Raw genomic sequence first — 144,179 nt, 5'->3', positions numbered from 1 at the left:
ATGAATATTTTTGCATTGTTTCAGTTGTAAACTCAGACTGTTCCAGATTTTCACACCACATACAGACACACAAAAACCTTTACGGGTTGTTCGAGTTCTGGGTAATTTGAATTCTCCGAAGCCTCTCACATTATAAACCCTTTCTCGAATTTCAAATATAGTTTGTAAATTTGCAGGTAGAAATTTATTAAAGGCTTTGTATAAGATTATGGATGTATTGTAATTAACCAGATCCTGGAATTTAAGTAACTTTGCCTGAAGAAAGAGTTTGTGAGTATGATCTAGATAACCAGCCTTGTGAATAATACGCAGTGCTCGTTTCTGTACTGTGACTAATGGATTAGTTGTATTTTTATATGTGTTTCCCCACACTTCCACACAATATGTAAAATATGGAAGAACCAGGGTACAGTACAGAGTACGAAGTGCATCTTTATCAAGGTATGGTTTCACTTTGTTCAAAACTGCGAGGCTTCTGGAAATTTTGGTTTTTATGTGTCTGACGTGGGGTTTCCATGAAATTTTGTTATCAATTACGACTCCCAAAAATTTGTTTTCACTCACATTATCAATTGATACACCTTCAATGATAATTGGTAATTCTATATTATATTTTAAATTACCAAAAAACATTGCTTTAGTTTTACTTATATTTAATGATAATTTATTTATATCCATCCATTTTTTTTATTAATTTTAGCTCCCTGTTTACGGTCATTACAAGATCAGTATAATCATCGCTACTGAAAAATATGTTGGTGTCATCTGCGAACAGTATGAGTTTAAGTACTTGAGAAACATCAAAAATATCATTTATGTAAACATTGAAAAGTTTTGGTCCCAACACTGACCCTTGGGGAACACCACATGTAATACCAAGTTTCTCTGAATGGTAATGCCCTATGCTAACATATTGTTCCCGACCCGTTAGGTAACTTTTTAACCAGTTTCCAGCTTTCCCTCGAATACCATATCTTTCCAATTTATCAAATAAAACTGAGTGATTGATTGTGTCGAAGGCCTTTTTGAGATCAACAAAAATACCAACTGCATATTTATTTTTATCCAGTGCGTTAGTAATTTCTTCTACTGCCTCAATTATTGCCATTGAAGTGGTTCTTTGCGTTCTGAAACCATACTGACCAACATTTATTATTTGATTTTTTTCAAGGAATTTTTCTAATCTTGAATTAAAAAGTTTTTCTAAAATTTTTGAGAATTGAGGCAGTAGAGAAATAGGCCTATAATTGGTAAAACTGTGTTTGTCATTACTTTTGTATAGTGGTATTACTTTCGCAATTTTCATTTTTTTTGGAAAACAACCGGACTGAAATGATAAATTACAGACATATGTTAAAGGACTAGCAATATTCAAAATAACCTGTTTAACTACAGACATATTTATGTCATGTTAATCCATTTTAATGTGATATTTATTACTTCTTGCTCATTTGTAGCTGAGAGGAACAGTGAAAAGGGATTTGATTTTATATTACTGATATTTTCATTTTTTTGACACGGGATGTCCGCTGCTAGTTCAGGGCCAACATTTATAAAAAATTTATTGAACCCATCAACAATGTTACTCATGTTGTGATTTTCACCATTTGTATCAATGAAATATTCAGGATATGATGTTCCAGAAGATCCTTGTTTAATTAAGTTATTTAACACATCCCAAGTTCCTTTTATATTGTTTTTATTTTCATATAATCTTCTTCTATAATAAAGTTGTTTACTCGTTCTTATAATATCAGTCAATTTATTTCTATATGCTTTATATCTTTGTTCCACTTCTTTTGTTTTTACTTTGATGAACTGTTTATACAGATTGTTTTTCTTTTTGCAAGCATTGATAATTCCTTTTGTGAGCCAAGGACTTTTTATCTTTTTTTTCTTTGTCCTGTATTCGTTTACAGGACAATGTTTATTGTACAACATAGTGAAAATATCTAGGAAATTTTCATAAGCCTTGTCCACATCTGACTCTTCATACACCGAGCTCCAATCTTGTTGTGCTAAATCGAAATTGAAGGCATGAATTGCTTCTTCATTTATTGTTCGCTTTGCTATCGTAATCTTGGTATCTATTTTTTTTAAATCACAGTCACACAAAGTAAAAACTGGTAAGTGGTCAGTTATGTCACAGACAAGCAGGCCACTATTAATTTGGAAATCCATGACATTAGTAAAAATATTGTCAATAATAGTGGCGCTATGTGATGTTACTCTGCTTGGCTTTGTTATTGTTGGATATAGTGATAAGCTGTACATCGTGTCAGTAAAGTCATCAATGGCTTTTAACCTTGTTGGGTTTAGCAAATCAATATTAAAATCACCACAGATGAAAAGTAATTTTTGGTTCACCGAAGCAAACATTTTTTCTATCCATTCATTAAAAGTGTCAATACTTGAACTGGGTGTCCGATATATGCAACTTATTATAACATTTCTCTTTTTTTCATTCATGATCTCAATAGTCAAACATTCCAAAATTCCATCAATAGCCATAGACATAGTTGTTACAACATTATATCTTATAGAGTTATGAACATATATAGCAACCCCGCCGCCCGCCTTATTTAATCTATTCATGTATTTTAAATCATATCCATTCAAACCGAAATCTATTCCTTTATCGACATTGAACCAAGTTTCAGTGATGGCTATAACACTAAAGGGGTGAGAAAATTGTTGCAAGTAGTCCTTAATGAAATCAAAATTAGAGTACATGCTTCTGCTGTTAAAGTGAATTAATGAGAGCTTCCCGTCTAGGTTGATTTTTTTTCATATTGTTCCTGTGTGAAATAATTACAATTTTTAACAAAAGAAGAGAGAAAATTACTTTCAGAATCTATCTCTGGGTCTATTATATTATGTTCCTTATATTCACAATCTAGATCAATTACTTTCTGTTGGAGAATTGATTTCAACGTGTCCATGTCATTTCCTGGTGCAATTAGAGATGTTGGTGTATTTATCATTTAATTGTCATTAGAGTTATATATTACCTCGATACATTGGTGTCAGTTGTACTTGTCCAGATCCTCCATGTTCCTCACTGTCAGTACTTTTGCCTCTTCTGGTGTCCCGTTTAGCTTGATGAAATCTTGCAGTTTGTTACCCATGTATGTTGTATTTTACCGTTCTTCTTCAGTTGCCTTGCCTTCCTCGCGATGTCTGCGTTTTTTCGTGTCAGATGCTCATTAATGAAAACGTCCGTGCCTTTCAGTTTGCGTCCTTGGCTGTGTCCGAATTCAGGGGAAGGATGCTTAAAATGCCATATTTGGAGGCAATGACGTCACAGCAACGCGACGAGGACTGTCCGAATTCAAAGAGCACTCAAAATGTGGCGACAAATGTGTCCTACTTTTCCGTGAATTTGAGGGTTAGTCGTGTCCGAATTCAGAGGAAGGACGCTTCAATGCCATATTTGGAGGCAATGACGTCACGGCGACGAGACGAAGGCTGTCCGAATTCAAAGAGTCCTCAAAATGTGGCGACAAATGTGTCCTACTTTGCCCTGAATTCTAAGGATGGTCCGATGTATCCTTCATATCCTACTATATCCCAGGATTCATTGCGGGTCATAGAGGAGATTTGTTTCTGATAACGATGGTGGTCGAAGCGGGAGAGGAAAACACTTTCAAATGTAAGTATATGAAAATCTGGTTGTACAAAAGTTAAATTGTTATAGTGGTCGTTTTGTTAAGCTTTGGGCATCTGCATAGACATGTTTCTTTTCTTTAAAATAACCGTAAACCAGTTTGTATGGGGGGTCCCGCGATTTTTCATGTATTGCTGCTTACATACAGCTAATTTAGATTTTTTTCGAATTGGTGATATGTTGTGTGGAACAAAGACCAAACGACTTAATTTATTAAAACGAGGAGAAAAGGATCACCTCTTCACTGGGGTGAAGAACTGAGCCGCTACAGCGTGGAGGTACAAGAATAAATCAGTTTACACATCATATTCATATGAGTACGGTCCTATTAACCCTCATGCTACAGCAGCGGTGCCCAACCTTTTTTACGCCACAGACCGGTTTATGTCAGACACGGAGCGGCCTTTAAGGTATCGCGGATACATACAACCACATAAAATGATCCGACCAAGACAAAAACTGTGGTATTTTGTAAATATAATAATAAACGTGAATGTGCTGTGTAATTGTGTAACTTTATTAGCAGCGTCCTCCTGAAAAGGGAAAGACTCAGGGAAACAGAGTTAATGATAAAACCCCTGAAAACCATAAATTTCACAGCGGAGCCTCAACTCTCGTGGCCCGGTACCAAACGACGCACGGACCGCTGCTGTACAGAACCTGTGATGTCCAGACGGTGTTCCTCTGGTGTTCTGCTGTGAAAAATTTTGGGTTTAGGGATTAACATAACATTACTAAGAGTTGTTGTGGTGTTTTTATTTGCCTGCTGTCATTTTTGATTTCCTCTGCCTTTAGGATTGCAAGTATCCAGGCTCAGGAGAGTGGGTCAGTGGGAAGCCCACTGCTGCTACTTGGCCCTGGTTTGCCCTCATGGATGAGGTGATAGGACAGAGGCCTTCCATTAAGCCTCTTGTCCAAATGTCCTCTCTCCCTGAGGACACTCCAGGGCCAAGCACAACAGTGGGTGACCAAAACGACAGCGATGATGAAGCGGCTCAGACACCTACGACAGGGAGAAAGAGGAAAAGAGACAGGGATGATGAGCTGCTAGACCTCATCAGAGAGGACATGAGGCAGCAAAGAGAGGCAGAGGAGAGGATGGACAGACTGTTTTCACTTCTAGAAAGATGTGTTCCAAAATGAGTTATATATTGAGAAATTTATTTATTTGAATATATTTGTTACATTGTTACATGTGTTGCATTAGTTTAAAGGTTTTATGTTATTAATAAATTGATTCAAACAAACAGTAATTGTCACTGAACTCAATTTGATTTACAGGCATTTTTAACATGTATGAACATAACGCTAACTTTGAACAATTTTACTTGGATATTTATTTGATAGCAATAAAGTAAATAACAATAACAATTAAACAAGAATATTTCAAATACACAGTATGCAAAGATGGAAAAACAATATTTTCAGTTGTTCACACAGGATTAACCTGAGTGAGCTGTTCCTGGACCGTTTCTTTAACAACTGTAATAGATTACAGGAAGTCTCTGGCAGTGTTGCTGAATCTGCCGGAGCAAGATCAGACGTGGATGGGGTGCTGCAACTGAGGTTTGTCTTTTCTGGTCGGGGAGTGGAGAATCACACAGGGTGGTCTGCAAAGAGCTTTAGGATGCTTCCTCCCACTGTCCACTGCATCGTCCATCCACAGGGTTTGCAGGGCTGGCTCAATCAACGGCTGCCACAGCACTAAGATGTTTTCAGAAATATGCAAGCAGGAGATGGTGGATGCTATATTATTAGTATAATACTTGTAACTCTGTAGCAGACAACAGTTTGATAAAGTGCTATGTAAAAAAAACAAACAAACAAAAGATTAGATTCTATATGTTTCAAAGATATTTAGTTTATATATTTTATATGATACAGTACATGTGTGAGAATGACCGATGTTGTGCCAAAAAATGATCGTCTGCCAAAAACTGATTTCCGGTTTTTGCCCTAAACTGATTGCTCGTATTTAACCTGCTATGAATAACTTGTTGGTCTATAATACGTGAAACATGTCAAATGTTTCCCTCATCAATGATATCAAGTCACTTTGAGCCACCAGCAACATTCCTGTAACAAGGTAGAAGCTGCAATCAGTTTTTGGCAGTGACTTTTATATATCCTTTATTTATCCAGTTCACAAACAATCTTGTTGACATTAGAAATTTATTTTTTTAAGAGTAATCTGGTCAAGAGGACAGCAGACAGCGCAACAAATATATCAATTGTACCTAGATTATAACCAGAGTTATAAAGATACTTGAACAACAGGTAATTATTGTATGTATAAAACCTCTTTGTAAACCATGTTCACCGAAGTCTATTTACCAACATACATAAAGATATTACACATATTACACACAGAAACATTGGAAATCAGTTTTGGCAGGCGAACACTTTTTTGGCACAACGCCGGCAATATTTCAATTATCCGTGTAAATATCTCAGTAATTCCTAAATGCGTGTAGATTAAAGGAAATTATTTTACCTGGATATGATTGTCTCTGATGAGCCTAAGGTACAAAACGTGCGGCCAACGACGATAAGATTTTTCTAGCTCCTCGAGAATTAAAATTGCCCAAACAACGGAGCGACATTTCTGGGTCCATTTTAAAGTTTTTGCGCTGTGGCGCTAGCGACCGGAAAAACACGCAAGTAAGGGCGGAGTTGAAGGCTAGGAGGCTGTCCACAGCCCATCTGTTATGTTTGAATACTCATTGTTTGTTCAATAAAGTTTCTATGGAGAAAAAAAGGGGGCTGTCCACAGCCGCTCACTTCCTGACTACCCGTCTGTCTAAGGACACTACCTTGTGACGTAGGTAGGTAGTGTCCTTATGAGCATCCTTCCCCTGAATTCGGACACAGCCCTTGTTTCAGCAGTGCGACCTTGTTCTTCCGATTGACGAATCTCATAATGACGGCCGGCGGTCTGTCGCCCCTCCTGGGCAGTGGGTGACATGCTTCTACATGCTCCAGGTCCATCTCTATCCCCTTGCTTTGGAGGAAGGACGCCACCTGTTGCTCCACCGAGCGGGTCTCCTCGTCGCTGGGCTCCCCGACGTTCCCGGCCACCGTGCGCGCGTACGAGCGCGGCTTGATTTTAATGCTGCTGATGACCACGTCGTTCGTACGGGTGTACTGCTCCAGCTCATCCACCCGCCGCTCGAGATCCATGATTCGTCTGTCCTTCTCGGCATTTTGGAGGCGTAGCTGTTTTACCTCCTCCAGAAGCCCCAGAAGCAGCTCCTGCTGCGCCCTGACTGCGGCCACGTCTCCGCACAGCACTCCGAGGGAGGTTTTTATGTCCTTTACCTCCTCTGGTGTTGGGCCTTTCTTGGGTGGCATACTGTCTTTAGTTTGTGTTACTCGTGAAAGTCCAATAAAATATTTGTCTCAACCAGCCTTTCCAGTCCAGGGGTCTTCAAATGAATGACAGAGAAGAGGGAGTACGGCACAGGCAGCAACGCAATTTTCTTCTGCATGGCATTCGATAAAGTCCAGATGAGGAAGCACTGACTCAGTACTAAGTCCTCCGACTCCTACGGGCAGAAATCTGTGCCATCAGAAACTGAATTTGAATAAGTTAAATTTGAATTTGAATTGCTCAGATTGAATCTGAATTGTAACTTGAATAAATGCTTTTGAAAACTGAGTTTGAATTAGTCTAATTTGAAATTGAATTTATGGTTTGAAAATGATCATCACTAAATTGAAATTGAATTTTATATATTGAAAATGAATTCATTTGCTTTGAAACTGCATTTTATCCTTTACAAATTCAGCTCTCGAATAATTTCAGTTTCACTCTCACCATTCAGTTTCAGTTCCAAAATTCAGTTTTTTGGGACTTACATCCGGTTCCGGGTCAAGCGCAGATTAATAGAACTACATTTTGCCAGCGGACTGAAAGTGTTACTGACGGGAATCTACAGCGTCTTGAGCTGAATTAAGACTTCAGAAGTCATTCGTCATGTCGAATGACCAGCGGATAAACTCTCAGGTTGGTAATAAATGTATTACATGTATAAGAACAAGCGTCATGTTAACAATTGATAGCCGTAAGGTAACTTTTATGCTTATTGTAGCTGTTAGCTAAAAACGCTAATTTAGCGTAGTTTGCCCTGGATTTAGCTTTGACAAACAAATATGATCGACTGTTTCTAGTAGAATTCCAAAGTTGTCATCTTGTACCCTGTCAGAGCCCTGTATGCTTGCAGAGACCCCTACAGTAGGGAAACATGCAAAACAGCGTCCAAACCTTTGTATTTTAGCTTTATTTATGTCTTACACAGCATCCCAACTCTTTAGCTAACTTAATAACTTTAGCTAAAGTGAATAGTTAGTCTAATTCATTAGTGCAGCATTACTGGATCACCTGTTTAAAGTGATATAATATGATATACAACTATCACTGTGTTTAACTACCATAATAATTCTTAGGGTACTGAGTGCATGCTTAATTAGGTTTTTTTTTAAACATACTGCTCCATTGCTATGTTTGACAGGCTGAAGTTGTCAGGTCACCTCCTAAATCGACCATCTTTTACAGGTGTTTTGTGCCAGAAATGGAGTGTCCACTGAAGACTGAAGATACTGAATCTCTACGCATTGCCATTGATCCCTCTTGTGCCTTCATCTAGACAAGAGACATCAACTTAACCACTCTCACATGCTCTGTACCTACATCACCTTCCCTGACAGTCGTAGCTTGGCTCATCTGAGGGTGAAATTATAAGAATGTGTTATTTTGCAAAGTGCTCTCTAGGGTTCCTAAATAAAATATGGCATTGAGGTCATTTCTTTTGAATTAATCCCTTCTTCTGAAATATAAGAACCTCTCCTGGTTTTAATGGCACTTTGGATTTCCTTACTTTCTGTTCCACTCCCAACCCCAAATAGATGCTGACAAGCTGACACAGTAACATGGAAGAGGGAAAGAAGTTGGAAAGGACTACTACAAATAAACCTAATGCCTAACAATGAAAAATGTAAAATACGAACAATAATAAAGATAAAAGATGAAGTAACAAGTTTTTTGTTTATTCCAAATGATCATCCAGATGTCTGTGACATGTGATGACAAACACCATAATGGAAGGCCTTTGTCATCACATGCTTAAACTCATCATATATTTTTGCATATGCTGAACAGGCAGTCAGACATGCTGTAACTGTGGGGTAGAAAACAGCATGAACGCCATACGGCAGGGGTCTCAAACTCCAGTCCTCGAGGGCATGGAAAAGTTGCATGACACCGGCCCTTGAGGACTGGAGTTTGAGACCCCTGTCATATGGAATATGACAGGTGTGGTTGAACTGCATGAAGACTCTGAAGTTTCTCTTCTCTTCTGGCAGGACAGGAATGTGGCCTTGTCCTGTGAGCCACCGTAAGGATGTACTTGGAGTAGAACTGGACTGTCACCGGCCTCAGGCTCTTCACCTTTTCAAAGACAAAGCAGTCATTTAGATAAAATAGATATTGTTTACCTGTAAATGCACAAAGAGAATTTGGAAATGTAATTATTGTCAAGAGTGAACAAGCACTGATAGTGTAATCTACAGCTGTGGCCAAACGTTTAGAGAATGAGAAGTGTTGTTTATTTACAAAGTTTGCTGTTTCAGTGATAGTTGTATATCATATTATATCACTTTAAACAGGTGATCCAGTAATGCTGCACTAATGAATTAGACTAACTATTCACTTTAGCTAAAGTTATTAAGTTAGCTAAAGAGTTGGGATGCTGTGTAAGACATAAATAAAGCTAAAATACAAAGGTTTGGACGCTGTTTTGCATGTTTCCCTACTGTAGGGGTCTCTGCAAGCATACAGGGCTCTGACAGGGTACAAGATGACAACTTTGGATTTCTACTAGAAACAGTCGATCATATTTGTTTGTCAAAGCTGAATTCAGGGCAAACTAGGCTAAATTAGCGTTTTTAGCTAACAGCTACAATAAGCATAAAAGTTACCTTACGGCTATCATTTGTTAACATGACGCTTGTTCTTATACATGTAATACATTTATTACCAACCTGAGAGTTTATCCGCTGGTCATTCGACATGACGAATGACTTCTGAAGTCTTAATTCAGCTCAAGACGCTGTAGATTCCCGTCAGTAACACTTTCAGTCCGCTAGTAAAACGTAGTTCTATTAATCTGCGCTTGACCCGGAACCGGATGTAAGTCCCAAAAAACTGAATTTTGGAACTGAAACTGAATGGTGAGAGTGAAACTGAAATTATTCGAGAGCTGAATTTTTAAAGGATAAAATGCAGTTTCAAAGCAAATGAATTCATTTTCAATATATAAAATTCAATTTCAAATTAGACTAATTCAAACTCAGTTTTCAAAAGCATTTATTCAAGTTACAATTCAGATTCAATCTGAGCAATTCAAATTCAAATTTAACTTATTCAAATTCAGTTTCTGATGGCACAGATTTCTGCCCGTAGACTCCTTTGAGACTATAATCCAACAGGGCAAAAATGAGCAAAGAAAAAGCAAACAATTATAATTCCAATTCCTAAGTCCACAGTGGTTGGGTTTATTGCTGAAATCTTTGATGGTGAGCTCCAAAATCCCAATCCAAAATGTTGCTCTGCTTGGGTGAGAAGTCTGTCAGACAAATCTTTCACCCCATTGTCCCCATCGTTGGTGTAGCATCCTTCTCTCTTCTGGCCACTGAAGACACTCGCCGTATTTCACTGTGCTTTCCGACGCACAACAAGTAAGTCCAACTTCCTTTGTTGCCTTAGACTTTTCATGCTGTGCTAGACGAGCCTTCTGGGTGAATTTGTCACACCTGTTCATTGAGCTGCCTTCAGGAAGTTTTTGTTTCTTTAGAGGCCTCTAACTGAAGGGCTCATTTACAGACTTTTGGGGTTAATCCTGTTTAGTCTGCATCTTAGGCTGATAATCGCAATGATTATAACTGTAATGATAATATTGTAATTCAATTTTATTTATATAGCGCCCTAACTATGTGCTTTAGCAAAAAGGAAAGTTTGAAGCCTAATCTTAAAAGTAGAGATAGTGTCTGTCTCCTGAATCCAAACTGGAAGCTGGTTCCACAGAAGAGGGGCCTGAAAACTGAAGGCTCTGCCTCCCATTCTACTTTTAAATACTCTAGGAACAACAAGTAGGCCTGCAGTGTGAGAGCGAAGTGCTCTAATAGGGTGATATGGTACTACAAGGTCATTAAGATAAGATGGGGCCTGATTATTTAAGACCTTGTATGTGAGGAGCAGGATTTTGAATTCTGGATTTAACAGGAAGCCAATGAAGGGAAGCCAATACAGGAGAAATCTGCTCTCTCTTTCTAGTCCCTGTCAGGACTCTTGCTGCAGCATTTTGGATTAACTGAAGGCTTTTCAGGGAGTTTTTAGGACTTTCTGATAATAATGAATTACAGTCGTCCAGCCTGGAAGTAATAAATGCATGAACTAGTTTTTCAGCATCACTCTGAGACAGGATATTTCTAACTTTAGAGATGTTGCACAAATGGAAGAAAGTAGTCTTACATATTTGTTTAATATGTGCGTTGAACATTCAACCGATTTGCACTACAACCTGGTTTGCCTCTTATCTGTAGTTATTTATATTTAATTTAATAACTGTACAGTACTCTGTTTATAGTAACCATTGTCCTTAATGTAAATATGTAAGAAAAATTGTGTATGTTTCTGTTCAGTGTCCTGTGTACTGTTTGTTTGTATATGTGTCTTTCTGGCTGCTGTTACAACCAAATTTCCCCTTTTGGGACAATTAAAGGATTATTCTATTCTATTCTGAAGGACATGTCCTGATCAAAAATGACTCCAAGGTTCCTCACAGTGTTACTGGAGGCCAAGGTAATGCCATCCAGAGTAAGAATCTGGTTAGATACCATATTTCTAAGATTTTCAGGGCTGAGTACAATAACCTCAGTTTGAACCTAACAGTTTTGTAGGAATGGGGTCTACAAGACACGTTGATGGTTTGGAGGAAGTAATTATTAAAGTTAACTCAGAAAGATCAATTGGAGAAAAAGAGTCTAAATGAATATCAATGAAACGGAGGGCTTTCTTATAAAGCAGCAAACTATTTCCCCAGGCTAAATGATGATCCTCTAAATTTGTGACACGCCATTTCCTCTCCAGCTTACGAGTTATCTGCTTTAGGCTACGTGTTTGAGAATTATACCACGGAGTCAGGTACTTCTGATTTGAGACCTTAGTTTTCACAGGAGCTACAGTATCCAGAGTCGTACGTAGTGAGGAGGTAAAATTATTAACAAGATGATCGACCTCTGTTGGAGTAGCGTTCAGATAGCTGCTCTGCTCTGTGTTGGTACAGGGCATTGAAGATGATAACAGTGGGTGGATTATATTCTTAAACTTAGTTACAGCGCTTTCAGAAAGACATCTACTTTGATAAAGTCTACTCTCCACTGCTGTGTAATCAATTATTGTAAATGTAAATGTTATCAGGAAATGATCAGACAGCAGAGGGTTTTCAGGAAACACTGTTAAATGTTCAGTTTCTATGCCATATGTTAAAACAAGATCTAGAGTGTGATTAAAGTGGTGGGTGGGTTCTTTTATATTTGTGTTTGTAGAGGAACAGGATATGGATTAGGTGCTGCAATGTGGGTTCTTTCACATTTTGAGGGAAGCCAATAACAGCCCACTTCTTCCATAGAGGGCTTTGCTATCCTACCCTGGAACACCACCAAGCCATTGGTTCAGGTATGTGGATGACACCTGGGTGAAAATCAAATCTCAGGACGTACTACATTTCACGGATCACATTAACTCGGTGGACCGACACATCAAATTCACCAGGGAGGATATGAAAAGTGGCAGGTTAGCCTTCTTAGACTGTGAAATTTCCATCAGTAATGGGGGACATCTAAAAGCTGACGTGTACCGTAAACCTACACATATGGATAAGTATCAGTATCAGCGGCCAGGGAGGCAGAAGAACATCAAGAAGGCCCTGAGTAAATGTGGTTATCCCAGCTGGACTTTTGTCAAAGCCGGAAAGGCTCCTAAAGAAAGCTCCAGCCGATCCAGGAGAGAAGGACAACCGCTGCCCAAGAGAAAACCTGTAGTGATCCCATATGTGTCAGGAGTATCGGAGCAGTTGAGACGCATTTTTTCTAAACACCGGGTCTCTGTGGCTTTTAAACCCCAAAACACGCTGCACCAAAAACTGGTCCACCCCAAGGATCGGGTCCCCCGACACAAACAGAGTAACATAGTGTACGCTGTTAAGTGCAGGAGGATTGCCAGGATTTATACATCGGGGAAACCAAACAACCTCTGGCGAAGAGGATGGCACAACACAGAAGAGCTACCTCGTCAGGCCAGGACTCTGCAGTCTATTTACACCTACAGGCCAGTGGACACTCTTTCAATGATGAGGATGTACACATCCTGGACAGGGAGGAACGCTGGTTTGAGGGCGGAGTCAAGGAGGCCATTTATGTCAAAGGGAAAGACCATCTCTGAATCGAGGAGGGGGCCTAAGGGTTCATCTGTCACCATCTTACAATGCTGTGATTGCAGCCATTCCCCAACTCTCTGTGAATGGTACTCATGGCCATTGATCAGTGGTTGTTGATCAGTGGGTTTTGGTGAGTGATTGTTGATCAATGGTCATGGGAATTTGCATAATTATGATTAAGGAACTGACCTCCCAGCCCATTGTTCCTTCAGTGGGCTGGTTTCAGTCATTATGCAAATGTACTGTTTATAAGATTGGGGGAACCTGCAGTCAGCTGAGACTGAAGAAGTCACCTGGATGAGTGACGAAACATTTCTCCCACTGAAAACGTCCAGATGAACAGAATCAACTTTTGGAGATTTACTTACCTGGATGATTGAGAATGCATCAAAAAAATAAAATAATGTTTTGTGTTTACACTCACTCTTTCAAATAGGCAGTGTTGGGGAGTAACGGAATACATGTACCGATGTTACGTATTTAAAATACAAAATATGAGTAACTGTATTTTGTTACAGTTACCATTTAAAAAGGTGGTATTCAGAATATAGTTACTTTGTTGAAATAAACGGATTACATGACGGTCTTTTCCTGTTTCATATGTTAGGCTATGCACTCCTTTAGTAAATACACACCAATGGAAAATGAAACAAAACACGCATCAAGAGGCTCTAACGCCTGTGCCTCAATCTTGTTGCCCATGTCACCTCTTCTTGCTGCCCGCATAATGATGTTGTAACAGTCACAATGGTGTGGTGTCTCTTTAATGTAACATAAGTCAAGGGGTTATGAGGTCATTAGTGTGCGCCACTGCCCTCTCTGTAATTTATGGGAACAACGTGCTTGCACACAAATACATAGAGAGAGACGGACTTTATATGTTTTACCTCTCCAGAAACCTTTGCAACGTTACGGGTTGTATGAACACTGTCTGTCATGTTTGATAAGCAGCAGCTGTTCAACCGGGCCTTGTATGGTTGATGAAGAGAAGGTGCATTAAAGGATACGCTGTGGAATTCCCAGTTACCAGTGTGATCATGAATTCTTCCTACTATCCTGCTAAGGTTTCTACCGCCTCCTCTCAACCACTGAAGACAACCCAACATTACAGCGTTAAGAAATAGTTTTTAAAAGTATTATTCAAAAAATTATTTAATATGAAGGCAATAGGCGGTGTGTTACAGGCACAGCATTTATGAACCATGTAACTATAATAATAACCACTGCAGCCAAGAAGAGTGCCTGACGAGCCCAGTTGTAAGTAAGCTGTTAAGACTCGACTGTACGCTGTGTTCCTGTTTTCCTCCGAAACAATAAGTTCGGTTGGAGCAGCCTTTCAACGCCTCTCTCTGTCTCTCGCTAGCAAAGTTGACCCAGACAACAAAGTAAAGCTAGTTTTCAGCTACCAGCCCAACACGAACCCGACGTATTAGCCAGAGGTCCCTTTACTACGGCTCGGAGCCGTGGACCTGTTTTATATACGCGCGGAATAGTTTTCTATACGAGATCGCTGCAAAAAGTGCAGCCTTACCTAATGTCCACCTACTGTTACTCATTTATATTAAGATTTAAACATCTAGTGAATCTTGGTGACGTACCTATATTGGCTGAAAATGTTCATTTGCAGAGAAAAGACACAGGCAGACTACGCTAACGACGTGGTGTTACAACACTAGTGAAATATTAATGTGTCATATATTTGTTCAAGACGTTTTTCTTATGGGCAAAAATATAAAAATCATGATGGACAACAGGAGTGGTGATTTCTATGACTCTATGTATATAATTTGGCATTTCTTACTGATGTAGGCCAAAAATAAATATATGATATCATTTCATTCAGTTCAAAGGTTTATTTGCATGACGCACAAACACAATTGAAAGGTACAAATGTGTTGTGCATGAAACGACTTCAAACGTGCTGCAGATGTGTGTCACAAGTTAATCTGGCTGTAGGCTGTGGCACTTGGCCAGAGGTGGCGCTGGTTGACTCGACTCCATTTGAGTGCACTCAAAGTAAACTGCACGCTTTAGTTGTGAAGCGAAGACGCTGAAATCGGAGAAATAAAACGTGTGAGGGGAACGATAACGACGACAAGATTCTCCCGATCGTTTACCCTTTATGACTGAGCATGCATCAAGACGTTCCAGCGGAAAATGTGGTGGATTTTTGTGTGATATGTATAACTATGTAACTATATACACTATATATCTATGTGCACTGAACATATATATTTTAACTTTCATGTAGAGTCTTAAGCACAAGACATTTTGTGTCACCATGGTTTATTAAGGTGGTACAGTAGCAGGGCAGTTAATGCTGCTGAGAGTTCTCCTGCATAACTCACTCTCCAGATAACTAACCCTCCCTAATACACACTCAACGTCATTCATTGCAGCACAACCAAAACAGTAACATTGTAACAGAGATCCTGAACACATCACGATAAAATATCATACGATATAATCACACACACACACAAATGCACATACTTTGAACTACACTGAAGTGTTTTAAGAACCTATGTAGTTATAAGATTATATATAGTGAAGATTTAATAATTAGGATTAATGTGTGACCTTTGACCATGTTGTGACCTATTGTCAGAAGGCAAAGCAAAGGGTTAACCTAAGGGTGTCCCTTTGGGCAGGGCCCTCAGCCAGAGCCCTGCCCGTACCCTGGCCTGTACCCTGCAGCTGTGTTTGGGCGCGTGAGAAAGTTACCCAGCAGCGGGGGGCGGGGATACTGGTCCCTATATATTAGGGGACCAGAGGACACCCCCAGCACTTTTTTCCCCTCTGCTGTTGCTCTCTGTCCAGCTCTGAGTTGCTCTGCTGTCTGTGCTTAAGGCTGTACACCCCGGGGTTTTGCTTTGCTTGCTTTCTGCTTTGTAATTTTCTTGCTAAATGTCTGTATGTATTTTCCTGCTGTTCATATGATTCAGTGTATTAAACTCTGTTCCAAGAATTCGACTCTTTTCCAGAGCATCTTTTTGAGTGTCTTGATTTTAATTGGATTTAAAAGGGTTGGATCTCCACATCGTTGGTGGGAGAAGGTTATCAGGATGGGTTCAAAATTTGCGACCACAAAAGGTTTGTGATAAAAAGCAGCTCTCCTCTGGATGAATCCTGCTGAGCTGTCAGGTTTATGCAGAGATCCCACACACATATCTTTTTCAGGTTCCAGTGTCTAATTTTGTGCTTCTAATATGCCTGTAGTGTTAAAGACGCCTCCATGACTTACAGATTTCATCTCTATCTACATTCGAGTGCAGTACAAACAGGACAGGCTGTTGTCTAAGGAGCTTGGAAAGAAAAGCGTCTGGACTTCTTTAAGTTGTTTGAATACGTTTCACCTCTCATCCGAGAAGCTTCTTTAGTTGTAACGTCAAATGGGGAGAGTCCCAGATTTAAGTCCCATGGGATTGTCCCCCAAGAGGGACATGGACCCCCTATTGATCATCTAAATCTGGGACTCTCCACCATTTGACCCTAGAACTGAAGAAGCTTCTCGGATGAGAGGTGAAAGGTGTTCAACAACTTAAAGAAGTCCAGACGCTTTTCTTTCCAAGCTCCTTAGACTACGATGACCTGGATGACTGAGAACCTTCACAGACAGGACAGGCTGTTGTTGCAGAGTCCTACCTGAGCCCCACAGCAGCAGCAGAACCAGCAGCAGGTGATCCATGTCAGGTCCACGTCCGTCTCCTCTCTGTCTGTCCGACTCTTCAGCTCTCTGCTAATAAACTGCTGTTTCCTCTTCATCTGTTATCTACTTATCAGCCAACTGATTCTTTCAACTGAAACGCCACAGAATCAAGATCAGCTGTTCTTGCATGGATAGATTTCATCATGCCAGACTCTGAGATGTTGACTCAACTGTAATGATGTGAAGTGTTCGGGTCCGATGTTCTGACCCAGACTGTGTCGAGCTCAGTTTAACAATCACATCAGGGGCGAATCATAAATGCTTCACACACCTGAACCTGATGTTTAATAACACACAGCATCTCCTCATGTCAAAGCTAAATAACCACTCTTCTATTTTCTTCTTCTACATGTTCCTGAAATGTGTTTCAAAGGTTGTTGTTAATGTAGTTTACAGGAATGATCTCAGCCTTCTGGGGTGAAATTTGCTGCACTTACGCAACATTTCAGAAAAAACTTTTTTCCTTTTTAAAATTTATATATTAACAGCAATAAAAAAATTATAATTTGAAGAACGTTTGAAAATCATTTGCAGAGTTATCTGTTCATATCCAAACATGCTTACAAATTTATTCCTCAGAGTCCTGTAAATCACATCATCCTGCTTTTATTGTCTTTTTTTAATCATCTCTTTCTCGTTATTCAGACTTTGCTCTCATCAGACACACACAAGAAGATTTTTATTAATTTAAATATTTCTTTGGACGCATCAGTGAAAGTGTTTTTTAGCCTAAAATCACAGGTTTAAGATCCAGAGCAGATTTTAAAGGGTTAACCTTCATAAAGTGTGTGACAGCTACAGGAAAGATCTGACATCTTTATCTGATCACACAGATGCTGAGTTTAGCTGCGGTCAGTCGGCTAGCTGAAGTTCTAGCATCTGTAATCTGATTGGTCGGTTTTTCACGCTGCAGATTAAAACAAACTCAGGTGAGTTTGGTTGAAAAATCTCTTTCAGGTTCTCCTGTTTCATCCTCTGATTTTAAGCTGATGCTGCTCAGCGCGTAACATGATCCACGTCAGCTGTCACATGACGAAGCTGCTCAGAACTTCCTGTCAGAGAGGAAACACACGAAGGTGATGAGGAGATAAAGGCAAGGAAACATGAGTGAGGACACTTCTCCTGTGAGTCACGTTAGAGTTTGTGTGAAACACTCGGACACCTTTAATGAACAGTTTAAAAAGAACATTTATGATATTTATAAATATTTATATGTGATGAAAAAAGTTTTGGTGGTAAAATTTCAGTTTTGTGTTCTGATCAAACAGATGTGCGATAATATCGACTGTGTTTGAGTCACAGGCTGTAATATCTCAGCCTTTCAACATGTGGCCTTTATTAGAGGAGCCGTGGATTACTCACAGGGAACGCTGGGATGCAGGAAAGGCGGCGCCAGGATCAGAGCAGGGACGCATTTCATGTTTCCAGCGTGTAAAAACACAGCATTGGTACAAACCCAGTACATGCGCTCATCTCACTGACGGCCACATCAGTGTGTCAGGAAGAAATGCAGCACGCAGAATCTCAGCATACAAAAGAAGCTTTATTGATCAAACAATCTGAACAGAAGACGCTGAAGAACAGGAGATCCTGGAAATCCACCAGAGGAGGAAACTAACCTGAAACCAAGAAACTAAACTGAGGAGCAAAGAAGGAAACAGGAAAAAACAGGTTGGAGCAAGAAGGCGACAGTCTGCAGCTGCACACGGGAGGGTCAAAGGTCACAGAGCAGACACAATATACACGAACTATTTTTCACTGTTTGGAGAATTTTGACAATCTGATCAATCAGTTAATTATTTATGAAAATAGTCACATGTTGATCGATCGGTGATGATTAGCTGCAGTCATTATTTTAGGGGTACAAACAGGACTGGAAGAAGCTGGAAGCAGTAAATATAAACAAGTATTAATGCTCACACTTTAATACAGGAGTAACACATGACCTGATGATGTGATATACAGTTTACTGTGGTTGTACTTCATGTTCACACTGTGGTGAAGGATGCAAACACTTCCTCCACCATGTGGAGGCGCTGCTGAGCTGCCTGCTTTTCTGGACACTGCCAGCTTTAACCATCCAGCTCCGGGTCCTCCTGTGGGCGGGGCTCCTGCCTCCCGGTGACCTGCAGAGACACAGCAGCACACAGGTGTGAGTCAGCGAGTCTTCAAACGGGCCGAGAGCTTGGTTCCAGAGCGTCCTCTGATCAGCAGACGTGTGCACGGTACCTTATGGCTGAAACAGACGGCAGAGATGAAGAGCAGCAGGCTCAGCAGCAGGAGCAGCAGTCTGATGACAAACACTGTTGGATCTGATGAGACACATTCAGCCGTCACATTAGATGTTAGGAGAACAACAGCTGGCATCAAACACAAACATCAGGTAGGCCCCGCCTACATCTCTGACTCCATCTGAGTCTACGTCAGGTGGGACCTGCTGCTGTTTCACACCTGAGCTCCACTCTGCTTCAGCTCACCTGAGACAGTGAGAGACAGCTGACGGCTCTCAGAGGAGAAGCTACGAGAAACCAGCAGGTCTGTAAACAGAGAGACGATTGGTTGAACTTTACTCGACTCGTTTAAGGTTAAACTCCGTTGGCTCACAGCAACTCTCTTACCTGAGCAGATGAGCTCCAGGACGGTGGGTGACTGGGATGATGTGGCACACTCCCTCAGTGTAGATCCAGATTTAACACAGTCAGGTTTGATCTTCCACGTTGATCCATCCCAGGATGCATTTCTGCTTCCTGTTAAAACAACAGAGCCACAGTCCAGCTCTCTGCAGGCTACAGCTGCATCCATCAGGGTCCAGCCTGAGGCCTCCACAGATCCCCACAGTCCCTGTTTCACCTCCAGTGTACCTGCACAGCGACTGGCTCCTCCCACCAACCTGACAGGCTCTGACAGAAAGCAGAGAGTCATCAGTGAGAGAATAAAGTGAGTTTGAACCAAAGCTGCAGCTCCTCTTCTACCTGAGCAGGTGAGTCCAGCAGCTTTGCCAGGTGAGCAGCTGTTTCTCACTGAGCCTGAGCTTCTACAGTCCAGGAGAGCAGACTCATGGCCTCCACACTGGAACTCTCTGCTCCACACTGGAGCCTCCACTTCTCCATAGAGCGCCCCCTGGAGGAGCGAAGGAGGCCCACAGCCAAGCTCGCTACAGACCACCTCTGCATCCTGCAGGTCAAAGTCTTCTTCACACACTGAGGACCATCTCTGGTTAGACTTCACCTGCAGTCTGCCTGAACACAGACTGGAACCATTCAGCAGCCTGACAGAGTCTGCAGAGATCAGAGAAATCAAACAGAGATCCAATAAAACACTGAAACACAAAGTAAATGTGTGTTAAATGGGTTCTGGTCTTGGTCTCGTCTTGGTCTTGCGTTCTCAGATTGACATGGTGTTCGGGAGATTTGGAGTCAACCATCGGCGGAGTGTGGGGGGGGGGGGGGGGGGGGGGGGGGGGGGGGGGCTTACTGGGCTTTAGCCCGGGTCATTTTTTCAGAAGTTCGGGGTCTTTTGGAGTGTAATTTGTTTCATAGTTAGATGCCTGACTGACAACTGTTTAGTAGAAGCACATAGTGCACAGTCGTAAATTCCACCTTATTTTGGTCTGATCCGAGCTCAGGCACTGGGCGACTAAGCACTTACGCCTGTGAGCGAGGGGGGAGAAGCTCCTGCCTGCGAGTTTGCTGTAGGAGAAGCGCAGCCAGGCAGACAGAGGAGAGCTTACGTTTGAGCAGGGACCAAAGCAAATCATTCGTACTATACAAGTAATGTAAATATGGCGGTGTATCACAAAAGATATCAAACTGATCACTTGACCCATATTATGTTACTTGCTCTTCGAGTGAATCAACAAAAGGTGAAATGAAAAGCCGAACAACAACAATGCTGTTTGCTACAGAGTCTTAGCTCACATGTGTGTTTATTTCATATTCTCAGTTGTTTCCCTCCACGGCTAAACAAACTCTCTAAACCGGTTTCAGTTATGTACTGATGAACACAACAATGTTCATCAGTACATAACTCAGGTAGATGTTATTTTATATATTATGTTTTGTATGTTGTTCAGTTTCTATACAAAACAAGAGGAATTTCAATACACAGCAGTATATTCACAGTTTAAACCAGATATTTACATACACTTTATGGAAAACACAAGAACATTTTTTTACTGTTAAACATCAATTTAGAGTAAACTTGTTTTGTTTTAGATAAATAAATATTGAAATATCTTTTGAATTAGTTAAATGTCAGAATAAAGAGAGACAGAGCTGTCTATTTTTATCACTTTCATCAAATTTAGGAGCACATATACACTAAGTTTATTGTTCATTAATAAGAAAACTCCAGACGATTCCATTCTGAGCTGAAGAAGCTTCTGATTGGTTAGTAGAGTCCATGTGAGTAAATTGGTGGCACAGCTGTGGATGCATATAAGGCAAAACACAGAGCCTGTTTCTGTGACATGGGAACATCAAGAAATATCAACCAAAACACCAGGAAAAGAATTGTGGAGCTCCATAAGTGTGGCTCAAGTTTGAATACAATTTGGTGCCATTTACAATTAAGAAATACAGACAGTTTCTCTCTTTACTCTTAAAGTTAACAAATATGTTTTTATATTTATCAATCTAAAAAAATAAACATTTAGTCTGATTTGATGTTACAATTAAAAAAGTGTTTTTATCTGAAGAGTTTATAAATATCTGGTTTCAACTGTATATTTGATGATGTTGGTGTTTGGCTTGATTGTCAGCACAAAGAGGGAGAGAGAGAGAGAGAGGGAGAGAGAGGAACAGAGAGGGAGAGAGAGAGAGAGAGAGGGAGAGAGAGGAACAGAGAGGGAGAGAGGGAGAGAGAGAGAGAGAGAGAGAGAGAGAGAGGGAGAGAGAGAGGGAGAGAGAGGAACAGAGAGAGGAACAGAGAGGGGGAGAGAGAGAGAGAGAGAGAGGGAGAGAGAGAGGGAGAGAGAGAGAGAGAGAGAGAGAGAGAGAGAGAGAGAGAGGAACAGAGAGAGGAACAGAGAGGGAGAGAGAGAGAGAGAGAGAGGGAGAGAGAGGAACAGAGAGGGAGAGAGAGAGAGAGAGAGAGGGAGAGAGAGGAACAGAGAGGGAGAGAGAGGAGCAGAGAGGGAGAGAGAGAGAAGCAGAGAGGGAGAGAGAGAGAGAGAGAGAGGGAGAGAGAGGAACAGAGAGGGAGAGAGAGAGAGAGAGAGAGAGAGAGAGAGAGAGAGAGAGAGAGAGAGATTTTGATTTTTAAAAAATACGTTTATTTTCCATGAAATAATTAACATATTACCACACTTGTCACATTGAAGTGTAACACAAAATCAATAAAAAGTTACACCAACACCTGCCCAAAAACTAGCTGCCCCGCCACCACACTACAGATTGCCCCCCGGTAACCCCAGACCTGAGAAAAAGTATGTAGGTCCGAGGCTGACTTATAGAAATTAAATTCTAGCAACAGCCTAGACTTCACCATGCTGACAAACACAGGGACTACCCCAACATTCAGCCCTTCTGTCACCTTTCTCTTCCTGCTCATATACACTGCCATTTTTGCCTGTCCTAATAAAAAATTAAGCAGCTGGCATTTGTTCTTCCAAAGACGAGTAAATTTAAAACCACAAATGAAAATAGTCAGTGTAAAAACTTCCCCACATCTACGAAAGATGGCTTTTAGAAGCACAAACAAAGCCGAGAGGCGAACACATTCAGAAAAACAGTGAAACAGGGTCTCCCTCTGCTCACAGAATGGACATTTGTCTTCCACAGCAGCGTTAATAACAGAAACAAAAGAGTTTACAGCAACAATGCCATGAAGAATCCTCCACTGCAAGTCTGCATGTTTTTTCGTGAGGGGAGGCTTATAAAGGGACCTCCACGCTGGCTTGATGTCAGGTGCCAAGGAGAGATGGGTCCTCCACACCGTGTCATTGCGTCCATTCAGCTTGCCTTGATTGAGAGTTTTTACCAGCAGCCTATACAAAGTTTTTCCAGAGGCCCCTTCCAGGGACACCCCCGCAACATCCACATTATCCAGTAAAGGACCAAAGCAGTTCTTAAAACCAGGAAACAGTCTGATGGAAGGATAAGGATCTAAATGATTCGGAGACATACTGCCATCACAATAACGTCCCAAAAGAGAACACCCAATTCCACCTAACTTGCGTTTCCAGTGGTCCAAAAGCTGACCAACAACTCGAGTAGACCGTATCCCAAGCTGTGCAGCGAGTCCCTCCGGAGCATCTAGCTGAGGTCCAGCCAGCTCCACCACCCTCTTCAGAGAACAGACTTGTGCAGCATGGAGCCGTCTGGAAAAAGTAGTCCTCCCCCAGACAGGGCAATCCAGCAAGCTGCCAAACAGTACAGGTTCCTCCAGCAACCAGTACAGAGAATCAGCCTGCTGCTGCCTCTCTTTCCTCAGCAGAGCCCATACAGAAAAAACACTCTTGTAAAAAGGTGGAAGAAGTGAAGAGTTCAGCTTGCTTGCGTCCATCAGAAACAGAGATAAATCCAAACCCATATTACCAAGCTGCTGAAGAATACAGCACGATACACTTCTCCATACAAGATCTTGGGGTCCTGTAAGCAGTCTCTGAATAAACTGAAAGCGAAAAGCAGCCCCTCTACTGGCCAAATGGACCAGACCTTGTCCGCCTTCCTCCCTAGGGAGAAAAAGGACACTCTGAGGAACCCAGTGCAATTTATCCCAAAAAAAGTCCACCAGGATTCTTTGAATGTTAGACACGAGGGTAACTGGGGGATCAACACAGGTCAACCGGTGCCGCAAAGCAGAAGAAACCAGATTATTGATGACAAGAACCCGACCTCTGTACGACATGTGAGGTAAAAGCCACCTCCATTTGGAAAGCCGACCGTTGACCCTATCCACCACATTTTCCCAATTCTTCTGTAAAAAAGTGTCATTGCCTAAAAACACCCCTAAATACTTAAGCCCACCCTTTCTCCAGATCAAACCTCCAGGCAGACTGAGCTGATCCCCCAGCTGACCTGTCACAGTTACAGCCTCACTCTTTTCCCAGTTTATTTTGGCAGAAGAAATACAACCAAAAAGAGAAACTGTGTTCTCTAAAACCTTAATATCCGTCTGTGAGTTGATCAGGACAATTAAATCATCGGCATAAGCAGACAACTTCAAAGGTACATTGCACCCAGGAATATAAACACCACACAAGTCCCGTCTTAGTTTGTGAAGCAAAGGTTCAATTGCCAGGGAATACAGCATCCCTGACAAAGAACAGCCCTGCCTCACCCCCCTTAGAACACTGAAAGGACCACTCAAGACCCCATTTATTTTCAGGACACTCGTAATGTCACGGTACAGAACCTGAATCATGGCTACAAAACCTGGGCTGAAGCCAAAAGCAGCTAAAGCGTGCCACAAATATTGGTGTTCAACCCGGTCAAAAGCTTTTTCTTGGTCCAGAGAAATGAGACCAACATCTATACCCAAAGACCTAGAGAGGTCCAAAACATCCCTAATCAAAGTGACATTATCACTTATCAGCCTGCCGGGCACGCAATACGTTTGGTCCCCATGAAAAACAGAAGCCATCACGTCACGAAGCCTGGTGGCCAGGACTTTGGAGAAAATCTTATAGTCTGTACAGAGCAACGATACTGGTCTCCAGTTCTTCAAATTGCGTAGATCTCCCTTCTTCGGCAGCAGAGCGATGACCGCCCGTCTACAGCTCAGAGGCAGCAAGCCCCTCTGCAGACTATCCGTGACAACCTCCAGCAAATCCTCACCCATCACAGACCAAAAGTCTTTGTAGAACTCAACAGGAAGGCCATCCATGCCAGGAGCTCTACCATTCTGAAAACTCATCAGAGCAGCATGAAGTTCATGCAAAGTTGGCTGAACCTCCAGTTTTTGATTGGTTTCAGCCGCCACCTGAGGGAGTCCCTCGAAGAATCTACTGCACAAACTAGGATTTTCTGAGAAATCACTCTTAAAAAGGTCCTCATAAAAGCTGACAGCAACCTTTCTGATCTCAGAAGGATCCGAGATTATTGAGCCACCGTCAGACAGAGAGTGAATAACTTTTCTTTGCCCATTCTTCTTTTCCAGTCCAAAGAAAAAGTGAGATGGGGCATCCATCTCCGTAACACTGAGAAAACGTGACCTGACCAAAGCCCCTTTGGCCGTCGTGCCCAACAGGTCGGCTAAAAAAGCCTTTTTGGATTTGAGGGAATCTAAAAAGCCCCCGGTTTCCTGTAGACGCCGCTAAACTCTGCAGTTCTACCACCTGAGTCTCTAGGTTCCTCATAGATCTGGTTATGTCCCTAGTAACATTACGAGTGAACTGTTGACACAATTGTTTGATCTGACACTTCCCAAAATCCCACCACTGCTGGATACATGCAAAGTCAGATTTAGATGTCCGGTGAGTGAGCCAAAAAAATTCAAAAGCTGTCCTAAAAGTCTTGTCACGTAACAGGGCCGTATTGAAATGCCAGTAGGCACTCCGTACACGAACATTTTTAATGAAAACAGAACAATGAACCAGACAATGATCAGAGAAACCAACAGGAGTTATCTGACAGTCCTTAAAAATACTCAAATGATGTTTAAATGAGTATATGCGATCCAGTCTTGCCAAAGATAAAAGATTGTCCTTAGAGTGACTCCATGTGTACTGTCGCAGATGTCCATTGAAAAACCGCCACACATCTGACAGGTCCACAGCTGCAGCCAGCTGCCTAAGCCTGCGAGAAGACGCAGGATGAGGTTCGATGTGGTTCCTATCCAAAGGTGGGTTGTCAGTACAATTGAAATCTCCACACAAAAACAAATACTCATCATCGCTAGAAACCTTAACAGTATCACACAGGACATCTAAAAAACCCATTCTGTCCACTCCATTAGTTGGTGCATATATATTGAGAAAAACAAAAGTCACATGTTCATATTTGACCTTAACTTTCAGCAAACACCCTTTGATTATTTCCTCTGCTTCGCAAGAAACAGGTAAAAAATTCTTAGAGAACACAATCCCCACACCTCCACTACAACTGGACTTATGACTAAAAAAAACATTTCCCCCACAGCCCTTCCTCCAGTCACTCTCATTGTCACCAGTACTATGAGTTTCTTGAACCAACATAATATCTAACTTCTTTAAGTCCATAAGCTCGAAAAAAGCAGCTCTTTTCACCTCATCTCTAGCACCATTCAAATTTAATGTGCCTATTTTGAAGTCAGACATGAGAGAAGCGAGACAGAGGAAAAAAGACAGGGACACATTCCTAAACATCATCGTCATCGTCATCATCAGCAGTGAGTGCTTGAGATCTCACTTTCAAAATCAGTTTCTTTAAACGATAAATCTCTTGGTCTGTCAACACATCATCAAGAAAATTCCCTGATTTTTTTGTCAAGACCTGAGACGACTCAACAAAAAGCTTAAGGTCTGGAAAATAATCCTCCACTCTCACCATCCTGAGGCCTTTGGTTTTCTGCAAGAATTTCCTGATCTCAGCAGGAGAGTACAGATTCTGGTGTTCCTGGCTTAGGGACAAATCACTTTCAGACTCCATACTGCTCTCTCCTGTTCTATTTCCTCTCTTAGCTTTTGACGTTTTTGTAACACAGTGGGCAGGTTCAGAGCTTTTCCTCTTTTGAGACAACTTCAGCAAATCCTCATCAAGCATGTTGTCATCCTCACAAAGATCATCACACACAGACTCAAGAGCCGTGTCAGCTGTCTGACTGGTGTCAGAAAAACCTGCAGACTGGTCATTAGTCAGATCCGTTTCTACACCATCAACACTTTTCAAAATGCCCGTTTCATCAGACCCGTTACTGCTCGGAAAAAGCCGGTTTTCCACAGGCGCCTCGGCAGCGGGGTCCGCCTCAGCCACGGCGGAGCCGCCCGCGGTCTCAGCGGGTTTCGCACGAGCGATCGCCGCGTCCCTACCAGGAGCCCTGGCTGGGACCTGCTCTCCAACGGCGTCATCCGCTGGCTGTGCGTTTCTGAGCCTCTCCGGACAGGAGCGAATTAAATGCCCTTCTCCACCACAACCAAAACATTTCATGCTCTCAGATGAAGCAAACACCATGTAGTTGAAACCCTCTATTTTGAAACTAAAAGACAGGTTCAGCTCGCCAGCGGGGTCTTTGAGGATCATAAAAACCTGCCTTCGGTGACACACAACATGTTTGAGGAGCACAGATCTGCACCCCAAAGAGACCATCTTTATGGGCGAAACTAGTTGGCCATACCGTGACAGCTCCTTAGCTAAAATTTCATTTTTAATAAAAGGAGGCGCATTTGAGATGGTAACCTTTTTAGCAGGGCTAACCAACGGGAGAACGGGCGTGAAGGTGTCGTGAATGACGACGCCGCTTTCCACCAACTCAGTAACTTTAGGGACCTTATCAAGAAAAATAACAATCGCACCGTTCATACGGGAGGCAGATTTCACGCTGTCACAGCCCACCACCTCTCCTACAGCCAAAACAGCTTCCTCCACCGAGCAATTCACAGTCGGTATAAGTTTGACAGCATGACGACGTGTCAGCTTCTCAAACTCTGCACCGCCCTCAACAGCGGGCATTGTGCCAAGCCAAGCCGGTAGCAAAAGCTACCAAACCAGCCGGCAACAAACAAAACACACCAACAACCGTGTGTCGGAAAGATAAACACTCCTGACAGTGAAAAAAGAAAAGAGGAACCCGAAAAAAGAAAGCCACTCACTCCGACACTCCCGTCCCCAGCTCCATGCACTCCGCCATTCACTCAGAGAGAGAGAGAGAGGAACAGAGAGGGAGAGAGAGGAACAGAGAGAGAGAGAGAGAGAGAGAGAGGGAGAGAGAGGAACAGAGAGAGAGAGAGAGAGAGAGAGAGAGAGAGAGAGAGAGAGAGAGAGAGAGAGAGAGAGGAGAGAGAGAGAGAGAGAGAGAGAGGGAGAGAGAGGAACAGAGAGAGAGAGAGAGGAACAGAGAGAGAGAGAGGGAGGGAGAGAGAGAGAGAGAGAGAGAGAGGGAGAGAGAGGAACAGAGAGAGAGAGAGGGAGAGAAAGGGGGAGAGAGAGGGAGGAACAGAGAGTAGAGATGGACCGATCCGATATTACGTATCGGTATCGGTCCGATACTGACGTAAATTGCTGGATCGGATATCGGTGAGAAATAAAAAATGTAATCGATCCATTAAATATCAAAAAGCACCTCACAAAACTTGCGACACGACGTAACTCGGCTCATAACCGTAGCACGTCGAAGCAGTGTGCTCACGTGATAGAGCGGCTGTGTGTATTTGTAGCCTCGCTAGCAAACCAGCATTTCATCTCCGAGGAAGTTATCCCAGAGAGAAGTAAAGCAAGTGTGTAAGTTCATCTCTGAATGTTTGTAAAGCGTACCTACGTTAAGCTTAACAACCGATATATTTAGCGTCTGCCTCTCTCTCTCTCTCCCTCTCCTGCTGCTACTTCAATCGTGAAACTGCTTAATGATCAGCTGATCGGCTTTTCTGTCGCGAGTCCGTCTCTCTTCTTTGTTTTTGGCCCACTTTGCACCAGAAAGAGGAAACCAGCGGCTGAACAACAGCAGCACGTTTAACACTAGAAGTCCCAGGCTTTTCTAACCCTCTGTCAGCCAAGTGGAAGCTAACTTGGCTAGTCTGTTAGCATCAATTCATATGTAAATTGGGTCGTTACCTGAGAATTGTGGAGGGGAGTGGGGGAGTGTGAATGATTGCGGATTTCTAACTGCAAACTGCCTCTTTGTTTGTGTGTGGGGAGGGGGAACTGCTAAAAGCTGTGAACTTCATTTTGTGTTCGTCTTGATGCATTCTCAATCATCCAAGAAAATAAATCTCCAAAAGATTTATTGATAAAAACAGTACAAAAAAAACAAAAAATATTTCTACAAAAACAACCATTTGTACACATATTTACAGATAATAATAAAAAGTGAGTGAGTACATTTCAATCACTCACAATCCTGGCACTGCTATGGTATCTGTAGTCTGCATTTACCACATGTGTATCTGTAGCAGTGAACACATCGCACAGTGGCATGATTGTTCTTGCATTTGTGTTTGACCTGACACGTGGCTCTTTTTCCAGGGCTAGGTGTGGAGGGTTGTGTCCGAAGCAACTGTTCTTTTCTTGCCTTCTTCCCAGCCATATGAGAGTTAGCCAACTCTCTTGCAAGCTCCACCAGGAAGTCCACCCGTCTTTCCTGCGTCCCGTTGCATGCTTGATACAGCACATGTGCATTCAGTGCTGCCATGTCAATCATGTTATAGAACACGGCAACTGGCCAGGGCCGTGTTCCTCTGCGGACCGTGTACTCCCGCACCATCTGGTCCATCACATCCACGCCACACTTTGTGGTGTTGTAAAGGCTGACAGTGTTTGGCTTCCTTTTGGTGGTGTTATCAGTCTGAACCACGCTGTGCATGCTGCTAAGAATATAGACTGTCTTCTTCCGTTTGGCCGCATACGCCGTCAGCGTGGCAGCAGAGGTTGAAAACACCTAAGAAATAAGATAAATTGTTATTTCCATAGCACTTTTACACACAATGAAACACATAAACATAGAACCACAAAAGACCTGCAGCCTACCTGAGTGGTGAATTCATTGCGATCTGAGTATCTAGCGGATTGAGGAATTTCCCGGCGAATCTTGTTGACTGTGCCGAGGATGGTGGTTTTCCGTCTAAGAAGTTTTTGCGCAAGTGAAAGCGATGTGAAGAAATTGTCCGTGGTAACATTTCTGCCCTTGTCTAGGAATGGTTCCATCAGCCTCATCACTACATTTTCAGACAGTCTCTCCCCACTGGGACGATTGGGGTCCTTGCCAAGATATGGGAGGACATTGCAAATGTACTTGGATTTTAGGTCGCAGGCCACCCAAAACTTGATCCCAAACCTGTCAGGTTTACTTGCAATATACTGCAGGAAACAGCACCGAGTCTTTGATGGGAAGAGCTGTTCATCAACGGTGATATGTAGACCAGGGTTGTAGCACGTGATGCAGTTGGTGACAAATGATCCCCACACACTGGAAACTGCAGCGAACTTATCAGTCTTTGCTCGATCACTGCGGGTGGACCTGTCATCAAAGCGCAGGCCACCCAAAACTTGATCCCAAACTTGTCAGGTTTACTTGCAATATACTGCAGGAAACAGCACCGAGTCTTTGATCTTGATCTTGATCAAAGATCTTGATCTTGCGGGGGGTTACTAGGGTTCCATCACTACGTGACTGCTGGTCAGCAAACCTGGGAAACCCACAGATCATTGGAACTATGCCGCGTAACCGCTTCCAAGACATCATGCAACACCTACGCTTTGATGACAGGTCCACCCGCAGTGATCGAGCAAAGACTGATAAGTTCGCTGCAGTTTCCAGTGTGTGGGGATCATTTGTCACCAACTGCATCACGTGCTACAACCCTGGTCTACATATCACCGTTGATGAACAGCTCTTCCCATCAAAGACTCGGTGCTGTTTCCTGCAGTATATTGCAAGTAAACCTGACAGGTTTGGGATCAAGTTTTGTGTGGCCTGCGACCTAAAATCCAAGTACATTTGCAATGTCCTCCCATATCTTGGCAAGGACCCCAATCGTCCCAGTGGGGAGAGACTGTCTGAAAATGTAGTGATGAGGCTGATGGAACCATTCCTAGACAAGGGCAGAAATGTTACCACGGACAATTTCTTCACATCGCTTTCACTTGTGCAAAAACTTCTTAGACGGAAAACCACCATCCTCGGCACAGTCAACAAGATTCGCCGGGAAATTCCTCAATCCGCTAGATACACAAATCGCAATGAATTCACCACTCAGGTAGGCTGCGGGTCTTTTGTGGTTCTATGTTTATGTGTTTCATTGTGTGTAAAAGTGCTATGGAAATAACAATTTATCTTATTTCTTAGGTGTTTTCAACCTCTGCTGCCACGCTGACGGCGTATGCGGCCAAACGGAAGAAGACAGTCTATATTCTTAGCAGCATGCACAGCGTGGTTCAGACTGATAACACCACCAAAAGGAAGCCAAACATTGTCAGCCTTTACAACACCACAAAGTGTGGCGTGGATGTGATGGACCAGATGGTGCGGGAGTACACGGTCCGCAGAGGAACACGGCCCTGGCCAGTTGCCGTGTTCTATAACATGATTGACATGGCAGCACTGAATGCACATGTGCTGTATCAAGCATGCAACGGGATGCAGGAAAGACGGGTGGACTTCCTGGTGGAGCTTGCAAGAGAGTTGGCTAACTCTCATATGGCTGGGAAGAAGGCAAGAAAAGAACAGTTGGTTCGGACACAAACCTCCACACCTAGCCCTGGAAAAAGAGCCACGTGTCAGGTCAAACACAAATGCAAGAACAATCATGCCACTGTGCGATGTGTTCACTGCTACAGATACACATGTGCTAAATGCAGACTACAGATACCATGGCAGTGCCAGGATTGTGAGTGACTGTTGAAATGTACTCACTCACTTTTTATTGTTATTTGTAAATATGTGTACAAATGGTTGTTTTTTGTTTTTTTGTACTGTTTTATCAATAAATCTCAGCAACAAAGGAAATACACCCATGTGTGTTGATTTCTCCCTAAGGCAAACTGAAACACAAGTTTCCTTGTGGCTCAGGAAACTAACCACTCCAAGTGGTTCAGCATGGCCCCACCTTATTTACATAACAAAAGCAGCTGTTCACAGGTGATTAAGGATATTAGCTAAAAGCCTACCAGCCATTTGGCTCGACGGTGGGTTTTATAGGTAGAAAAGCCAAATGGCTCTTCTCTGGGACTTCTAGTGTTAAGCTTGATAAGCTGTTGTTAGAATTAATTTAATATTACTTTCTACACCAGGATCCTTTTCTACGCAGCTGACTGCTGGTAACTGTGCAGGGGCGGATCTAGCAAAGTTTAGCCAGGGGGGCCGATAGGGCATTAACAGGGAAAAGGGGGCACAAAGACATACTTTTCTTTCTTATTCTCATTTAAAATGTCTAGCTTTTAATAAATAATTATCTGAGTCTTACACCCAAAGTTTTAATCTGATGTAAAATGTATAGAAGTCCATTACTGTATATAGTAACTGTTAAGTCTAATATACCCTAGTAAGCTATAGTACTTTTTCCTTTGGGAAAGTACCATCTGTGCAGTCTGCAATTCTGTAGAAGAAAGATGTTGAATCTATTTAATTATTCTTGAAAAATAATTTATTTCTGTGCATTTTTTTTCACACTGCATCAAATTAAAGTTGATTACGTTGATTAAGCATCATGAGGTGGAGGGTGGTTCCCTTTTTTTTTTTTTTGCTGGGAGTTGGCAACCCTATTAGTTAGGTTGCTTAATATTTCTGCTAAGTACTCTTTAAAATACCAGAATAGGAAGGATGGAGTAGGTTTAAGTTTATTAGATTGATCAGTATTGCTGAACTATGAAATATTTTGGGTGCAGTGTATTTTTTACATACAGGTATAACAGAATAGCTTTAGTGTTGTTGTTTATTTAAACTTGAGTATGAACTTATACAAAATGCAGCAAGATATTAAAAAAACAGTTTTATTGATTAAAAAACACCATATCGGATTAATATCGGTATCGGCAGATATCCAAATTTATGATATCGGTATCGGTATCGGACATAAAAAAGTGGTATCATGCCATCTCTAACAGAGAGGGAGAGAGAGGAACAGAGAGGGAGAGAAGGGGGGAGAGAGAGGGGGGAGAGAGAGAGGGGAGAGAGAGAGGGGAGAGAGAGAGGGGAGAGAGGGAGAGAGAGAGAGAGGAACAGAGAGAGAGAGAGAGAGGAGAGAGAGGAACAGAGAGGGAGAGAGAGAGAGAGGAGAGAGAGGAACAGAGAGGGAGAGAGAGGGAGAGAGAGGGAGAGAGAGAGAGAGGGAGAGAGAGAGAGAGGGAGAGAGAGAGAGAGGAACAGAGAGGGAGAGAGAGAGAGAGGAACAGAGAGGGAGAGAGAGAGAGAGGAACAGAGAGGGAGAGAGAGAGAGAGGGAGAGAGAGAGAGAGGGAGAGAGGAGCAGAGATGGAACAAGAGCAGGTGAGACACACCTGTTAGTCACATGTTATTTACCAAAACTCATCAGAACATGTATCCAGTACCTAGTGTTTCTTTTTAGGTTTGTTACTTTTCAAATTCTATATTTATTAAGTTCTGCAGGCTTGTTTGCACAACAAGGCTAAATAATTATATAAACTCTTCTGAATCTAAATAGTGGACTTTGGTAGAATTAAAAAATAAGTGTAGTGCAGGTCTGTGATGATTTTTAGTGCTACTATCATCTAGTTCTGATTCTGGTTCTGTCTTGGTTTAGTCCTAAGTAGTCCTGATTTTGAACTGTTGTAGTCCTGTTTTAATGCTGGATCAGTTCTGGGTCTGGTTGAATTGGGGTTCAGTCCTCATGTCTTGATACAGCCCCGACTTTGTTCTGCCTTGCTGCTTAATTAAAAAACTAGCTTAAGGTGTCCTGCAGATGTGATATATATTTTTCCCTATATGAAGTCATTGTTTTTTGAACAAAACTCAAAACAGAGCCAATTAATCTTTCAGTCATTTCTACCCTCACTTAATTTCCTTTGGCTGCTCAGCTCTCACATAGTGGCTCAGCTATGCTCCAATCCCTCCATATTGTGGCCAATCACATGCGAGGATATAGGATAATATCATTATGTGAAAAACAGAGAGGGTGATGGACGCGACAGTCAAGTGGAGCGTGCGTCTGTCCTCTCAGTGAGTGAGACAGTAGACAGCGGTGAGGAGGGCTGTGCGAAAGCAAAAACACATAAATATGCCTGAGACCCGTAAACGAAGCAGCAACTGGCTGCAGTTTAAAGACTTTTTTGTCTCGGTCTCATCTCGACTTGGTCTTGTCTTGGTCTCGGTTTAGGCGGTCTTGACTACAAGTCTAGTTAAATGTGATGTGTCATCGTCCATTGGTTTAACTTCAATAAGGGTTTCATGAATGACATTTGGTCTGAATATTAACCTACAGCCAATTTTCTGCTTAATACTTGTCTGGGGTGTGTTGGAATTAGAATAATCCTTTAATTGTCCCACAAGGGGAAAATTGGTTGTAACAGCAGCCAGAAAGACACATATACAACAAACAGGACACAGAACAGAAACATACACAATTTTTCTTACATATTTACATCAAGGACAATGGTTACTATAAACAAAGTATTGTACAGTTATTAAATAAAATAAAATTAACTAAAGATAAGAGGCAAACCAGGTTGTAGTGCAAATCGGTTAATTAACTTATTGCAGTTACAGTGCAGATGTAAACATCTATGTTTGTTGGGAGCAGTTCTGATTGTACAGTCTGACAGCTGCAGGGAGGAAGGACCTGCGGAAACGCTCCTTCATGCATCTAGGATGCAGCAGTCTGGCACTGAATTATGGGCAATGAGATTCCAGTCAATAGATTCTTTCAGGTCCAGTGATGCATGTTTAGGTTTTTGTGAGGACATGACAGTTTATCTCAATCAATAACAGAGCAGCAAGCTTTAGTTCAGGATTTTGCTTTGTGTAAACTTATTTAACAATTTAATGAGCAAATTATTTTTATGAGAGTACAATAATACAATTATCTCTACTGGGTCTTTAGCCTCAGTATTTACCCCTGCTTCCTCTATGACCACCGTGGGCTGATTCAGTATGTCAGCAACAGGAAAAATATTGGCAAAGCTTTCATTTCTTTTTAATGTGGATTATGTGGTGACCAACGTTCCCTCTAAACTGCGCACGTGCGCAATTGCGCACTGCTGGCACGGTCTCTGCGCACAGAAAATCTGCGTTGCGCACAAAAAAAAATCTAACCTGAATTGAAATTAAAACTTTAACAATTCTGTTTTGCAGTGTTAGTCAGTAAGTGACTGGCTGCTCCCGTATGGGATCAGAACGATGCCACCTTATCCCATAGTCCAGCCAATGATGCGATTCACATTCGTATATACGCAGCTAATCAATGTGGTTGACAGGCTATGACAGCGTCCTTATGCGCCGACACCGGTGTTTTAGCAAAGCGGCGTGGCTGATGTGGAGTGAAGCCACGTTAATGACAACGTGTACAACCATTGGAGATGTGAGCAGGACAGACGGAACAATTACGGAAAAAGTGTGGACTTTATACCAGTTTTTAAATTGTGTTGATCGGCCACGTAAAACCAGAGTTATGATAAAAAAAATATATATGCAATGTTTGGTTTTCTTCCTGAATACTGTCGTTGTTTATATTTACTGCGGGAAGAGACGGTAAAAACAGCGTTTTATAAGGAAAATGCTCGAAAGCACTCTGCGCCTGTGAGCAAAAACAAAACCAAACCCCCACCCTTTCCTATTGGTGGAAAAATATACCATGTCGACCAATCAAAAAATGATATGGCAACATGACATTTAGATGTTTAGGAAGGGGGAAGTTTTAGGAGTGACGGCGGTGTTTGAGATGTGAAAGATTTGCGACGTTTAGCGCAAATCTTGTGTAGTTAGTGTGTAGTTAGTGTGTAGTTAGTGTGTAGTGTAGTCAATAGTTTTGTTGTGTGTGTCAGAACAATGAGGCGACTGCTGAATGTTACAGGTGTTACAGGAGTGATACATCTCCTGCTGTCAGGCCTGCAGGTATCAGGCTGTTGTTCTCCTTTATCTCATAGTGGACAGAAATTTTTTGGAGTGGCACAAATAATTTGTGTGGCATCAAATTTGATGCAGAACAGCTGATTGTTCTGTAAATAGTTTGAAATGTTTATTTAAAAAACTGCCTTGGCTGCATTTTTAGGTAAACAGCTGCAAAAAACTTTGTTTGCAAAACTCAGTTACTTTTTTGAAGAAGTAACTATATAATTAATTGGCCGACATTGGTCATTATTTACTGTATTTTGCAGACAGAGAGTTACAGGACTCTCTCCCAGACCACAGACTCATAATACAAGTGAGAGCTTTATTAAAAAAAAAGAAAAAAAAGAAAAGAAAAAAAAGAAAGTTGTGTTTTCAAAATTGGAGTTCAAGTTATTTTTACTTCCAATAGTGTTAACATACTACACAGGTCATGAACAAGATTTTTTACATTTACATTGTAAGTGGGCTAAAGCAGTTAATTAAAAGTAGTCCAACATAAATGTAAATGCTGTAATTTGATTACTTTAATAAACCATGTAACTTGGATGGATTCGATGCTGGCGTGACCACAGTGCACACGTCTGCTGTTGCTCACAGTGGTCCAAGGGAGTTTGTGTGTTCGCTCAGACACATGAAAAATTAGAGGGAACATTGGTGGTGACCCTATGGACTGACTGATTTTTATTTTGTAATCTGAGAGGTAAAGTAACCAAAACAGTTCTAGGTCAGCTCATTTGAACTGTCAGATCTCAGCAGGTTTGGTACTTTGACAGTCATTAAAAAGTTTCTTTTCTGTCTTTAACGAGCCATAACACGTATAGCATACAAGATACTGCCAAAAGCATTCACTCACCCATCACTTCCATGGCCACAGGCGTATAAAATCTATAGTAATCTATAATAATCCTATCACGGTATTTGTGCAACAACTCTAGTTGTAAAATTTCCTCTTTACCAAATATTCCACACTCAGCTGTTAGTGGGATTATAACAAGGGGGAAGAGATTGGTAACAACAGCAACTCAGCCACTAAGTGGTCAGCCACATAAAGTCAAAGAGCGAGTTCAGTGGATGCTGATGATCATAGTGCACAGAGGTCGCCACTTTCTGCAGAGTCAGTCTTTACAGACCTCCAGAATTCGTGTGAGCTTCAGGTTAGCTTTATGAATTGGGTTTCCATGGGACCACCTGCATCCAAGCCTTAAATCACAATGCAAAGCATTGATGCAGTGGTGTAAAGCATGCTGCCACTAAACTCTCGAGCAGTGGAGATGTGTTGTCTGGAGTGATTGATCACACTTCTTTGTCCGGCAATTGTCAGGGGTTCCAGTGCGGATGTGGAGAAGAGGAAGTGACCCAAACGCAGGACTCGCAGTGAAAGCTGGTGTTTATTGCAGATGGAATGAACGACCAGAACAGGAGCAGGAAATGGCTGATGGAATGACTGGCTGCTGCAGGCAACGGCGTTGGAGCCGCCGGTGCAGAGTGCGGTGCGGAACAGCGGGTGAGGAAACACCTTGCTGCCAGAGACTGGACTACAGACTGGACTGCAGGTGACTGGACTGCAGGACAATGGACTACGGGTGACTGGACGGGAGACTGGAGGACGTTAGACTGCGCTGAATGCTGGACTACAGACTGGGCTGAAGGCTGAGCTACAGGTGACTGGACTGATGATGGTGGCAGAGCTGCAACCTGAGCTAATAAACCGGGTGCTTGAGCTGGAAAGAGGTCTGCTAATTGTGGAGATTAGAGAGATATTTTGCTGCTATTTTTATAATCATCATTACCATTACATTAATAATTAATATTGATATTGCATTCAGATGTTTAAACATACTGGTATCATGTTAACCTTTATTACAGGTGCAGTTATAACCACTTTAAACTGTTGAGTTGAATCTATAATCTTAAATGCTTTTGAATGTTTTTTATAATCTTAAATACTGGTTTTGTTGGTTTGTATGGGAGAGGCTCAGACTTCAGTGTGTATAAGACTAGGTTGCAGGCTGACAGGAAATTACATGCTCTTGCAGAGCGTGCTTGTGAAAGTGAAACTAAAGCAGAATCCAAGTGTAAGTTATTTTGAGGAGCTGTTTGGATGATGTTATTTGAATAACCAGGTTATTCATTATTATCTTTTATTCATTTATATCTTTTGATTAAGTTTTAGTAGAGGTTCTTGATTGAAACATTTATTTAATAGACTACATATACATAGTTTCAGTTAGGTTATTAGGTACATGAGAATTGGCCTCTCTTCTCACAAGACAGAGTTCGTGTGAGGTCAAGACACACATATACACACACTTACACAGCAGTTAGACTCAGGGGTAGGTGAAGGTTCAAATAATATTTTGTAAAAGCTTGCAACTGCAAAGTTGTGCCTGTAGAAGAACAGTTTGTTGCAGAACTGAGCCTGATGTTACAGACGATAAGTGGGCGTCCGGTGGCGACAGGAAGACACCAGGCTTGGAGGCAAAGAGAATGTTCTTTTCAAAGCTGTGTTAAAAGTCATTGTGGTTTTGATTTGACGTATGCATGTATTGTGTCTGCTTGACATAGAGGGGGCATCAGTAAACATACCCTGATGCATAAAACTATTATTGTGTAGCTTTTGGGGCAGAGATCAATGCTGTCTGCGTACAGTATTCATCTCCCACACGTGTGTTCATTAAAATCATCGTTTGACTCATCGTCCTGGACCAGTGTTGTTATTTGGATTACCTCCTGTATCCCTCCTTAATATTTGAACCTTAACATAATTTAACCAGGGATTGAGCTAGTGCCTGAAAAGCTGGATCAGGAGATGGATGAAGTGGATAAAGTGATAGACAGACAGGTGGACAGGCTAGCTCTTCCAAGCCTCCAGTGTGTGAGGACAATGGCTGGAGAGCCTCAGCTGAGCCTCTAGGGAGGTCAGGTGGGATAAGATAAGATAAGATAAGATAAGCTTTATTAGTCCCACGTGTGGGAAATTTGTTTTGTTACAGCAGAAGTGGACAGTGCAAAGTTAGAAAAACACTGGGATAAGATAAGGATAAGATACTGTACACAATAGAATAGAATAAAATAAAAATAAAATACTATATACAATAGAATAAAATAGAATACAAATGCTATATACAATATGAGTATAATACAACTTTGTCAGAAAAGAGTATTGCACTTAGTGTTATTGCACATTTGTGGATGTGTGTGTTTGATCAGTTGAAGTCTTTGTTGTGGAGTCTGACAGCAGTGGGGAGGAAAGACCTGCGAAATCTCTCCGTCCCACACCGTGGGTGCCGCAGTCTCCCACTGAAGGAGCTGCTCAGTGCTGTCACAGTCTCATGCATGGGGTGGGAGATGTTGTCCAGCAGGGATGACAGCTTAGCCACCATTCTCCTGTCACTCACCACCTCCACTGGGTCCAGAGGGCATCCTAGAACAGAGCTGGCCCTTCGGATCAGCCTGTTCAGTCTCTTCCTGTCCCCAGCAGAGATGCTGCCACCCCAGCAGACCACACCATAAAAGATGGCTGAGGCCACCACAGAGTCATAGAAGGTCTTCAGGAGTGGGCCCTCCACTCCAAACGACCTGAGTCTCCGCAGCAGGTACAGCCTGCTCTGCCCTTTCCTGTAGAGGGCGTCTGAGTTATGAGTCCAGTCCAGTTTGTTGTTCAGATGAACACCAAGGTACCTGTAGCTGTCCACAGCCTCAATGTCCACACCTTGGATGTTCAGTGGTTGCAGTGGAGGATGTTTGTGCCTGCGGAAGTCTACCACCAGCTCCTTGGTTTTACTGGCATTGATCTGGAGGTAGTTCAGCTGGCACCAGTCCACAAAGTCCTGAGTCAGTCCTCTGTACTCCTTGTCGTCCCCATCAGTGATGAGGCCGACTATAGCAGAGTCATCAGAGAACTTCTGCAGGAAGCACTGGGTGGAGTTGTGGGAGAAGTCTGCAGTGTAGATGGTGAAGAGGAACGGAGCCAGAACCGTTCCCTGTGGGGCCCCCGTACTGCAGACGACCCTGTCCGACACACAGCCCTGAGTCCTCACATACTGTGGTCGGTCGGTGAGGTAGTCCAAAATCCAGGTAGTGAGGTGATGGTCCACTCCAGAGTTCTCCAGCTTGTCCTTCAGGACCGTCGGAAGAATGGTGCTAAAGGCGAAATCAAAGAACATGATTCTCACAGTGCTCCCAGCGGTCTCCAGGTGAGAGAGGGAACGATGCATGAGGTGAATGACGGCATCATCCGCTCCTGGCTGCCCTCACCCTTGGCACTGGGACAGGCACAGGAGCTAGCTGGACACCAGTCAACCCCACCCCAGGAACAGGAACAGGCGCAGGAGTGGGCTGAGTCTTAGCTGTCCTCGCCCTGGGAGCTGGCACAGGGGTGGGTGCTGGCTGGGCGTCAGCCGCATCGTCCGGAGGAACTGGTACCGGTGTGGGGACGTGCTGAGCCCTAACTGCTCGAGGACAGGCTGAGCCTTAACCGCCTTCACCTGAGCAGGATGAACAGGTGAAGGGAATGGCTGAATCTGAGGCATCTTGCTAACAGGAAAAGACTGAACTGTGGGTGAGGAAATAATGACTGAGTGGGAGAAATTATCCGGTTTAGCAGTGTGAATGTTTTTAATGATGGCCCGGGATGGTGGAACAGTCTTTATGGAAGATGGATGGTGAGAATTAGTTGGAAACTCTAGAACATAATCACAGTAAACAGTCTTTTTTCTTGGTGGACGGTGAACAGTCTCTGGCAGGTTTACAGTCTCTGGGTTGTGGTGACGGGGAAGAAAAAAGTCTGTTTCGCTCACCACCGGACACTGCTGCTCCAAGCAGGAAGAGCGACGGCGGTGTGAGCCTCGCTTCTCTTTCGCGGAAACAGCTGAGCCACTGAGCGAGGGAGCCCCCGCTGAGCCGAGATGGGAGGCAGAGCTCCTGCGCCACAGCAAGGTGGAAGGGCCGGTGAGTGAGGCGGCTGGCAGGCGAGCGAGGAGCTGAAGCGTGGGGAGAGGCGCCCACTCTCTGTGGCGAATGCTTGGATGCAGGTGAGGCAGCAGGTGGAAGAACGCGGCCTCTCCGAGGCCCGCTCAGAGCCAGGCGAGTCCCCGTGAAGACGTGCTCCCTCTCCGTGAAGAGCCGCTGTTTTCCCCTGAGCTACTCCGTCCAGCGAGAGAGCGCTGCCTCCTGCCACTCAAAAAGGTCAGAGTCCGCTGGGTCACACTCGTGTCTTCGTGGCACGGGTCGTGTCATTCTGTCAGGGGTTGCAGTGTCGACGTGGAGAAGAGGAAGTGACCCAAACGCAGGACTCGCAGTGAAAGCTGGTGTTTATTGCAGATGGAATGAACGAACAGAACAGGAGCAGGAAATGGCTGGCTGACTGAATGAACTGAGCATACAGCGACAACCTAACATCAACAATGATACAACACTGAACAGAGAGAAACTGAGGGTTTAAATACAGGGACTGATGAGGATGATAATGAGAGACCGGAAACCGGAAATGGAACATGAGGAAAACAAACAGTGAACATGAACTGAAAACGCTGGGCCAGCGACCCAATGACCCAGGAACCCTGACAGCGATCTGATGAACGGGTCTGGGTTTGGCAGTTGCCAGGACAATGGTACTGGTCTGACTGCAATGCGCCAAGCGTAAAGTTTGGCGGAGGGAGTATAATGATGTGGGGTTGTTTTTCAGGAGTTTGAAGCCTCTTAGTTCCAGTTAAAGAAACTCTTCATGCTTCGGCATACAAAGACATTTTAGACAATTTCATGCTCCCAACTTTATGGGAACAGTTTGGGGATGGCCACTTCCTGTTCCAACATGACTGCACACTAGTGCACAAAGCAAGGTCCATAAAGACATGGATCAGGTGTGGAAGAACTTGACTGGCCTGTACAGAGTCCTGAACTGAACCGGACTGAACATCTTTGGGATGAATTAGAGCCAGGCCTTCTCATCCAACATCAGTGTCTGACCTCACAAATGTGCTTCTGGAAAAATGATCCGAAATGTCCACAAACACTCCTAAACCTGTGGAAAGCATTCCCAGGAGAGCTAAGGCTATTCTAGCTGCAAAGGGTGGGCCAATATCATATATAAACTAGGGGATTTCACTCAAGTTCATATGCATGTGAAGGCAGACAAGTGAATACTTTTGGCGATATAGTATTGGCTGGGAAGAGTCCCACAGCTCTGGAAAACCTCCTGTGTTGTACCAGTGCCAAAGACTTCACGCCCCAAGGACCTCAACAGCTACAGGCCGGTGGCTCTGACATCCCACCTGATGAAGACCCTGGAGCGGCTGGTCCTGGCTCAGCTTCGGCGCCTTGTGAGCTCATCACTGGACCCACTTCAGTTTGCCTACCAGCCTGGCATTGGAGCGGATGATGCCGTCATTCACCTCCTACATCGCTCCCTCGCTCACCTGGAGACCGCTGGGAGCACTGTGAGAATCATGTTCTTTGATTTCTCCAGTGCCTTCAACACTATTCTTCCCTCGGTTCTGAAGGACAAGCTGGAGAACTCTGGAGTGGACCATCACCTCACTACCTGGATTTTGGACTACCTCACCGACCGACCACAGTATGTGAGGACTCAGGGCTGTGTGTCGGACAGGGTCGTCTGCAGTACGGGGGCCCCACAGGGAACGGTTCTGGCTCCGTTCCTCTTCACCATCTACACTGCAGACTTCTCCCACAACTCCACCCAGTGCTTCCTGCAGAAGTTCTCTGATGACTCTGCTATAGTCGGCCTCATCACTGATGGGGACGACAAGGAGTACAGAGGACTGACTCAGGACTTTGTGGACTGATGCCAGCTGAACTACCTCCAGATCAATGCCAGTAAAACCAAGGAGCTGGTGGTAGACTTCCGCAGGCACAAACATCCTCCACTGCAACCACTGAACATCCAAGGTATGGACATTGAGGCTGTGGACAGCTACAGGTACCTTGGTGTTCATCTGAACAACAAACTGGACTGGACTCATAACTCAGACGCCCTCTACAGGAAAGGGCAGAGCAGGCTGTACCTGCTGCGGAGACTCAGGTCGTTTGGAGTGGAGGGCCCACTCCTGAAGACCTTCTATGACTCTGTGGTGGCCTCAGCCATCTTTTATGGTGTGGTCTGCTGGGGCGGCAGCATCTCTGCTGGGGACAGGAAGAGACTGAACAGGCTGATCCGAAGGGCCAGCTCTGTTCTAGGATGCCCTCTGGACCCAGTGGAGGTGGTGAGTGACAGGAGAATGGTGGCTAAGCTGTCATCCCTGCTGGACAACATCTCCCACCCCATGCATGAGACTGTGACAGCACTGAGCAGCTCCTTCAGTGGGAGACTGCGGCACCCACGGTGTGGGACGGAGAGATTTCGCAGGTCTTTCCTCCCCACTGCTGTCAGACTCCACAACAAAGACTTCAACTGATCAAACACACACATCCACACATGTGCAATAACACAAATGTGCAATAATCTTTTCTGGCATCGTTGTATTTTTCACTCTGTTGTATATAGCATTTGTATTCTATTTTTATCCTATTGCATATTTTATTCTATTTTATTCTACTGTATATAGTATTCTATTTTTATTCTATTCTGTACAGTTGTGTACTGTATTTATTCTTATTTTATTTTATTCTAATTGTCCTTCATAACTTTTGCACTGTCCACTTCCTGCTGTGACAAAACAAATTTCCCACGTGTGGGACTAATAAAGGTTATCTTATCTTATCTTATCTTATAGTGTAGTATCAGTTTATTCAACAAATCATTGCTTCAAAACTTTTAAATTAATCTAAAGCTGTTGCTTGAAAACTATTTCACAGTAAATCTAAAAGATGCCGCGAGGTTACTGGTCCCTAAACCAGTATGTGCCAGTTCCATGCAATGACATGTTTTTTTGATGTTGTTATTGTCGGACATTTATGAGATCTTGAAGCATTATTTCATGTTATTGTTTACACAAAATACATTAAAGCTGGATTTGGTGTAAATGTGTTTTGGTCAACTATCAAATTTTTTTAGCAAAGTTTCATTTTTGCGACTAAAAGCCTACACCCGAGACTGAATGACAAACTCCGTGTTTATATTTTATACCATGACCAAAATGAGCAGCTTTTACTAAAAAAGTGAATGTTCTGTTTCCAGTTTGCATCACAGTTTAATTGTTTCTTTTACGAGATGAATAATGGAACTGATACTTCTTTGAAATCCTTTTCACAAAAAAGGGAAATAAAAACAGGAAAAACACCCCAAACGTTCATGTTTCATTATACAGCTTCAACTTCAAATGAATTAAACATTATAAACAAACCAAAAAGGCCTTCTGAACATAATCAGCTCAACGATGCTGGACTCAACATTCCTACCAAACGAGGAGACCATGAACACGTCCAGTGAACTTCTACCACGGTCACAGAGGGGACAGGTAACAAGAAACTTCACCATCCAAGATGATGTCTGTGACAGACTTACCTGAACAGGTGATATCCAGCGTGGAGTCAGAGCGATCTGCTGATGCGCACTCTTTCAGAGCATATCCAGCCTGAACACAGAGTGACTCCACCCACCACACCGATCTCTGTGAAGAACTCTGTGTATTTCCTACAGAAACAGCAGAACCACAGTTCATCTGTCCACAGACAGCAGCTGCATCCTTCAGGGTCCAGATATCCATCGCCACTGGTCTCCACTCTCCTCGTCTCACCTCCAGTGTACCTGCACAGCGACTGGCTCCTCCCACCAACCTGACAGGCTCTGACAGAAAGCAGAGAGTCATCAGTGAGAGAATAAAGTGAGTTTGAACCAAAGCTGCAGCTCCTCTTCTACCTGAGCAGGTGAGTCCAGCAGCTTTGCCAGGTGAGCAGCTGCTTCTCACTGAGCCTGAGCTTCTACAGTCCAGGAGAGCAGACTCATGGCCTCCACACTGGAACTCTCTGCTCCACACTGGAGCCTCCACTTCTCCATAGAGCGCCCCCTGGAGGAGCGAAGGAGGCCCACAGCCAAGCTCCCTACAGACCACCTCTGCATCCTGCAGGTCAAAGTCTTCTTCACACACTGAGGACCATCTCTGGTTAGACTTCACCTGCAGTCTGCCTGAACACAGACTGGAACCATTCAGCAGCCTGACAGAGTCTGCAGAGATCAGAGAAATCAAACAGAGATCCAATAAAACACTGAAACACAAAGTAAATGTTTCTTTTGTGGCACGGCCTTGGAAGCATGCAAAAGGACACCATGGTACAGTTTCACTGTGAGAAAAAGGAGGCTCTACCCTTAAAGTCAGGCGGTTACCTTATGCACATTTCCTTCTTTTCTCAAATTTAAAGAACCTGATGGTTTCCTGTTCCTGGTTCTGCTGTGAGTTAGTTAGCAGTCAGTCACACCTGCCCATGACTAGTAACAGAAAAAAATAGCTACTGGAAACTCAGCCTGGCTGGATCACACTGATGCCAATGTTGCCTTCAAATGCATGGATTAAAATACTTGTCCCATTACTTCGCCCTGTGTGAGTTTAGACTAATTCTAACATCAGTAGACCAGTTTCATTCGAATATGTTGTAATGGAGGAATAGTTTTTTACTTACCTAAGCTTTTAACACTTTTAAAGAAGTTGATAATGAGTTCAATGACAATGTCCTGGAGAGTGTCAAAGGTTTTGACTATGTAAATTTTATTGTGATCAGAGTTGATCAACTTCAGCTGAGTCACATTGACTTTTGCAACACCTGAAAGAAAAAAGTGTCAGTACTGTTGCTTAACATGTGAGCTACATGGCTTTATCATATTTGGAACCAGTGTCCTGCAGACAGGTTGGACTCAGTTCCACTCTGGGCAGGGGTTCGTATACTTGCATTGTTAGAGTGGAAAAATTATTGATTGTTTATAGAATTATTGTTTTATTTAATGTATACATAATGTGAATGTGCTCATAAACAAGTTGGTGCTCTGTGTTTTGAGGCTTGAGAGCTTCATTCAGCGCTATTGTCTGGATTTGAAATGTTGCAGGAACACATAGAGTGCAGAGGGTTTTTGCAGCATGCTTACATGATACTGGTTAGAATAGTCTCTGGGTCAGGAAGTCCAAACAAGATGCCCTGAACTGGGCCTTAGAATCAGCAGAAGAATAATGGATAATATTAGATAATCAAGGCTATGCAGGGGGGGGGGGGGGGGGGGGGGGGGGGGTGTTGTGTGTCTGTCTTTCTGATTCCAGGAGAAGCAGATACAAGGCGAGGTCAGAAGGCAGGGACTGAACTGGGGAGGACTGACCGCAGTCAGAGTTATTGTCATATAAGCTGTACAGCCCGTGTCAGGCTTATCTTTGGTGTGAGGCAGACTGTTGTATCACACTGGGCTCCGGCAGTGTAAACTTGTAATTCCAACAGCTGAAGCAAATTAAATCTTACCCTGTTTGGAACAGTTTTGGGTAAGGATTTAAAGGTTTTTAGGATTAAAACAGGCTTTGCTCCAGGTTTCAGGCAGGGTTCATTACCCTGTTTGGAACTGATTTTGGGATTGGGAAATAAGCTGGCTGAGGGGGCCGAGATAAGTCGAGTCTGGAATTCTTTACTCAGACTACCGACCCATGACCCAAACCCTGAGAAGTGGTAGAAAATGTGTTCAACAGTGAATTTTAAATCAACCATCAAGATGTTATTGAAGTTTAGACTTTCAGATTTAGTTAAAGGGGTTTAAATCATTTTGTTCATTAACTATTTTTAGAACACTTTGTAATGGTTAAGACTTAATAGAAAATAAATTAAATTATTCACCAATAACAAAGACTTCAATGCCGCTGTCTTTCAAATTCTTTGAGGGAAGTTCTACGTCATCATCAGACGCCCCATCTGTGATCATAACAGCAACTTTTTTGGAGTCTGGACGCATTCCCACATTGGGTTTAAACTGGTTACGGAGGATGTGTGTCAGAGCTTTTCCTGTGACAAGAAAGAGGAAACAAGAAGTGGAGAGTGGTAAAGCACGATCAATATAAACCCCGAGATGTATTTCAGCAAGAAACCATCAGAGAGCTTTGGTAGTATGTGAGTGACGTATCCCTTCAGATTATCCTGATGTAATTGTGTTGGATTCCATTTAAAAACAGTCAGAATGCAAAAAATACTTTGATCGTCATTTTCATTCAACCCTGAAATAAAATACATTTGGCTCCCATGTCTTAGATCCCATTTCCCAGATGGTGAGAACCTCCTCTAGACTGGATAATAAGCTGCTTGCTCACCTGTGTAAGTGCTTCCACGCGCTTTTTCTAGGTCTTCTATGGCCCTCAGCAGGGATTGTTTGGTCTGGTGGGTGTTCAGGTGCCACATAGTCCTTGGTGTGGTACTGAACAAAGTCAGACCTGCAGAAAACACCCAGCAGAGCATTCTGTTCATAATACAAACTATTTATGTTAAAAAGATCACTAAAAACACACTACTGTTAACGAGCTCATAGCAAGAATAAATTGTTATACATGTATTTGAATATTTCCCCAAGCTTCAAGTCCTTGAAATGAAACAGTATCATTACTAACAGTCAGGTAGTAGTAAGAGCATAAACAAAAATATTACCGATCTGGACTCTGTGCAGACCGATGTCGAGGTTGTTGACAAAGTGCTTGAGAAACAACCGAATGATTCTGAAGTCCTGGAGAGTGATGCTCCCAGACTCATCCACCAGTATCACCAGGTCAGCTTTGGCTGTTTCACACGGAGCATCTTCATAAAAAAGCAGAACTGTGAGATACAAGAAAACTCCTGACAGATCAACACGTTCTCACTCCCAAAGTGTAACATTTTACGCTTGGTGACAAATCTTCAGTATGTTACATCTAACACAATTAAGGTGGTGGTTAAGGTTAGGGTCAGGACACTAATACACGGCTGGAACGTCTATTACCCCCGGGAGCGTCAATCTATTGGATTCCATCCACAGCCTGGCGCGTATCATAGGAAAGCAGAAGGGGTTCCCGTTAATATACCACAGTAGGATCCCCAAAGCAGTGTTTGGATACTTCCTTATATCTTTGAAATGTTTTTTTGTGTTTAACGCAGCACTGTGGTGGATTCTGTCTCAACAGATCTGAAAGGTTAAAGGTCTAAACTGGTTTAAGCTGTTTAAGATTACCGTGTTTGCTGAGGAGTCAGTCATTTTTGTGGTGTGTCCCTCTGCTTTTCTATTCAGCCTGATAAAACTGCTTCACTATAATATGAAGATAACTAGATGGTACTAGAAAGACTTACAGGAGCAAAGCCCTCTGAAAGAGTCACAGCGCTGTATTATCAGAGTGCCATCGATGGCACAAACTGCATCAGGGTCAGGAATTTATAGAATTTAATGGGGGAGGATTCTGTCAGGAAGTGCTCCCAGTATGAAATGTTTGACATCAACAGATTTCCATACCAGATTGGTCGGGAATGCAACGGATAGGCTCAGACGAAGTCAGATGATCCCCTGTGGTAACCACTAGAAGAACAAGAAAAAGGTGAAATATCACAGTTTGAACAGTAACAGCTGTGTGTGCGCGCGCACGCGCGTGTGTGTGTCTGTGTGTGTGTGTATAAAGAGTATAAACAGAGTTGAGGACTGCCGTGTATGATAAGAGGAATAGTTGGATGCTTGCTTTCATTTGATGTCTTTTTAATGTTTTTATTGATATTTTTGCTGGTAGAATATTACTGAACATATTGTATTCTAAACAGATACTAAACGAGCTGGCAGGATATCCACTATCCCATCGATCCATCCATCCATCCATTCGCTTCCGCTTATCCTTTTCAGGGTCGCGGGGGGCGCTGGAGCCTATCCCAGCTGTCATAGGGCGAGAGGCGGGGTACACCCTGGACAGGTCGCCAGTCTGTCACAGGGCCAACACACAGGGACAGACAACCATTCACACTCACATTCACTCGCACATTCACACCTAGTGGCAATTTGGATTATCTAATTAACCTATCCCCACAAGCTGCATGTCTTTGGACGGTGGGAGGAAGCCAGAGTACCCAGAGGGAACCCACGCAAACACGGGGAGAACATGCAAACTCCACACAGAAAGACCCCGGCCTGATGTTGGAATTGAACTCAGGACCTTCTTGCTGTGCGGCAACAGTGCTAACCACCGTGCCACCGTGCTGCCATCCACTATCCCAGACCACCAAAAAACATTTTAGGCCAAAAAAGAAGAACATTGTAAGATCGTCAGCTGCACGAGTGTAAAACCGCTAAATGTAGATTAAAAAACATTTAGTGTCTCTGTTTTTACTCCTTCTTAGTAAATGATTTAATAATTGATCAACATATTGATTGATCCTGCTTTACAAATGACTGTGATGAATTAACACCTTGAGTCAAGCTAACTGTAAAATATTTAAGGCCCACAGATCACACTCCTCAGTCTCTATGGAAGAGTTTGCAGCAGCATGTGATTCGTCTTCCTCATGAATCAACGCTCAGATTCATGAGGAACATGCAGTTGTCTTCCTTGTTGTGAATCACTGGACCAGCTCCTCATCTTCTCAATGATCTTCAGGGCTGCATGGAAGTTTGCTGTGGGGACGGAGAAGACGCACGACTGTGTCGTTTGATCCAGTGGGAGGTGCTTCTGGATCATTGCTATGGGACATTTCCAACCATGCGTTTCATACTGCTTTACCAAGGCTTGGTCATGGGGGCAGCAGCCTAAAAGGAGACATCCAGACTTCCCTCTCCCTGGCCAGTTCATCCAGGTGAGCACCGATACTTTTCCAGATTAGTTTAGAAACATAATGGCATGGTCCTGGGTCATTTTGGTCAAGCGGTGTAAGTTTCCTGTGTTTTCTGTCATATTTTGCATTATGTTGAGGATTACTCCAGGTTTCCTAGGTTATTCTGTTCAGCATTGTTTATTAGATTTCCCCCTGTGTTGTTGCCCTCTGTGTCTCCCTCTGTGTGAATGTGTATATAGTGATGTGTGTTATTGTGCTTTGCTCCTCCTTCCATCGTGTGCTCCTTCATGTTCTCTCTCTGCCTCTCTCAGCTGTGTCTGTGTACTTCCTGTGTTATGTTTAAGGTCCGCGTCTTGGTGTCAGCGTATTCAGTTTCGTGTCCTCCCCGTCCTGTCATGCGTAATTGTCCTCAGCTGTGTTCCCCGTGTGCTTCCACTTCTCTCATCACCTTCTGTGTATTTATGTCAGAGTCTCCCTCTGTTCCGTGTCGCGTCGTCCCTCATGCTGTGTGTGTTTCCCAGTGTCTCCTCGTCTGCTTTAGTTCTTTTAGAGTTTCCCAGTTTAGTTGAGTTTTGGTTCACACTTGGTTCACAACCAAGTGTGAAATGGCAGCAATGAGAATAAGCATCTTGAACGCTTCATGTACACCTCCGGGTGGGTGTTCTGGGCACATCCTACTGAGAGAAGACCAAAGAAATTCTGGAGAGATTATATCTCTTAGCTGGCCTGGGAATGCCTCGATGTTTCTTTGGATGACCTGGTGGAGGTGGGCAAGAAGAGAGAAGTCTGGGCTCCTTGACTGGGACCCAGAAAAGTGACAGGAAATAGATGGGATGTTGGGTGGATGGAATCATGGACTTTTACTTACACAAGTTATTTGAGCCTTTTGAGAGGTCGATGGTGATATTTCTGATGATATCATTAAGGGACTTGAAATCCTTGAGAAAGTACACGTGGTCGTTATCAGAGGCGATGACCTTTAGCTCACTCTCTCTGGCACCCTGCACACCTGAAAGATAAGAACTTATTAAAACACCTGAACATGTTTGGGAAAGTCTATCAACTCTGTTTTGTTAAATTCTAGACAAAAACCTGACTGACAGACCAAGCCCATAGCTTCTTATTTTTAGTCTCATTGTGCATTAAACAAACTGCTGATTATCTGATACAGTTTACTTCAAATTTCTGTGAGAACAAGGACATAGTTTTTCTGACAGCCAGAAATGTGCATACGAGTGGGCTGTTGGAGGTCCCAGTTGGGCTCTGGCAGCCGTTAGGAACTGAGTCACTAGTGTTTATTGATGATGCAACTGCTGATAGACACAGCAGGATTAATTGTGGAGAGTACAGGACTGTAATCTCTGCTTAATTTCAGAAAAATGCAGCTGCAGAGATTCTCAGTGCACATGGAAAGTGGCCCAAAGACAAAAGTAAGCCATGCTACCTGTGGGTTCCTGGGAAACTCTTGAATTGCTTTTGCAGTATTCTGTAGTGTGGTGTGGTCTGAACAAGACTGTTGTGTACACCGTTCAAAATATTATTTAAAAATGTGTATTCAGGTTTTTATTTGTCTCACTGTTTGGACTGAATACATCAACAATTCAATCACCAATAGCATAGACCTCGATGTCATTGCGTTTCAGGTTCTTTGAAGGCAGGAGTACTTTATCCTGGGATTCCCCGTCTGTGATCAGAACAGCAATCCTTCTGGAGTCTGGACGCATTCCCATACTGGGTTTAAACTGGTTATGGAGGATGTGCTCCAGAGCTTTTCCTGTATGATGGCAGAACGTGACATCAGCAGGTCAAGAGTTTCAAATGTCATGGACACACACACACACACACACACACACACACACACACACACACACACACACACACACACACACACACACACAGTAGAAAGTCAACCATGAACCAAATGACATATTTAAACAAGAAGGCTTTCAATAAAACTAATGTTAATACTAAATAATGTTACATGACAATTGTCGCTGCTCAGGGCTGAGGGGGTTGAGGGGTTACCCTTTAGACAGCACTATAATGCACAGACAGCTCCGTATGTTTGAGGCATGAAGACTCCTCTCGTCTCAGCTCTGTCACCAATTTGTTTTCACTCAGCGTTTGGGCACATGCTAACACAGCTTACACCTTCACACACAGCCACGAGGATCGATGTCCTGCTGTGCTCCTCATTATTGGAAAACAACAGTAACTACTCTACACTATCGAGTTAGCGAGGTTAGTTGGCCAACACTAGAGGTTCACTGTGGTGATGTCCCCAGTTTTTACTAATCTTCTGTGAGAACCGATACATTAGTTTGTCCATGTGGATCCATGGGTAAACAGACTATGGCAGTTTCACTCAAAGCACATGTCCACAGATGGATTATTATTATTGTCACATGATGCACCTGTTAGTGAATTATTGTAAAAACTAAGTTCAGATTTCTAAAATCAACTTCTACATACATAAACGTGTTTGTCTATGTTATTTGTAATAATTTATGCTTTCTGTGTTGTTTCTTTTTAAACTATCAGTTTAAAATGGGATTTAACCTCCTAGGACCTGGCGTCCACATATGTGGACATCACATTTTGGGTTATTTAGACCAAAATACTCAATTTTGCTCTTGATATCCACTTACGAGGACATTATACTGCTACTGTTCTATCAAAATTTTAAACGAATATCCTCATATGTGGCTCTGATTTTTCATAAAAACAAAAATAAGGTAAAAAAAAAAATCTGGTAATTCTTCGTTTTTACATTCATTGGGCCCCAGTATGCCCAAATATCAAAGAGAAATTAAAAATGCATGCTGTGGAAGAGTTTGGGTTTTAGGAGGTTAAAAAAAAAGCGTATGCGTGCCTGTTTTGGTACTTCTATCCACTTGTGAATGATTTCTCTGTTTAGTGTGCAGCAGATACTTTTTCAGAAATAATCTTCGTATCAGATCCTGATTGTTTGGGATGAAATTGTTTTAGCTTGGTTCAATGATCACCTCTGCTCCAAGCCTCCGGAGCACCTCCTGTAGGTGATATGCTTCTTACTCACCTGTCTTGGTGCTTCCACCAGTTCGTTCTAGTTCTTCTATGGCCCTCAGCAGGGTGTGTTTGGTCTGGTGGGTGTTCAGGTGCCACTCTGTCCTTGCTTTGGTACTGAACAAAGTCAGACCTGCAGAAAACACGCAGCAATGTGTAAAACAACAAGGACACACAGAGTTCGTCATAGACTATGTGCACGTTAGCATATGCTACTTCTGGTGCGGAAACTCCTGTGGGGAGCTTTGTTTACGGCCCAAAACAAGTTAAGCAAATGAATGAATCAAGCAGCGATTTACATTTCTATAGATGTCTTGGGCATTTACCCAATATATCTGTAAATGATGTTCATCGACTTGTCGATATTTTTGCCCCGCGCCTCAAAGCAAAAGAGAAAAGGGATTCAAATGTTATATTTCTCAGTATCTGTAAACAGCGGTCCCTCGTTTATCGCGGGTGTTATGTTCTAAAAATAACCAGCGATAGGTGAAATACACTAGCCAATTTTATTTTTTGACGGTGCAAAACGTTTCGTCGACATCCAGTACTGCACTTCAGAGTCACACTGCTAGCGATCGATGCAGCGATTCTGTACTGTACAGGAGAGAGGTCACGGAGGAGATCGTCTGCAGCGATCAGGACGCAGAAAACAATGTGACGTAAAAATAAGCATGCAAACTTGCACTAAAAAATCCGTGAAACGGCGAGGTGAAAGGTGAACCGCGTTATAGCGAGGGACCACTGTAATTTTGAAGGTAAGTCACAACATACCCTTCGTAAATACTAATGTATAGAAACCCTTACCAGCAATCATTCATTTTTGTGTGGCTTTTTTTCACGGTTTGTTAACATGCTGTGTAGGTGTGTACTTGACTAGCTGATATTGACATAACGGGGAAACATCTGGTTTGACTGTTGTTCACCTGTAGTTTGAATGCTGAACATTTGCCTGTTTAAATCATAAGACCAGTCACTATACAGAGATGTGCTTCTGAATGTGGACGATGTGTCTTCTGCATGCAGTAATGCAGTTCTGCTTGTGTTGAGTGATGTAAACACCTGATCGATCTAAACTCTTTAAACGTCAAAATTGATCATTAGATTTTTTATGACACAACAGTGGTGAGTGTTCCCACCTTCTGCTCTTTGTAACTTAACGCCATCTTTCCGTTTTCGAGTTTTGGACATGATTTTGGAGCATATCTTCGCATTAGCGATTGACCGCAAAGTAAAGCTACCGGAAATGTACAACCCCACATCCGGTCTCAAACCAGGAAGTTAGCATTTTCTCGTGCACATAGTCAATTCAAATTCAAACATTCACACATTCAAACATGATAGTTATTAGCACTTTGTACAAATGACACATTATTAAAAGCACAATAATTAAGGGCAGTTCGTGTATGTATGTGTGGTATTTTTTTTACAAAGTTAAAGTACTTTTGAAATAAACAGTATTAAATATAATCGTAATGGTATGACTTGCAGTGAAAACATTACCGATCTGGACTGCATCGGGGCCGATGTTGAGGCCGTTGACAATGGCAACAAGAAACGTTTGAATTTTATCAAAGTCATTTCTGCTGACGCTCCCAGACTCATCCACCAACATCACAAGGTCAACTTTGGTTGTTTCACAGTGAACACCTGAAACACAGCAAAGGATTGTGGGATACAAGAGAAGACCAAACAAGGCTGGGAGGTCGGTGTTAGGTCTAAACTTAAAGACCTCGCTGACTCAGAGACTTATTCCCGTGAACAAAGCAGGACAAAACAGCGATCGATCTGTTTTAACTCGCGCAAGGGAAGCCCGGTGGGAATCTCAGAGCAGCACTCTGCCCTTGACCTCAAACAACTCCGACCCCAGCCTCTTTTTATTGAAATGATACAAAGCCCCATTGTAAACCCCATGTGGTGTGTTGTAAAGTCAAAAGCACTGTGTGTGTGTGTGTGTGTCTTCCTAGTGATCACAAAGGCGTCATCTCCCCCCACCCCTGTATATGGCTTAGCTTCTTCTAACGGTTTACCATTTACAAACACAGGTGAGCCCACAAAGGGCAGGAAGTCACATTCCTTATATTGAAGGTGCCTGCAGTTAACACTATAACCCCCCCACCCCCCCACCATTCAGAATGTCTTTGATCATGCAGCTTGAAACAAGATCCACAATTGTAAGCACAAAAATGACAACATTTAACAGTTCACTCTGACAGTCGGTACAGACCCATCTGCTGTCTGAGAAACCTCACACACATTAACAGGAATCAAACAACAGTAACTGAAGTGGTTACTAAAGATAAAATTACAAGTTACTAAATGAAAAAAGTGTTCTGTGATTTGGAAAAAACAACACAACTATAATATTTTGTTATAAGGAATCACACACAGAAATGAAACATGCCATATTACGACAGAAATAAATAAAGTAACAGACATAACTGTTACAGTGAAGTCGATAAAGCAGCTTTTTTATGATTTGATCAAAATGAGGGAAATTTCCAGATGTTTCTATGGTTTAGATAAACTTAACTGTAAATGAAATAATACTTCTACCCCCATGGTTAACAATAAAATAATTTCCAACTTCAGCCCAACACTTGGGTCGGTGACTCTGATAGCTCGAGTCAAAGAATTTAAACCTGTTGTCTCAAAGCATGTTGAACAGCGTGAACAGTCGCTCACAGAACTATACTCAGTATAAATCATCAGCACAGTTTGGGGATGTTATTGAAACCCTTTATTACATTTATTTAAATCATGGAAAGAAAGATGTAATAAAGGAATAACAGCTCTGCTACTTCGTTCAGCTGCTAGCTTCGGGGGTCTGCACAGCAGATGACACGCGACCACCTCCTCCTGTCCCAGCATCCTCCTCTGTCAGACCAACCCTCTGCATCTCCTCCATCACTACATCCATGAATCTTCTCTAAGCTTTTCTTCTTTTTCTCCATCCTTTGTCCAGTATCTCCACTCTGAGCTGTCTGATGGACTCTTTTCTGATCCTGACTGTCCTGCTAACTCCTGGTGAACATCTGAACTTCTGCAGCTCTGCCTCCTCTCTTTCTGTCACTGATCTCCAAACCAAACATCACAGCAGGTCTCACTACCATCTTGTAAAACTTCCCTTTCTTATTGGACTAATTTAATTCTAAGGGTCAAATATTAATTTATGGAGAATTTAAACAGGTAACTGTAATAATAAAGTCCATTTCAGAATTCATAAAAATGACAACAAAAGCAGCAGAAGGTCCACAGACTGGAACAAATGAATTCTTTACGTAACTGGAACTAAGCTACAAATGTGCAAACACACACACAAACATAAGCAGGATGTTTTATTTGTATCAGTGGAACATTTTAAATATGTTGTTAAACTGTCATGTGTTAGGCAGTAGGAACTTCTGTTTAGATAGAGGCAGCTGGAAAACGCAGCTGAATTTAAATGGAAAAGAAAACCAAATATAACGCACTCAAAGCAACTCTGTTGCCTTTGTGTCAACCACAGTGGAGACAGAAGCCTTCCAGAGCCTTGGCAGATATCCACCATTAGGGACGGAGACCTTTGGACTTGGGTGGCACAGGACCAAACTGCTGAGGACCCACAGACTCTCTCCTCTCTGTCCCATCTCCCATGACAGCTGGGGCGTGCTATCTCATGTTCAGCTGGCTCTGGAAGCTTTGCAGATTCAGGGTCCTCTAGCTTCACTGAAGTGCAGGTACAAACCAACGTCTCAGAGCTGCCCAGAGCAAAGACAGTAAGAGGGCAAAGAAATAGTGTCCGGGCTGGCCAGGTTGGAGAAGCAGTCTCTGGCTGGGCCTGGATGACAGCAGATGTGAGCAGAGAGGCTGGCACAGACTGCACAGGATCCTCAGGGCTCACAGGATGCAGACTCTTCCGACAACTGGTGCTGCGCAGGGCACACCAGCGACTCTGGCAGGCAGGGCTAAATTCACAGAAACCCCCCCATATAACTTCTGTCCACAGCCCGGCCATGAAGGATGCTCGACCCGATGTGAAGCCAGCAACATCCTCCAACAGGCTGGGCAGCAGTAGTGTCAAGGCTGGAGTGACGTAGATAGATGACTCACAGAATGGGTCCAGCAAGAAGGATGACAGCTGGTGATGGAGACTACTGGCTCGCAGCCACAAAACCATTCCTGGGAGCCTGCTTCCTCCTCCCAGGTAGCTGGTGATGAGGCGTGGGTGCAGTGCTGAGCTAGCTGGTTGCAGGTTTCGGGAATAGATGGCTGGCGAAATACCAGCCCACCCTCATCATCGAAGCCTCACACGGATGATGGGTAGCTGTCGAGTCGAACAGCTGCCCAGAGCAGCTTGAGTGTGGAGCTGTGGCAGGCAGCAGTGAGGATGAGGAGCTGGAACTAACAGCTGAGGTGTGGCTGTCACTGGAAAACTGGGGGAGCAGAGAGCTGGGTTTCCATGGGGGTTAGGGACACTGGGGATTGAAGCGATCCTCAATAATAATTAACTGCACATTAATGGGGCGATCGTGGCTCAAGAGTTGGCAGTTCGTCTTGTAATGAGAAGAAGGTTGCCGGTTCGAGCCCCGGCTTGGACAGTCTCGGTCGTTGTGTCCTTGGGCAAGACACTTCACCCGTTGCTTACTGGTGGTGGTCAGAGGGCCCGGTGGCGCCAGTGTCTGGCAGCCTCGCCTCTGTCAGTGCGCCCCAGGGTGGCTGTGGCTACGATGTAGCTTGCCATCACCAGTGTGTGAATGGGTGAATGACTGGATGTAGCGTAAAGCGCTTTGGGGTCCTTAGGGACTAAGTAAAGCACTATACAAATACAGGCCATTTACCATTGAATTCTTCCTTCATAGCACATATTCCAACTGATAAAACATTGATGTCTCTGGAGTCATGAGCTTGCGAGGAAATTTTAGGAAATTAGTTCCTCATCAAGGAGGAGAGTGATATCTTCTGGGTCCATGGTACAGTCGCATCATTCTCTCATGTGTTAAACAACATGCAGACCCAGATGCAGACTCTGAGATGTATTAAAAAAACTGAAAACTAACCTATGTTTAGGCTGAGGCAGCAAATTCTGTTGGTGTAATTTGTGTTATTAAATAAAACTGAATTAACCTGAATTAGTCACAGATAAAAACAGGCTCTGCTGCACAGTAAACATATTTTTTCAGCAGTGTGCACACAGAGCAACTGCTCAAATGGTAAATAGACTGAAATTATCGGCACCCCTGGGATTTTTCCAAAATAGCCAAATCTGGCAGAGCTTCACACAGAACTCCCAACAAAATTATTGGCACCTTTTTTAAAATTGTGGTTAAATTATTTTATGTCAAGCATATGATGCCCGTTTAAACTCACCTGTGGCAAGAAACAGGTGCTGACAATATAGCAATCACACCTGAAGCCAGGTAAAATGGAGAAAAGTTCACTCAGCCTTTCCGCAGTGAGTTTGAGTGTGCTGCAGGGAGCATGGAGAACAGAAGGAAGAGCAAAGAACTGTCTGAGGACTTGAGAACAAAACCTGTGGAAACATTTTTGAAGGCTATGAGTCCATCTTCAGATATCTGCATGTTCCTTTGTCTACTGTGAGCAACATAACCAAGATGTTCACAACACACGGCACTGTAGCTCCCTGGATAATAATAATGGATTGCATTAATATAGCGCTTTACAATTCCACTATTCATTCACTCTCACATTCACACACTGGTGGAGGCAGCTACAGTTGTAGCCACAGCTGCCCTGGGGCAGACTGACAGAAGCGAGGCTGCCATATCGCGCCATCGGCCCCTCTGGTCATCACCAGTAGGCGGTAGGTGAAGTGTCTTGCCCAAGGAAACAATAACCAGGACAGACAGGGATTGAACCGGCAACCTTCTGGTTACAAGATGAGCTTCCCACCCCCCTGAACCACGGTTGCCCCATGTGGACGGAAGAGAACATACTGATAAAAGATTGCAGCAGAGGATAGTCTGAATGGTGAATAAATGAACTTCCTAACAAATTCAAGCTGTTCTGCAGACTCAGGGTGCAACAGTGTGAACTCGAACTATCCATCGACATCTGAACGAGGTGAAACGCTATGGCAGGAGAGCCAGGAGGACCCCGCTGACACAGAAATGTAAAAAAGCCAGACTGGAGTTTGCCAAAATGTACTTGAGGAAGACAAAATGCTTCCTAGAGAATGTGGCAGATGAGACCCAGCTCATCACTCTGCTGGTTACTGAAAACACAATGAGGCCTATGAAGCACAGAACACAGTACCTACACTCAAACAAGGTGTAGGTTCTAAGATGTTTTGCTGTCTTTGGCACTGGAAGCCTTGACTGTGTGCAAGACATGATGAAGTCTGAAGAGTACCAAAACATTTTGGTTTGCGATGTAGGACTTAGTGTCAGAAAGCTGTGTCTGTATCAGAGGTCATGGGTGTTCCAGCAGGACAATGACCCCAAACATGCCTCTAAAAGCACCCAGGAGAGGTTGGAGACAAAGTGCTGCCAGCAATGAGTCCGGATCCAAATCTGATTAAACACTTTGCTGTTGGGAGAAGTTGCCCTTCAAATCTGAGAGACTTTGAGCAGTTTGTAAAAGAAAAGTTGTTGAAAATTTCAGTTGAGGTGTAACCAGCTTGTAGATGGTTACAGGAAGTGATTGTCTGCAGTTATTTTTTCCAAAGGGCGTGCAGCCACATATTAAGTTGAGGTTGCCAATAATTTTGTCCTGACCCGTTTTTGAGTATTTTGTGAAAAGCTGTCAAATGTGTCTTTTTTCTGTTTTTTGTGTTGATAAAGGACACAAACATGTGTATACCAAAACATTTGTAATTGTAACAATTTTCTGGAAAAATTCCAGCCATAGCTGTACATCTAATTTTCTACTCGAGCACTCAAAAGATTTATACAATGTGTTTCATTCACCCATTCTAGTGTTTTCTAATGAAGATTCACATTTTGACAAAGATGAAGAGAGAAACTTGTGATCCAGTATCTTGCCCAAGGATGCCTTGGCTCGTTTCTAATACATCTCCTTAAAATGTCTGTAAAAATACAACAAATGGACTCAGACGGATCTGAAGAGGTTTAGATTCATGTCTGCCTCTTACTGTGTAATATTACTGTGATCCAGCACAGACAGGACAGGCTGTTGTTGCAGAGTCCTACCTGAGCCCCACAGCAGCAGCAGAACCAGCAGCAGGTGATCCATGTCAGGTCCAGGTCTGTCTCCTCTCTGTCTGTCCGACTCTTCAGCTCTCTGCTAATAAACTGCTGTTTCCTCTTCATCTGTTATCTACTTATCAGGCAACTGATGAGCAGTTTCTCACAACTGAAAAGCCACAGAATCAAGATCAGCTGACCCTTGGGTGAGTAGATTTCATCATGCCAGACTCTGAGATGTTGTCTCAACTGTAACGATGTGAAGTGTTCGGGGTCCGATGTTCTGACCCAGACTGTGTCGAGCTCAGTTTAACAATCACATCAGGGGCGACTCATAAATGCTTCACCCACAAAGCTGCTTCACACACCTGAACCTGACTTTTAATGAGACACAGCACGTCCTCATTAAAGCTAAATAACCACTCTTCTATTTCCTTCTTGTACATGTTCCTCCATGTCTCACACAGCCTGCTTCACAGCTCCGAGTATGAAAACTCACCTATGTGGGAAATTGTTTAATAAAAAATGTGTTTCAAAGGTTGTTGTTAATGTATCTTAATGCATGCTCAATCATCCAGGTAAATCACCCGAGCAGAAAGAAACAGTCTTACAAAATGGTTGAACTTTGCAGTGATGCTGAGACAAATCCCACTAGTGGAACTGATCACAGCCACAGAAACAGCGATTCGAAACAACAACACTGCCGACAACACTGTCTCAGCAATGCAAACCTCCAGCATCCAACATCACCATGGAGGAGAGGAAGGCACTCACATCACTTAGTAATGACAACAACATTATCATCCTTCCAGCAGACAAGGGCGGGTGCACAGTATTGCTAAACCAGAAAGACTATCATGAGAAAATTTTGTCACTACTCAGTGATGAAAATACTTATGAGCCCCTGAAACGAGACCCAGGAAGTGGCTACAGGAAGAGGGTGATAGACTGTCTGAAGCAGTTAGAACAAGACAAGGCTATTGACCGGACCTCATACCACAGGCTGTACCCAGGGGAGTCTACACCAAGTCTGTATGGTTTACCCAAGATACATAAACAGGGTGCACCTTTAAGACCGATTGTCTGCATGATCAACTCGGTCACCTATAACATCTCCAAGTTTCTGGCTTCGATCCTCAACCCGCTGGTGGGCAGCTCTGAACACCACATCCAGAACACCCTGGATTTTGTTGAGAAGGTGAGAGATGTCATTATGGAGGCAGATGAAACCATGGTCTCGTACGACGTTACATCTCTCTTCACTTGCATCCCAGTCACGGAAGCGTTGGAGGTAGTCCGTAAGAGATTACAGGATGACACCAACCTCAGCAACAGGACCACTCTCAGCATCCACCAAGTGTGTTTGAACTGTGTCTTCATTCCACCTACTTCACATACAAGGGTCAGTTCTACAGGCAGAAACATGGGTGTGCCATGGGCTCCCCAGTTTCACCCATCGTGGCCAATTTGTACATGGAAGAAGTGGAAAAGCTTTGCTATCCTACCCTGGAACACAACCGCTGCCCAAGAGAAAACCTGTAGTGATGCCGTATGTGTCAGGAGTATCGGAGCAGTTGAGACGCATTTTTTCTAAACACCGGGTCTCTGTGGCTTTTAAACCCCAAAACACGCTGCGCCAAAAACTGGTCCACCCCAAGGATCGGGTCCCCCGACACAAACAGAGTAACATAGTGTACGCTGTTAAGTGCCAGGAGGATTGCCAGGATTTATACATCGGGGAAACCAAACAACCTCTGGCTAAGCGGATGGCACAACACAGAAGAGCTACCTCGTCAGGCCAGGACTCTGCAGTCTATTTACACCTACAGGCCAGTGTTTCAATAGTTTTTATTAACTCTGCTGATAAATTTCTGTGTTTGTATATTTCTGTTTTCTTCTGTCTGAACTTTAATTTTCTTCCTGTTTGAGTTTGTCATGGTCCGCGGCTTGGCGTATTTGGAATGCCCAGATGGCCACACCTTCGGGTGGAGCTGTCATCTCCACACCTGCATCCCATTCCAGGCAATCATCAGGAGGACGATTTAACCCCTCACGGCCGGCTGCTCCACGCCAGTCCATCAGTCGCCATTCAGTGGTAACTTGGCTCCTCGCGAAGGTTGATGTGGAATTCCTGGATTTTATGAACTGTGTTAATGCTGTCACTCTGTGATCAGGTTATTGTCCGGCGTGTTTGTGCCTTCACCTGCCTGTCCTCCTGCCCGCCTGGATTTCAGAGAAACCGCCTATCATCCTCTCCGTCTCCTTGGAATCTTCTCCCGCGGACAGTCACCCCTCCCTCCGGTTTCCACGGTCCGGCCCAGATCGTATGATAAATAGTTCTACCCCTGGTGTATGCTGTTATCTCCCTGCTCTCCAGTAACTCTTTCCCCTTTCTGTCGCAGCCTCCCACGGTCCTGATCACGGCGTCCCCGTGTCGTTTATTTCCCGGTCTCTTCTGTTCAGCGCCAAAGCAGCGTGTTCCCTTTGGTTATTCCGGGTCACCTTTAGTTAAAAAAATAGTGTTTGTTTAGTGTGCATGTCTGCGTATTGTGTTTGCTTTTGTTCATGAGTTTCTCTGTAAAATCACTTTTAAAACTGTTTTTGAAAATGTCACTGAAACACGAATTATTAATATTATATTGGTGAGTGTTGTGGGCTCAAACACACACAAGAGCACATTTAAATATTTCTTTGGACTCGTCAGTGAAAGGTGTTTTTGTGGTGCGTTTTTCTTTTCTTTTTTTCTTCTTCTTTTTTTTTTTAGCCTAAAATCACAGGTTTAAGATCCAGAGCAGATTTTAAAGGGTTAACCTTCATAAAGTGTGTGACAGCTACAGGAAAGATCTGACACCTTTATCTGATCACACAGATGCTGAGTTTAGCTGCGGTCAGTCAGCTAGCTGAAGTTCTAGCATCTCTAATCTGATTGGTCGGTTTTTCACGCAGCAGATTAAAACAAACTCAGGTGAGTTTGGTTGAAAAATCTCCTTCAGGTTCTCCTGTTTCATCCTCTGATTTTAAGCTGATGCTGCTCAGCGCGTAACATGATTCACGTCAGCTGTCACATGACAAAGCTGCTCAGAACTTCCTGTCAGAGAGGAAACACACGAAGGTGATGAGGAGATAAAGGAGAGGAAACATGAGTGAGGACACTTCTCCTGTGAGTCACGTTAGAGTTTGTGTGAAACACTCGGACACCTTTAATGAACAGTTTAAAAAGAACATTTATGATATTTATAAATATTTATATGTGATGAAAAAAGTTTTGGTGGTAAAATTTCAGTTTTGTGTTCTGATCAAACAGATGTGCGATAATATCGACTGTGTTTGAGTCACAGGCTGTAATATCTCAGCCTTTCAACATGTGGCCTTTATTAGAGGAGCCGTGGATTACTCGCAGGGAACGTTGGGATGCAGGAAAGGCGGCGCCAGGAACAGAGCAGGGACGCATTTCATGTTTCCAGCGTGTAAAAACACAGCATTGGTACAAACCCAGCACATGCGCTCATCTCACTGACGGCCACATCAGTGTGTCAGGAAGAAATGCAGCATGCAGAAACTCAGCATACAAAAGAAGCTTTATTGATCAAACAATCTGAACAGAAGACGCTGAAGAACAGGAGATCCTGGAAATCCACCAGAGGAGGAAACTAACCTGAAACCAAGAAACTAAACTGAGGAGCAAAGAAGGAAACAGGAAAAAACAGGTTGGAGCAAGAAGGCGACCAACTTCACATAAAATGTCTCACCTGTCCCCAGCTGGGAGCAGAGGACAGGTGAGACAGTCTGCAGCTGCACACGGGAGGGTCAAAGGTCACAGAGCAGACACAAAATACACCAACTATTTTTCACTGTTTGGAGAATTTTGACAATCTGATCAATCAGTTAATTATTTATGAAAATAGTCACATGTTGATCGATCGGTGATGATTAGCTGCAGTCATTATTTTAGGGGTACAAACAGGACTGGAAGAAGCTGGAAGCAGTAAATATAAACAAGTATTAATGCTCACACTTTAATACAGGAGTAACACATGACCTGATGATGTGATATACAGTTTACTGTGGTTGTACTTCATGTTCACACTGTGGTGAAGGATGCAAACACTTCCTCCACCATGTGGAGGCGCTGCTGAGCTGCCTGCTTTTCTGGACGCTGCCAGCTTTAACCATCCAGCTCCGGGTCCTCCTGTGGGCGGGGCTCCTGCCTCCCGGTGACCTGCAGAGACACAGCAGCACACAGGTGTGAGTCAGCGAGTCTTCAAACGGGCCGAGAGCTTGGTTCCAGAGCGTCCTCTGATCAGCAGACGTGTGCACGGTACCTTATGGCTGAAACAGACGGCAGAGATGAAGAGCAGCAGGCTCAGCAGCAGGAGCAGCAGTCTGATGACAAACACTGTTGGATCTGATGAGACACATTCAGCCGTCACATTAGATGTTAGGAGAACAACAGCTGGCATCAAACACAAACATCAGGTAGGCCCCGCCTACATCTCTGACTCCATCTGAGTCTACGTCAGGTGGGACCTGCTGCTGTTTCACACCTGAGCTCCACTCTGCTTCAGCTCACCTGAGACAGTGAGAGACAGCTGACGGCTCTCAGAGGAGAAGCTACGAGAAAACACGAAGATGTGATAAACACAGCTGTAGGTTCCTTGGTGGGCGGGCTCTGCAGCAGGGAACAGGAAGTGGGCAGAGTGATTGACAGCTGGCTGGGTGTAGTTGTTGGTGGTGTTGGAGGAGGTGAAGGTGAGCTGGAAAGAGCCTCCTGGGTACTGAGGCTGGATGGAGCAGCTGATGGTGAAGCTGGAGCCTTTTAACACCCAAGAAGACTCCTGCTGCTGGACCTGGGAGTCCCTGTCATTGGACGAGAAGGACGCTGAGATGATTGGCTGAACCAGCAGGTCTGTAAACAGAGAGACGATTGGCTGAACTTTACTCGACTCGTTTAAGGTTAAACTCCGTTGGCTCACAGCAACTCTCTTACCTGAGCAGATGAGCTCCAGGACGGTGGGTGACTGGGATGATGTGGCACACTCCCTCAGTGTAGATCCAGATTTAACACAGCCTGGTTTGATCTTCCACGTTGGTCCATCCCAGGATGCATTTCTGCTTCCTGTTAAAACAGCAGAGCCACAGTCCAGCTCTCTGCAGGCTACAGCTGCATCCATCAGGGTCCAGCCTGAGGCCTCCACAGATCCCCACAGTCCCTGTTTCACCTCCAGTGTACCTGCACAGCGACTGGCTCCTCCCACCAACCTGACAGGCTCTGACAGAAAGCAGAGAGTCATCAGTGAGAGAATAAAGTGAGTTTGAACCAAAGCTGCAGCTCCTCTTCTACCTGAGCAGGTGAGTCCAGCAGCTTTGCCAGGTGAGCAGCTGCTTCTCACTGAGCCTGAGCTTCTACAGTCCAGGAGAGCAGACTCATGGCCTCCACACTGGAACTCTCTGCTCCACACTGGAGCCTCCACTTCTCCATAGAGCGCCCCCTGGAGGAGCGAAGGAGGCCCACAGCCAAGCTCCCTACAGACCACCTCTGCATCCTGCAGGTCAAAGTCAGCTTCACACACTGAGGACCATCTCTGGTTAGACTTCACCTGCAGTCTGCCTGAACACAGACTGGAACCATTCAGCAGCCTGACAGAGTCTGTAGAGAGGGGAGAGGACAGAGACTGAGGATTATGGTGATGAACAGATAAAATATGAATATTGTCAAACAGTTTTTATGGAATCTGAAGATTTTTGACTTTACCAAACCTTCACTTGTGTTTGTTATATTAGAATGAGCTGGTGAATCGGTTTCAGGATATCCTAACCTAGTAATGTCATAGACTGTTCACCTGTTGCAGATGTGCCCCGCCCCTCGCCCTAGAAGGGATGGATAGTAGAGGTGGGTTTTGATTATCAATTTATCGATTAAAATCGATTCTGGCTTGGATAACGTGAAATCGATTCATTAAAATCCTGAATCGATTTTTTAATATAACATTAATTTGCCCGAAATGCCAGAATCTCAGGTGAAACCTCACAAAATTTCAACAACCACCAAACAGCTAAGACAGTAAATGAGAGCAGGTACACGGATTCTGCACAAAGAGCGCGGCCTGCAGACGTCGGCTTTCTCACCCGACGGCACGGACACGGTCGGGGCTGAAAGCCGACAGCTCACTGATTCTGATGCGTCGGCGGGTCCGCGCTTTGTGTTCACGCCCTTTTTGCGCTGATTCTAAAGCTGTTAGTTTTATCTCTCTCCAAACAATATTGACTGAACCAGCAGCAAAAGAAGATCCAAACTACGCTCCACATAAACATCGTCATGAATTCCCTCTGACTTTTACTGTTTTGCTTCCACCACGATAAAATCACACTTCATGCACAGCTCTCTCTCTCTCTCTCTCTCTCTCTGTACTTCAAGAACAGTTTCCCGTCTAAAAATCTGTTTTCTGCATTATTTGCTTGTTACGCACAAGTCTACCGTTCTTACAGCGCTGTCGGCCGCTGTTTTTTTTTCCTTTTACTTCTGAAAAGAAAGCCTCATTTCTGCTGTTCAATACTGAACAAATGTAAACTTTTTAAAATTATACAAAATTGCAAAACGCTTAGCTGTGTCTCTAATAAAACCTCTGTAACTTTGCTCTGCTTCACTTCAGCAGCATCAGGTAATGTTCATATGTTGATTAACGGTTTTCTTTCGTTTTTGATCTACTGCAAAATATTTTTATTTTATAAAATCCAAGGCCAGGAAAATCACCTTCACGTTTTTTTGTTTTAGCCTCAGCTACTTTGACACAAAGGCATCTGCTGTGATGCTTACACCTTTGATTATGTCTCGCAAGTGTCAACTTTCTTTTTATAGATACAAAAATTTGGAAATGTACTGATGCATGATCTGAGTTATAATATTTCTGTCTGAGGCAAAATTTCCCCGATTCAAATCGAATCGAATCGCGGATCGAATCGATTCTAGAAATCAGTGACGATACCCAGCCCTAATGGATAGTCTCCAGCTCTCCTGAAGAAAAGGGTTCAATATTTAATCCTTTTTTCCTAAAACTTGAAGGTGCTGTTAGCAGCACACATGTCTATTATTCTGGTGACAATAAAAATGAATAAAGCAGCAGCTAACTCAGACTAGCCTGCAGGTCTGTAGCCAGACTGCAGTGATGCCTCTCTATGACAATCTGACTATCTTTCATGAAAGTGTTTGTGAAGCAGTGTTGAACCCGGTTGTAAGGAAGCATATAGAAATGGAGTAGAAAAGCTCTGTGTGAGAAGCAGCCCACTAAGAGAAGAACTCCTCAGAGAAGTCACGTGTCACTGTAAACTGATGAAGGACTCTTACTGTACCTAAGCTGTTAGTGCTGTTACAGAGGTTCATGGAGACATTCTTGACCAGAGCATGGAGAGAACTGAAGCCCTCTATAAGGTACATGTGATCAGTATCAGAGGCGATGGACTTCATGTCCCTCTCTGGGGCAGCCCCCACACCTGAAAGAGGAAAATATATTTATACTGAGAAAATAAACAAACAAACAAACAAACAAAGAAAAAGAAAACTGGAATGAAACCTGGATGACACACCAAATCCACTCTACATGTATCATTAATGTTTTCAGCTGGTCCTTTTTTTGGTCTGTCACACATGTGACGTGTTTGTCACATGTGTGACAGACCTGTGAAACACGCGTATTACACGTATACTCCTCACCCTATCTCTAAGGGAGAGGCCATCCACCCTTCAGGGAAAGCTCATTTCTGCCACTTGTATTCGCGATCTTGTTCTTTCAGTCACCACCTAAAGCTCATGATCATAGGTGACAGCTGGGACGTTGATCGACCGGTAAATCGAGCAAATCCTCCTGAATCCAAGGTTAGGCTAACGGACATACTCTCCTTCCCAGCACCCTGAGACAGACTTTCCAGAGGAGACTGAGGAGTGTGATGTCCTATAGTTGCAGTACACCCTCTGGTCTAACAGTCCAAAGGTACCACCCCCTCCATGCAACATTGTCAGTGCAACACCATCACCACCACACTGTTCAGACTAAATCAATCAATGCAGAAATCATTCACCGATAGCGTAGACCTCGATGCCTGTGTCTTTCAGGTTCTTTGAGGGCAGATGTATGTCATCATTTGCTGCTCCATCTGTGATCAGAACAACGATCTTTCTGGAGTCTGGACGCATTCCCATATAGGGTTTAAACTGGTTATGGAGGATGTATCTCAGAGCTTTTCCTATATGATGGAAAGAGAACAGGTAACAACAGGTGTAGATTTACAAAGTTCAGGGATTCAAAACAACAAACATGAACACAGACATAAAAACTACTGGAAGAAACATCCAATCACAGAGTTTCTGATTCTGGGTTTAATCCTGATGTGTTTCTACTGCGTTTTTTTGAAGTAGTAATTTTCCTTTAATTTAAAAATGACTGACCATATCAAACTGCACTCAGTTTCCTTCCCTCATTTAGAGAAACTAAACTTGGTTCCCATTTCAGCTCTCACAGTCTGTGGTGACAGTCTGATGTAGACTGGACAACGTGCTGCTTCATCACCTGTGTATGATGGTCCCAGAAGTTGTACTAATCTTTTTATCGCCTCTGTCAGGGAATCCTTGGTCAGATGGGAATTTAAGTACCACTCAGTCATTGGTGCTCTAGCGAATGATGTCAGACCTACAGAAAGCACACAGCTTTGTGTGAAACAAGTACACACTTACACAGAAAAACAAAAAAAAGAGATCAAAGTCTCTAAAACATGATAATTATGAGCATTGTCTACAAAATTACCAAGAGATACTTTAATCAGACTAATAAAAACTCTGTAACTACTAGTATTACCAGCAGTATGAATAACAATAAAATCTTACCAATCTGGACTTTGTCCGGGCCGATGTTGAGGTTTTTAACGATCTCAATAAGAAATGACTTCATGACTCTAAAGTCGTTTCTGCTGATGCTCCCAGACTCATCCACCAACATCACGAGGTCAGCTTTGGCTGTTTCACACTGAACACCTGAAAAAGGCACAAGAGAAGAAGAGAAGACCTACCATATAACTTCAGTCCAGATTTTCCTAAAACTTTATTTGACAAGGAAGAATAAGAAAGTCTTTCATGAAAGCATGGGGAGAAAAAGCTGACCTCCTTTCTATGAGCGTGCTAACCACTGAGCCACCGTGCAGCTTTTACAAAGCAGTATAAGTTAGCATGAGGCTACAGGCAGAAATAAAAAACCCAGATGGGCGTTATGAAGCTGATCTGATAACAAACTGCATATTTCTGAACACAGACCAACACAATCTATTGTGAAATGACCGGTTTGGATTCAGACAGCATCTCTGAGTGAAGTTATCTCTCATTCAACACTGAGTGTCTGACAAGCTAAATCTGGTTTAATGTTTGGGGATGTTTGGGATATAAAAAATTCTCTCAGATGTCTTAAATCTAAAGTCATGAGCCTGTTTTGAAAATGCACAGAGTAGAAATGACACATATTTGCATTAAACTGTAGGATGTAAACGTGAAAACAGCTTGAGCCCCCTGGCTTCAGATTCTCTGCTGTACCTTTTCATGTTCTCATCATCATCATCATCATCGTTTATTTATATAGCACTTTAAAAACACACAAGGCTGACCAAAGTGCTGAACAATAGAAACATAATAGATACCATAAGAATAATAAATACGATAAAATAATAAACATAGCGAAAACAATAAAATATAAGTAAATACAAGTCAGTCAACCACTGAGTCAAAAGCCAGTGAATAAAAATGCGTTTTCAATCTAGATTTAAAAACCAGCACTGATGTCGATCGCCTAATGTGAAGAGGAAGATTATTCCAAAGCTTAGGAGCCACAATAGAGAACGCTCGGTCTCCTCTCAGTTTCAGCCGTGATTTGGGGACTGAGAGCAACAGCTGCTCAGCTGACCGGAGTGAACGAGTGGGGACATAGGGCTTCAGCAAATCAGACATATATGCAGGTGCCAGACCATTTAAAGATTTAAAAACCAATAAAAGAACTTTAAAATGAATCCTAAATTCAATTGGAAGCCAGTGCAGGGAGGCCAGGACCGGAGTAATGTGCTCAAATTTCCTTTTACCAGATAAAAACCGTGCCGCAGCATTCTGTACTAGTTGCAGGCGTTTCAGAATGTTCTAGTCACTGGCTTCCTGTTTATCACAGAATTCATTTCAAAGTCCTAATGTTGGCTTATAAATGCCTACACAGTCTTATTCTCCACACCTTTGTGCTGTACTTCAGCCTGATATTCCCTTAGATCAGCCGACCAGACGATTTTGGTTGTCCCAAAAACTAGGCTGGAACTCAGAGGAGAGCTTTTTCAGTTGTGGATCCCAAACTTTGAAATACGTTGCCTTTAAATATTAGACAGACTTCCTGTTTCTAAGTCTCTTTTGAAAACACATCTTTTTTTCAATAGCGTTTGGACAGGCGTCAGTTTGATTTCAGGTGTGATTCTCTTTTTTTGTTTTATGTGAGTTGTTTTATCTTTTGTTTTATCTCTTGTTTTGTTTTTGTTCAGCACTTTGGGCAAACTTTCTGTTTTTAAATGTGCCCTAAATATGGATCTGGAATTAATCAAGCATCTCAGTAATCACTGTTGCCATGAGCAACGTCCGGACCAGTATGATATGGATTTTGAGCTGATTGTATTTTGTACTTTTTGCAACACTTGTCACACCTTTATACCTGCTGTGAGTGGGAATACACAGGTCACCTGACCACAGTGCGTCCACAAAGAAAGCACTTCTATGTTTTCCCCAAGAAATGCTGCCAAATCTCACTTTATCTGGTGATAATTTATTATATAATCACTAAATAATTCTACAAAAGGCAGAAAATTATCTGCCACTGACCTACAGTCATATTTCATTGATTTTAAATGCTGGCAGCAGTTTTTAAACACAGAAAGATGGTCACACTGTCTCAATGATGATCTGTTTCCTGTGCTGCTAATCAGGTAATTACACAAATGTCTAAATAACTACAAGGTTTTGCTCATCAAGAGAAAGCAATGACAACTATCAGGAAAAGAGAAAGTGACATCGCCTCCGATGTCAAACCTCCGTCTTTACCTGCTGAGTCGTGCTTTCCTTCAGCCCAGAGTCCTGAGGAGAAAACATCAAACAAGCATCATCATGAAGCACACACTGATGATCGAAACAGCTCAATCTGCAACCTTCATGTCACATTAAGGCTACATGAGCTAACGTGTGGCCAACTCAAGGTTTACCATAAACTCCTTACAGTGTGGAAAGAGTGGGGGTGTGTCACAGCAAACAAAGGATTTTAAAGGAAAAGTTTGCTAAATCTGAGCTCAGCGTTCATGAACCTGAATATCAGACAAGGAGGAAACGGATCATAAACGGCACAAACCCACTGCTAGTGACAGCTGTTGCAGACGAGGTTTGTTTCTCGCTTGAATGATGACATGTTAGCAGTTTAATGTTTTATTTCATCTGTATTCATCCTGAGAGGAAGCTGATATGACACCAAACTTTAAATAACCTGAATTAACAGACGATGGTCAAAGTTTAGTGTGAAGAACGGTTTAGACATGTTCCCTCCTGCCTCCTGACAGCTGGTCAACATCAAGCATGAACCCTGAACATGAATAACAGACATAGAGTTTTTCTGTTTGACTCTAATCCCAGCTCAGTATCAGACATTTATAGTAAGATTAACTTTACGCGCTGTGTCTCTTTAATCCCTCTGAAGACCATCTTAAAATAAGATAATTCCATTTATTTCAACATTTTCGAGACGAGGGTTTTGAGTCCTACCTGAACTCCACAGCAACATGAGCAGAACCTGCAGGTGAGCCATCTCTGGTTCCTTCTGCTATGTCCTTTGGTCTTGTGAGCTGTCCTCTGCTTAGCAGCTTCTCAGAAATGAGGACACTAACATCTTAAAGATGAACTAGATTACAGAAACACAATGTGGCTCTCTTCACCTCTGTAATGCTGTAAGGCCTGTGGTTAACCCTGCCTCGGCCCTTTTCTGCAGCCCACAGCTGCTGCTGTGATCACTACAGCTGTGGTAGCTCCTCAGGTTGCCCCAGTATTTTACTGTTTGTCTTTAGTCATTGTTTTATGATTTCGTTATCAAAGTGATAGCAAAACGCCCTCCTGCTCACGGGCATTGATACTCAGCAATCTGTTTTTCAGCAGGTTGTCTAAACTAAAGCAGACAGTGGAAAAAGTAGAGGCAGTGATGCATGTGTCCAGAGGAGCACAAGGAGCAGAAGGAGAGGAGGTGATTGGTCAAATTAAAATCAGATTTAAATTAATTAAATTAATTGTGACTTCCACTCTTCTAATCTTTTCTGTCACGGTAACCAACAAAATGTCCAAGAACCTCATTGAAACTACAAACATGCATCCTGTAGCTGTCTGCAGTTTCACATTGATTCAGTGATTATCTGTGTACCCATCAGATATCCGGTTTATGACTTGCCACTGAGATGAGTCTGCCTAGCAGCAGATTAGTGACCACATTTCCTGTACACACACGTGTAGTGGTGTGAAAAAGTGAACGGTAAATGGCCTGCATTTGCATAGCACTTTACACTACATTCAGTCATTCACACACTGGTGATGGCAGCTGCATTGTAGCCACAGCTGCCCTGGGGCACACTGACAGAGACGAGGCTGCCGGACACTGGCGCCACCAGTAGGCAAACATGGGGTTAGTATCTTGCCCAAAGAAATTTGGCATGCAGCCAGGAATCAAACCACTGACCTTCTGATGTGACTGACCTGCTCTGCCACCTGAGCTACAGCCACCCAGTCTTTGCTCCCTTCTTGATTTCTAAGAGCTCCATGTTTGCTCTGTCCTCCCTGTCAGCCTTGTCAGCGTCTCCGTGCCTGTCCTGTATTTTCTCTTTTACTTTGATGGTTTTGTTTTCAGTTTTGCTTCCTCCCTGTCTCGTTTGGTTAGATTAGTCCCAGCTGTGTCTCTCTCCTGTTTCCCATTCCCTTGTTATTCCTGGTGTATTTAAGCGCTGTGTTTTCCTCTGTCAGTTGTTATGTTGTTACCCCGTGTGTTGTGAATGTTTCTCCGAGCTCCTTGGCATCCAGGTTACTTCAGACTCCGTTCATAGTTCCTTAGTTTTGTTTTCTTTTCCTCTGTTTGTATTATTCGAGTTTGCTGACACAGCATTAAAGGTGCCTCCCTGAGTTCACTCCTTTGTTTTTCACGAGTTCTGCATTTGGATCCTTCATCCTGCCTGTCGCAGCAGTACCATGACAAACGAGAGGATTAACAGATTTAGAATGAGATTCTATATATCTATTAAATGAATCATATAAGGTAAGATACCAATAAGAGTAAATATGAGAGATTAACTGAAAATCATGGTAGTCAGGTATATTACTCATAATTTTTCATTTCCTTGAATCAGATCATTTCTGTGACTGCTGAGTGACCTTAAAAGCATCAGTTTCATAGAGAACCTGTAAAGTTTTAATGCCAAGCTTGCAGACTGAGTCATTACCTACAAAGAATACGAGACAGTTATCCTTTACAGTTACGGTCAACAGGGTCAGGGGAAATTATAATGTTATTACTATGATTATTATTAGCAGGAGTTATTACTGTCCTGCCACATTTATGGTTGGTGGTCATTGCTATCATGGGCAGTGTGATATTTTTATAGCCAAAGGAAAATGACTGTTGTGACATATTTATGAACAGGTGCGTGTGTTCAGACAGAGTTCATCCAACTCTAACCACAAGTACTGATTCCAATAATAGATTCCACACAAAGTATGTAGTTTGAAATATAGATGAAGTAAAATAAAGTGTAGATATATTGTATAATATATATTGGAGATAAGGTGCAGAGCATTCATGGTTCAGGGTTACTTTATTTATTCTTGTAGGTAAATTTGCTTTACAGAAAAATGACAGTATTTGCCATCCCCTGACAAAACACACACCTAGTTTAGTTTACCTATTCTATTTAGTTTGGTAATTAGACGAGATCAAATAAAACAGTTCTTACTGAGTTCAGTGACGGCAGCAGGACAAAGCTGTTTTTATAACGCTTCGTCCTGCAACTTGGGACTAGAAACCTCCATCCAGGGGAAAGAAGCTGAAATTCACCTCACAGAGGATGGGAACCATAATTGAGCATTGATAACTGAGTTGACACCACTAAACAAAGTCATCAATGACTGGACCGTGGCTAGTTTCACCCTCTTTCAGTAAGCTGACAATAACAGAGTCATCTGCATATTTAATGACGGCCCTGTTTCCATATCTGCTCTGACACATGTGCTGAGTATGTTTCAGTTTCTGTTTCAGGTCCAAAACATCCTCGCTAAAATCAGAAGAACTAAAACGAGAATAAAACAAATTCAAGGCGTTCGCAAAATCTGTGTGAGTTAAAACCATCTAAGTTGATCTGACTGCTGCTCTGGGGATTTTGAAGCCATGCTGTGGTTTTCATACATGTGCAGGAAGAACCACGATTTTCTGCAGCAAATTTGCTTTCAAGAAGGATTTTGTAACTCAGTTTTGCTTTCAGGATTTCAGTTTTCAGGTCTTGGGTGGCTTCGTGAAAGTCAGTAACAGCTCCCTCTTTAAAAGCCTGTCTCTTTTCCTTAAACATGATTTAACACTTTTGGTGACCAGTGGCTTATTTTTAGGGTAAATGTTAACATGCTTACAGGGTACAATCACATCTTTAAAAAAAACTGCATATAAGCTACAGTAACATCCACCTTTGTAAAAACTTTGTAATCTGTACAATTAAAACATTCCTGCAAAATAAGCAAAGATTCTTCTGACCATATGTCAACATCCTTAGTCCTTCTCTTGTTTTAAGTCCTATAGATGGGCAGAAGATGCCAGAGGAGGAAGCGGGAGGGATTTATAAGCGTTCTCCACCGATCCGTAATGAAGGTCCAAGATCTTATCCCATCTGGTAGGACAGGATTCACACATAAAACGTCAACTTCAGAAAATAAACCACCTAACATATTTCGCCTTGATGCATGCTCAGTCATCCAGGTAAGTAAATCTCCAAAGGTTGATTCTGTTCATCTGGACGTAGCGTTTTGTGTGAGAAACGTTTCGTCACTCATCCAGGTGACTTCCTCAGTCTCAGCTGACTGCAGGTTTCCCCAAACGTTTCTTGCACTGAAAACGCCACGTCCAGATGAACAGAATTAACTTTTGGACACCTAAAATATTAATTCAAACAAGCATCTTTCACTGTTTGGAGAACTTTCACAATCTGATCAATCAGTTAATTAATTATGAAAATAGTCACACATTGATTTTACAGCGGCCGCTGTGTCGGGTCTCGCAGTCAGCCACGAGCACGCTGACCTCCACCAGGTTTGGATTGGTGAACACTAGATCGCTGAGTAATAAAACTTTCATTTGAAAGAATTCATTTATGACCCAAGGACTGGATTTCCTCTGTAAAACTGAGACATGGTTGAGGGCCGGTGAGTCCAGCGTTTTCTCAGATCTCTTACCTGATGACTGCTGCTTTTTAAACTCTCCTCGAATATCAGGCAGAGGAGGAGGACTAGCGGTTATTTTTAAGAAGCAGTGTAAATGTAAACCACTGCCCTTATCAACATCACCGAGTAGCTTTGAACTGAATGTGTTTGAGCTAGGGCGCAGTGCTCTGTGCTGTGGTTTACAGACCCCCCAAATACAATAAGGATTTCTTAAATGACTTTTCTGATCTGTTGGCTGAAATTATGCCAAAATATGATCATGTCCTTATTATTGGGGACTTCAATATTCACGTGTGCTGCCCTGACAAGCCAATGGCAAAGGACTTTTTAAATCTGATTTATTCTTTTGATCTTGTGCAATCCGTGTCTGTGCCTACACAAAAATATGGGCACACGTTGGATCTTGTTTTTACTCACAGTTTACCTGTCTCTAACTTAGAGCTTTGAGATATTGTATGGTTGGATCATAAGCCTGTCTTGTTTGAGGTTTCCCTTCCTTGTACCAAAGTTAATCTTCCTCCTGTTGTTGCTCTGTGCTGTCGCATTTTTAACCCTTCCTCTGCTGGTCAGTTCTCTATTGGTTTTAATCAGAACTGCAGCCTTCCTGATTCCATATGTAATGATATAGAAGAGCTGAGCGCATGGCTTTACTCTGTCTGCCAAACCGTTTCAGATTCGGTGGCCCCGTCTAAGCTTAGGCAAGTTAAAGCCAAATCTGAATGAAGACACCCGTGCTGCCAGAATAAAGTGTAGGAGAGCTGAACGTAAATGGAAGAAGGATCAACTGCAGGTGTCATACCAAATATTACAAAATTACTACAATTCCTACCAGAAGACTGTAAAAGATGCTAAGAGTAAACATTTTGCTGCTATTATTTAGGCAAATTGTCGTAAGCCTCATGTCTTATTTAAGACTATTGACATTATCCTTCATGTTCCACAGACGGTTGGTGTCGAGTCCTCTCAGGAAATTTGCGAAAACTTCCTACACTTCTTTATTGATAAAGTGCTATCTGTGAAAGCGCAGCTCTGCTGTCTTTGACAGGTTTGAGCCAGTTTCTTTGCTCTGCCTGCAGGAGTTGGTTTCTCACCTGAAGCCCTCAGGTTCCCCTTATGATGCTCCCCCTCCTCGATTTTTCAAAGAGGTTTTTCTCACTATAGCATCAGTTGTACAATCCATTGTAAATAGTAGTCTGTCCTCTGGTGTTGTACCTGTGAATCCTAAACATGCAGTGATTCAGCCTCTACTCAAGAAACCTGCTCTTGATCCTGATATTATTGCAAATTACAGACCTATTTCCAAACTGCCTTTTATCTCAAAAGTTCTTGAAAAGGTGGTTTACAAGCAATTAATGTCCTTTTTAGAAGAACAAGGTATTTTAGAAGTTTTCCAGTCTGGTTTTAAAGCTCTACATAGTCCCGAATCTGCCCATTTAAGAGATTTTAATGATGTGTTTTTAGCAACTGACTCAGGTGACTGTTATTATCGTGCTTTTAGATTTAACTGCTGCCTTTGATATAGTGGATCATAACATTTTAATTTCCCGTTTAGAGCAGTTGGTGGGTGTTAGGAGTACCACACTGCAGTGGTTCAGATCCTGTTTGGCAGAGCGAACTTTCTCTGTGAAACTCAGTGAGTTTGTATCCTCTGCTTCTTCTCTTCACAGGGTTCAGTTTTAGGCCCGCTTCTATTCTCCCTCTATCTCCTACCCCATGGGTCTATTTTCAGGAAACGTGGGATTTCTTTCCACTGTTATGCCGATGACTCCCAGATTTATTTTCCACTTAAAAAGATAAATGGCTTCTCAGTAGACCCTCTGCTCAGATGTCTTGATGAAATAAGGGCCTGAATGGCTTTGAACCTTTTACATTTTAATGAGCAGAAAACAGAAGTGATGGTTTTTGGTGGCACTTCTGAGACCACTACTATAGATCTTGGTTCACTGGCACAGTATGTTAAACCAGTCATCACTAATCTGGGAGTTAAAATGGAGGCAGATCTTAAACTTGAAAGCCAGGTCAGAGCTGTTGTAAGATCTCGCTTTTTTCATTTGAGGCAATTAGCCAAAATAAAGCCCATCTTATCAAAACAGCTTTTTGAGACAGTAATCCATGCCTTTATTCCATCTAGGCTGGATTATTGTAAGACACTTTATTGTGGGGTTAGTGATAGATCTATTAGGCGTCTGCAGGTTGTGCAAAATGCTGCAGCACGTCTTTTAACTGGAACAAAAAAGTCTGAGCACATTACCCCATTTTAATTTCACACCACTGGCTACCTGTACATTTTAGGATCGTTTTTAAAATTCTCTAAATTGTTCTTAAATCTCTTAATGGCCTTGTCCCCCCTACCTCTGGGAGCTACTCCACCAATCAGCAGCTCCTTAAGGTACCGAAAACTAAGTATAAATTTAAAGGTGATCATACTTTTGCTGTAGCTGCTCCAAAGTTGTGAAATGATCGCCCTTGCACGTTAGACAGGCCTCTTCTCTTTCTGAGTTTAAAACTCTTCTTAAAACATATTTATTCGCTGAAGCCTTTGTTTAAGGGGGTTGACTCAGTTTGTTTTAACATGTTTTATTTTATTTTAGTTATTTAGTTGTTTGTTTTATTTTATCTTATTTTTACTTTGCTTATGCTATTTGCATATGTACAGCACTTTGTGAACCCTGGTTTTATGTTAAAGTGCTTTATAAATAAAGATGGTATGGTACAGCAAGAATACAAACAGGACTGGAAGAAGCTGGAAGCAGTAAATATAAACAAGTATTAATGCTCACACTTTAATACAGGAGTAACACATGACCTGATGATGTGATATACAGTTTACTGTGGTTGTACTTCATGTTCACACTGTGGTGAAGGATGCAAACACTTCCTCCACCATGTGGAGGCGCTGCTGAGCTGCCTGCTTTTCTGGACACTGCCAGCTTTAACCATCCAGCTCCGGGTCCTCCTGTGGGCGGGGCTCCTGCCTCCCGGTGACCTGCAGAGACACAGCAGCACACAGGTGTGAGTCAGCGAGTCTTCAAACGGGCCGAGAGCTTGGTTCCAGAGCGTCCTCTGATCAGCAGACGTGTGCACGGTACCTTATGGCTGAAACAGACGGCAGAGATGAAGAGCAGCAGGCTCAGCAGCAGGAGCAGCAGTCTGATGACAAACACTGTTGGATCTGATGAGACACATTCAGCCGTCACATTAGATGTTAGGAGAACAACAGCTGGCATCAAACACAAACATCAGGTAGGCCCCACCTACATCTGACTCCATCTGAGTCTACGTCAGGTGGGACCTGCTGCTGTTTCACACCTGAGCTCCACTCTGCTTGAGCTCACCTGAGACAGTGAGAGACAGCTGACGGCTCTCAGAGGAGAAGCTACGAGAAAACACGAAGATGTGATAAACACAGCTGTAGGTTCCTTGGTGGGCGGGCTCTGCAGCAGGGAACAGGAAGTGGGCAGAGTGATTGACAGCTGGCTGGGTGTAGTTGTTGTTGGTGTTGGAGGAGGTGAAGGTGAGCTGGAAAGAGCCTCCTGGGTACTGAGGCTGGATGGAGCAGCTGATGGTGAAGCTGGAGCCTTTTAATGCCCAAGAAGACTCCTGCTGCTGGACCTGGGAGTCCCTGTCATTGGACGAGAAGGACGCTGAGATGATTGGCTGAACCAGCAGGTCTGTAAACAGAGAGATGATTGGTTGAACTTTACTCGACTCGTTTAAGGTTAAACTCCGTTGGCTCACAGCAACTCCCTTACCTGAGCAGATGAGCTCCAGGACGGTGGGTGACTGGGATGATGTGGCACACTCCCTCAGTGTAGATCCAGATTTAACACAGTCAGGTTTGATCTTCCACGTTGATCCATCCCAGGATGCATTTCTGCTTCCTGTTAAAACAGCAGAGCCACAGTCCAGCTCTCTGCAGGCTACAGCTGCATCCATCAGGGTCCAGCCTGAGGCCTCCACAGATCCCCACAGTCCCTGTTTCACCTCCAGTGTACCTGCACAGCGACTGGCTCCTCCCACCAACCTGACAGGCTCTGACAGAAAGCAGAGAGTCATCAGTGAGAGAATAAAGTGAGTTTGAACCAAAGCTGCAGCTCCTCTTCTACCTGAGCAGGTGAGTCCAGCAGCTTTGCCAGGTGAGCAGCTGTTTCTCACTGAGCCTGAGCTTCTACAGTCCAGGAGAGCAGACTCATGGCCTCCACACTGGAACTCTCTGCTCCACACTGGAGCCTCCACTTCTCCATAGAGCGCCCCCTGGAGGAGCGAAGGAGGCCCACAGCCAAGCTCCCTACAGACCACCTCTGCATCCTGCAGGTCAAAGTCTTCTTCACACACTGAGGACCATCTCTGGTTAGACTTCACCTGCAGTCTGCCTGAACACAGACTGGAACCCTTCAGCAGCCTGACAGAGTCTGCAGAGAGGGGAGAGGACAGAGACGCATTAATCACAGGGTGTGTAGCTTATGTGCTACTGTATATGACTGTAGGCTTGTATTTAGTTAAACGTATATTTTTTTGTCATATCTTGAACTTTGAACATTGATTTGCAAATTATAAAATTTGAAATGAACAAATTAGTGTAAACTTCATCAAACTCCTTTTACAGATGTAGAGTTATTCATGACAACTTCATGTCTTTACCTTGTTTTTTGTGTGTGTTTAAATGTTTTCTTGTTATTTTAGTTATATTTACAAGTTCAAAATAAAATCTATTCTATTGTATCCTGAAACATACATTATAAAATCATCAGCATGTGTCAGTCGTTTCTTCTCTTTCACCTCATCAACCCTTAAATCACATCTTCAGTTAATCCATAAAGACTAAAGTCAGAAAGTAAATCCATACTTAACCATCCTCACAAAAATCAACATTTCAAACACGACTGCTGCTGCTGACCTGAACATGGTCTCCTCCTAAAGTAATCTTTGCTTTAATATTAGCTCATATTTGTATCCTCCGATCTGCTGGTTCATGTCTTTGACAGTGAAAAGAGGAGCAGGTCTGGTTATTGATGAAACTTGAACAGGGTCAGGTGATGGTTTACATCCTGGTAAAGCCAACTTTTCACTGAGCTCTCACTGACAGTCTGTGGCTAAGACCTCAGCTGCATCCTGAGATGGACGAGGTCATAAAAACAAAGCCGAGCGTGTTCAAAGTCTCCACTGTTGAGGTGTTTCTGGAGACACGGCTAAAGCAGGAAATAACACAAAGGTGGTTTATTGGACCTTTGCAGGTCTTTATATACAGTGGCTTGCAAAAGTATTCGGCCCCCTTGAACTTTTCCACATTTTGTCACATTACAGCCACAAACATGAATCAATGTTATTGGAATTTCACGTGAAAGACCAATACAAAGTGGTGAACACGTGGGAAGTGGAACGAAAATCATACATGATTCCAAACATTTAAATAACTGCAAAGTGGGGTGTGCGTAATTATTCAGCCCCCTGAGTCAATACTTTGTAGAACCACCTTTTGCTGCAGTTCCAGCTGCCAGTCTTTTAGGGTATGTCTCTACCAGCTTTGCACATCTACAGACTGAAATTCTTGCCCATTCTTCTTTGCAAAACAGCTCCAGCTCAGTCAGATTAGATGGACAGCGTTTGTGAACAGCAGTTTTCAGATCGTGCCACAGATTCTGGATTGGATTTAGATCTGGACTTTGACTGGGCCATTCTAACACATGGATATGTTTTGTTTTAAACCATTCCATTGTTGCCCTGGCTTTATGTTTAGGGTCGTTGTCCTGCTGGAAGGTGAACCTCCACCCCAGTCTCAAGTCTTTTGCAGACTCCAAGAGGTTTTCTTCCAAGATTGCCCTGTATTTGGCTCCATCCATCTTCCCATCAACTCTGACCAGCTTCCCTGTCCCTGCTGAAGAGAAGCACCCCCAGAGCATGATGCTGCCACCACCATATTTGACAGTGGGGATGGTGTGTTCAGAGTGATGTGCAGTGTTAGTTTTCCGCCACACATAGCGTTTTGCATTTTGGTCTCATCTGACCAGAGCACCTTCTTCCACATGTTTGCTGTGTCCCCCACATGGCTTGTGGCAAACTGCAAACGGGACTTCTTATGGTTTTCTGTTAACAATGCCTTTCTTCTTGCCACTCTTCCATAAAGGCCAACTTTGTGCAGTGCACGACTAATAGTTGTCCTATGGACAGATTCCCCCACCTGAGCTGTAGATCTCTGCAGCTCGTCCAGAGTCACCATGGGCCTCTTGGCTGCATTTCTGATCGGCGCTCTCCTTGTTCGGCCTGTGAGTTTAGGTGGACGGCCTTGTCTTGGTAGGTTTACAGTTGTGCCGTACTCCTTCCATTTCTGAATGATGGCTTGAACAGTGCTCCGTGGGATGTTCAAGGCTTGGAAAATCTTTTTGTAGCCTAAGCCTGCTTTAAATTTCTCAATAACTTTATCCCTGACCTGTCTGGTGTCTAAATCCAATCGAGAATCTGTGGCAAGATCTGAAAACTGCTGTTCACAAACGCTGTCCATCTAATCTGACTGAGCTGGAGCTGTTTTGCAAAGAATGGGCAAAGATTTCAGTCTGTAGATGTGCAAAGCTGGTAGAGACATACCCTAAAAGAGTGGCAGCTGGAATTGCAGCAAAAGGTGGTTCTACAAAGTATTGACTCAGGGGGCTGAATAATTACGCACACCCCACTTTGCAGTTATTTATTTGTAAAAAATGTTTGGAATCATGTATGATTTTCGTTCCACTTCTCACGTGTACACCACTTTGTATTGGTCTTTCACGTGGAATTCCAATAAAATTGATTCATGTTTGTGGCTGTAATGTGACAAAATGTGGAAAAGTTCAAGGGGGCCGAATACTTTTGCAAGCCACTGTATCTGTTCATGTGTCAGTGTCAAAATTTAGCCCGAGTCACAACATTTTAAGTCGTGTATCTGAGGTGAAAATAAGTCTGATTACGGTGATGTTCCAAGAACCTGTCGGCATCAGCATTGATATGATCTCTTACCAGATGGTCTCCAGGCAGATCTGGATTCAGAAGGAATCCTGCAGATTCATCGAGCACCTTAAACTTACTAAAGGATACTAGAGGCAACGTAATGAATATTCAGAAACAAGGCGGTGGGTTATTTTACTCTTAGACCAACTGATGATGATGATGGACTGACAACCAGACTGTGGTGTCTCAACATTCCTACCAAATGAGGAGACCATGAACACGTCCAGTGAACTTCTACCACGGTCACAGAGGAGACAGGTAAGAGAGAAACTTCAACATCCAAGATGATGTCTGTGACAGACTTACCTGAACAGGTGATATCCAGGGTGGAGTCAGAGCGATCTGCTGATGCGCACTCTTTCAGAGCATATCCAGCCTGAACACAGAGTGACTCCACCCACCACACCGATCTCTGTGAAGAACTCTGTGTATTTCCTACAGAAACAGCAGAACCACAGTTCATCTGTCCACAGACAGCAGCTGCATCCTTCAGGGTCCAGATATCCATCGCCACTGGTCTCCACTCTCCTCGTCTCACCTCCAGTGTACCTGCACAGCGACTGGCTCCGCCCACCAACCTGACAGGCTCTGACAGAAAGCAGAGAGTCATCAGTGAGAGAATAAAGTGAGTTTGAACCAAAGCTGCAGCTCCTCTTCTACCTGAGCAGGTGAGTCCAGCAGCTTTGCCAGGTGAGCAGCTGCTTCTCACTGAGCCTGAGCTTCTACAGTCCAGGAGAGCAGACTCATGGCCTCCACACTGGAACTCTCTGCTCCACACTGGAGCCTCCACTTCTCCATAGAGCGCCCCCTGGAGGAGCGAAGGAGGCCCACAGCCAAGCTCCCTACAGACCACCTCTGCATCCTGCAGGTCAAAGTCATCTTCACACACTGAGGACCATCTCTGGTTAGACTTCACCTGCAGTCTGCCTGAACACAGACTGGAACCATTCAGCAGCCTCACAGAGTCTGTAGAGAGGGGAGAGGACAGAGACTGAGGATTATGGTGATGAACAGATAAAATATGAATATTGTCAAACAGTTTTATGGAATCTGAAGATTTTTGACTTTACCAAAGCTTCACTTGTGTTTGTTATATTAGAATGAGCTGGTGAACCGGTTTCAGGACATCCTAACCTAGTAATGTCATAGACTGTTCACCTGTTGCAGATGTGCCCCGCCCCTCGCCCTAGAAGGGATGGATAGTAGAGGTGGGTTTTGATTATCAATTTATCGATTAAAATCGATTCTGGCTTGGATAACATGATATCGGTTCATTAAAATCTTGAATCGATTTTTAAATATAAATTTATTTTGGCCGAAACGCCAGAATCTCATGTTAAACCTTACAAAATTTCACCAAACAGCTAAGACAGTAAATGAGAGCAGGTACACGGATTCTGCACAAAGACATAAACACACAGCGCGGACAGAATCAGTGAGAATTCGCTTTTCTCACCTGACGGCACGGACACGGTCGGGGCTGAAAGCCGACAGCTCGCTGATTCTGAAGCGTCGGCGGATCCGCGCTTTGTGTTTACGCCCTTTTTGCGCTCGATTCAGAAGCTGCAGGTTTTTATCTCTATCCAAACAATATTGACCGAACCAGCAGCAAAAGAAGATCCAAACTACGCTCCACATAAACATCGTCATGAATTCCCTCTGATTTTGCTGTTTTGCTTCCACCACAATAAAATCACACTTCATGCACAGATCTCTGGAAAATAACCTGACTCTCAACATCAGCAAAACTAGAGAAATGATAGTGGACTACCGGAAACGACCAGTCAGGGAACACCAGCCCATCCACATCAACGGTGTCACGGTCGAAAGGGTCAGCAGCTTCAAATTCCTTGGAGTCAACATCACCGAGGACTTCTCCTGGACCCTTCACACAGACACTGCTATCAGAAAGCTCGCCAGCGGCTTTACTTCCTGAGGAGGCTGAGGAAGTGTGGCATGAACGCCAACATCACCTCAAATTTCTACAGGTGTGCAATCGAGAGCTTGCTGACGAGCTGCATTACAGTTTGGTACGGAAGCTGCTCTGCCAGCAGCCGTAAAGCACTACAGAGGGTGGTGAAGGCAGCAGAGCACATCACTGGCATGAGGCTTCCTGCCATTCAGGACATTTATCTTCAGCGATGTCTCTGTAAAGCACACAGCATCATCAAGGAGCACAGCCACCCAGCACATCAGCTCTTCTCCTTGTTACCATCTGGCAGACGTTACAGGAGTCTGTCTGCTCGGACTACAAGACTTAAAAACAGTTTTTACCATCAAGCCATACGACACCTCAACCACAACACTTAAACACACACAACACAGTCCACAGGACGCACTCAGAAGCTACCCTGCAGCTTCACAAGTACTCTGTTTAATCTGCACTGGTTACTCCACTTTATTGATATTTATATATTTTTTAAAAAAAAGTGCAATACTGTAACAACTGCCACAAAAAAACAAAAAACTTTTGTACTGTTTAGTTTGTACTGCTGCTCATTCCTGTGCAATATCCCATCTGCCCCCCCCCCCCCCCCACACACACACATTCCTATTTAAGATTTTCTTTATTTAATCACTAGTGTGTACATATATTTATATTTAGTCAGTTAACTGTAAATCTCTTTTTTCTTTTACTACATCTTATTAATATTTTGCTCTTTACTATTTTTCTATTTATTTTTTATTATTTTATTTTATTTTTTATTTTTTTATTTTTTATATATATATATATATATATATATATATATATATATATATATATATATATATATATATATATATATATATATATATATATATATATATATATATATATATATATATATATATATATATATATATATATATATATATATATATATATATATATATATATATATATATATATATATTTTTTTTTTTTCTACTGTACCATTCTGCTGAGTGACTGTTTTCTGCTCATCAAATACATTTCATTGTGATGTTAACCCTGTGCCAACTTGCATATGACAAATAAAACTGAAATCTCTCTCTCTCTCTCTCTCTCTCTCTCTCTCTCTTTCTGTACTTCATGAACAGTTTCCCGTCTAAAAATCTGTTTTCTTCATTATTTGCTTGCTTGTTACGCACAAGTCTACCGTTCTTACAGCGCTGTCGGCCGCTGTTTTTTTTCCCCTTTTACTTACTTCCAAAAAGAAAATCCAATTTCTGCTATTCAATAGGCTACTGAACAAATTTAAACATTTTTAAAATTATGCAAAATTGCAAAACGCTTAGCTGTGTCTCTAATAAAACCTCTGTAACTTTGCTCTGCTTCACTTCAGCAGCATCAGGTAATATTCATATGTTGATTAACGGTTTTCTTTCGTTTTTGATCTACTGCAGAATATTTTTATTTTATAAAATCCAAGGCCAGGAAAATCACCTTCACGTTTTTCTGTGTTTTATCCTCAGTTACTTTGACACAAAGGCATCTGCTGTGATGCTTACACCTTTGATTATGTCTCGCAAGTGTCAACTTTCTTTTTATAGATACAAAAATTTGGAAATGTACTGATGCATGATCTGAGTTATAATATTTCTGTCTGAGGCAAAATTTCCCCGATTCAAATCGAATCGAATCGCGGATCAAATCGATTCTAGAAATCAGTGACGATACCCAGCCCTAATGGATAGTCTCCAGCTCTCCTGAAGAAAAGGGTTCAATATTTAATCCTTTTTTCCTAAAACTTGAAGGTGCTGTTAGCAGCACACATGTCTATTATTCTGGTGACAATAAAAATGAATAAAGCAGCAGCTAACTCAGACTAGCCTGCAGGTCTGTAGCCAGACTGCAGTGATGCCTCTCTATGACAATCTGACTATCTTTCATGAAAGTGTTTGTGAAGCAGTGTTGAACCCGGTTGTAAGGAAGCATATAGAAATGGAGTAGAAAAGCTCTGTGTGAGAAGCAGCCCACTAAGAGAAGAACTCCTCAGAGAAGTCACGTGTCACTGTAAACTGATGAAGGACTCTTACTGTACCTAAGCTGTTAGTGCTGTTACAGAGGTTCATGGAGACATTCTTGACCAGAGCATGGAGAGAACTGAAGCCCTCTATAAGGTACATGTGATCAGTATCAGAGGCGATGGACTTCATGTCCCTCTCTGGGGCAGCCCCCACACCTGAAAGAGGAAAATATATTTATACTGAGAAAATAAACAAACAAACAAACAAAGAAAAAGAAAACTGGAATGAAACCTGGATGACACACCAAATCCACTCTACATGTATCATTAATGTTTTCAGCTGGTCCTTTTTTTGGTCTGTCACACATGTGACGTGTTTGTCACATGTGTGACAGACCTGTGAAACACGCGTATTACACGTATACTCCTCACCCTATCTCTAAGGGAGAGGCCATCCACCCTTCAGGGAAAGCTCATTTCTGCCACTTGTATTCGCGATCTTGTTCTTTCAGTCACCACCTAAAGCTCATGATCATAGGTGACAGCTGGGACGTTGATCGACCGGTAAATCGAGCAAATCCTCCTGAATCCAAGGTTAGGCTAACGGACATACTCTCCTTCCCAGCACCCTGAGACAGACTTTCCAGAGGAGACTGAGGAGTGTGATGTCCTATAGTTGCAGTACACCCTCTGGTCTAACAGTCCAAAGGTACCACCCCCTCCATGCAACATTGTCAGTGCAACACCATCACCACCACACTGTTCAGACTAAATCAATCAATGCAGAAATCATTCACCGATAGCGTAGACCTCGATGCCTGTGTCTTTCAGGTTCTTTGAGGGCAGATGTATGTCATCATTTGCTGCTCCATCTGTGATCAGAACAACGATCTTTCTGGAGTCTGGACGCATTCCCATATAGGGTTTAAACTGGTTATGGAGGATGTATCTCAGAGCTTTTCCTATATGATGGAAAGAGAACAGGTAACAACAGGTGTAGATTTACAAAGTTCAGGGATTCAAAACAACAAACATGAACACAGACATAAAAACTACTGGAAGAAACATCCAATCACAGAGTTTCTGATTCTGGGTTTAATCCTGATGTGTTTCTACTGCGTTTTTTTGAAGTAGTAATTTTCCTTTAATTTAAAAATGACTGACCATATCAAACTGCACTCAGTTTCCTTCCCTCATTTAGAGAAACTAAACTTGGTTCCCATTTCAGCTCTCACAGTCTGTGGTGACAGTCTGATGTAGACTGGACAACGTGCTGCTTCATCACCTGTGTATGATGGTCCCAGAAGTTGTACTAATCTTTTTATCGCCTCTGTCAGGGAATCCTTGGTCAGATGGGAATTTAAGTACCACTCAGTCATTGGTGCTCTAGCGAATGATGTCAGACCTACAGAAAGCACACAGCTTTGTGTGAAACAAGTACACACTTACACAGAAAAACAAAAAAAAGAGATCAAAGTCTCTAAAACATGATAATTATGAGCATTGTCTACAAAATTACCAAGAGATACTTTAATCAGACTAATAAAAACTCTGTAACTACTAGTATTACCAGCAGTATGAATAACAATAAAATCTTACCAATCTGGACTTTGTCCGGGCCGATGTTGAGGTTTTTAACGATCTCAATAAGAAATGACTTCATGACTCTAAAGTCGTTTCTGCTGATGCTCCCAGACTCATCCACCAACATCACGAGGTCAGCTTTGGCTGTTTCACACTGAACACCTGAAAAAGGCACAAGAGAAGAAGAGAAGACCTACCATATAACTTCAGTCCAGATTTTCCTAAAACTTTATTTGACAAGGAAGAATAAGAAAGTCTTTCATGAAAGCATGGGGAGAAAAAGCTGACCTCCTTTCTATGAGCGTGCTAACCACTGAGCCACCGTGCAGCTTTTACAAAGCAGTATAAGTTAGCATGAGGCTACAGGCAGAAATAAAAAACCCAGATGGGCGTTATGAAGCTGATCTGATAACAAACTGCATATTTCTGAACACAGACCAACACAATCTATTGTGAAATGACCGGTTTGGATTCAGACAGCATCTCTGAGTGAAGTTATCTGTCATTCAACACTGAGTGTCTGACAAGCTAAATCTGGTTTAATGTTTGGGGATGTTTGGGATATAAAAAATTCTCTCAGATGTCTTAAATCTAAAGTCATGAGCCTGTTTTGAAAATGCACAGAGTAGAAATGACACATATTTGCATTAAACTGTAGGATGTAAACGTGAAAACAGCTTGAGCCCCCTGGCTTCAGATTCTCTGCTGTACCTTTTCATGTTCTCATCATCATCATCATCATCGTTTATTTATATAGCACTTTAAAAACACACAAGGCTGACCAAAGTGCTGAACAATAGAAACATAATAGATACCATAAGAATAATAAATACGATAAAATAATAAACATAGCGAAAACAATAAAATATAAGTAAATACAAGTCAGTCAACCACTGAGTCAAAAGCCAGTGAATAAAAATGCGTTTTCAATCTAGATTTAAAAACCAGCACTGATGTCGATCGCCTAATGTGAAGAGGAAGATTATTCCAAAGCTTAGGAGCCACAATAGAGAACGCTCGGTCTCCTCTCAGTTTCAGCCGTGATTTGGGGACTGAGAGCAACAGCTGCTCAGCTGACCGGAGTGAACGAGTGGGGACATAGGGCTTCAGCAAATCAGACATATATGCAGGTGCCAGACCATTTAAAGATTTAAAAACCAATAAAAGAACTTTAAAATGAATCCTAAATTCAATTGGAAGCCAGTGCAGGGAGGCCAGGACCGGAGTAATGTGCTCAAATTTCCTTTTACCAGATAAAAACCGTGCCGCAGCATTCTGTACTAGTTGCAGGCGTTTCAGAATGTTCTAGTCACTGGCTTCCTGTTTATCACAGAATTCATTTCAAAGTCCTAATGTTGGCTTATAAATGCCTACACAGTCTTATTCTCCACACCTTTGTGCTGTACTTCAGCCTGATATTCCCTTAGATCAGCCGACCAGACGATTTTGGTTGTCCCAAAAACTAGGCTGGAACTCAGAGGAGAGCTTTTTCAGTTGTGGATCCCAAACTTTGAAATACGTTGCCTTTAAATATTAGACAGACTTCCTGTTTCTAAGTCTCTTTTGAAAACACATCTTTTTTTCAATAGCGTTTGGACAGGCGTCAGTTTGATTTCAGGTGTGATTCTCTTTTTTTGTTTTATGTGAGTTGTTTTATCTTTTGTTTTATCTCTTGTTTTGTTTTTGTTCAGCACTTTGGGCAAACTTTCTGTTTTTAAATGTGCCCTAAATATGGATCTGGAATTAATCAAGCATCTCAGTAATCACTGTTGCCATGAGCAACGTCCGGACCAGTATGATATGGATTTTGAGCTGATTGTATTTTGTACTTTTTGCAACACTTGTCACACCTTTATACCTGCTGTGAGTGGGAATACACAGGTCACCTGACCACAGTGCGTCCACAAAGAAAGCACTTCTATGTTTTCCCCAAGAAATGCTGCCAAATCTCACTTTATCTGGTGATAATTTATTATATAATCACTAAATAATTCTACAAAAGGCAGAAAATTATCTGCCACTGACCTACAGTCATATTTCATTGATTTTAAATGCTGGCAGCAGTTTTTAAACACAGAAAGATGGTCACACTGTCTCAATGATGATCTGTTTCCTGTGCTGCTAATCAGGTAATTACACAAATGTCTAAATAACTACAAGGTTTTGCTCATCAAGAGAAAGCAATGACAACTATCAGGAAAAGAGAAAGTGACATCGCCTCCGATGTCAAACCTCCGTCTTTACCTGCTGAGTCGTGCTTTCCTTCAGCCCAGAGTCCTGAGGAGAAAACATCAAACAAGCATCATCATGAAGCACACACTGATGATCGAAACAGCTCAATCTGCAACCTTCATGTCACATTAAGGCTACATGAGCTAACGTGTGGCCAACTCAAGGTTTACCATAAACTCCTTACAGTGTGGAAAGAGTGGGGGTGTGTCACAGCAAACAAAGGATTTTAAAGGAAAAGTTTGCTAAATCTGAGCTCAGCGTTCATGAACCTGAATATCAGACAAGGAGGAAACGGATCATAAACGGCACAAACCCACTGCTAGTGACAGCTGTTGCAGACGAGGTTTGTTTCTCGCTTGAATGATGACATGTTAGCAGTTTAATGTTTTATTTCATCTGTATTCATCCTGAGAGGAAGCTGATATGACACCAAACTTTAAATAACCTGAATTAACAGACGATGGTCAAAGTTTAGTGTGAAGAACGGTTTAGACATGTTCCCTCCTGCCTCCTGACAGCTGGTCAACATCAAGCATGAACCCTGAACATGAATAACAGACATAGAGTTTTTCTGTTTGACTCTAATCCCAGCTCAGTATCAGACATTTATAGTAAGATTAACTTTACGCGCTGTGTCTCTTTAATCCCTCTGAAGACCATCTTAAAATAAGATAATTCCATTTATTTCAACATTTTCGAGACGAGGGTTTTGAGTCCTACCTGAACTCCACAGCAACATGAGCAGAACCTGCAGGTGAGCCATCTCTGGTTCCTTCTGCTATGTCCTTTGGTCTTGTGAGCTGTCCTCTGCTTAGCAGCTTCTCAGAAATGAGGACACTAACATCTTAAAGATGAACTAGATTACAGAAACACAATGTGGCTCTCTTCACCTCTGTAATGCTGTAAGGCCTGTGGTTAACCCTGCCTCGGCCCTTTTCTGCAGCCCACAGCTGCTGCTGTGATCACTACAGCTGTGGTAGCTCCTCAGGTTGCCCCAGTATTTTACTGTTTGTCTTTAGTCATTGTTTTATGATTTCGTTATCAAAGTGATAGCAAAACGCCCTCCTGCTCACGGGCATTGATACTCAGCAATCTGTTTTTCAGCAGGTTGTCTAAACTAAAGCAGACAGTGGAAAAAGTAGAGGCAGTGATGCATGTGTCCAGAGGAGCACAAGGAGCAGAAGGAGAGGAGGTGATTGGTCAAATTAAAATCAGATTTAAATTAATTAAATTAATTGTGACTTCCACTCTTCTAATCTTTTCTGTCACGGTAACCAACAAAATGTCCAAGAACCTCGTTGAAACTACAAACATGCATCCTGTAGCTGTCTGCAGTTTCACATTGATTCAGTGATTATCTGTGTACCCATCAGATATCCGGTTTATGACTTGCCACTGAGATGAGTCTGCCTAGCAGCAGATTAGTGACCACATTTCCTGTACACACACGTGTAGTGGTGTGAAAAAGTGAACGGTAAATGGCCTGCATTTGCATAGCACTTTACACTACATTCAGTCATTCACACACTGGTGATGGCAGCTGCATTGTAGCCACAGCTGCCCTGGGGCACACTGACAGAGACGAGGCTGCCGGACACTGGCGCCACCAGTAGGCAAACATGGGGTTAGTATCTTGCCCAAAGAAATTTGGCATGCAGCCAGGAATCAAACCACTGACCTTCTGATGTGACTGACCTGCTCTGCCACCTGAGCTACAGCCACCCAGTCTTTGCTCCCTTCTTGATTTCTAAGAGCTCCATGTTTGCTCTGTCCTCCCTGTCAGCCTTGTCAGCGTCTCCGTGCCTGTCCTGTATTTTCTCTTTTACTTTGATGGTTTTGTTTTCAGTTTTGCTTCCTCCCTGTCTCGTTTGGTTAGATTAGTCCCAGCTGTGTCTCTCTCCTGTTTCCCATTCCCTTGTTATTCCTGGTGTATTTAAGCGCTGTGTTTTCCTCTGTCAGTTGTTATGTTGTTACCCCGTGTGTTGTGAATGTTTCTCCGAGCTCCTTGGCATCCAGGTTACTTCAGACTCCGTTCATAGTTCCTTAGTTTTGTTTTCTTTTCCTCTGTTTGTATTATTCGAGTTTGCTGACACAGCATTAAAGGTACCTCCCTGAGTTCACTCCTTTGTTTTTCACGAGTTCTGCATTTGGATCCTTCATCCTGCCTGTCGCAGCAGTACCATGACAAACGAGAGGATTAACAGATTTAGAATGAGATTCTATATATCTATTAAATGAATCATATAAGGTAAGATACCAATAAGAGTAAATATGAGAGATTAACTGAAAATCATGGTAGTCAGGTATATTACTCATAATTTTTCATTTCCTTGAATCAGATCATTTCTGTGACTGCTGAGTGACCTTAAAAGCATCAGTTTCATAGAGAACCTGTAAAGTTTTAATGCCAAGCTTGCAGACTGAGTCATTACCTACAAAGAATACGAGACAGTTATCCTTTACAGTTACGGTCAACAGGGTCAGGGGAAATTATAATGTTATTACTATGATTATTATTAGCAGGAGTTATTACTGTCCTGCCACATTTATGGTTGGTGGTCATTGCTATCATGGGCAGTGTGATATTTTTATAGCCAAAGGAAAATGACTGTTGTGACATATTTATGAACAGGTGCGTGTGTTCAGACAGAGTTCATCCAACTCTAACCACAAGTACTGATTCCAATAATAGATTCCACACAAAGTATGTAGTTTGAAATATAGATGAAGTAAAATAAAGTGTAGATATATTGTATAATATATATTGGAGATAAGGTGCAGAGCATTCATGGTTCAGGGTTACTTTATTTATTCTTGTAGGTAAATTTGCTTTACAGAAAAATGACAGTATTTGCCATCCCCTGACAAAACACACACCTAGTTTAGTTTACCTATTCTATTTAGTTTGGTAATTAGACGAGATCAAATAAAACAGTTCTTACTGAGTTCAGTGACGGCAGCAGGACAAAGCTGTTTTTATAACGCTTCGTCCTGCAACTTGGGACTAGAAACCTCCATCCAGGGGAAAGAAGCTGAAATTCACCTCACAGAGGATGGGAACCATAATTGAGCATTGATAACTGAGTTGACACCACTAAACAAAGTCATCAATGACTGGACCGTGGCTAGTTTCACCCTCTTTCAGTAAGCTGACAATAACAGAGTCATCTGCATATTTAATGACGGCCCTGTTTCCATATCTGCTCTGACACATGTGCTGAGTATGTTTCAGTTTCTGTTTCAGGTCCAAAACATCCTCGCTAAAATCAGAAGAACTAAAACGAGAATAAAACAAATTCAAGGCGTTCGCAAAATCTGTGTGAGTTAAAACCATCTAAGTTGATCTGACTGCTGCTCTGGGGATTTTGAAGCCATGCTGTGGTTTTCATACATGTGCAGGAAGAACCACGATTTTCTGCAGCAAATTTGCTTTCAAGAAGGATTTTGTAACTCAGTTTTGCTTTCAGGATTTCAGTTTTCAGGTCTTGGGTGGCTTCGTGAAAGTCAGTAACAGCTCCCTCTTTAAAAGCCTGTCTCTTTTCCTTAAACATGATTTAACACTTTTGGTGACCAGTGGCTTATTTTTAGGGTAAATGTTAACATGCTTACAGGGTACAATCACATCTTTAAAAAAAACTGCATATAAGCTACAGTAACATCCACCTTTGTAAAAACTTTGTAATCTGTACAATTAAAACATTCCTGCAAAATAAGCAAAGATTCTTCTGACCATATGTCAACATCCTTAGTCCTTCTCTTGTTTTAAGTCCTATAGATGGGCAGAAGATGCCAGAGGAGGAAGCGGGAGGGATTTATAAGCGTTCTCCACCGATCCGTAATGAAGGTCCAAGATCTTATCCCATCTGGTAGGACAGGATTCACACATAAAACGTCAACTTCAGAAAATAAACCACCTAACATATTTCGCCTTGATGCATGCTCAGTCATCCAGGTAAGTAAATCTCCAAAGGTTGATTCTGTTCATCTGGACGTAGCGTTTTGTGTGAGAAACGTTTCGTCACTCATCCAGGTGACTTCCTCAGTCTCAGCTGACTGCAGGTTTCCCCAAACGTTTCTTGCACTGAAAACGCCACGTCCAGATGAACAGAATTAACTTTTGGACACCTAAAATATTAATTCAAACAAGCATCTTTCACTGTTTGGAGAACTTTCACAATCTGATCAATCAGTTAATTAATTATGAAAATAGTCACACATTGATTTTACAGCGGCCGCTGTGTCGGGTCTCGCAGTCAGCCACGAGCACGCTGACCTCCACCAGGTTTGGATTGGTGAACACTAGATCGCTGAGTAATAAAACTTTCATTTGAAAGAATTCATTTATGACCCAAGGACTGGATTTCCTCTGTAAAACTGAGACATGGTTGAGGGCCGGTGAGTCCAGCGTTTTCTCAGATCTCTTACCTGATGACTGCTGCTTTTTAAACTCTCCTCGAATATCAGGCAGAGGAGGAGGACTAGCGGTTATTTTTAAGAAGCAGTATAAATGTAAACCACTGCCCTTATCAACATCACCGAGTAGCTTTGAACTGAATGTGTTTGAGCTAGGGCGCAGTGCTCTGTGCTGTGGTTTACAGACCCCCCAAATACAATAAGGATTTCTTAAATGACTTTTCTGATCTGTTGGCTGAAATTATGCCAAAATATGATCATGTCCTTATTATTGGGGACTTCAATATTCACGTGTGCTGCCCTGACAAGCCAATGGCAAAGGACTTTTTAAATCTGATTTATTCTTTTGATCTTGTGCAATCCGTGTCTGTGCCTACACAAAAATATGGGCACACGTTGGATCTTGTTTTTACTCACAGTTTACCTGTCTCTAACTTAGAGCTTTGAGATATTGTATGGTTGGATCATAAGCCTGTCTTGTTTGAGGTTTCCCTTCCTTGTACCAAAGTTAATCTTCCTCCTGTTGTTGCTCTGTGCTGTCGCATTTTTAACCCTTCCTCTGCTGGTCAGTTCTCTATTGGTTTTAATCAGAACTGCAGCCTTCCTGATTCCATATGTAATAATATAGAAGAGTTGAGCACATGGCTTTACTCTGTCTGCCAAACTGTTTTAGACTCCGTGGCCCCCTTTAAGCTTAGGCAAGTTAAAGCCAAATCTGAACCCTGGCTGAATGAAGACTCCCGTGCTGCCAGAAGAAAGTGTAGGAGAGCTGAACGTAAATGGAAGAAGGATCAACTGCAGGTGTCATACCAAATATTACAAAATTACTACAATTCCTACCAGAAGACTGTAAAAGATGCTAAGAGTAAACATTTTGCTGCTATTATTTAGGCAAATTGTCGTAAGCCTCATGTCTTATTTAAGACTATTGACATTATCCTTCATGTTCCACAGACGGTTGGTGTCGAGTCCTCTCAGGAAATTTGCAAAAACTTCCTACACTTCTTTATTGATAAAGTGCTATCTGTGAAAGCGCAGCTCTGCTGTCTTTGACAGGTGTGAGCCAGTTTCTTTGCTCTGCCTGCAGGAGTTGGTTTCTCACCTGAAGCCCTCAGGTTCCCCTTATGATGCTCCCCCTCCTCGATTTTTCAAAGAGGTTTTTCTCACTATAGCATCAGTTGTACAATCCATTGTAAATAGTAGTCTGTCCTCTGGTGTTGTACCTGTGAATCCTAAACATGCAGTGATTCAGCCTCTACTCAAGAAACCTGCTCTTGATCCTGATATTATTGCAAATTACAGACCTATTTCCAAACTGCCTTTTATCTCAAAAGTTCTTGAAAAGGTGGTTTACAAGCAATTAATGTCCTTTTTAGAAGAACACGGTATTTTAGAAGTTTTCCAGTCTGGTTTTAAAGCTCTACATAGTCCCGAATCTGCCCATTTAAGAGATTTTAATGATGTGTTTTTAGCAACTGACTCAGATGACTGTTATTATCGTGCTTTTAGATTTAACTGCTGCCTTTGATATAGTGGATCATAACATTTTAATTTCCCGTTTAGAGCAGTTGGTGGGTGTTAGGAGTACCACACTGCAGTGGTTCAGATCCTGTTTGGCAGAGCGAACTTTCTCTGTGAAACTCGGTGAGTTTGTATCCTCTGCTTCTTCTCTTCAATGTGGGGTCCCACAGGGTTCAGTTTTAGGCCCGCTTCTATTCTCCCTCTATCTCCTACCACATGGGTCTATTTTCAGGAAACGTGGGATTTCTTTCCACTGTTATGCCGATGACTCCCAGATTTATTTTCCACTTAAAAAGATAAATGGCTTCTCAGTAGACCCTCTGCTCAGATGTCTTGATGAAATAAGGGCCTGGATGGCTTTGAACCTTTTACATTTTAATGAGCAGAAAACAGAAGTGATGGTTTTTGGTGGCACTTCTGAGACCACTACTATAGATCTTGGTTCACTGGCACAGTATGTTAAACCAGTCATCACTAATCTGGGAGTTAAAATGGAGGCAGATCTTAAACTTGAAAGCCAGGTCAGAGCTGTTGTAAGATCTCGCTTTTTTCATTTGAGGCAATTAGCCAAAATAAAGCCCATCTTATCAAAACAGCTTTTTGAGACAGTAATCCATGCCTTTATTCCATCTAGGCTGGATTATTGTAAGACACTTTATTGTGGGGTTAGTGATAGATCTATTAGGCGTCTGCAGGTTGTGCAAAATGCTGCAGCACGTCTTTTAACTGGAACAAAAAAGTCTGAGCACATTACCCCATTTTAATTTCACACCACTGGCTACCTGTACATTTTAGGATCGTTTTTAAAATTCTCTAAATTGTTCTTAAATCTCTTAATGGCCTTGTCCCCCCTACCTCTGGGAGCTAATACAACCATATTCACCTGCCCGTTCCCTTAGGTCCACCAATCAGCAGCTCCTTAAGGTACCGAAAACTAAGTATAAATTTAAAGGTGATCATACTTTTGCTGTAGCTGCTCCAAAGTTGTGAAATGATCGCCCTTGCACGTTAGACAGGCCTCTTCTCTTTCTGAGTTTAAAATTCTTCTTAAAACATATTTATTCGCTGAAGCCTTTGTTTAAGGGGGTTGACTCAGTTTGTTTTAACATGTTTTATTTTATTTTAGTTATTTAGTTGTTTGTTTTATTTTATCTTATTTTTACTTTGCTTATGCTATTTGCATATGTACAGCACTTTGTGAACCCTGGTTTTATGTTAAAGTGCTTTATAAATAAAGATGGTATGGTACAGCAAGAATACAAACAGGACTGGAAGAAGCTGGAAGCAGTAAATATAAACAAGTATTAATGCTCACACTTTAATACAGGAGTAACACATGACCTGATGATGTGATATACAGTTTACTGTGGTTGTACTTCATGTTCACACTGTGGTGAAGGATGCAAACACTTCCTTCACCATGTGGAGGCGCTGCTGAGCTGCCTGCTTTTCTGGACACTGCCAGCTTTAACCATCCAGCTCCGGGTCCTCCTGTGGGCGGGGCTCCTGCCTCCCGGTGACCTGCAGAGACACAGCAGCACACAGGTGTGAGTCAGCGAGTCTTCAAACGGGCCGAGAGCTTGGTTCCAGAGCGTCCTCTGATCAGCAGACGTGTGCACGGTACCTTATGGCTGAAACAGACGGCAGAGATGAAGAGCAGCAGGCTCAGCAGCAGGAGCAGCAGTCTGATGACAAACACTGTTGGATCTGATGAGACACATTCAGCCGTCACATTAGATGTTAGGAGAACAACAGCTGGCATCAAACACAAACATCAGGTAGGCCCCGCCTACATCTCTGACTCCATCTGAGTCTACGTCAGGTGGGACCTGCTGCTGTTTCACACCTGAGCTCCACTCTGCTTCTGCTCACCTGAGACAGTGAGAGACAGCTGACGGCTCTCAGAGGAGAAGTTACGAGAAAACACGAAGACGTGATAAACACAGCTGTAGGTTCCTTGGTGGGCGGGCTCTGCAGCAGGGAACAGGAAGTGGGCAGAGTGATTGACAGCTTGCTGGGTGTAGTTGTTGGTGGTGTTGGAGGAGGTGAAGGTGAGCTGGAAAGAGCCTCCTGGGTACTGAGGCTGGATGGAGCAGCTGATGGTGAAGCTGGAGCCTTTTAACACCCAAGAAGACTCCTGCTGCTGGACCTGGGAGTCCCTGTCATTGGACGAGAAGGACGCTGAGATGATTGGCTGAACCAGCAGGTCTGTAAACAGAGAGACGATTGGCTGAACTTTACTCGACTGGTTCAATTTTAAACTCCGTTGGCTCACAGCAACTCTCTTACCTGAGCAGATGAGCTCCAGGACGGTGGGTGACTGGGATGATGTGGCACACTCCCTCAGTGTAGATCCAGATTTAACACAGCCTGGTTTGATCTTCCACGTTGGTCCATCCCAGGATGCATTTCTGCTTCCTGTTAAAACAGCAGAGCCACAGTCCAGCTCTCTGCAGGCTACAGCTGCATCCATCAGGGTCCAGCCTGAGGCCTCCACAGATCCCCACAGTCCCTGTTTCACCTCCAGTGTACCTGCACAGCGACTGGCTCCTCCCACCAACCTGACAGGCTCTGACAGAAAGCAGAGAGTCATCAGTCACAGAATAAAGTGAGTTTGAACCAAAGCTGCAGCTCCTCTTCTACCTGAGCAGGTGAGTCCAGCAGCTTTGCCAGGTGAGCAGCTGCTTCTCACTGAGCCTGAGCTTCTACAGTCCAGGAGAGCAGACTCATGGCCTCCACACTGGAACTCTCTGCTCCACACTGGAGCCTCCACTTCTCCATAGAGCGCCCCCTGGAGGAGCGAAGGAGGCCCACAGCCAAGCTCGCTACAGACCACCTCTGCATCCTGCAGGTCAAAGTCATCTTCACACACTGAGGACCATCTCTGGTTAGACTTCACCTGCAGTCTGCCTGAACACAGACTGGAACCCTTCAGCAGCCTGACAGAGTCTGCAGAGAGGGAGAGGAAAGGCAAGAAAAATGCTTAAAAACTGATAATACTATAAAACTACAAATACTAAATCAACAGTGGGCCAACCCGTTTTAGGGGTGCCCACAGCATTATCTTCCTTGCCCCACATAGGTTAACTCATACAGAGGCCGCAATGCAAAAACTGCTGACAGCCCACCCAACTGAGATAAATGTGGATGTGGTGGGCATGGCCTGCAGTGCTGCTACAGGGGAGATGGACTGAACTGTAAGGCATCTAAAATCACACGTCACCGGCATAAAAAGCTTTGCTTTTGTCTGTCGTGTTTTTTGTTGGTAAAGCTGCAGCTGAAGGTTTGTACAGCAACCGTGTGTGAAAATAGAGTAAGCTGAAAGGAATTATTACAGCAGGCTTGCGCTGCCCACACAGCTTGACAGATTACCCACCCACATCTGAATATTTTCTGAGCTTCTATTGTGGAGTTGGATCTAGTGCTCTGACAACAACTTTATGGGGCTGTAGTGAGAACATATTGGTTGAGGCCTTTGTCTGCAGAGTCTTCAAATCCCATCTCTGAACCTTATTTCAGCTGCATCATGGAGAAGGACAGGGCCAAAAACAACCCAAAACAACCATTTTAGAAAACTTGGGGATGGACGTGTTCCAGTATCATCATCCCTTCTCTCTTACTGCTGACACCGCCTGCAAAGGTCTGAAGTGATGGGGTCTGGTAGATAGATTGTTACTAGGGGGGTTAGGAGGTGTGTAGTTTCAGTGGTTGGTGAAGCAATAATTGGGGACTTGATGGACATTGGAGAGGCCATGAGATGGACTTTTTGCTATGCTTAGAAATTCTGGAAAACTGCAACATTATACTGAAAGTGGAATCAAACTTTTGTGGAGAAGCATAACTCACATCCTAGCAGAGGTCTCTGAGGTAGTTAAGAAACTCTATCATAAAGTGCTAAACAAACTATGTTTGCCCAGGCTATACATGTTGGATGACTCTTCAGTCTTGTGTGTAGGTTGGAGACAGTACCTGTGGACTGTCAGGCTGAAGCAGCCATTCCTATTTTTAAAGATGGGATCAGATTCCGTGATGGACTGCTATCCTATCCAGGGTGCACCCTGTCTCTTGCATTATGTCAGCTGGGATAGGCTCTAGTCATATACTTTATTGAAGACAGTGCTCAGAATCCCAGAATAAGCTTACGGCTCTATGACCAGCTGCAACAGCAATGTAGTTCACTTCATTAGTTTGTTTGATTATTTATCATTACTGCAGACATAACTGGACACATATCTGGAGTAGAAAGTACTATAAACTCCTGCCTTGTGTTTATGTCTGTCAATGTCCAGAGTTTGTCAACGGGACAGTGATAGCTATGCAAAGTAGGGTCCATCCATTTTCCTAAGAGGGTCATTAGGGCTGACATGGAAAACAGGAACAGGAAAATCACAGAGGATAAGTGACTCACATTTACACTTATGTTCAGTTTAGAATTACTGATTAACCTGATATTCATGGCTTTGGACTCTGTCAAAAAAACCATGGACCCTTTAAGAAACCCATCCACACACAAGAAGAACATGAAAACGCCACACACAGAAATGCCCAGCCTGCTAGAAGTAGGACAGGTGAATCATACCCTTTGTATCCAGTCTCTGCTCTCACCTGTCAGAAGAAAAAGTCCTTATAAAGTGAGACACACAGAGCAGCGAGTTTTGTCAGAATCCCTTCGATGCTGATCAAAAGTCTTGCTCTATAGCCTCTCTGAACTACACCTCCTCTATCCACGTTTTTGCCTTGACACCTGCCAGAACCACCCTCCACCTTTCCTGCTGGTACCTGTCAGCTGCTTCTGGAGTCCTACAAGACAGTGTGTGGGGGATGGACCTCAGAGGGCCATTTCTCTGGAGTTCATGCGGATATCGCTTTGTATTAGTTCTGGTGGATTACACAACGCGATATCCTGAAGCACTGCCTACCTGGCACTGTTTCAGGTCATCTCCTGAGTCGGCATTGTGAAAGAGATACTGACTGACCAGGGTACATCGTTCATGTCTCACACACTTAAAGAATTGTACAAATTATTGGCCACCGTGATATTTGTACCCGGGGAGGGAACCCTCTTGCAACTCGAGGGATTCGCCCTGTACTGAGGTCATATACCGCAGGACAGTGGTGTACTCCTGGCTGGGGAAATGTGGTAAGCTGGACAGGAGTAGGGTGGCAGCCACAGGTGCCTGAAGGATTGAAGGGAATAGCAATACAGAGGGATTTTTCTGTTTCCCAGAACCCTATCACCCTTTCTCTAGGTCCGTGGAGCTCCCTGCCCAAATTTGAAAGCCCGGGAGGTGTGTTCTATCTGGTAGTCGGGGTGGACGTGTCAGGAACCGATCCATTTGGGGTAATTAGAGTAAACTTAGTTGACCCAAAGCCTCAGCCGCTCTTAAAAAACTCAATCACCACTCTGACTGATCAAACAGTAACCTCGGAAACTGTAGCTCAAAAGGAGCAGGAACCAAAAGAGAGACCAGTTCTGACAATAGATTATACTAGATTGAACCCTCAGGATTTAATTGAGCGTGCCACTGGTTTCAGGGATAGTAATCTATGGCTTGATTGGGTGGCTCAAAATGCTAAAGAACAACGTGTATCTGACTGTGTTGCCTGTGCTTCAGCTAGACCCCGTTTGTTTACGGAGCCCGCACCACTGTATCCAGAGGATGAGTGGGGCTACGATTGTATGCTGCAGCTAACTAAAGGTGCAGTGAGTACTGGCAACTGTACTCTGTTGTCCAGACTTTTCCCTGCCATTTCAAAGCAGACAACAGTGGGACCATTTATGCCAAAACAAGATAACTATACATGTTTCAAGTTCTCTACGGATAACGTAAAGTACAAGGTGGGAGAAATTGACCCAAGCTGGTGTTCTGTTACCCTGATGGGAAGAACCACCAATAATGTAAGTGACCCAAGCACGGTAATTGGAACATGGGCAAGAAGTGGGTTGTATTATTATTGTGGGGAAAGCACTCTTTTGGTTCGTGTTCCTCTGGGAAGCGTAGGGACGTGTGCGATGGTGCGTCTGGGAGCTCCACTCATACTTATTGGAAACCAGGTAAAGACCATTCCGCAACACAACACGCTTATCTTAGCAGCCAGACGTAAGAGACACATTTTGGCAAAAAGAGGGACCCAGGGTACCCATGCATATGATCCTCGTTTGAACTCACCGACTTGGATAGACTCCATAGGAGTGCCCAGGGGAGTTCCAAATGAGTACAAATTAACGGACCCAGTAGCATCAGGATTTGAAAGTATATTCATTTGGGTAACCCCTAATAAGAATGTTGATCGCATTAATTATGTTCATTACAATTTGCTGAGACTCTCTAACCTTACCAGGGACGCCATGGTGGGGTTTGCAGAACAATTGGGGCCGAGTTTGCTGATGGGAGTACAAAATCGAATGGCCCTGGACATGTTGTTGGCGGAAAAAGGAGGTGTTTGTGCTATGTTCGGAGACATGTGCTGCACCTTTATCCCCAATAATACTGCTCCAGATGGCTCAGTAACCCGAGCTCTGGAGGGCCTGAAAACTTTGTCTAAAACCATGCATGAGCACTCAGGTATCGAAAACCCGCTGGAGTCCTGGGTGGCATCCGTGTTTGGATGATGGAAAGGGTTGGCCATGTCGGTAATGCTTTCTCTGGCCATACTTTTAGGAATACTGGTCATCTGTGGTTGTTGTGTCATTCCTTGTGTCAGAGGATTGTTGGTAAAGATAATGGCAAGGGCTGCGGCCCCCGGACGAGTGGATTCAATTTACATGATGAACTTAGAAGCCATGTGGGACAGGGAGTGATACAACACAAGGTGTGGTGACATTCCTTGTAGGAATGTCAAAAGAGGGAATGTGGAGATTCAGAAATTATTTTATTGCTGCCATATAACCTGCATTATTATAATTGCATTAATAACATATTTTACAGCATTATTCTATTAATAATATTTCTTACAGGTGTAGTTATGATCATTCTATACACATTGCATATTTTGTGCTTATTTAGAGCTGTTGTTCCGTTCATTGAAGGTCTTAAGCTTCACTGGCGCGACTGTCCAGGTGATACATGCTGAGGGAAGACGAGAACATAGAAGGATAACTGCATACACGCTTACAAAACACATACACATATAATACATATAATCTGGGAACAGGCCTGAGCAGAGGCCCAAATGTATTCAGCTTCTTGTTGTAACCTGCTGCATTTTAGTTTACTTGGTAACAGATGACCAGAGACAACAACCAGCCCCCAAGAGACCCTGAGGGCTTGAAGTTTATTGCCTTAAATGGAAGGTTTTATGAAAAAGAAGTTTTATGTCTGTTTATAGCCATTAAAGATGTACAAGATGTACCATTGACTGTAATCAATGTATTTTTAATTTGTAATTGACGCATGAGGGGGTGTAACCCTGATGCTATAAAATCCTCATCCAGTGTACTTTTATCAGGAAGATATATGCTGATATCTCTTCTCCTGTGTGTTAATAAACTCACCGTTTGATTGCACTTTTCTGGGGCCTTCATGGTTTGTTTCACTGCTCTGCATTTGATCGATTTCGCGACAATGTCTCACACACTTAAAGAATTGTACAAATTATTGGGCATTAAATCTCTTTGCACCAGTGTCTACCACCCTCAGACTGATGGAGTGACAGGTGGAGCGGCTGAATAAGACTTTAAAATCTATTATTCGTAAGTCCATTTACAAGGACGAACCCACTTAGGCTCTCTGGTTAGACCCTCTGTTGTTTGCAGTGTGGGAGGTGCCTGAGGCCTCCACTGGGTTTTCCCTCATTTGAATTGCTGTTTGGTAGGATCCATGGTGGGTGTTGGACCTGACTGAAGAAAACTGAGAGGAACGTTCAAGCCTTCCAAGGTTAAACGAGATTCAGTACATCCTCGACCTGGGAGCAAAGCTGCACACTTTGGGAGGGATTATCACGAAAGAATTTGCTTCAGGCCCAGGAATGTCAGCAGTGCCTGTGCTGTGGTACCTCTAGGTACCACAGGGTTTATGTGGTGGATTTTTGAATGACATGTATACCTATATACCCTTTCATGTAGACTCATAAGCACAAGATGTTTTGCCTCACCATGGTTTATTAAGGTGGTACAGTAACAGGGCAGTTGCCGGGGAAGAGTCCTCCCGAGCAACTCCCTCTCCAGCTCCCCCCCAACAATACACACTCAACATTTTTTTTATGCAGCACAACCAAAACATGTCTCTTAAAACAACAGTAACATTGTAACAGAGATACTGAACACATCACCATATAATCACCTTAAGTATCATTATAATCATGTATACACACATACACTATAAACCTACCTGTTGATTTATTATCACCATGTTAAGCATTTAACCTATATATTTGATATAATTAGGTCAAGTATTATTCACACGTATAAGATTATGCCACTTGCTGTATGAGCACCTGTGATGCAGACTGCTTGTAAGATTTAATAATTAGATTAATGTGCAATTTTTGTCGTGACCTATTGTGATAAGCCAAAGCAAAGGGTAGCCAGAGTCCTGACTGGCACCTGGCCAGGACCTTGGCCGGTACCTGACCCTGCACCTGCTGTTTTTAGCTGGAGGACAAGTGGAAAGTTACCCAGCAGTAGGAGGATGAGTTACTGGCTCCTATGAAGAGAGGAGCCCCCCTAGCTCTTGGTTTCTTTCTGTCTGTCTCTGTGTGGCTCTGCTGTCTGTACTTAAGGCTCTACACCCCAGGGTTTGCTTTCCTTGCTTTGCTATATGTTGTATTGCTGCTCTCTGTATGTACTCACTTGCTGTTCATATGATTCTGTTTATTAAACCTCGTTCCAAGAATTCAACTTTTTTCCAAAGGATCTTTTTGAGTGAATTGATTTTTATTGGATCTAAAAAAGCGTTGGTGAAATAAGGTTATCATGTTGGCTTCAAAATTTGCGACCACAGTACAACAGAGGGGTTAGACTGAGGCAATTTTTGCCCCGAGATAAAGTGCTTCTATTACTCCCTTCTTCTAGCTCAGAGTTACTCGCCAAGCTTTAAGGACCCTTTGTGGTCACACAGCGGGTCGGTGATGTTGACCATGAGGGTGACTGTGATTACCATGTCACACAGAGAGCAGATGTTGCTGTACTGCAACAGCGGTTTACAGATGTGTTGTACCCCTTGCCTGGCCATACCAATCTCTTAGAGCACTATTTTGAAATTCGCCCAAGTGTGATGTTGCATTCACAGCCCAATCATTTGCATGAACGTGCAAGAGCAGTAAGTGCAATAAGAGCAGATTATATACGTTAAGTAGAGAGCAAATATACAGACGCACTACGGGCAAATGTATGTATATGCTGATATATACAGATAAGGGTAATATAAATGGTGGGATAGTTATGAACAGATTATGTACAGAGAGACCAAATATACGGATGAACTACAGACAATATACAGATGTACAGATATACAGATGATCTGTATAGCTGTCAATAGAAAATTGTAGTCAGTATAATCTTTTAATAATATAAGTTTGCATATGATAGAATACTGCATGATGACCTCTTTATAACTCAGACTGTTTTTGATTCACTGTGACCCGTTATCATGCAGGGAAGGAGCAGTACCTGCTAGATAAGAGCTTAATAAGCAGTTTCACTTTGTACCAGGTAGAGGAGCCTCTCCTGGCACACGCACACACACACACACACACATATCCACACATGCTCACGCATCAACATTCCACTGAACAAACGTATTCACTGTTGTATTACTCTTCTTGTATAAATAAAGACCAGGGCAGTGGCAGAGTGCGAGTTCCGGAGCCCTCACTCCAGGTGCAGGTGCTCTGTAACTGCCCTTGCATGCAAGTAAAAACTGTGTGTTTCTCCTCTCTGATTCTCAGCTGAAGAAGTGTCTTAGAGTACATCTCTTGACATTTATTTTGGTCCTTCGTAGAGCCGGATCAGAAATATCAGAACTGTTATCTGTGACTCTGTTCCAGGATCTGGCACACTGTTTCCTGACGCCGTGGGGAGCCAGCACCGAAGTCTGTGCACAGCCCTGTTAGACGAGGCCGAAAGACCCGGAGCATTAAATTCGGATTCGGGCCGGTGTTCTTAGTCTGGTCCACGGCGGTGGGATTCAGTCTGACGATCCGAACCACCAGTGAGACGTCTGAGGGTGAGAAACACTATTTTGATATATAAAACGGCCGCAAAGGTTTAAAGAAACGTGACACAGCACGTCACTGCAACCCCCCCTGGCTTCTGCTCCGCGGCTGCTGAGTGATCCCTCATCTGGGACTCTCCTCAGCTCTTTCTGGGATAGTGGCGCGGCTGCCCCTCTGTTGGTCTTCCTTGGTCTCTTGTGTTCTGGGGGCCTCTGGATGTCTGGAGTTTTGATCTCCTCCACACCTGCTTCATGCCCTGGAGGATGGGGCTGTGGCCCCCCACACCCTCTAGCAGATCATTACATGAAGGAACCTTTTAAAAAATCAAGCGCGCTCATGCTCACAGGTGTACACACAGGTGATCACACACACAAACTACACCCTTTTTGGCTCCTACCTCAAAGCACACTGTGCGCTGTCGATCTTACGTGCTGCACAATAAAGTTTAATATTAAGTATTTAGTGTTATATTCCCATATATCATTGTGATGTTGTTTATTCTATTACTCTCGTTTTCTTCTGCTTGTTTTCTTTTTTCTTTCTCAACAGGTGATCCAGGTGATCGATATATGTATTTTTTGTCTGCTTATTTTGTTGGTTTTTGTTTTTTGCCCTTTATCCCCGTCCCTCTTCTCTGCTGTTTTTTTTTTGTTTTGTTTTTTCCCCCCTCTTTCTTTCTCCCTTTTCTTTTCCCCTGTCCCGTATCTAGCAAGTAAAAAAAATAAAATAAAATAAAATAAAATAAACATTAAAAGGTAAATCAAATAGACCATTACGGCAAGGCTGGGATGGTCCATTTGATAAAGTAAATCCGTTGGGCATCTTTCTTCGCCTTTAGACAATAATTCTGATGGCAAAAGAACCAAACGGGACAGGTTTAAAAAAAAAAAGAAAAAAAGAAACGTGATAAAATAGGTTTAAGTTCGCCAAAAAGAACTGTGTTTAGACTGGTTTTAGAGGTAGACGTTAAATAATTCGTGACAAATTAGCGCGCAAATGTCTATGTGTGTATGTGTTTGGAAGTAAGTTGATTTTACAGCACAATACGCTGCTGAACTACTTCCATTTTATTTTATTTTATTTTATTTTGTTTTTCTTTGCTTGAGGCTCACGTACTGGTGACAAAGGAGAATGGTTGAGCTTCGTCTCATAAAACTGATACCGCTTCACTGTTAGAAGTGAAGTCGAAGGCCGTATCAGTAAACCACTCTGAAGTCAAGCGTGCCAGTGAAGGCCCAGCAAAATCTTTGAAACTGGAGAATAAACAGGCAAAATTAACACCTGATGAGGAATGGTTAGAAAAACAACAAGCCGGAGCAGGTAGAATAAGTGCAAATAGGTGGAGAAATCCACGAAAAGCTAAAATCCCTCAGCTGTTACCCAGCTGAAAGCTGTCCTGAAACAAGAAATTACATTAACAAAAGGCTAAATTAAATTACAGCTTAACTGTAATGTATTCAAACTAATAATAGCAAGGATAACAACCTGTAAACTGGTATTAACAATGAAACATAGTTGGGATGAAGGCCATGCCCAGACTGAATAGAATGAATGAAAGCAGATAATTCACACAAACACATATTAAATGAAATAGAAAGATGCATAAGGTATATTAAGGTTGTGTCATTGTTCAGCCAAGGAAAGTGTGTGAAAAGGAAAATGTCTCCAGCTTGGGAAAGGGTGAAACTGCAGATCAGTCCTTGGTGGATACAAATAAAATATAAATAAAATATTGTAATATACTATTGCTGTTATATAAAGAGATAATAACATTAATAATGACATAATATTAATATGAAGAGGCACCTTAGTCAGTTATGATGTGAGGTGGATATTTGTTAAAAGTAGTCTGCATCAAGTTTAGGGTCGCTCAAATTCAGTACAATGACATATGAGATGAAGAAAATAAAGAAAATATCTAAACTAATTAAGTGCATAGAGGCACTTGACCTGCTTGAAAACCTGTCATCCTAGATGAGACATTGCTGAGATATAGAGCACAACTATACTAACAATTAATAAGCTAAACCCTGTATACAACAGCTAAAGCTACAGGATTGAGAAGCTGAATTAAATATGTGGTCACTGCTAAGCTGATGAGCAAGTTACACATTTTTTAGAGCAGGAGCTGCATGCTATTAAAGCTCAAACATGCAGCTGTCTGTGAGCTCAGTTTTTTCCCCTCATACTTCTGATTTGTCTTTGGCAGCAGCCTTTTTTGCATCCTGACTCATGTGTGTAAAGCGTTCAAGCCATCAGCAACTTGTTTTGTTTTTTTGTTTTGTTTTGTTGGCTTGAAAAATGAATAAATTTGTGATCATACTTGTGGATCACAGTGACACATAATGATTAGGCATATGATTTACTAATGCAGATGTAACAAGTTTATTCTAAAATTCAAGGAGGACAAACAAGAACAACATCTTCAGTTGTGTCTTGTTGTTGTTCTCTGTGTAGTGTGCTGAGTTTTTTTTTTGACGCGTTGTTTGAGTGAGGAGTACTGTGACTTCTGAAGTAGCTCTCACCATGCGACCTTGATGATGATAAGGCAGAAAAGTTGAAACTCAGAGCCAGCTGAGAGCTGGGTTGTCTGCTTTGTTTTAGGGGACAAGGAAGAAAAGTTAAAACTTAGTTTCTTGTCTTGAAGAAAAAAAAAAGAAAAAAAAAAGAAGAAAACAAAAAGGGGAGGTTTTGTGTTTCTCAGCCAAGAACAACTACAATTTCATTTTCTGTTTTTGAGAAAGGATAATTGATGATGGTGATAATAATAATAATAATAATTGTTATTATTATTATTATTATTATTATTATTAATAAACAAAGAGTGATGTTTTGTTTAAGTGTTGAAGAAAGCTAATACTACAACATACCGTCTAGTGCAGGGGTAGGCAACCTTTCTGATGGCAAGTGCCATTTAAAATTTCCTCAGAAGTCAGTGTGCCATATGATTGCATTAGCAATAAATTTAATAACGCTCTATATTAACAGTTACACACTATATAGAACCACTTTATAGATTATATTTGTTCGCAGATGTTGGCAGCTATCAGTGAATAGTTATCAGCTATTTTGAAACAAAAAAAGACTTTTTATCCATAACAAGAACTCCATAACAGCAAATACAGAAAATAAAAATGCTATTTATGGTCTCCTCACAACAATGATAAGAAAAATAAACTGGGCCAATATGGCATGTTTGTTAATACAGAGACATACATGTTAATATGATCTCTGGTCTCCCACTCAGAGACACAGGTCTCCAAGTGTCCAGCATTCAGAGGCTACCTGAGGACACTCATGTGAGAGAAAATCTGCTCACACAGATATGTAGAGCCAAATACTGTCAATAAGGCCTCTGCAATGTTCTGAAGACAGTTAAACTTGTCAGGTAGTGATGTCCAGCAGGTGAACATGCAGCTCCATGAACACGCACAGCTGTGGACTCCAGCTGCTTCGATGTTATATGTATGATTTCTATACATTTTATGTCAGATAAAAACTTTGGTTGTAAGCTTCAGATAATTATTTAATAACAGCCAGACATTTTAAATGAGAATAAGAAAGTATTTCTTTGTGCCCCCCTCTCCCTGTTAATGGCCTACCTGGCCCCCTGGCAAAACTTTGCTAGACCCGCCCCTGCACAGTTACCAGCTGTCAGCTACGTAGAAAAGGATCCTGGTGTTATTTGTCTCTCAGAAACAGCTCATAACTTCAACTCATCCATGTCACCTAAAAGGTAAACCTGTTTCTCCATCACCTGTTCAGCTCTGATGATTCAGTAAGGACATCTCCTGGTTTCATCTTCATGTTTCCCTCTCACCACATATCCAAACCGACATCATGACCAGCAGCTTTACAGCTGTGGCTCCAGCAAACATCAGCTGATACTAGAAATTAATATTAAATAAATTCTAACAACAGCTGATCAAGCTTAAACGTGCTGCTGTTGTTTAGCGCGACATCCGCTGGTTTCCTCTTTCTGGCGCAAAGTGGGCGATAAATAAACAAGAGAGAAAAGCCGATCAGCTGATCATTGATCAGTTTCATGATTGAAGTAGAAACAGGAGAGAATGACAGGAGAAGAAGATGCAGCTGTGCAGCGTAACGACAGAATAAATCCAGCTTTCTTTTCATTCTAGCTAAAGTACGGGACAAACTGTGTTCCTTCTCAGCTCAACACGAAACGCGTAATAATTTCTCTGAATGTGGGACGATTCCGTTTGTGCGGGATGGTTGGCAACTCTACTAACTAACCTTATGAATAAAATAAAGTTCACTATCAGTAACATCATAGCACCCACCCAGCTGTATAGAAACTCCGTCATGCTAGCTAGTACGAGTTATTGTAACTGACTGTAAAAAGTCAGCACAACGAAAATAAACTAAACTTGGTTTATATCTGACCAGATAGACTGCAGGTCAGAACTTCTTACCTGAAGTTCAGTTCACCTGACACTCGGACCGGCGGCCTCCTCGGGTCTCTCCTCCTCCTGCCTCTCCTTTCCCTCATCCACCTGCTGGCCTCCACCACTTGTTAATTTTACTGAATGTGTGGAAGCTCCGCCACAGCCACCACCAAACAACTGAGTTATTTTTACACACCGGCCAGCATCTGGCCAATCCCCCACCTTTCATTGTTTATACCGTTACAAAAAAAAAAAAAAAAAAAAATCATCGGGCCACCGAGCAAATGCCCGATGGCCAGTCCAGCTATGGTCGTGCGTGCCATCAGTTAACCCTTCGCGTGCCAACGGTGGCACGCGTGCCTAGGGTTGCCGACCCCTGGTCTAGTGCATGATCTGCGAGCAATAAATGAAATCATCTTATTTATCTTTAAATAAACTCCAATTATGGAGACCTGAAGTCACGTACTTAGGGCACACCCTCAGGTGAAGGCAGAAAGCTACTAAACAAAGAAAAGAAGCTATACAAAATGCGCAGCCACAAAACTAAGCATTCACATACTTTCTGACTCTTAGTGAGCCTGAGTTATGACCTTGGCTCCCTGTTTTTCTGCTTCCACCAAAGATGGGAGTGAAACTCCCGTGGAATGTGCTCCGTTCTCCTTACTATCAAAAAAGGCCCTGACTCTCTGAACACAATATTCTCTTCATAACTCAGCAGTATGAAATGTCATGAAACAGTGTAACTCACTCACAGTAAATCAGCAGTATAGGATAATACAAACCTATCTAATAAATCTAATGATGTTCACATTCCTTTAACTCAAAAGTATGATGCAAACTAAAACTACATACTGATTACACAAGGAGTATGATGTGGCCTACAGCACTATCTGATTCACTCATTTTGATTACAGGTACAATGTAATATATAACGGCATAATAATCTCACAACTGCTACAAGCACATTTACCTTTCTTAACACACGCGAGAGAAAGGCAGCTGTTAAGAAAATGCTCTTTTGGGTGAGACAGGCCCACAGGCCCTGCATGCAAGTGTACTAACACACATACATGCAATGAAGAACAGCTTACACTATAGCACACACTATACATATGCCTGCATCTTTCATTGGTGTACACACAGGAAAAACTTAACAGAGTTTTGTTATCAAATGCTGAATTTCTCCACTGCTGACAATTAACTCTCCAGCAGGACAATAGGTGAAAACGTTTGTGAAAACAGAAAAGAATAAATAAAGACAGAGAGAGTCTGGTATGACCAAGCAGTAATCAGACAATAAATCTAGTTGGTAATACAATAAATTGTGAGATGCTTTCTGTTTGATTGATGCAACACAAGTAATTTACTGTATGAAGGAAATTCTGTTTTGTGATGATATTTTGAACGTGCATTTCTGTTGACCTGTCAACTTAGCGCATTATGAGCTGATCTGCAAATTAGTTGATTGATACTAGATTTGGAAAAATGACTGGATTATAAAATAAGTGAATAAGATGTAACAGAGGGTTGAAATTAGTTTCTTATTTCTAGTGTGTGGAGAAAGGTTTTGTCATGGCACACATCTGTTTACATGGGAAAAAAGTCCTTATGTGATACGACATTTAGCAATTTGCAAATGTTCAGCACATCAGAAGGATGACTCTGAAATTACAAAGGGAAACAATTTTGCTGACAAAGCTGCAAAAGCAGCAGCCATAGCAACCACAGTCTTATTAACAACTCATGAAAATCACACCATTCCACTATCTGTACTGCAGGACAAACAAGAAGCAGCACCACCAAAAGAACAAAAACAATGGCTGAAACACGGAGCAGTACTAGACACTGATGACATATTGAAAATAGCAGGAAAACCCATTCTTTTTCAAAATGGCCAGAAATCTACCCAGTGAAAAAAGCAGACGCAATCTCAGTTGCAAAGTGTCTATGCAACCATTTCATCCCAACTTATGGTATTCCTCCTCTGATAAGATCAGATAATGGAACCCATTTTGTAAATGACGTGCAAAGTATCTGAAGCACTAGGTTTCAGTTTAAAACAGCATTGTGCCTACCATCCACAGAGTGCAGGATTAGTGGAGAGAACAAATGGCACTATAAAACAAAGGCTCAGGAAAACAATGGAAGAAACTGGCAGACCATGGCCAGAATGTGTAGGCCTAGTCAAAATGTGGATGAGAATAACACAAGGATATAACAAACTGTCCCCATTTGAAATTATACATGGGCGACCCTTTACACTACCAGTTACTAGCGAGCCACTAGATAAATCAATCCGTGAAACCACTCTGGCAGATTGGATGACTCAATTGTTGACAAACAGAGAAGTTGTTTTGAACAATAAACTGCCGCAAGGCTCTTCTTCACCTATCTCTTGCAGGTTGAAACCAGGCGATTGGGTCCCATTACGTGTGCTCCAGAGGAGAAATTGGAGCTCGCCTCGCTGGCAGGGCCCATACCAAGTGTTATTGACCACACCAACAGCCTGTAAAATTGCAGAGAGACCCTCCTGGATACATCAGAGCCACTGCAAAAAGGTTGAGGTCCCAGGAAGCCCCGATACCAAGAAGGAAGCGCATTGGGGAAGTCTCACCCGCGCTTGGTTGCTTCGGGGGTGAGGGGGGGAGTGTCGATTGGGCCCCCGTAGGGTAAGCCCGCACTCCAATCTCCATCCAATCAACTTTAGGGCAGCCAGGTGCGGGTGTGATGGACCTATGTGCAACCATGGGAAGGTGGACCTTCATCACTCGTCATCAGAAAGGTTGCCTACCCCTGGTGTAGATCTAACACACTTAAAGCTTGAAGTTGAGGAATAACTCAGGGAAGTTCCATGACAATAGAGTGATTTTTGTGAAAAGGAAAAAGATAAACCAGTGATTAAAAGCTTAAAGTAGTTTTAAAATAGTGAATTAGAAGTGCTCTCGTGCTGATTGAGCGAAAGAAGTGATTGATGTAGAAAGAAAATAAAAATAATTTATTCATGTGGTAATGTTTTAAATATGCATTTCTCTTGTCAGGGCAACTTCTTGAGATATGACTCAGTATGCAAATTAGTTGAATGAGTGGAGACTGCAAACTGTGCGGGTTTAACAAGATTTTCTGTCTGTTTAGCAGGTGAAATTATGTCAGTTGACCTCGGACTCTCAGGAGGCTGAAGAACCTGAGGCCAACCACTGAAATATGGTGTGGGGAAAATGAACAGAGGGAGTGATTTTTAAGTCTGATTTCAGACTATGTAAGTATTAGTTAAGCCAAGAGTAGGGCAAAACTTTTATGGCCCTGAAAGTTCTAATCCCCACAACAGATTGTTAGATTTGTAAGCAAAACTTTTCTGTGATTAAGATTTTTGGGGTTGTTGTTTTAGTGATGGGTTAATTCTGGCAGTTAGGTTTGGGTTGTTTTCTTATTTCAATAGAGGGAGTTTTACTAATCATGGACATGTCTATAATTGGGCCCATTATTTTTGTAACAGTGCACTTAGAGACAACCTGTCAGGTGTCACCCCCTTTGGTGATGATGCTTTGCGCTTTGATGAGCTAACAATCAGCTCTCTTTTTCTCATTTTTGTTCTAAGCAGGCCTGCAAGATTGAATTAACAGCGCTGTAACACATTTTCGTGAGAGCAAATATAAGGTGAGCTTTTCCAGATTACAATGGGCTGAGGAAAAGGTCACGTGTGGGAACCTGTGAGTTCCTGTCTAAAAGGATTGCAGCGAGTCAATCCAGTCCAAAAGTATAAATAATAGTTTTTTCTTTTGAGTGAATGCGTGTGAATGAATGTGTGTGACTGGACTGTGATGGACTGACGATGGGGACTAAAGTGTTGACTGTATTAAACCTGACTCTTTGATCCCCATGATAGAACAGAGAAAACCCGACTCAGGAGTGGTCAAAACATTTATATTTCTTTATTCAATCATCTTCCGGAAGAGAGAGCCCTGCACAGCCCAAAGCCAGTTGCAGAATCTCTAACATTAGAAGTTAACAATGTGTCTCATATAGGTGTTATTTTGGTACTTTACACGTCACACATCGTTTCGATATAAACAACTCCTTGTATGTTACTAGTTCCGCTTTTCTGTCTGGTTTCCTGTATTTATTAATATGTCTCTGCACTAAACTTCCTGTTTTTCAGTCTGGCTAAGCACTTGGTTTATGAGTCAAAAATGGCCTTGCTTTACAAGCCTTTATATTGTTTTATGTATTTTAATAATAATCAGAAAATAAGCACTAAGAATATATATATATTTATTCCTTAACAACTGACTTGACACTGAGACAAAGACTGGACCAAGGTTAAGATGAGTAAATGTTAACAAACAGCTTACCATGTCGGGAAGAGAAGGGTGGATGCTTTGCTTTGCTATGTTTTGCTTTGCCATGAGCAGGAGGAGAAGAGAGAGCAGAGGGGAAGAGTGTAGTTTCACATGAGAGTGTGGAGCTGCAGACTGAACCTTTTGGCTGATAATTTTGGGTTGCTGATGTCTGTTTAAGAAAAGTCTGTTTTATTGACTGGGTATTATGGTATCACATTATATTGTTGGGAAAATGTCAAATGTTAAAGGGAGAAAATTTTTGATATTATTGATGTTACCATTAACCAAAGCAGGCCACTGTAGAAGTCAATTAAATTTTATAGAAGGAAAATAGTTAGAACCACAGTAATAGTTATGAGTCATATAGGGGATTGGTAGACTTATTACATTCAAAATGCGGTTATGGAATAATAAACACTGGTCCAAGGGACCATTGTGACGTATAATCATTTTCTTATACAGATTGCAAAATGTGCTCATAAAGAGATGATCTATTGTGAAAGGTGCACCTACACTGTAAAATCTAATTAGTTCCCAGAACTCAAAAAAATTATGGAAACTCGTTGCCTCAAAAAAATTGAGTAAAGCTTAGCTAAAAATGACTAAGTTAGGACAACTTATTTATTTTGAGTACTCTGTACAAGCTCATTTGTTCCCAGAACTCAAAAAAATTGGATCAAGTTTACGTAAGATGACCAAGTTAGGGCAACTTACTCATTTTGAGTACACTGTACTCAAAATGTACACAGCCTTGTTAGTTCCCAGAACTCAAAACAATTATGGAAACTCGTTGCCTCAAAAAAACTAAGTAAAGCTTACTTAGGATGACTGTTAGGACAACTTATACATTGCAAGTCTGCAGTATTAAGAATAACTTGATATTTCTGACTTTCTGACAATACTAATTGTTTACCTACTGACAAACATTTCAAGTTCAACTAAATGAAAAAACAATTTGTGGTAACCTGAATATGATTAAAAATAATTAACAACAATTTTTGTAATGATGTTAAAATGAGCCCAACTTTTATTTTCAAACACAACAAAGTACAACAGCCAACATACTGGACACTGTTCTGCTGAACAACAAACAATTATATTGCCATCACTGTTATAATCTTACAATGAAACAAAGTCTCAGATGTAATTATTCTGAAAATAAGTTTAGGCCTACCACAAGTTTGTTTTGTACTTACATTACTTATATAATCAAAATAAAATATTTGTTGTTCTGTCACAACTGCAGTCTCTAATTTAAACAACACATTTGTTTTTCATTCCAACACAGGAGCTGGAATGTTGTAATATTTTAAGGATGGCTTGTTTCCAGTCCAGGCATTACTGCCTGAATGACTGTCATGGATCGAGGTGATCCAAATGTAGGTGCAGAAGAAAGTCTTTAACTTCCCTTAAGTACAGTGGCAGTGGATGTGGGTTGGAGATGCAATGAGCTTGAACCTGCAGGCGACCATCTTCACTGACCACACCATCTGTGATGGAGGACTCATCTCTCCTGTTGTCCTGCAAGCAAACAATCATATTTTTGGAACATGAACTTAATTGCTTTCTTAAAACATTTTTTTCTGCATTTGGTATAAAACAGACTCCAATTTAGACAATCTCAGGCTCCCTCCCCACCGGAGAGATGACATTCAATGTCCCAATTGTCAGTCTGGATAGCTGTGACCACCACCCTACACACAATAATGTCATGAAAGCATTATTTTAAAAAGGGCTATGCAAACATGGGCAATAACTTTCATTCTAATGATGTGCAAAATGATTTGGGCACAAAACAAATTTTGCTGTTCGAAAACTTGCAGACTTCACTATATACAGTGTAGACCCTCTAAACTAAGTTTGAAGAAATGCAGACCAAACTGTTGTTGTTTGTTTACTTACACAGCATGTCTTGTAGAATTAACTGGAGTCACAGCAACAGCATAGTGCAGTCATATCTCAAGTCTAATAACAGAAGACAGGAAAAGATCAGTAAAGAAACAACTTCCCCAAACCAAAGCACAAATAAAACAATAAGTAAAACAGGCTGATCTAAAGTATGATTAAAGTTCAGCCTGATTAATATAAATGTCACTGACAGTTGCTAATATATTGGAAAACCAAAATACTTACTGATGTCTTTCTGTCCAACAGCAGGAGTGCTGGTCCCGAGCCTCAAAGACAGTAAGAAGCAAGCAGAGGGAGAAAAAAACAGAACATATTTCAGAAACTGATTTGATCCTTAATGGCTGTGCAATCACTGTAACATAGAGTTCGCTTATGTTGTTAAATAAAGGCTAGATTTGGCATTAATAGATGCCACAGATGTTCTAAAGCTGCCACAAAGCATAAAAAAAATGGACGTCTCCGAAAACGTCGGAGCATTTTTGCAAATATGTGATGTCTTGATAAATCGAGCAGATATTTGAACTTTACACAGCTACATTCTCGCCTGAAAATATCTTAAAAGTTACGCACAGGCTCCGACAACCGTGGCCGACAAATGCGATCCTCCTTTTCCCCAGACTACCCTTTCTGGATCACAAAATAACCTTTTAAGATATTTTCAGGCGAGAATGTAGCTGTGTAATGCTCAAATATCTACTTAATTTATCAAAATATCACATATTTGCAAAAGTGCTTCCACGTTTTCGGAGAGCTCTGTTATCCACCCCCCACACCTATCCCACCCCTAACCCTAACGGCTGCACCTCCCAAAGAATTTTGTCTGGGCTCTTATCTCACTTATTTATTTCAAACAATCAACAGAAAATTTCACCGACATAGTTTTATGTAAGGTTTTTAAGGCTGTGGTGTTAATTTTTAAGTAACATGAGCCCAGCGGCAGCAGCAATGCTAGGCTAACACTAACTAGCTAGCAAGATTTTAAACCTGGTGCTAAACTAAGAGAAGCCACAAAATCAGTTTGAATAAGAGTAAACATTTACTCACCAAGTCAGTGTATCAGGTAAAGATCCACAGTAATGACAACAATAGTCTCTTGAGCTGAAGCTTCTCCGGGTTTGCTCAACATATTCCATAAAGAATGCACCATGAACATGCGGACTGATCCGCGAGGGAGGAGGACGGTAGTCACGTGGCATTTTCAAAACACATCTTTCATCCTTCCGCCCAGAGAAGCAAAACTTCCAGCTTACTTAGTTTTTCTAAGTTAGGACAACTCAAATTAATCGAGTTTATCAGCGTTTTTGCATAAAAAGTACTGGTAAGTTATTTAAATTGAGTTCTAATAACAAATTGATAAAAATTGAGTTCAGCCTATTTAATATTTTTAATTAAACACAATATTACATTTTACAGTGTATAAGAAGAGTAGTTGTTTAGATTGCAAAGAAGATCAAAGGCTCGTTAGACAGAGGTTATACTGTGAGCATAAAAGTAATGAAGAGTAATGAGAGGGACTTGAGTAATAGTTTGTAGGATTTCTATGTTATGTAAATTGCCCAAACACAGTGTTCAGGCCGGATATGCGCTAGCCGTTAAAGGAGGCGAAGAAACCAGGAGTAAATTTTTAAAAGAGGAAACGGGCTAACCGATAGAGACTGTTTCCACAGATTGACAAAAGTAATGTAGGACCTTTGACCAGAGAAAGCTAATTATATCTGTTTCTAGTTCACAGTAGTTATTGAGGGAGTCAGTTAATTAGGTTAACTAATAAAATTTGTTAAAAAGGGGGACTGTTACGATATAAATATATATTCTTAATGCTTATTTTTGGTTTATATTGTTTTATAGAGCCCAGTGTAGGAAAATGCCCTTGTGAGTTAGAATGTAGGCCAAAAGTCACAGAGTAGACTGCACGTCTTGTGCAGAAAACAGGAAGTATAGAAAAGCGGAACTACGTAAACTGTGTGTGTGTGTGACGTGCAGCTGAACTATATAACCATGCTGGCTTCTAATGCTTTCAGACCTGAGCTTGTGTGTTCGTGTGTTCGGGCCTCCATTTCCGGAAATGTAAAATAAAGATCATTTTTTGAGCTTGACCACTCTGAGTCCAGTCTTTCTCTGTCGCCAAAAGAATTCAATAGTAGCCATGTTTCCGTGAGTATCATGACATTACAATCCATAAGTGTCCTGTTGTCAATGATCCACAGTCATAACTCGTCCATTTTATTCACCAGGGACCGCACGTTAGCGAGGAAAATGCTGGGTAGAGAAAGTCGGTGCGGTGTTAGCCTTAGCTTAGCTGTTAGCCCTTTGCGTTCCACGCGCCTTTGTTTATGGTCACTGCGCAGTCTTCAAGCACTTCCGGTTGGCCGAGCAGCCTGCGAAGCGTTGGGTGTTCTTCTTATTTCCAGGATGAGTCGAAGGTTGCTGATGAAACAGTCAAAGTTGTGTATCCTAAATCTAAAAGCTCTTGTCCTTTGTAAGATGTAAAGGGAAGCTGTTCTGCACTAACATACCCGAAATAAGCAGGAATAACACAGCAAACTTGTAAAATCTGAAGAGACGCTGGGCCTTGTGTGACGCACACACTGCCATCTTGGATGGATCTCTGAAGAGGGGTCGCACAGCGTGTGGTGTAGCCCCAGAGTTCGTTTGATAAAGAAGGATTGTTCTATATGGTTCTGTGTCGACCACAGCAAGGTGAACGAGGTATCAAAGTTCGATGTTTATCCCATACCCTGGTTTGATGAGCTCCTGGACCGGTCAGGCATGACTCAGTTTTTCACAACACTTGATTTAACCAAGGGCTACTGGCAGATTCCCTTGTCTTCAGAGTCTAAGGAAAAAACTTCCTTCTCCTCTCCATATGGTTTGTACCAGTTTGTCACACTTCCATTTGGATTGTTCGGAACCCCAACCACGTTCCAGCACTTCACTGGGCTCTTTGTACCCCTTTAAATGCAAGGTGGTCCATAGGCCAGGTGTGCAGATGATTGTGGCCGATTTCCTCTCCCGCTCGCGGGGTGCTCCGTGGCCTCAGTCAGATGGTGGGGGTGTGTGGTGGATGTTTGTGTCTCCGCTGCAGGGGAGGGGTGGTGCAACAGGCTCGAGGGGTAGTGCCAGGGAGGGTGGCAGGGCACTTGAAACCCATCCAGTAATCATGCTCCCTCTTTTTCAGTATGCCAAGACCTGGAGGGAGCAGAGTGGAGACAGCTGGAAAAAAAAGCCTTCTAAACACAATCAGCTCAACAACGCTGGACTCAGGACCGTCAGATTACAGTGTCTCAACATTCCTACCAAACGAGGAGACCATGAACACGTCCAGTGAACTTCTACCACGGTCAAAGAGGAGACAGGTAAGAGAGAAACTTCACCATCCAAGATGATGTCTGTGACAGACTTACCTGAACAGGTGACATCCAGCGTGGAGTCAGAGCGATCTGCTGATGCGCACTCTTTCAGAGCATATCCAGCCTGAACACAGAGTGACTCCACCCACCACACCGATCTCTGTGAAGAATTCTGTGTATTTCCTACAGAAACAGCAGAACCACAGTTCATCTGTCCACAGACAGCAGCTGCATCCTTCAGGGTCCAGATATCCATCGCCACTGGTCTCCACTCTCCTCGTCTCACCTCCAGTGTACCTGCACAGCGACTGGCTCCTCCCACCAACCTGACAGGCTCTGACAGAAAGCAGAGAGTCATCAGTCACAGAATAAAGTGAGTTTGAACCAAAGCTGCAGCTCCTCTTCTACCTGAGCAGGTGAGTCCAGCAGCTTTGCCAGGTGAGCAGCTGCTTCTCACTGAGCCTGAGCTTCTACAGTCCAGGAGAGCAGACTCATGGCCTCCACACTGGAACTCTCTGCTCCACACTGGAGCCTCCACTTCTCCATAGAGCGCCCCCTGGAGGAGCGAAGGAGGCCCACAGCCAAGCTCGCTACAGACCACCTCTGCATCCTGCAGGTCAAAGTCATCTTCACACACTGAGGACCAACTCTGGTTAGACTTCACCTGCAGTCTGCCTGAACACAGACTGGAACCCTTCAGCAGCCTGACAGAGTCTGCAGAGATCAGAGAAATCAAACAGAGATCCAATAAAACACTGAAACTGTTCGGAATAAAATAATTAAGTAAAGTTGTTTTTTTGTGATTTTTATATACATTTTGCAATTGTGATCATTAAAGAGTTGGCACTCCTTGTAATAAGGGTAAAGCGCATCACCTCAGCACTATAACTGAATTGAACACCGAAGCTGACATGTTGAGCTGCAGAGGGACTTACAAACATTCATGTCCCTATACCTTCTGGAAGAAGGTAGAGAACCATAAAAACAAAAACCACTAGAGTAAAGGACAGCTCCCTCCCTCCCAGAGTTGTGAAAGCCCCCTGCATATACACACACACACACACACACACACACACACACACACACACACACAGTCTTAAAAGGCTTATACATGCACTGGACAACTGACCAGTGTGGTGCTAACAGGTACAAGTGTAAAAAAACAGAATACTTGCCTAAAACATTAACACTGTTATAGAGGGCGACGGTAAGTTTGTTGAAAATGTCCCGGAGAGAGTCAAAACTGTCGACTAAGTAAACTTTATCCGGATCAGAGCTGATCGACAACAGTTCCCTCAGACTGGCGTCAGCCACACCTGGAAGAAAAATGAGTCATTACTGTGCCTGAAAATGTGAGCTGTGTGGCATTTTTCATGTATTAGATCATTGTTTTGTTCCAGTGTGTGAACAGCAAAACTCTAGGTTGAGGACAAATGAAGCCAAAGTAATTCTCAGAGTTAGCTTTGCTCTGATGCCACCACAAAACAAACCATCAAGATGTGACTGAGGTTCAGGCTTTTAGCTTTAGTTTAAATAAAGTTTGACATGAACTGTCCCCATTTTCAGTCTCGTCAGCGATTGGACAAACCTTTATCATTTCCAATATAAGGACCTGTAATGGTTTGGTTAATCCTCACTTTTAGATTTAGGTGTTTAGAACTTCACTGTAGGATTTTTGTACAACCTTTATTATTTAGGTGAAGGTTGTATGTGTCAACATGACCTTAACAATGTTCCACTATGTTATCTGCTAACTGTTTTGCTCAGTAGGATGAAACTCCCAAGATGACCAGTGCCAGGAGCTTCCTGGGAAAAGATAATGGGAGTCGCTCTCTGCCCAGCAACAGCACGTGTGGGAGAAAAGACTGTAACTAAAAAAATACAGAGAGTTGTGTGTGAGGTTATAAAAGATTCCTGCAACAGCTCAAGGGCAGAGCTGTCATGACTGTAGAGCTGTGATGTTTGATGTGTGTTCGCTCTCCTGCATGCAGTAACCTTGACCACAGCTGACCGTGTTTCAGACTTTATGAACAGAAAATTCCACAACAGACTGTGTTTAATACTGTCGCGGCTGCCTTGGCAGACGTGTGGAAGGGAGAGAAGTAGGACCCAAATGCAGACACCGACAACTAACTTAACTGTGAATGAGCTTTCATTTGCAGCGGGGACAGAAAACAAACAAAAGCAGAAGGTAGCAAAAACTAAACAGAACAAAGACCTAAACTGGGAGGTAACTATGGAGAGTAATACAAAGGAACAAAAAAACCTGAGAACCTGAGGGGAGACATGGAACACGAGACGTGAAAGCCTGAGTCGAGGAACGTGGAGCAATGACATGGAGGAAACATAGACAAACCAGCAACAGAGGAAGACACGGGGCTTTATTACACAGAGGGATAACGAGGGAATGAGGAGACGCAGGAGGAGAGCACAGCTGGGAGTAATCAAACATGACGAGACCAAGAGGAAGCAAAGCTGAAAACATTAACAACGAACACATGACTATCAAAGTAAAACAGGAACCATAACACAGGTACAGAGACATGGACTTAACACTGAAACAAAGAGGCACGACTGACTGGAGACCAAGAAAACATGGAACACAGAGCACAAAAACCAAGAGACTAAAACTTGTAAAATAATAATGGAAGCAAAGAATGATAAATGATTCAAAACACAAAATACTGGGTCACCGACCCACAACCGTGACAAATACTTGGATGAAAATCCTTTGCAGTCGGCCTCAAGAACTCGCCAGAACGGAAACTAAGAAACAAACTGAACTGGGAGAGCTGGATATACAAACCTGAAATATTAATTCGCTGGGACAAACACGGGATGACATGCAGGGAGAATCACAGGGAGGGGAAGCAGAGAAACACAGAGAAACGCAGACGAACCAACAACAAGCACAGGCAAACACACACTACAAATACACACAGAGGGGAATGAGGAATGTCAAAACAGGAGAGAGGCACAGCTGATCCTAACTGACATGACGAGACAGAGACACAGACCTTCAAAGTAAAACAGGAAATATAAACAGACAGCAAACAGAGAAAACACATGGGGAGGGATGACTCGACACTAAAGAGACACAAAACCAAAATCTAATTAGGAAAACTTTAACAGAATACATAAACAGATCACACGATAATAGTCATTGATACAAAAGCCCTGAGTCAGGCCTATGACAGTGTTAGCATTTAAGCATTAAAGCCTCCTGGAGGATAGAAAGAGGCTGAACAGTTTCCCTGTGCTGCCTCTAAAATCCTGTCAAGAGTCGTTTCGCTGCAATGTACTTACTGATGAAAACCCCACTTTTCATGCAGCTGTGTAGCACAATGAAAACTCAGCTTTCTAGGATTCATGCCTATTAAAATACTACAGTCACAGCAATGCAGCACTGAAAAGACTGAAAACACAGAGTTCAGTGAACAGATGATGCTCTGTTAACAGATTAATTTTATCAAAACTCTCAGCTGGAATCTGACATCATCTAGATTTGCACAGCAGTGAAACTACCTGTGCCAACCACTGACTCTGTTTTTCAGTTTGAGAAAACGAGGTTCAGGAGATTTGATAAAGCAGGAGATGCATCAGGATACGACACCGTCAGATATTAGGTGAGGACGTTTGTCTACCTAATGTTTGTAATGTAATGTCTAAAAGAATGTTTGTCTTTTAGACCCCATTCCTACAAAACTGCTCAAAGAAGTCCTGCCATTAATTAATGCTTCAATCTTAAATATGATCAACCTATCTCTAATAATCGGCTATGTACCACAGGCCTTCAAGCTGGCTGTAGTTAAACCTTTACTTAAAAAGCATCTCTAGACCCAGCAGTCTTAGCTAATTATAGGCCAATCTCCAACCTTCCTTTCATATCAAACATCCTTGAAAGAGTAGTTGTCAAACAGCTAACAGATCATCTGCAGAGGAATGGCTTATTTGAAGAGTTTCAGTCAGGTTTCAGAGCTCATCACAGCACAGAAACAGCTTTAGTGAAGGTTACAAATGATCTTCTTATGGCCTCTGACAGTGGACTCATCTCTGTGCTTGTCCTGCTAGACCTCAGTGCAGCGTTCGATACTGTCGACCATAATATCCTATTAGAGCGATTAGAACATGCTGTAGGTATTACAGGTACTGCACTGCAGTGGTTTGTATCATATCTATCTAATAGACTCCAATTTGTGCATGCAAATGGAGAGTCCTCTTCACACACTGAGGTTAATTATGGAGTTCCACAGGGTTCAGTGCTAGGACCAATTCTGTTTACATTATACATGCTTCCCTTAGGCAGCATCATTAGAAGACATAGCATACATTTACACTGCTATGCAGATGACACCCAGCTCTATCTGTCCATGAAGCCAGGTAACACACACCAATTAGTTAAACTGCAGGAATGTCTTAAAGACATAAAGACCTGGATGGCCGCTAACTTTCTGCTTCTTAATTCAGATCAAACTGAGGTTATTGTACTCGGCCCTGAAAATCTTAGAAATATGGTATCTAACCAGATTCTTACTCTGGATGGCATTACCTTGGCCTCCAGTAACACTGTGAGGAACCTTGGAGTCATTTGTGACCAGGACATGTCCTTCAATGCACATATTAAACAAATATGTAAGACTGCTTTCTTCCATTTGTGCAACATCTCTAAAGTTAGAAATATCCTGTCTCAGAGTGACGCTGAAAAACTAGTTCATGCATTTATTACTTCCAGGCTGGACTACTGTAACTCATTATTATCAGGAAGTCCTAAAAACTCCCTGAAAAGCCTTCAGTTAATCCAAAATGCTGCAGCAAGAGTCCTGACAGGGACTAGAAAGAGAGAGCAGATTTCTCCTGTATTGGCTTCCCTTCATTGGCTTCCTGTTAAATCCAGAATTCAAAATCCTGCTCCTCACATACAAGGTCTTAAATAATCAGGCCCCATCTTATCTTAATGACCTTGTAGTACCATATCACCCTATTAGAGCACTTCGCTCTCACACTGCAGGCTTACTTGTTGTTCCTAGAGTATTTAAAAGTAGAATGGGAGGCAGAGCCTTCAGTTTTCAGGCCCCTCTTCTGTGGAACCAGCTTCCAGTTTGGATTCAGGAGACAGACACTATCTCTACTTTTAAGATTAGGCTTCAAACTTTCCTTTTTGCTAAAGCATATAGTTAGGGCTGGACCAGGTGACCCTGAATCCTCCCTTAGTTATGCTGCAATAGACGTAGGCTGCCGGGGATTCCCATGATGCATTGAGTTTTTCCTTTCCACTCAGTATGTGTTAATAGACCTCTGCATTGAATCATACTTGTTATTAATCTCTGTCTCTCTTCCACAGCATGTCTTTATCCTGTCTTCCTTCTCTCACCCCAACCAATCACAGCAGATGGCCCCGCCCCTCCCTGAGCCTGGTTCTGCTGGAGGTTTCTTCCTGTTAAAAGGGAGTTTTTCCTTCCCACTGTCGCCAAAGTGCTTGTTCATAGGGGGTCATATGACTGCTGGATTTTTCTCTGTATCTGTTATTATAGAGTATACTGTACAATATAAAGCGCCTTGAGGCGACTTTTGTTGTGATTTGGCGCTATATAAATAAAACTGAATTGAATTGAATTGAATACTGTGATGGAGACAAACTTAAAGGATGCTCAGTAAGAAGAACTTATTATTTCAGTGATTGCTTTAAACTTGTCAGAGGATTTTTTTTTAAAGGTAAACATTAATCAAAAAACTTCACCGATAGTGTAGACCTCGATGCCGGTGTCTTTCAGGTTCTCTGAGGGAAGAAGTATGTCATCGAAGGATTCCCCGTCTGTGATCAGAACAGCAATCTTTCTGGAGTCTGGGCGCATTCCCACAGTGGGTTTAAACTGGTTATGGAGGATATGATTCAGAGCTACTCCTGTGATAGAAGAAAGAGGCAACAGCAGGTCAAGAGATTCAAAGCTCACGGACCAAAACACAGCAAATGAAAAGGCAAAACTTAAGTTAGCTATGAGTCTAATATCATATTTCAACAAGAAATATCCATCCATACAGCTTCTACTCTGTATAAACAGTGCAGCAGATAACTGATGGATACAAGAGCCAAAATTAAATTAAATTCAGTTTTATTTATACAGCGCCAAATCACAACAGTCACCTCAAGGCGCTTTATATTGTACAGTAGACCCTACAATAATACATACAGAGAAAAACCCAACAATCATATGACCCCCTATGAGCAAGCACTTTGGTGACAGTGGGAAGGAAAAACTCCCTTTTAACAGGAAGAAACCTCCAGCAGAACCAGGCTCAGGGAGGGGCGGGGCCATCTGCTGTGATTGGTTGGGGTGAGAGAAGGAAAACAGGATAAAGACATGCTGTGGAAGAGAGACAGAGATTAATAACAGGTATGATTCAATGCAGAGAGGTCTATTAACACATAGTGAGTGAAGAAGGAACACTCAATGCATCATGGGAATCCCCGGCAGCCTACGTCTATTGCAGCATAACTAAGGGAGGATTCAGGGTCACCTGGTCCAGCCCTAACTATATGCTTTAGCAAAAAGGAAAGTTTGAAGCCTAATCTTAAAAGTAGAGATAGTGTCTGTCTCCCGAATCCAAACTGGAAGCTGGTTCCACAGAAGAGGGGCCTGAAAACTGAAGGCTCTGCCTCCCATTCTACTTTTAAATACTCTAGGAACAGCAAGTAGGCCTGCAGTGTGAGAGCGAAGTGCTCTAATAGGGTGATATGGCACTACAAGGTCATTAAGATAAGATGGGGCCTGATTATTTAAGACCTTGTATGTGAGGAGCAGGATTTTGAATTCTGGATTTAACAGGAAGCCAATGAAGGGAAGCCAATACAGGAGAAATCTGCTCTCTCTTTCTAGTCCCTGTCAGGACTCTTGCTGCAGCATTTTGGATTAACTGAAGGCTTTTCAGGGAGTTTTTAGGACATCCTGATAATAATGAATTACAGTAGTCCAGCCTGGAAGTAATAAATGCATGAACTAGTTTTTCAGCGTTACTCTGAGACAGTTTGATAACTACTCCCAATCGGAGGTGGAAAAATCTGTACTCCAGTAGAATTTTCAAATCTGTACTGGAGTATTTTTTTTTCTGACTACTTTTTACTTTTACTCCCTATATTTTTAAACAAATATCTATACTTTCTACTCCTTATATTTTCTAAACAGACTCATTACTTTTTGTTTGTTTATAGTTTTTATTCGAGGACTAAAGTGGGCCAGAAGAAGTGCAGGTCTCTGTGGATTGTGTTCGCAGTGCATCAGCATCTATATAGCCCTACTGAAGAGGAGCGACCATAAAGGAAGTGACATGTCAGATAATTTGAAATGCAGCATTTCTGTCAGCTTAATAAACATCAGCAAACACAAAGTGTTTGTGTGCAGTTTGTCTCACAGTGTGTTGCAGCTAAAGAGCCAGCTGCTGTGTTTCACAGGGAGAGAAAAGAAAGAGCGAACTTCACTCAGAGATGGAGAACGATAAGAAAGACAGGACAGGATTGAGAAACTGGAAACATAAAGCTTACTCTGATGTCATCATTTTAATCACATGTTGGATATTCCCCTAAAATGTCATGGCCCCCACTACACAGGATGCAGGTAAGATAGTCTCGGGCTCTACAGTCGGATTCTGGGGAGAACTGGCGGATCAAAGCATTGGTATCAGTTTTGCGAGAGCTGGGTCGGTAAAGAATGGTGATATTAAACTGGTTGAAAAAGAACTGCCATATAGCCTACCTGGAGTTCAGTCTCTTGGCACGCTGAATGTATGAAAGGTTCTTGTGGTTGTTCCAGATAAAAAATGGCTGTTCAGATCCCTCCAACCAATGTCTCCACTCCTTTAGGGCCATCTTGATTGCTAGGAGTTCCCGCTTGCCTACGTCATAATTTCTCTCAGTGGAGCTGAACCGCAGAGAGAAAAAGGCAGGTGGGTGGAGGCGTCCGTCATGTTCAGAGCGTTGGGATAGCACTACTCCTGTACCAGTGTCGGAAGTGTCCACCTCCACAAAAAACCGCTTGGAGGTGTCGGGATGGGTAAGGATGGTTCCGGTGCTAAATAGTTATTCTAATCTTGAAAACGCCTGACTGGCCTTGGGTGACCACTGGGAGACTCGCATGGGAGAAGTGAGTTCATTAAGTGGGAGTGTTATAAGAAATTGACTCAACATGGAACTCACAGCTATTACAAATAGCTTGAAGTGAAGGAAATGATATGATCGGATATATCAGTGAGCTGCTCCGAGGATCACTGAAACTTCCAACGGAGATGGATATTAAGATTGAGAGCGCACATCGTTCACTTGGCCCCCGACCTACAGACCCTGCGGCACCTCCTAGATCGATCATAGTGAGATTCCTAGACGCAGGAATAAAAGACAAGATCATACAGCAAGCATGGAGCCAGAAGCAAGTCTTTTTTCAAGATAAGCGGATCTTTCTTGACCAAGACTATTCGCCTGACCTACAGAAGAAGAGAGCTAGACTATACGAGGTTATCAAACAACTGAAAAGAAAAAACGTGCAGGCGAAATGTCTATACCCAGCGAAGCTGAGAATAAAACTGAACACTGGAGAGAAGACCTTTGCAACATTAACAGAGGCTGCGCAACAGTTGAAAGAGATTGGAGTCGAAATAGGACGTGGAGAAAGGCGACACATTGAAGAAGAGCTGAAAGAAGGTTGGATAAGCAACAGGAGAAGACAAAGGTAGGCGGCATTATTAATCTCAGACCTCAGGGTCCTCATGCAGGAAGAACATTAAATTAACTAAATATTAGAGTGATTTGAAAGTGTGTGGAAAAGGAAAAAAAAGAAAAAAGAAATGGAGACAAAGAAGTAAGAAGTACACAACATACAATGGACAGCCAAAATATAGATGAGAATACATTTTGGGTAGTAAAATGTCACTTATCTAAGAAAGTTATATTTTAGTATGGGCGGAGGTCATGTTTAGGATTAATATGTGGACTAATAAGTGAGTGGACTACACTTACCTAGACCTCTCATACACAATAGTGTAATATTGGTTATTTGTGCACTAAGCACTTTTCCCACAGAGAAGGAGGATCACACTTCTCTGCCCAAAACCAAATGGGGGTTGCTGTTACGGCCTGTGGCCATAAGAAGTCTGTGTGAGCTGCTGTGTGTTCTGTCTGTGAACAGCGTGACCTAACCTGACTCCTATCCTCTTCTCAGAATGGAAGATTGTGTCGATAGGGTCGGTTCTGCGAAGTTTGTTACTAAGCTGGACTTGTTCATGGGCTATTGGCAAGTTCCTCTAACATCACGTGCGGCCGACATCTACTCCTGACCATTTTCTTCAGTACACTGTCATGTCTTTCGGGTTGTGCAACGCCCCCGCCACATTCCAACGCCTTATGAATATTGTGCTGGGAAGTATTTGCAATTGTGAAGTGTATTTAGATGATATTGTCGTCTATTCAGACACCTGGTCAGAGCATATGGAAACGCTCATTGACGTGTTCCATCGCTTGGAAAGGGCCTCCCACACCCTCAATCTCGCCAAGTGTGATTTTGGAAAAGCCACTGTGACGTATTTGGGGAAACAAGTGGGTCAGGGACAAGTGCGCCCTATTTTGGCAAAAATCCAGGCCATACTGGATTTCCCTGCCCCTCGTACTAAGCATGAGCTCCGCCATTTTCTCGGCATGGCGGGCTACTACCGGGGTTTCTGTCTAAATTTCGGGGAAGTGGTTGCACCCCTCACTAGCCCCACTAATGTGTTGAAACCTTTTGTGTGGTCCTCTGCGTGTCAGAGTGCGTTCCAGGCTGTTAAAACTCTCCTTTGCAGTGCACCAGTGCTGGATGCCAGTGCCAACGGAGCAGGTGCCGTATTGTTACAGGAAGATCAACAAGATGTGGATCACCCAATCGGCTATTTCTCAAAGAAATTCAGTGTCCATCAGCAAAGGTATAGCACGATTGAAAAAGAGGCCCTTTCCCTGCTGTTCACGTTGCAGCATTTTGAGGTGTACGTCGGTTCCAGACCCTCGCCTGTGATCGTTTATACCGACCACAATCCCCTGGTGTTCCTAATGCGAATGCAGAACTCGAATCAAAGGCTTATGAGATGGTCTCTCCTGGTGCAAGATTTAAATCTGGAAATTCGCCATAAAAAGGGTACAGAGAATGTGTTAGCGGATGCACTGTCATGAATTTTACTTTACTCGTAACTGTCAAAACATCTACAAGGGAGACGTTTTGATTTTGGGAAGGGGGGTGTCATGGCCTGTGGCCACAAGACGTCTGTGTGAGCTGCTGTGTTTCTGTGTCTCTTTACTGTGTCTTAAGACTCTCCGCAGGTCGTTCTCCTAATAGTAGTGAGCTGCTGATTGGACCATGGAGCAGGTGACTGCGTTCAAAAAGCCGCTGTGACAGCTGCCGGGAGAGAGAGAGAAGCGAGCGAGGAGTTTTGACAGCAGACGCGGACCTGGCCCTGGTCTCCAAAGTTTTGAGTTACTTTGTATATGTGTAAGCGTGCTCTGTGAGAGCCGCCAATTGTGTGTATGGATTATGCGTGCATAGGCTGAAGCTGAAGGGCTGAGCCGCCTTTTCTTTTGAACTGTTTTCTCCTGTTTCTGGGCTAGGAAGTGAGGGATAGTTATTGTCATTTGTTTGTTTTCTTTCTTTCTTAGGGTTTAGCTAGTTTTCTCTGGCGGGACTTAGTTGGTTTTGTTTATTATTTTGGCCTGGGTTCACCCTGGAGCTATGCTTCCTGACACTAAATAAAATCACCTTTTTTACTCATAACCGGTTTCGGCTGTTTGGTTTGGGACCCAGGGCGGGTACTTGCTTCTCTCTCCTCAAATCTTATGTGCGTCTCTACACGCCTAGACTAGGGGCGTAACAGTTGCCCACAATGTGGATGACTGGAAGGATGGAAGTCCTGTTCTTTTTTAGTGATAAGTTTTCTTTCTCTCTGATATATGTCATAGACCTGAGTTCACACTTTCTCTTACAGACTAAGTATATATATACTCAGTACATATTGGAATACAAAGGGGAAAATGCAATTATATAGAGAATGCGATACATATGAACTTTGTTAGCTATAATGTAAAAGGAATCAATAACCCAATTAAGAGAAAAAATATATCCTAGGTCAATTAAAGAGACTGCAGTGATCTGTAGCCCTAATGTAAGAAACTCACTTATCTGAAATAGAACATGTTAAATTAAAAAGAGAATGGGTTGAGGAAGTATGTTGTGCATCCTGCAAGAGTGGGGAGAAGAGAGGGGTTGCTATCCTGTTTAACAAATGTGCATATTACAATAATGAAAAGGTCTTTCACGACGATGAAGGTTGTTATGTCATGGTAACTGGAGAAACTGGAGGCTTAAAAATTACAATTTTAAATGTATATGCCCTAAATGAAGATTGCCCGAATTTCTTTAGAAAGATTGCATCTCTTAAGGTAGATAAAGGTGAAGGAATCTTACTTATCGGGTGGGGGGTCAATTGTGTTCTAAGCAATAAATTAGATAGATTACCAGCAATAACAAGACCCCAGTCCGAAATGTCTAGAAGTCTCTCAGGTATGATGGCAGAACTGGGACAGGTAGATGTGTGGAGACATCAACATCCTACGGATAAAGATTTCACATTTATGTCTCAAGTGCATGGAAGCTACACAAGAATAGATTTTTTTCTGTATGTCAAAAAAAGAGCTATTCAGGGCAAAAGAGACAACAATTCAATCAATTACTATATCTGATCATAGCCCAGTTACTGTGAAAATTCATATGGGAATGTCTGATTATTTTAAACACTGGAGACTGAACGTCTCATTATTAACAAATCCACAGGTCAAACAGGAAGTACAGTCTGCTCTATCTGAATACTTTGCTATAAATGATGATAGCAGTATTTCTCCCTCAGTAATATGGGACGCCAGTAAAGCCACAATAAGGGGAAAACTTATCTCTATTGGAGCCAGAACAAAGAAACAAAGGCTTGCAAAACAGGCAGAACTAGAAAACGAAATAAGAAGATTAGAGAAGGAACATAAACAACAAGGTAAAGATGACATATTTAAAAACTAAAAGATGCCAGATAACAATTAGATGAGATATTAACAAACAAAGCAGAAGGGAATCTTAGATACGTAAATAGGAAATGTTATGAAATGGGAAATAAAGCTAGCAGGTTAGTGGTATTCCAACTTCGAAAGACTCAATCCACCCGTATAGCTCCTAAAATTAGAAACACAGAGACCAATTGTATTGAAACACAACCTAAGGAAATATCAAACGCTTTCGCAAAATACTATGAAGGGTTGTACAAGGGAGAAGCTCAAGAACACCAGAAGGAAAATAGTACTAAATTTCTGAGTGCTCTCAAATTAAGTAAATTGTCAAATGCTGAAGCAATAAAACTAGTGCACCCCATAAGTGAAATTGAAATAAAAGAAGCTATAGCCAAATTAAGAAACAACAAATCACCAGGAGCAGATGGATAAACGAACTTACCCCCATACTATGCAAAGTATACAAATTCAGGAGATATTCCAAAGTCATGGTCAGAAGCAATTATTATAGTTCTACATAAAGAAGGAAAAGACCCCATAAACTGTACAAGTTATTGACCAATAAGTCTCCTGTGTGTGGACTACAAAATTTTAACATCCATACTAGCCACTAGAATCCAAAATTATATAAAAAAAATTAGTGAAACGTGATCAGACGGGATTCATTAGTGGCCGCCAAGGTACTAATAACATAAGGAAGGCCCTAAATCTACAGACAATAGCAGAAAGAGATAAAATGCCATCAATGTTCCTTAATTTGGATGCAGAAAAGGCATTCGATCGAGTAGACTGGATATTCCTTGAACAAAAATTGATAACGATGGGATTTGGTGAAACATTTGTTCCATGGATCAGCACTCTATATAAAGAGACTAGGTCAAGGGTCAGGGTTAATGGATGCTGTTCTGATCTATTCAAGATAGAAAGGGGTGTGAGACAGGGGGATTCACTGTCACCCATCCTCTTTGCGATTAGTATAGAGCCATTGGCTGAGGCCATTCCTTGTAATACACAAATCCAAGGAATGGAGGATGAAGGAGGAATAACTCATAAGATAGCTCTTTTTGCTGATGATATTTTACACAGGTATGGATCAGTCTCAGGATATAAGATTAATGAAAATAAATCAGAGGCAATGATGATTCACCTCTCTGGATTCAGTGACCTGGGAATTACACTTACAGCAAAGCCTAAGCAATTATTTGAAGCTAACTATAACAAACTCCTTAGACAAATAAAGAAAGATATATCACGATGGGATATTCTACACCTCTCCCTATTTGAAGGGTTGGTTGTTTTTATTCCAATCATTGCTGGTAAGAGTTACGGCGTCTACCTTCAGTATGTTAAATAAACAAATCTTACTGATAGCTAAGAAAATGAAAACTGTGAAATGGAAACAAAGAAGCTCACCATCCATAACACAATGGAAACAGAGACTGAAAAGAGTTCACACAATGGAACGAATGACAGCAAGCTTGCAACTGAAGATGGATATCTTCTACCAGAGATGGAACTGTGTGACCAGATACTTGGGTGAATGAACAAGAACTCTGGAACATTGTAATATCCATCCATCCATCCATTTTCTTCCGCTTATCTGGGGCTGGGTCGCGGGGGCAGCAGCCCAAGCAGAGAAGCCCAGACCTCCCACTCCCCAGCCACCTCCTCCAGCTTGTCCAGGGGAATACCAAGGCGTTCACAAGCCAGCCAAGAGATATAATCTCTCCAGCGTGTCCTTGGTCTGCCCCGGGGCCTCCTCCCGGTGGGACATGCCCGGAACACCTCACCCAGGAGGCGCCCAGGAGACATCCTTGTCAGATGCCCAAACCACCTCAGCTGGCTCCTTTCGATGTGGAGGAGCAGCGGCTCTACTCTGAGCCCTTCCCTAATGGCCGAACTTCTCATCCTATCTCTAAGGCAGAGGTCAGCCACCCTTCGGAGGAAGCCCATTTCCGCCGCTTGTATTCGCGATCTCGTTCTTTCCATCACTACCCACAGCTCATGACCATAGGTGAGGGCAGGGACGTAGATCGACCGGTAAATTGAGAGCTTCGCTTTTACACTCAGCTCTCTCTTCACCACAACAGACCGGTACAGCGTCCGCATCACTGCGACCGCAGCACCAATCCGTCTGTCAAACTCGCGCTCCCTTCTCCCATCACTCGTGAACAAGACCCCGAGATACTTGAACTCCTCAACTTGACCTCGTCCCTGACCCAGAGTGTGCACTCCACCCTTTTCCGGCTGAGGACCATGGCCTCAGATTTGGAGGTGCTGATTCTCATTCCCACCACTTCACACTTGGCTGCGAACCGTTCCAAGGAGAGCTGCGGGCCATCACCCGATGAAGCCAACAGAACCACATCATCTGCAAAAAGCAGAGATGAGATCCTGAGACCACCCAAGTGAAATTCTGTCCATAAAAATTATGAGCAGAATCGGTGACAAAGGGCAGCCCTGGCGGAGCCCATCACCCACCAGGAACGAGTCCGACTTATTGCTGGCTATGCAGACCAAGCTCTTGCAACGGTTGTATAAGGACTGAATTGCCCGTAGCAATGGGCCAGACACCCCATACTCCCGGAGCACCCCCACCAGGACCCCTCAAGGGACACGGTCAAGTGCCTTCTCCAAGTCCACAAAACACATGTAGACTGGTTGGGCACCCTCAAGTATCCTCGAGAGGGTAAAGAGCTGATCCAGTGTTCCAAGACCAGGACGAAAACCGCATTGTTCCTCCTGTATCCGAGGTTCAACTAACGACGAACTCTCCTTTCCAGCACCCTGGCATAGACTTTCCCAGGGAGGCTGAGGAGTGTGATTCCCGTGTAGTTGGAACACACCCTCTGGTCCCCCTTCTTTAAGATGGGGATCACCACCCTGGTCTGCCAGTCCAGGGGTACTGCCCCTGATCTCCACGCAACATTGTAGAGATGTGTCAACCAAGACAGCCCTACAACATCCAGAGCCTTCAGGAACTCGGGGCGGACCTTGTCCACCCCAGGGGCTCTGCCACCAAGGAGTTGTTTAACTGCCTCAGTGACCTCGCCCCCAGAGATTGGCGGGTCATCCCCTTCGTCCCCAGACTCTGCTTCCGCCACGGAAGACGTGCCAGTGGGATTAAGGAGGTCCTCGAAGTATTCCTTCCACCGCCCGACAATTTTCTCAGTTGAAGTCAGCAGCACTCCGCCAGCACTATACACAGTGCAGGTAGAGCACCGCTTTCCTCTCCTGAGTCACCTGACGGTTTGCCAGAATCTCTTCGAGGCAGTCCGAAAGTCTTTTTCCGTGGTCTCTCCGAACTTCTCCCATACTCGAGTTTTTGCTTTAGTCACTGCCCGAGCCGCATTCCGCTTAGTCTGTCGGTACCTATCAGCTGCCTCCGGAGTCCCACAGGCTAACCAAGCCCAATAGGACTCCTTCTTCAGCTTGGTGGCTCCCCTAACCTCTGGTGTCCACCATTTGGTTCGGGGATTACCACCATGACAGGCACCAACTACCTTGCGGCCGCAGCTCAGTGCAGCGGCTTCGGCAATGGAGGTGCTGAACATGGTCCATTCGGACTCAATGTCCCCAGTCTCCCTCGGAATGCTGTTGAAGCTCTGCCGGAGGTGTGAGTTGAAGATTTCGTGGACCGGGGCCTCTGCTAGACATTCCCAGCACACCCTCACTGTACGTTCAGGCGCGTCAGGTCTGTCCAGCGTTCTCCCTCGCCACCTGATCCAACTCACCACCAGGTGGTGATCAGTTGACAGCTCAGTCCCTCTCTTTACCCGAGTGTCCAGAACATATGGTCGCAGGTCTGCTGATACAATTACAAAATCGATCATCGACCTGCGGCCTAGAGCGTCCTGGTGCCACGTGCACTTATGGACACTCTTAAGTTTGAACATGGTGTTCGTTATGGCCAAACTGTGGTTTGCACAGAAGTCCGATAACAAAACACTGCTCGGGTTCAGATCCTTCCAGGTCTTGCTGTCATTGCCCACGTGAGCACTGAAGTCTCCCAGTTGGACAACAGAGTCCCCAGGAGGAGCACCCTCCAGTACCCCACCCAGGGACTCCAAGAAGGCTGGGTACTCTGAACTGCCGCTTGGCGCATAAGCGCAGACGACGGTCAGGATCCATTCCCTGCCTCGAAGGCGAAGGGAACACAACCCTCTCATCCACCGGGAGAAACCCCAACATTCAATTCAATTCAATTCAATTTTATTTATACAGCGCCAAATCACAACAAAAGTCGCCTCAAGGCGCTTTATATTGTACAGTAGATCGCACAATAATAAATACAGAGAAAAACCCAACAATCATATCATATGACCCCCTATGAGCAAGCACTTTGGCGACAGTGGGAAGGAAAAACTCCCTTTTAACAGGAAGAAACCTCCGGCAGAACCAGGCTCAGGGAGGGGCGGCCATCTGCTGCGACCGGTTGGGGTGAAAGAAGGAAAACAGGATGAAAGACATGCTGTGGACGAGAGACAGAGATTAATAACAGATATGATTCGATGCAGAGAGGTCTATTAACACATAGTGAGTGAGAAGGTGACTGGAAAGGAAAAACTCAATGCATCATGGGAATCCCCGGCAGCCTACGTCTATTGCAGCATAACTAAGGGAGGATTCAGGGTCACCTGGTCCAGCCCTAACTATATGCTTTAGCAAAAAGGAAAGTTTTAAGCCTAATCTTAAAAGTAGAGATAGTGTCTGTCTCCCGAATCCAAACTGGAAGCTGGTTCCACAGAAGAGGGGCCTGAAAACTGAAGGCTCTCCCTCCCATTCTACTTTTAAATACTCTAGGAACAGCAAGTAGGCCTGCAGAGCGAGAGCGAAGTGCTCTAATAGGGTGATATGGTACTACAAGGTCATTAAGATAAGATGGGGCCTGATTATTTAAGACCTTGTAAGTGAGGAGCAGGATTTTGAATTCAATTCTGGATTTAACAGGAAGCCAATGAAGGGAAGCCAATACAGGAGAAATATGCTCTCTCTTTCTAGTCCCTGTCAGTACTCTTGCTGCAGCATTTTGGATTAACTGAAGACTTTTCAGCGAGTTTTTAGGACATCCTGATAATAACGAATTACAGTAGTCCAGCCTGGAAGTAATGAAGGCATGAACTAGTTTTTCAGCATCACTCTGAGACAGGATATTTCTAATTTTAGAGATGTTGCGCAAATGGAAGAAAGCGGTCTTACATATTTGTTTAATATGTGCCTTGAAGGACATGTCCTGGTCAAAAATGACTCCAAGGTTCCTCACAGCATTACTGGAGGCCAAGGTAATGCCATCCATAGTAAGGATCTGCTTAGATGCCATATTTCTAAGATTTTCAGGACCAAGTACAATAACCTCAGTTTTATCTGAATTAAGAAGCAGGAAGTTAGCGGCCATCCAGGTCTTTATGTCTTTAAGACATTCCTGCAGTTTAACTAATTGGTGTGTGTTACCTGGCTTCATGGATAGATAGAGCTGCGTATCATCTGCATAGCAGTGAAAATTTATGCTATGTCTTCTAATGATGCTGCCTAGGGGAAGCATGTATAATGTAAATAGAATTGGTCCTAGCACTGAACCCTGTGGAACACCATAATTGACCTTAGTGGGTGAAGAGGACTCTCCATTTACTTGAACAAATTGGAGTCTATTAGATAGATATGATACAAACCACTGCAGTGCAGTACCTGTAATACCTACAGCATGTTCTAATCGCTCTAATAAGATATTATGGTCAACAGTATCGAACGCAGCACTAAGGTCTAGCAGGACAAGCACAGAGATGAGTCCACTGTCAGAGGCCATAAGAAGATCATTTGTAACCTTCACTAAAGCTGTTTCTGTGCTGTGATGAGCTCTGAAACCTGACTGAAACTCTTCAAATAAGCCATTCCTCTGCAGATGATCTGTTAGCTGTTTGACAACTACTCTTTCAAGGATTTTTGATATGAAAGGAAGGTTGGATATTGGCCTATAATTAGCTAAGACAGCTGGGTCTAGAGATGGCTTTTTGAGTAAAGGTTTAACTACAGCCACCTTGAAGGCCTGTGGTACATAGCCGATTATTAGAGATAGATTGATCATATTTAAGATTGAAGAATTAATTAATGGCAGGACTTCTTTGAGCAGTTTTGTAGGAATGGGGTCTAAAAGACACGTTGATGGTTTAGAGGAAGTAATTATTGAAGTTAACTCAGAAAGATCAATTGGAGAAAAAGACTCTAACTTAACATCAATGGTACTAAAAGTAGCTGTAGATAATATTACATCTGTGGGATGATTATTGGTAATTTTTTCTCTAATGATAAAAATTTTATTTCTGAAGAAGTTCATGAAGTCATTACTAGTTAACGTTAAAGGGATTGTTGGCTCAGTAGAGCTCTGACTTTTTGTCAGCCTGGCTACAGTGCTGAAGAGAAACCTGGGGTTGTTCTTATTTTCTTCAATCAGTGACGAATAGTAAGATGTTCTGGCTTTGCGGAGGGCTTTCTTATAAAGCAACAAACTATTTCTCCAGGCTAAATGATGATCCTCTAAATTTGTGACACGCCATTTCCTCTCCAGCTTACGAGTTATCTGCTTTAGGCTACGTGTTTGAGAATTATACCACGGAGTCAGGTACTTCTGATTTGAGACTTTAGTTTTCACTGGAGCTACAGTATCCAGAGTCGTACGTAGTGAGGAGGTAAAATTATTAACAAGATAATCGACCTCTGTTGGAGTAGCGTTCAGGTAGCTGCCCTGCTCTATGTTGGTACAGGGCATTGAAGATGATAACAGTGGGTGGATTATATTCTTAAACTTAGTTACAGCACTTTCAGAAAGACATCTACTTTGATAAAGTCTACTCTCCACTGCTGTGTAATCAATTATTGTAAATGTAAATGTTATCAGGAAATGATCAGACAGCAGAGGGTTTTCAGGAAACACTGTTAAATGTTCAGTTTCTAAGCCATATGTTAAAACAAGATCTAGAGTGTGATTAAAGTGGTGGGTGGGTTCTTTTACATTTTGAGAGAAGCCAATTGAGTCTAATAACAGATTAAATGCCAATTTGAGGCTGTCATTTTTAGCATCTACATGGATGTTAAAATCACCCACAATAATTATTTTATCTGAGCTGAGCACTAAATCAGATAAAAAGTCTGAGAAATCAGAGAGAAACTCTGTGTAAGGCCCAGGTGGACGGTAGATGATAACAAATAAGACTGGTTTCTGAGTTTTACAGCTGGGGTGGACAAGGCTAAGCATCAGGCTTTCAAATGAATTAAAAGTCTGTCTTGGTCTTTCGTTAATTAATAGACTGGTGTGAAAAATTGCTGCCACACCGCCCCCTCGGCCTGTGCTTCGAGGTTTCTGGTAGTTAGAATGACTCGGGGGTGTTGATTCATTTAAACTAACATAATCATCCTGCTGCAACCAGGTTTCTGTAAGGCAGAGTAAATCGATTTGTTGGTCGATTTGTTGGTCGATACCAGCAGCAAGCCTAGAGGATACCAAGATGCCCACCCCAGCCCGCCGCCTCTCACCAGGGGCAACTCCAGACTGAGACAGAGTCCAGCCCCCCTCCAGGAGACTGGTTCCAGAGCCCAGGCCATGCGTGGAGGTGAGCCTGACTATATCTAGCCGGTACCTCTCAACCTCACGCACTAACTCAGGCTCCTTCCCCACCAGAGAGGTGCCATTCCATGTCCCAATTGCCAGTCTTGGTAGCCGGGGATCGGTCTGTCAGGACCTCTGCTCCTGGCCGCCTCCCGGCTCACATTGCACCCGACCCCTACGGTGCCTCCTGTGGGTGGTGGGCCTGCAGGAAGATGGGCCCATGTCCCTTTTTCGGGCTGTGCCCGGCCGGGCCCCATGGACTAATGCTTGACCACCAGACGGTTGCCCTCGGGCGCCCTCCCCGGGCCTGGCTCCAGGGCGGGGCCCTGGTAACCCTATCCCAGGCAGGGTGAACTCTTTGTCTGGTCCCTCACCCAGGACCAATTTGCCATGGAAGACCCTACCAGGGGGCAAAAGCCCCCAGACAACATAGCCCCTGTGATCACGGGACACACAAACCCCTCCATCACGATGAGGTAGCGATTCGCTATAGCGATTGTAATATAAAGCTATAAATCTCCCCTACGACATGTTATTGTGTTAATCTTGGTATGTTTGGGGTTTTTTTTGTTGTCTTTTTTCTTTCTTAAATGGTCTTATGTCAGAGAATGTTAATATTTTTGTCATGGCCCTGTGCCTCCCCGGCTAGCCCAGTCTGGCTACAAGTGTTTTTGCCTCTATTGTCCCTTCTCTCTTCCCTCTCGCGCTCTGTTTTCCCTAAAACTGCCCTCGTGACCCTTAGAACCCCCTGGACCCGTTTCCCTGCACTTGTAGATATTGCACTTGGTGACTGTGAAAAATATCCTACCTATTCTTGTGATTTCAGTCTGCGCTAGTCCTTCCTGTGCCCGTGACAATTTTGCTTGTTTGGTTGTTTATTACCACAAAAATTACTAAATAAAAAGTTCCAAAAAAACAAATAGCTTGTTCTCCAACAGTGAACCTGCTGAACATGTTCCTCCAGTGACCGGGAAAAAATAACAATGTCATCCAAATAAACAAATACAAAACAATTCAGAAAGTCCCACAACACATCATTTATTAACACCTGGAAAACCACCGGTGCATTGGTCAAACCGAATGGCATTACCCTAAACTCAAAGTCAAAGAGAAGAGGAATATTAAAAGCAGTCTTCCACTTATCCCCCTGTCGTATTGGCACCAAGTGATTTCAGAGGTCCAGTTTTGTGAAAATGAAGGCTTCCTGCAATGACTCAAAAGCAGATGAGATTAGAGGCAGAGGATACTTGTTTTTTTAGTTATTTTGTTAAGCCCCCCAACAGTCAATACAGGGCCTGAGCGCTCCAACCTTCTTTCCCACAAAAAGAAGCCGGCAGTGAGGAGCGAAGAAGACAGGTGAATTAAGCCAGCCTCCAGCGACTCCTCGACATATTTTTCCATGGCTGTTTTTTCTGGACCTCAGAGATTGTATAACTGGGTGGCTGGTAGTGGGGCACCTTAATGCCAAGTTGACGCACCAAGTCGCTATCAATCAAATTCTGCCCCAGGATCCAAAAGGGCAGAAAATGTGTGAAACCGAGGTTCAGGAGATTTAATGAAGAAATCTACTGTGCTGACTGCAAACGGTGTCATGGAGTTGCATGTGGGGGACTCGGCAAACAGAGGAGGCCCCGCCCACTTCCGACGCTCTTCTGGCATGAGTCTTGTAAGACCCAGCTGTATTAGTGACGGGCGGAGGTGAGGCATGGGCTGAGAAGGGGGATAGAGAGGTCCAAGGGGCAGTGGGGACACAGGCAGTGTTGGGGAGTAACGGAATACATGTACCACCGTTACGTATTTAGAATACAAAATATGAGTAACTGTATTCTGTTACAGTTACCGTTTAAAAAGGTGGTATTTAGAATACAGTTACTTTGTTGAAATAAATGGATTACACGGCGGTACTTTCCTGTTTCATATTGTTGCGGGTCAGGACTGTTTGGGTTTGTTTGACAGCTATGTTCTGTTGTTCCAGGCGGCAGCGTTACGGTTGCCATGGTTACAGGGTGACGCTCTCTCTCTCTGCGTGTTTCCTGGGTGAGAGAGCGCTTTTTTGTTGTTGTTGTTGTGCTAAGCTAAAAGGCAGAATGCTACAGGCATGGCCCTAAAGAATGTAGCCTCATGGGCAGTGTAGTCCGTGCTGCAGGGAGAATGGACTACCATACACGTTATGTGTCTGTGAGCGAGGGAGGGAGAGAAAGGAAAAGTCCGAGCTGTCACGGAGCAGAAACGGGAGCTGGAAGCATGTAAATATAATAATAACCACTGCAGCCAAGAAGAGTGCCTGACGAGCCCAGTTGTAAGTAAGCTATTAGGACTCAACTGTACACTGTGTTCGTGTTTTCCTCCGGAAAAAATAAGTTCCGTTGGAGCAGCCTTTCAACGCCTCTCTCTGTCTCTCGCTACCAAAGTTGACCCAGACAACAAAGTAAAGCTAGTTTTCAGCTACGAGCCCGACACGAACCCGACGTATTAGCCAGAGGTCCCTTTACTACGGTTCGGAGCCGCGGACCTTCAGTAACAGTAATAAATCACAGCAATAGTACATTCACGTAGTTGTAAACAGCATTGTTCTGTCCTCACTAAGTGTTGTCCTTGTGAACGTAGACTCAGCTATACAGACAGCTAAACACTCTCCTAATCAAAATCCAAGGAACAGGCCGATGTGTTGAGTTGGATGATTTAATAAGGAAAAAGTGTGAAACTGTTGACAAAACCAGAAATAAACCAATAAAAATGTTGCATCAATATACAATATAACAAACACACCAGTAAGTCACATATTCAAAAATATGAGCAAAATATTTATCTGTTCAGTGAGTGCCCGGATAAAACATCAAATGAAATCACACTCATGATCAAAATGTTAAAGAAACCACATGGCATATGAGCTAGCTTAACTTTACTAGCTTAGGTTATACATGCATTCAAATTAAATTCAAACTACAAACTATATCACGCTTTCACAACAAATAATAATGCACACAAGTCGTCTCGGTGATAATAGACAATATTACTCACAGATGATGCCGTTTATCAACTTGTGAAGGCATGGATGGCAACAGATTAACAGAGGTGAAACTGCCTCTGGCTAGATCTTGCAGAGTAAAAAGAATACACAAAAACAACCACTAGAGGGCAAACTACAGAACAGAAAATACCTAACTGCCAGCATACTCCCCACCTGGCATCCCTAGGATGTCAAACTGCACATCACTTCACAGAGTTTCTTTGCAACAGGAGTATAACTTCAGACACTGGCCTTACGTAAAGTTTCGGAACACTGTCTCTGACAACTTTCACCTCAACCTTCCTGACCTTTCCATCATCACTTGGAAAAGTCTTTGTGATCAGTCCTGTGGGCCAGTCATGTCTCCTCAGTGAATTGTCTTTCATTAGAACAACATCTCCGTCCATGAGATTAGGTCTCTCCGTTCTCCATTTCTTTCGACCTTGTAGACTACTGAGGTACTCCCTTTTCCACCTCTCCCAGAATGTGTTGGCTAAGCTTTGAACCTGATGCCACTGACGTCTAAAGATATTACTATCATCAAAGTTACCAGGAGGAACAGGGGGTACAGCAATCTTCTGAGTTAGCAGCATAGCAGGAGTGAGGATGAGAGGTTCGTCTGGATCTGTGGACACTGAAGTAAGTGGTCTGGAATTGACAATTGCAGTTACCTCTGCCATAAATGTTGTCAGGACCTCATGAGTGAGCTGAACAGACCCAAGCTTGAGGAACATTGCGTCAAGGATCCGACGTGTGACACCAATCATCCTCTCCCAGCTTCCTCCCATGTGTGAAGAGTGGGGAGGGTTGAACAGCCATACACAGCCCTGATCAGACAGGTAGTTGGACACTTCCTTGTTGTTACAGCCTTTGGAACTGATCCCAAGCTCTCGGCAGGCTCCAACAAAATTAGTTCCACAGTCTGACCTTAGTTGTTTGACAGGCCCTCTAACTGCAAAGAAGCGTCTTAGAGCGTTAATGAAACTGGATGAATCCATTGATTCGATAACCTCGATGTGTATGGCACGTGTGCTCATACATGTGAAGATGACTGCCCAGCGCTTACTGTTGGCTAGCCCTCCACGTGTCCTCCTTGAGGTGACACACCATGGTCCGAACACATCCAATCCAACAAAGGTGAATGGAGGATCTGTACTCAAGCGATCAGCAGGCAGGTCTGCCATTATCTGCTCCTCCTCTCTCCCACGCAATCTTCGACATGTCACACAGTTGTAGATCAAACTGCTGACGGACCGTCTTCCTCCAATGATCCAAAAACCAGCGCTCCTCAAAGTGCCTTCTGTCAAGTGACGTCCTTGATGGCAGACTTGCTCATGGTAGTGTCTGATAAGCAAGGAGGTAACATGATGTTTACCAGGCATGATAATTGGCTGACCTTCTTCTGCTGTGAGCTGTGACTTTTTCAGTCGTCCTCCGACGCGGAGAAGGCCTTCAGAATCAATGAAAGGACAAAGCTTGCTGAGAGAACACTGTTTAGGGACCTGATCTCCCTTTTGTAAGCAATGTATTTCTTCTGAATAGACCTGCCTTTGGACAGCAAGCAAAATTCTGACCCTTGCATGATGTAGCTGGTCTGGACTGAAGAGCAGCTTGCAGTTGTGCCAACCATGGCAAGGACCTTCTTTTGCTGCCCTTGTAAAGGAGTAAGCAATGTGGCAGAGCCTGGCAATAGCTCTGGTGAGTGACCTCCAACTTGAAAACCGCTCAAAGCGTTTACTGCCCAGCTGAAATGACAAATTTGTGGCACAAGTCACTACCTCTGGACGTAGTTCCACATCTGTTGTGGGTTCA

The 144,179-nt window shown here is 42.9% G+C and overlaps 2 protein-coding genes across 2 annotated transcripts; both read right to left on the bottom strand.

Annotated features, from left to right (window-relative positions):
* Positions 1 to 63,243: 63,243 nt before the first annotated feature.
* LOC135933530 (uncharacterized) lies at positions 63,244 to 71,236 on the bottom strand. The gene is made up of 9 exons (XM_065471613.1): positions 71,194 to 71,236; positions 68,257 to 68,403; positions 67,455 to 67,619; positions 66,729 to 66,869; positions 64,723 to 65,028; positions 64,369 to 64,650; positions 63,952 to 64,287; positions 63,704 to 63,786; positions 63,244 to 63,600 (listed from the first exon to the last, which is right to left on the bottom strand). The coding sequence occupies exons 1-9, from the start codon at positions 71,234 to 71,236 to the stop codon at positions 63,547 to 63,549; spliced, it is 1,557 nt and encodes a 518-aa protein (XP_065327685.1). The 3' UTR covers positions 63,244 to 63,546.
* A 6,645-nt stretch (positions 71,237 to 77,881) lies between these two features.
* Positions 77,882 to 135,926, bottom strand: LOC135933529 (scavenger receptor cysteine-rich type 1 protein M130-like). Its single transcript, XM_065471611.1, has 16 exons — positions 135,674 to 135,926; positions 135,001 to 135,406; positions 134,522 to 134,673; positions 133,946 to 134,128; positions 125,437 to 125,601; positions 120,871 to 121,015; positions 120,108 to 120,460; positions 119,754 to 120,035; positions 98,187 to 98,492; positions 97,833 to 98,114; positions 82,525 to 82,830; positions 82,171 to 82,452; positions 78,993 to 79,298; positions 78,639 to 78,920; positions 78,207 to 78,320; positions 77,882 to 78,049 (listed from the first exon to the last, which is right to left on the bottom strand). Exons 1-16 carry the CDS (start codon positions 135,924 to 135,926, stop codon positions 77,904 to 77,906), a joined length of 3,963 nt encoding a protein of 1,320 aa, XP_065327683.1. The 3' UTR covers positions 77,882 to 77,903.
* Between the last annotated feature and the right edge of the window lie 8,253 nt (positions 135,927 to 144,179).

Source organism: Pelmatolapia mariae, linkage group LG8 (genome assembly GCF_036321145.2).
Source record: "Pelmatolapia mariae isolate MD_Pm_ZW linkage group LG8, Pm_UMD_F_2, whole genome shotgun sequence".
Lineage (NCBI taxonomy): Eukaryota > Metazoa > Chordata > Actinopteri > Cichliformes > Cichlidae > Pelmatolapia > Pelmatolapia mariae.
Note: the sequence above shows the minus strand (reverse complement) of the source record. Positions and strands in the feature narration are given on the sequence as shown.

What these genes read in the sequence shown, in the direction of transcription:
- LOC135933529 (XM_065471611.1), bottom strand. Translation starts at nt 135,926, where the DNA reads ATGAGAGGGTTGTGTTCCCTTCGCCTTCGAGGCAGGGAATGGATCCTG. An exon ending in GGACTTCTGTGCAAACCACA is followed by an intron (nt 135,407 to 135,673) that starts GTTTGGCCATAA and finishes GGGAATGTCTAG; the next exon opens with CAGAGGCCCCGGTCCACGAA. An exon ending in TGCTGGACTCACCTGCTCAG is followed by an intron (nt 120,036 to 120,107) that starts GTAGAAGAGGAG and finishes GCTTTCTGTCAG; the next exon opens with AGCCTGTCAGGTTGGTGGGA.
- LOC135933530 (XM_065471613.1), bottom strand. Translation starts at nt 71,236, where the DNA reads ATGGCTCACCTGCAGGTTCTGCTCATGTTGCTGTGGAGTTCAG. An exon ending in CCCGGACAAAGTCCAGATTG is followed by an intron (nt 67,620 to 68,256) that starts GTAAGATTTTAT and finishes TCCATCATATAG; the next exon opens with GAAAAGCTCTGAGATACATC. An exon ending in TGCTGGACTCACCTGCTCAG is followed by an intron (nt 64,651 to 64,722) that starts GTAGAAGAGGAG and finishes GCTTTCTGTCAG; the next exon opens with AGCCTGTCAGGTTGGTGGGA.